The following is a 121,896-nucleotide window of genomic DNA, read 5'->3' on the forward strand; positions in this document are numbered from 1 at the left end:
AGATGGAGCTTCATGTCTGCTCTCAGGGTTTTGTCTTCCAAGAGATTTTCCTTCTGTTCTCTGAGTGTTCTTGCTGTGGAGTATCATCTTTTGTTTCCCTGCAGATCTAATGGTCTTTAAAATTCCGTCTTCCTCTTCCCGCACAATACCTACTGCTTACAGGATATTTGGCCTCCATCTTTCTCAGTAGAGGATCTCGGCCGTCTGCTATGTCACAGTGACAGACACGAAGGAAACAAAATGGGGTTGGACATTCTAGGTAGGTCAGAGAGACACGTTGGATTTTAATAGTTTTTTAAATTAAAATATTTTTACCCTCCCCAACTCCTTCCAGATCCTCCCCATCTCTCACCCAATTTTATGTTTTTAATATTCTCTCTCTCTCTTAAAACAACAACAAAAATAACAAAAGTAAGAAACACGAACAAAGAAAGAAACATGCCCCCCCAATAAAAACTGAAACAAACAGGCAAAAGACCAATAAGACAAAAACAAATAAACAAACAAAAAACCTCCCAAGCAAAACAAGATAAAAAAATCCACAAAAATACCATTGCATCCCTTTTATGTTGGTCAACAACTCCTGGGCATGGGACCTGCCTAGGGATGTGGTTGGTGTATCCAATGGCACTCCCTTGGAGAGAACGGATTTTCTCTTTGCTGGGGGTTCGCAATTGCAGATAGCTTCTTGGTTAGGGGTGAGGACTTGCGTTAGCTCCCTCCTAAGCTGTAGGGCCTTATCACCAGGCTGTGGAGAGCAGTCAACAGCCTTAGCAAGAGTGTGTGCTGTTTGGGGGGGACTCTATGGAACCTCTCCGGTCAGCTACTCAACAAGATGTAATCCATTCCTGGTAATGAAAGTTTTATTTGGTGGCATAAGATGTCTAGTTGAGGCATTATCTTCATTATTATTTGGTGACTCCACCTAGATTACATTCATATATATATATGTATGTATATATATATACACACACACGCACACATATGGAAACTTCTATAGTATTGGTTCTTCATATGGTTTTCCAAATGACTTTTAGTATTAGTTGTTCAGGATAGTTTTGTCTCTCAACTTATCACTAGAGTCATCTGAGAGGAGGAAACCTCAGTTAAGAAAATGCCTCCATAAGAGCGGGCTGGAGACAAGCTTGTAAGGCGTTTTCTTAATCAGAGATTGATGGAGGAGAGCTCAGCCCATTGTGGATGGTGCTATCCCTGAGATGGCAGTCCTGGGTTCTTTAGAAAGCAGGATGAGCTTGCCTTGAGGAGTAAGCAGCATTCTCATGGCCTGTCCATCAGCTCCTGTCCCCATGTTCCTGACATATGTGAGTTCCCCACCATGATTTCCATCAGTCATGGAAAGTGCAAGTGAACTAAACCCTTCCTCCCCAGGTTGCTTTTGGTTATGGTGTTTCGTTACAACAATGGTGACACTAGTTAAGACAGCTGTCCCTCTTCATATCCCCTCCTTTATTTTTCTCTCCCATTGCCCTCTCCATTGACCCCCCCATTCTAGTTTCTCATTTATTGCTCCATAACATTGTCTTCCACTTCTCCTCTCTTAGGGGATCTACTCCTGTCCCCTGGTCCCTTACTAGGTACCTAACCTCTCCTCAACTATTCAGATTGTAGAACACATATTGAAAGCTTGAAAGCCAGCATCCACGGATAAAAGAAAATATGCATTTGTCCGTTTGGGTCTGGACTTCCTCATTCAAAATGCTTTCTTTTTCTAGCTCCATCCATTTTCCTGCATATTTAATAGTTTCATTTTTCTTAACAGCCAAATAATATTCCATGGTGTGAATGTACCATATTTTCATGTACCATTCATCTGTTGATGGATCCCTAGGCAGTTTTCTGTACCTGGCTACTAGGAATAGAGCAGCAATGAGTATGTATGAGCAGGTATCTCTGTAGTAGGATGTAGAGTCATTTGGGTGTATGCCCAAGAGTGGACTAGCTGGATCATGGGGTAGATGTATTTATTCCCAGCTGACCAAGGAACCGCCATGCTGCTTTCCACAGTGGCCATACAAGTTTACACGCCCACAGGCAATGAATAAGTGCAACGCTTTCTTTGCATTCTGGCCGGCATGTGCTGTCGTTTGTTTTATTGATCTTGGCCATTCTGACCAATATGAGATAAAATCCCAAAGTAGTTTTTAATTGCGTATCCCTTACGGCTCAGAATGTTGGACATTTCTTTAAGCTTTTCTTGGCCATTTGTGTTTCATCTTTTGAGAATCCTCTGCTTAGCTCTATACTCCTTTTAAAACTTGAGTTGTTTTCTTGATGTTTAGTTTTTGAGGTTTTTATATATTCTAAATACTAACCCTCTATAAGATGTGTAACTGGTAAACATCTTTTCCTATTCTGCCACTGCTTTACCTCAATGATGGGAGACATGTCAACTTTGTAACTCATTGTAGCATGGTCTTGATGCCTGTGTTGTAGGGGGGACTTCTGGGTTAACACCTTTAGCCCAACCTGCTCTGGCCGATAGGATATGCGTCTGGGCTGGAGGTGGATGGTGGCGGTGGAGCAAGACGGTCATCTCTGGTAGCAGTGAGAGACAGACATTCCTTCTTTCCTTCTCTGTCTGATTGTGAGGTCATGACATGAAGATGAGACACCAAGGCTGCAATCGTGACGACAAACTGGAAAACGAAAACCCAAACACTGGCAATTAAGGTGAGAAGATTGGAAAAACAAACCGCCACCCCCAACAGAAAACACAAAAAAACCACAGGGCCTTTATTACCTGAGCCTCTAAACCTAGCTAGCTCTTGTGGCTCCTCCCACAGTGGGTCGTGGCAAGTCAGTAATGTGTGGATTTGTAGTTTAAGCCTCAAGTACAAGATTCCTGCTCATCCCAGTTGATAGCGGCCTGACGAAGAGCACGCTCAAACCGTGGTGCCTGGAACGAAAGCTATGACTCACTGCCGTTGAGGACAAACTAGCAGTTTGCTCATGCAATGTTTATCGGGTGTCTGCACACCAGGCACTTGTTTAGGTTCAAGACTGGAAGTCCAAGACCAAACTAGGAATCTGTGGGAGGCAGAAACTGGAAAGAGACTAAGGAGGTTTTCTCCCAGTGCTGGGAGTCTAACTACAAGTGTGGAAACTGGGGTGCTGGGAGTCTAACTATGTGCCCAGACACTGGGGTGTTTGAGAACTGTGTTAGTACTCACCTTTCAGTGGCTCACCGGCTTCTAGTGGGAGGCAGGATCACAACACGTGGGGTGCACATGAAGAGTCCAAGGCTCCAGGAGGCTTCTCCATGGCAACTTGACGAGTACAGGTTGAATCTCTGGCCCCACACTTGATCCCATTTCCAGCCAGAAAGAAAAGAACGTGCCTCAGTAGAGAGAGCAGGAGGAAGTGCCCTGTCTGTTCTGTCAGTGTGCCTACCAGGTGGTTGGGCAGTCTAAGGGAGCAACAGACTGGCTGGTCAATTAACAAAAGGGATTCACTTAATCATGTATGAGGTCTACCATGTGCACGGTCAGCGATGGGAGGTGCAGGGGGCACGAGGGTGGAGCAGGTCCCATCTATGCCTATGAGGCACAGGCAGCTAGACACCAGCCTGGTCAGAGGCGGATGGGCTGGGCTGCACTCTTTGTGTGCTCAGGAGGCTCCAGAGCACGGGGGAGGGCTTCTGGGATGCTTCACGGTGCAGTTGATGTTTTCCCAGCATTTAAAAGCAAGACTCGGGAAAACAGTTTGAAGGTTCCTTTAAAAAGTTAAGCATGAAATTACCATATGACCCAGAAACCCTTCTCTTAGATATACATCAAAAATAACTTGGCTCTGGGAGCTAGATATTAAGCTCCGATGCTCACACGCCCCTGACCTGACAGTGGCTGCCGGGTAGGAGCAACCCAAGGTCACAGAAGGATGAGGACACAAGCCACAGTTATGGAATGATTTGATAGCTGACTGTAAGTGGGAGAAAAATGAAAGTTGTAAATAACTATGACTTGAATGAGACAGAAGTTTAATTTTTCTCCCTTTATTTAAGAAACTGTAGGAGTACTGTCCTGGGGTTGGTGTGAAATCACTCAGTGTGGTCGTTTAAATTTAATTGGCTCCCATAAACTGATAGGGAGTGGAACTGCTTTGGAGTAGGTGTGGCCTTGTTGGAGGAAGTAGGTCACTGTAGGGGCGGGCTTTGAGGACTCCTATGCTCAAGCTATGCCCAATGGGAAGGCAGTTCACTTCCTGTGGCCTGTGGGTCAAGATGTGTCTCCTTCTCCACCCTCAGCTCTTTCTCCAGCACCATGTCTGCCTGTATGCTGCTATGTCCTGCTATAATAAGAAATGGACTAAACCTCTGAAACTGTAAGCCACCTAACTGAATGTTTTCCTCTATAAGAGTTGCCGTGGTCATGGTATCTCTTCACATCATGACTAAGACCCTAACTAAGACACTCAGTATCTGAGATATTTCAAATTGCCCCTTCAGCATCTCCAGCCTGTCCTTTCCACTTTTTTGTGTATGGCTGCTCCAGTCCCAGACTTTATACCCACCTTCCAGTTAGCACAAATGATACCAAAAAAGAAGAAAGGCATAACTCTCTGCCTTGAGTATTTCTTAGAAGTCCCACATGCAGTTCTGCTTGTATCTCATTAGTCAGAAGTGAGCCAAGAGCCATACTTGACTGCAGTGGAATCTGGGAAATGTAGTCATTATATTCAAGTAATAATAAGAGGTTGCTTCATCAACAAAGAAAAGCAGAGCAGATGCTGGGGCTGCTAGCAGGTCCTCAGCATCACCTTGGTCATCTTCATGTCCAGTCAGAACATGCTGAGAGCCAAACCACTGTACGGGTAACAAGGAGAACGCTTGCCTTTCAGAGCTGAGTCTGAAAGGCCTTTGAATGGTGCCACTCTGGGTTTGGGGACAGATGGATTTGGCACAGCTTTTGGAATCTCATGTGTCATAAGGAAAGCTGCCGATAGAACATTCTTTTCCCTGGTTAGGAATGCTCTGTGTGTTCTCTTCCACCCTTGCACTGGTGTTCAGACTCAACATGATGTTCTGGTACCTGGTTTTTCAAACCCACCTAACTGATGTCCAGGCCCTATTTACTGCCCTGCTTACTTTGTGTATGGATGCATTACTTGTCTTAACCCTGCACACCAACTGTTACAGTGCTGCTGCACCCTGCTGCCTACCATATACATGCTTTAGATGCTTGTCAGGTGCGTGAATGCATACATGCACACACACCCACATGCAATACACACATGCACATACACACACACACACATGCACACACATAGGCACACATGCATATACACAGACACACACACATGCACACACACTAAGACACAGAGATACACACACAGACACAGATACACCATCATATTTCCTTGGCCCTCTGCAAAAGCTAGAACCAGCAGCATGCAGGTGTTCCTTTGCCACCATTGGAGGGCATGCTTTAAGCAGCTAAAGGAGGCTAAGACAGGAGGAGTAGAGTCACCATAGCAATGCTATCACAATAGGGGCTGACCCAGTACCATCAGAAGCAAGAGCCACAAGGATGTCTACTAGGCAAGATGGCTACTCGCCAAGGATGGTTACTAGCAACTTTGTTTTGCTTTTTTTTACTTTTGAAAATAATTCAAAGTCAAATGTAGGAAAAACACGTAATGGACCTTCATGTGTTTTCCCAATTACTAACTCAAAGCCGACCTGCAAGGGGATGGCTTCATTTATATGCATATATCCTCCTTCTGCAGAGCAGTAAGAACCTTCCAGACCAGTGGTTCTCAATGGGGGTTGCGACTCCTTTGACAAACCTCTATCTCCAAAAAATATTTACATTACAATTCATAACAGTAGCAAAACTGCAGTTGTGATGTAGCAATGGAACGGTTTTATGGTTGGGGGGTCACCACAACATGAGGAACTGTGTTAAAGGGCCGCAGTATTCAGAAGGAGCGAGAACTTCTGCTCTAGATAGCTTCATATCATCAGGTAGGGGAAAGGTTGTTTGTGCAGACACCACTGTCTCATTGAAACAAAGCAATCCTCAAAATCCCAAAGACCAGCTACCGCCTTTCCCAGATTGCCTTACACAAGTTTGTCTCTTTCAGTTACATTTCACAAAAGCCCAGATACAACTTGGATGACTGATCTTCTATGCCTCTGCAGGCTTCCCCTCCATCACCCCTTTTCTTCTGATAATTTAGTTTTGATAGAAATGGTTGGCGCGTCCCATTGAGTCTTTGATTATCATTATTGATTTTATCCCCAAAGGATTTTCATTACGTGTCATTTCCTATGGATTGATATTCTCTAGGGTGTTTGATCAGGTTCAGGTGCCACTTTCTTGGAAGACCAAGGTGGTGGTGTGTCCTCAGATGGCAGCGTTTTTGAGCAGTGACATGTATGTTCCATTGCCTTTCTTTCGCTGATAATGGCAGTCAATCGAGGTAGCTGCCTGGAAGTATGATGTCATGTGGGTGACACTATAAATTTCTTCGTCATTATTTCCTATTACATCCATATCTTAACAGCCTGCAGTCTGGACAGGAACGGGAAGGTTTCTGCTCGGTTCCTTCCCTGCATCTAACCAGTTTCTAGCCTCTCTCCAGAAAGAGCGTTGTCCTCTGAGAAATCCACCTCACGACATCTCGGAGTTTCATGATGTCATCCTATTTCACTACTGGGATTTAAGGATCTTTAGTGTCTCATCTGAACAGTCAGGGGCTAGGATCACTTCCCCGTGGCCCTGGAGACGGGCACTGTACATATGGGGACTTGGCTAGAGCGGAACTACCTCATTCTGCTCGAGCCTTTGCCGGCACCCAGACTGCTGTGTGCAATACGAACGGGGAGTCCGGTCCTGTCTGTTCTTACGTGCACCTCAGCCTGGGATATCAGATCAGCCCACACACAGGACTACACCCCAAATGGCCGAGGGTCCCCTCTGCCTTCCTCACCTTCCTCCCCCCCTCCCGCACCTTCTTTTTCTTTTTTTGACTTTCCTTCTGAGGCTTGTTCCCCAGTGTCAAATCAAGCTTCTCAACCTGTTCCAGATGGATCCAAACGTTAAGGTCTTCATCTCAGCCTGACCTACTAAGAGGAGTTCTTGATTATTCAATCCCACCTCACTCTCTCCGTGGCCTGTGTGAGGGGTTCTTCTTGATCACTTCTTTTTCTTTTCTCTGTGTAGCCCTGACTGTCCTGGAAACTTGCTTTGTAGACCAGGCTGGCCTCAAGTTTACTGAAATCCGCCTGCCTCTGCCTCCCAAGAACTGGGATTAAAGGCGTGCATCACCACTCCCTGGAGATCACTAATCTTCTTGTGTTTATGGCCTGACCCTCAGGAATTGAGCCGCTTTCTGCAGCTGATGGCCTCTGTAAGCCCAATCATGCTCAACACGGAGGCACTAGTCACGGAGGGCGGGGCGGGAGAGTGTTTACTCAGAGAAGTACCACTGCGTTGCACAGACTTTGATACCAGCTCGGCATGGAGAAGGGTGGGGGATTTTTTATCATTGGGCCTGGACATTTTTATATCTGCTTGACTCCTATGGTGGATTGTTTTCATCTGTGGAGCCAAGAGCAATGATTATTCACAGCTTGGATCAGTGCTGGGCTCGGTGTTCGCTTTGCCTCGCTGTGAAAAATACTTGAGAAAAACCAACCAAAAATCAATTCTGGCTGCAATGCTCTAGGGCCCAGAATAAGACGAAGCATCATGGTGATGAGCGTGGAGGGGTAGAGTAGTGGGGATCACCTCACACTATCCAAAAAGCAAACAGAGAGGGACGGGTCAGGGGCCAGGTTCACCCTTGCAAAAGTCTCCCTCCCCCAGACCCCTCCTCTTACTAGTCCACAAGCTACAGATTAATCTATTGATTAGGTAAATGCCTTTGTTCAATTACCTCTCAGTAACTCCCCCAGTTGAAGACCAAGCCTCAACACATGAGCCACTGGGAATATTTTGTATCCAAACCGAACAGGCTCCGAGGTTGTTCTCAAAACAGATGCTCTAGGCTCCAGAAACATGTTGAGCTGTAGAATTTTTTTTTCCGTGGGTGGCCACAGTGGAGCAGGAAGAGAGGATTCAAAGTGTGGGTCTGGGACAAAAGATAGCATTGACTCTATTCAATCTCTGCCTTTTCTCTCTTTAAAATTGGTTAATTAATTTTATGTGTATGGGTATTTTGCTTGCACATATGTCTGTGTACCACATGCATGTCTGGTGTCTGCAGAGGCCAGAAGAGGGCAATAGATCTCAGATTACAGATGGTTGTGAGGTGCCAGAGGAGTTCTGGTAATCAAACCCAGGTCCTCTGGAAGAGCAGCACACGCTCCTAACCGGAGCCGTCTCTCTCCAGTCCCCATTTATTTGCTTTTGCTGTCATGGGGATTGGCTTTAGGATCACATGTGTGTCCGGGAGCGGCTTTGCCGTTGGGCTGGACCTCTGGCCCCAACACTGGGGCTAACTCTAAAGGACCATGTTTTCTGTCTTAGCCCAGCAAGCACAAACGGGCCTTCACTGTTTCGTACACTTGTGATACTCACGCTAAGTCTGCCAGCAAGCAGTGCCCGACTTTGGACGACGGACAGAAACAGTCTGTGAAGAAGCCGCCGCCTTTCCTCAAGAAGCAGGAACTGTCTACAGAACCATTTCGTATTGGGAATATGCTTTATTGTGCTTTCAATAGATTTTTAACTAGTTGGAGGGAGAGTTGAAAACACTTATCCCAACATTATGGGTTTAAAAAAGAGAGAGAAATGAGTTATACTTAAACTCTACCTAAGGAGCTATGGGTTCAGGTTCTAACTCAGCCGGGAATGACGGCAGCCTTGTTCACACTGTCTGTGAGCCCGTTTCCTCATCTATAAAGCATATGTGGCAAGATAACAACCACGTTTCATCCTTGTAGCCACTATTGCATTCATGCTTTTATATTTCTCTCTATTATTTCCAGTTACTCCTCATGGCAAACCCATGGTGATGTAGATGTGTGGCAGGAGATATTGTGCCCATTTAGACAGTTGGGTATGTTGAGGCTAAGAACAGTTAGATGCTGGGCCGAGGTTTCTTTAAAGTGGAAACTCCTCTTCCTACTCCACAATAGCTCCTTCTTCACAGAAGGCCCGTGCTGTGGTGGATGTTGCTATAAAGGAGCAGCAGGCATTTGGTATGTGAATTCAAAGCATGCGGTACTTAGGTGTATTCATGATTGCTGCTCTGTCATTGATTACTTTTGTCTGCTGGACACTAAATGCATTAAATAGGCAGTCATAAGTAGTACCTGGAAGGAGAAAAGAAAGGTGATGGGTCAGGAGAGGATAGGTTGGAGAAAAAGTCAAATGGCCCGATGAGTCAGGTCCTAGTCTGTGTACTCTCCTGGCCCCACTACATTTGCTCAGATTAATTCTAGGGTAAAGCTGCCATCTTTACATTTTCCAGATATCGAAACCAAGACCTAGGGTTGAAAATTTGTCAGAGTCAAATCGGGAAGCCAGGCAGGCAATCTGGTGTCAAGTTCACACCCTTAGCACACTGATGCCAAGACTGACTTGGATAATAAGAAACCCTGTGGGCTGCTGTAACTGAATGTGTGATAGGCTACCTAAGGCCAGCAACTTGACATTGGAATGAACATAATGTATATTGTTGTAGTACTGACAAGTGGGTTTAATTTTTTTTTTTTTAACACAGTATGTGGCAAGATCTGTAAAGCCTTGCCTTCTAGGATTAAGGAATGCCCGGCCCAGGAGTTTAGTCAGTTTATGATTCAGCCAATGCAGGGGAGGCCATGTTCTATAATAATGGAAAACTGGGAACAATTCAGTAGCCTAAGTAACTCATGACTAAGTAATTATGTAACACACTCACTAGCTGGACTAATAAAGGGCAGGAAAATGAGCCGCGTGTTCAAATGTAAAAATATGTAGATTATGACAACAGTGAGAACATTCACACATTTACATGACCGGCAAGGCCTGGAAGAGGACAGAGGAAATTCCCATAGTTTAAAGTCTTTGTTCTTTGACTTTTTTAGTGATGGCATGTTTAATAGATAACAAAACAGGAAAGAACTGCTGGCAGGCTCGCTTGAGGTGATTATGTGAGGGCGGGGCATGGGACTTTGCTAGGTTTCCCTGACTGCCTTCATCCGGAGTTCTCTGGGGCTCGCCAGTCTCAGGAATGTCAGAGGACATTTTGCTCAAAGCCTTTCAACTGCTCCGCTAGCTCCTGCTCCTCTCCAGGGTAGCTATCTCCTTTCAGAGCAAGCACCCAGGGGCGCATCTCCGTATCTCCACGGCCCGCGGTGGTAGTGAGGCTCAATGGGGATTTCCCCCTGGCACTACTGAGACATCCTGGGCTTTGGGGTTTGAGTTCTCAAGCTTGTGTGCACCACCTCTCAGTGCTGTGACTGAGCACAGATGGATGTCCTGAGTGGGGTGAGATTCCTTCCACCTCCATATGTGCTTTTCCCAGCTAGTCCATACTAGATGAATTAAAGTAGTCACTGGGTTTCGAAGAGAAACCTGGATAGGAGTTGTCCTGTCTTGCCGGCAGGTGACTGATTTTGGTATGGACTGAGAAGCCTTCTCTCCGTCTTTCTACCAGGTAGGCCAAATGTACTGGAGGCAGTCTGGGCTGTCTACTCTGTTTACAGAGTTTTAGCAGGTGTTTTGATCTCTACATATCTAGCTGGTTGGCCAAGGGTCACACATGACATGGTAGCTGGGCTTCCACGTGCGAATCTGCACCTATTTGCCTGTAAATGTGGAAGTGGGCGTGCCTGTGAAATGGTTGAAGATGCCAGAGGTAGAGCAGGTGAAAGGTGAAGGTGATTTGGGTTTCTGTACAGTGTATCATTGTACTGGTCGTGTGCACGTCTCAGGAAATGTGTGCTTTTCAGTTAAGCAAATTTTTGGGGAGCTTTGTGCTCTGCAAGAGCAAGATCGCGGTGTGTCGGGCAGAGAGCTAGGAGTGTGCAGTCTTACCCGCGACTGCATTGTGTGTCCCCATCTGTGTGTCTTTGGGAATGCGTTTTCGGCACACATCCTGCTTTAACAAGGCATTGGTTCGTTGCTGTGTGCAAGTATGTCTGTGCGGCAGTACCCGGGTGCTGTTTGAGGCTGCTGTTGGCTTTCCAGCTTCACTTGCGCCTGCAGTCAGGCTCTGCACGTGCGCCAGCCTCTGTGCGCACGTCCCCGAGTGACCCGTGTGCGGTGCCCGGGGACCTCTGGGTCGTGTGCACTCGCTGTCTGTCACTGCGCTGACGAACGCACCTCCACATGTCCGAGAGCACGTCTCCCATCGTGTGCACGTTCCGTATGCACGCAGCCCGTGTGTGTGTGTGTGTGTGTGTGTGTGTGTGTGTATGCAGAGCGCCGTGCGCTGCGGCCGGAGGACCGCGCCAGGCTCCACGCGCCCCGAGGCCGTCCCCCCCCTCCCCCGCGCGCACCGCAGCGGGCCCCGCGATTGGCCGCCCGCTCCTCTAGCCGTCACCTCCTCCCCCGCCCCGCGCGCCCGCGGTCCCCGCTGTCCCCCGCGGTTCCGGCGAGGCCGCGCCGCGCTGCGCTCCGCTCCCATTGGCTGCGCGCGCCTTTGTGTGGCGGCAGCTGCGGCCCCAGCGCCTTTGAATGTCGAGAGGGGCCGGGAAGGGAGCCTTTCCATGGGCCATCTGTCTCCCCGCCAGCCGCCGCCCCGCCGCCTGCGCCCCGCGCTCCGCCTCCCGCCCCGGCGGCTCCCGCAGCCCCGCCGCCCGCGCCCCGGAGCCGCGCCACAAAGGGCCCGCGCGCATCCGCCGCCGCCGCCGCCGCGCGAGGAGCCAGGATGGTCCTGGTCCACGTCGGCTATCTCGTGCTTCCAGTGTTTGGCTCTGTGCGAAACAGAGGTATCGCTTTTTCCTTTCGGGGGTCTGCTTCCTTCCGAGCGCGGAACGCCGCAGGCACCGGGCGGGGGCGGGGGCGGGCGCGGCGGGTGGGGGCGCAGGCACAGCCGCGGGGCGAGGCGAGGCGAGCAGTGCTACTTCCCACCCCCTTCTGGGGAGACCCCCGAGTGTGGGGTGGCACCCTCGAGGGAGCTTTTATAGTGAAGTTAGGATTTGGTGAATTTGGGTCCCTTCTTCCCTAGCCCCATATTTTTTATTATTATTTGCGGCGGACGTGGTTCCTCCAAATCACAGCCCCTTCCCCTACCTAGCCCTGTGTGACTGAAGGGAGATGCATGCTGTGTGTGTGTGTGAGTGTGTGTGTGTGTGTGTGTGTGAGAGAGAGAGAGAGAGAGAGAGAGAGAGAGAGAGAGAGAGAGGTGGTGGTGAATAGATTTAATTTTCTGTGATTCCCCCCCCCCCCTTTTTAAAGGGCATATGTGTGTTTTGTTCTGTTTTGTAATTTTTATTTTGGGAACCTTAAAGCCAATGGCCAGTGAGCTGGGATCAGCCCTATCCCATGCTCCAACCTCTTCCCTCTCATGGGTACTTACACCTTCTTGTCCCTTCCTCTTCTCTCATTTAATCCTTTTTGTTTCATTGCCCTTATTCTGTGGCCCTGCATACCTCCCTCCCCGCAACTGTCTTTGTATGACAGTTGCAGTTACAGGTTCAAAATGCTTGTATGTATGCGTGTGCATGTGTGTGTGTATGCATGTATACGTGTGTGCGCGCGTGCTTACGCGCTTCGGAAATCAGACGTGCGCTGCCTTGCACCCCTGGGCCCGTCCGGAGCGGGTTGTCTGTTTCTTGGGTGTTGAGCTGTGCGTGAGAATGAGGTGGGAAGCTGCCCCCACGCCAGGCCTTAGCCCGGGGCAGGGGTTGACCAAGTAGCGGGCTGGCGATGTCTTTGTTTTTAACTGTGGTATATGGGGTGTGTTTGCACGGTCCCCCTTTCCCACACCCCTTTTTCCTTACATTCCCCTGCAACAATAGCTTGGTTTCCCCCTTTCTTCCCCCCACTCCACATTTCTTCCATTTTCTTTTAATCAAAATTTCCCACCACCCAAAGCAAAACTGAGATACATCAATTCATTTTTTTTCCTTCTTTTTGTATTCTGCCTCTGGACTCACATTTCTCTTGGAAATGTTTCTTCTCTCCCACTCCACGTTTGCTTAAATTCCCACTGGCTGAGCACCCCCTCCCTTTCCAAGAATGATGTCTTCCCTTCGCGGACCCCCTCTGGTCTTCCGAGTCAGAGCGGGGGAGGGGGTCGTAGAGCCAGCGCTTTAGTGCGCCCCAGGGGCCAGACTGCACCAGGCTAGGAAAGCCCAGCCCTCTTTCATTCAAACTGTCCCCAGCCCCGCGCCTCTCCCCGGAAACCTAAAGGCAAGGTTGGTCCCGTAGGCCTGTTTGAACTGCAGTTTTTTTGTGTGTGATGTTAGAATGATGACATTCTGCATTTATCAAATCTTTTTTTTTCTTCATTGTGTAGCTCAGTGAATGGTCAACTCGCTGCTGTGTGCGCTGTGACCCTTCTGCCTCCGCATTTAGCTGTATTGTGACACCCTCTTAACCATTTCCTGTCTCCATCCGAGGAAGGCATTGCTATTTAAGCGGCAGTATCCCCTATCTCAGGCCAGTGTGGTGGTGTTTGGGGGGGAGTAGGAGGCCAGACTAGATCATGAAATGCCACCCCACCTTCCCAATACACAATTATCTCTTATTACTTGGCATTTCCTCTTCAAACGGGTGTGGAACATTACACTCGGCAGAAATTCAAAAATGATTAAGAAGGGTGTTGAGCCTGAAAGTATAATTATCCTGATTAAATCATTATCATCCTCATTAATACCACCAATCTCTAAATACCATTGCAGCATGCTGGTTTCAGGTTTTGAAATTCAAATTGTTCAGCTGCCTTTAAAATTTATTTTTAATAACCCTCCCCTCCACCAACAAAAATCCAACAAAACCAATTCTGCCTGTCAGAATTGCAATGGCAAACTTTCACGGTAAACACACCCACCGGAAATTTTAGGGTCTGAGGGGTGAGTTGGGCTGTGAGTAAAATTCAGCACAATGTGCTAAGAGCTCATGACCTTCTGATAGAGGATACTAATGCTTAATTCAAAGGTCCTAAACCACAATTTTCTTGTAAAACTATTAGATAGTCTGCTAGCTTAAGCCTGTTCTTTTAGTTTCCATTGTAGTAAATGGATGTAGGCCATTTCAGAATAGATGTAGAGAAATAACCATTTTTGTATCTTCATCTTGTTTAGCTGAGTACATTGCACTGTAAATCCCTGTTAAGTGGATTCCTTTTGCCTTGGCTTGGAGGCTGTAGCAGCCCATTTTCCGCTTGTCTGGGTGACCATCAGCTGGCCTCCTGGCAGCACCCAGGCATAAAATTTAGTTGGAGGCAAAATTTATTAAATATATAAAAGAAAATCTATGATGAACATGACAGTTGCTGCTATTTCAGCCTCTGAAAAATTGGTGCACCAAGGTCCCTGGCTTAAGGGCAGCCACCGTGGCCATAGGGTCCTAATTGTTTAATTGTACAATGTCAAGAGCATCTTTGGACATCTGCCCTGGCCCTCAGGGCTGCCCCTTTAACAGCCGGCTCCCTCTGCTGCCTGGCCAGCCAGACCTGCTTGAAAACGGAGAACAGCAGCAGTCATGAAAGAAGAAGGTTCCTACTATGAGGGCCCTTCCAAAATAGTCATAAGTAGCCTCCCCAGAATGCTGTTTGGCAATCTGAAGAGAAAAAGAAAAAAAAATGGAAAAACAAAATAAAATAACGCAAAACAAAACAAAAACCTCAGCAAAATGGTTTTCCATTAAACAGGGGTAGCGTGTTCCGCTGTGCTGAATTACTTCCTGTTCTTATTTTGTGGGTAATTTTTTATGTATCAAATATCCTTTTGGTTGTGTATCTTTTCACCTTTTCTTGTACTAAAACTAAAGCATGATCTGTATTTTTTTACATCCCCCAGTTGACAATGTACAGCGCTCGGTTAGAGACGTTCCCCTGCTGAACCGTACTGTGGTCGTGTAGCCCGGCCATCTGCTCATTGTACGCTGCTTTTGTTCTGTTACCCTTCCGAAGCATGGTGGGCCCAGCCTTTTCTTTTTCTTTCTTTTTTTTTCTTTTTTTTTCTTTTTTTTTGTATCGTGTGCATGATGACATTGTTACACACAGAATCCACTAATACTAATATACAATCTCAATAAAGAACTAGTTTTCCTATATTAACCTAGTGTGCTTTTTCTCTTGCTGTTTTCCCATTTATTGTCGTTCCCTGCTGTTTAGAACCTCCTGCTTCTCTGTCCTCAACCTTGCCCACCCACCACCCCCACCTCCCATTGTAAGATTTGAGTGAATGCCTTTTCTTTTACTGTCCTTTTTTTCTTTCCTCTCTCTCTCACCCTCTTTTCCTTTCCCTTTCTGTGGTATAGATATGGTGACTCTAATCTCATGTAGCCCATATCTTATAACAATAGAAGCCTGGGGCCATGAGAGGGGTCAGTTGTCACACTGAAACAGCCCAACTGCATAGAGATCCTCTATCTTTGGCCACCTGTGTCCTCAATACCGTCCACTTGGCATCTTAGTATCCAACCTACAAGGCATTGGAAAGAAAGGAGAAATCACACTGGGGTTGAGAAAAGGGGTGCTGTACTTAACTAGCAATCTGGTAACATTGACTCACCTGAAAAACCCATTTTGAGTTGTGTTTTAACTTTTCGTTCACTGTCTCATTGATTTACTGTCCTTATAAATCATTCTGGGGGTGACACGTGACATGTAGCTGAAGCCACGATCCAAAGTGCTAAAACATCCCTCTCTATGTGTATATTGACATCCTCGAGACCTACAATTGTAAGTTTGTCATTTGGATCCCTGGTAAGGAAGATGCTTGGGACAGAAGCCCCCGAGGTCCCTCCCCATCCCAGGGATGTCAGCCCCACCTGGGACTGTTGGAATAAGAATCTGTTCTTTCTGTGGGCTGTGAGCCAGTTAAAGCTGATTATAGCCTGCTAGCCTGACAGCTGCTTCATCTGTGGCCCCAGGGCCTCTCTGGGGAGAAAGCAAACCAGATCTGGCCATTGTCTCAGACTGTGTGCTCCGTGGAGTGGGGGTTGGGAGGTCAGGAGGAAAGTCAGGACCTGTGTCCAAATTGAATCGCAAGAACCCTTCCAAGTGTCTTTACCCCCTTCCTGTAATTGCTCTGGAAAAGCCAACAGAGAAGTGTTTCCCCCGCCCCCCAGAGTAGAACCCAAATTCAAGCGTTTGTCAATTACATCTATTCAGTTTCAGCCCAGAACAAGCCTTGTTAAATGAGGCGTTTTAGACACCAGAGGAAATCAGTTGATTAAAGAAATTCATGGTTCCTTCAAGGGGTCATCATTTTGAAGCCGTTTCTCTTGGCGGATGTGCTTAGTCCGCGCTGTCTAGGCAGTCTTTGGGGGCGGCCCTCTGATGGTCCCCTAAGGGAGGATGGCCTGCTCCTCACTGTTCCCTGACCACAGCGCTTTCTTGCCTTCTTTGTGGCCTCCTGAGACACTCCCCACCCCCGAGAGCTGCCCTCTTGGCTCTGGCCCTTTGTTCTTTTCTTCCCAGCCTGGGTGGAAAAGCTGAAGTGATTTACTGTGACACATGGACACACACGGATGTTCTTGGCGGAGGCTTGTGCTGTGGTGTCTGTAAAGGGAGACATGCAGGTCTACGAGGCCAGACCCTTGAAGGGGTTCTGGTTTTTCTTTAATTGATTTTCTTTTTGGTTTATTTGAGACCTAAGTTTGGTAAAGCAAAATAATATTTCCATTCAACCTTAGTAAGAATCAAAACAAACTGGGTGGCCAGTTTGTTTGGAGAAACCTTCATTTCTCCCTAAAGATGGATCAATATTAATCAACTCTAAGATTTTATTTTTTTAAGTTAATGTTCAGTATTTCAGAATTCTTCAGCTAGCAGTACATCTCAAGGATAGTTAGTCAATAATCCAAAATAGTACAGAATGCAACTGGCCTTTGTGCCTTAGCAATGCCCATGACCTGGGTTATCAGAGCTAAATATCTAACATAATTCGAAGAATTCTCCCCCAACTTAAGACCCGACGACTACAAAGTCGATGCACATTGTCTTTATTCTCTCAGCCATCCGTCTGCTGTAGGAACACTGACTTCAGGATTTTGCACGAGTCGCCTGTAAATGGATCAGGTACCCCACGCCCCCCGAGAAAATGGAGTATCGCTCTTGTTCCAGTTTTCTCTGGATTTCCCTTCTGACCAGTGTTCAATAAGCCCCGCTAATCAATGAGCCTTCTTAAGTAAAGATTTCCCACAAAACAACAAATACAGTTAAACTTTCCAGATGCAGGGAAAAGTCCGCCCAGACCGCTGCTATTCACGTGTGCAGATGCCAGCCCGGCAACCTCTTTCCATTTTCTCACCTTCCTTTCCCCATGTCCGTGTTCTCTTTAAATAAACGTCTTGAAGTTTCTCTTTGGAACTTCAGTGGCTTTCTTGGGAGGTGAAGCCGCGGCTTTGGGCTGTGTCTGGTGTTAGGGGGAGTTTTCCTAGAGCTGGCTGGAAGACCATCGGCTCTTGACTCTCACCCGTGACTGTGGGTGTCTCAGTTCTACGGGACCACAACTGCCCAGATGTCTAGGACACTTTCACATTAGTTTCTCAATGGATGTAAATAGCTTTCAAAAAAAAAAAAAGCCCTCCAGGTTTAGCATCAGTTTCTGGTATGGTTCAGCCACAGAGGGGCTTTCCCCTCGGAGCGGCTCGGTTCAGGTGATTGACGAAGCGCTGGCAATGCCTGTTCCTCGGGTGTTCACCCATCCATCCCACCACTCGCTTACTTGTTCATTCATTTAAGTTAATGAATATTCATTATATACCTGCTTGGACCAAACACTGCGCTAAGGGGTGCCAAAGAGAGACCTGCTAAGACTTAGGCTCCCCGAGGTATCTGAGCAGATGGCCCACAGGGGTGGCAGAGTGGCCTCAGTTGGAGTAGACTAGAACTTGAGTCCTGGCTGTCTTGACCTGGAAGGGGAATTTAGGGACCATTCTGAGCATCATCTGGATAATGACCATCTTAAAACCTATCTCCTAGGGTGTGTAAAAACCACGCAAAGGCACCTGGCTCACAGCTGGTGTCAAAGACAAGGTAGATGGCTGCCTCCCCGCCCTCCCCGCCCTCCCCGCCCTTCCCGCCCTCCCCGCACCAGTTCATAGCTGTAGGTCCTTACTGTCCCAAGGATCAGGACCATGTAAAGTCAGAGACGGTATTGTGGAGGGATGTTGGGGGTGCCTCGAAGATGGTATGTACACTGCGGTAGAGAGTACCAGGTTGGGGGGGGGATAAGTGCCCAAGAACAGGACATGCATGTGGTATGTGCACATGGGTGATGACGGAGAGGCCTGTGTGGAGCTGTTGCTTTCTGCAGTTTCATCATGGCCCTGTGTTTGAACAAGTCTCTCTAAGTCCTCACTCCAGGGCTGCATAGCACAAGGTCTCTAGAATCTAGTCTGGAAGGGGGAGACCAGTTTCTGAGGTTTGGGATAGTTTGGTCTTGCTTCTTTGGCCACTGGAACTCACAGGACACACAGAGGCGCTCATGCAGCTTATTCTGGCACTGGTGCCTGAGAGCTGATACTAAGGGACTGAGGCCAGGGGAGGCCATAGCTACCTTCTAGGTGTGCTAGAGACCCAAGGTCCAGGTCTAAGGAATGCGAGGAAGGCTTTCATCATGGGCCTTGCCATGAAGAGGGGAATGACCAGGATCAAGTCGATGTGGAGGACCAAGGGACAGTAGGTCTTCAGTGTGCCTTGGGCAGTGTGAGATTACAAAAACAGAGACAAGGGGAGCAGCCAGCTCTGGGGAACTAGGAGCAGCCCAGCATGTGTTCAGACATGGAATTCGGCAGAGGGAAGGGGACTTTGACCATGTCTGGGAGCAGAGACCCCCGAGACTCCTCTGCAGTCTTAGCGGGAGCAGGACACAAGCTTCACTAGTAAGAGTTGCCTGTACTGTCTTAATGCTCTCTCCATGTCTGGATGGTATCCCCTGTCCACCAGGCTCTCCCTGGGAGCTGTCTGTCTCAAAATCTCAGCTCCTCTGGCAGCTGTGCCACTTTGTCCAGATGCCACAGTCTGAAGTTCCATTGAGTTTCAGCCCTTAAGGAAAGAGACTCCAGTGAATCTGAATGTCAGGGTCCTAGCTGGGTTTGCAGAGAGGTGAGAGGAAAAGTCACCTGTACCATGGGGGAGAAGAAGCTAGAAGGAACCAATCTTGGGGAACAGAGTTGGAAATCGAAGGCATGGGTGTGACAAGGAGACCAAGAAGGGGTGTGTTTCAAGTGAGTTGTAAGCTCAGGATTGGTCCGTTATCGTTTCGTTTCCTCCAGGTATAACCATAGCCTATGATGAGGAATTCAGAACCTGGAAGGAAATTGAGGCCCAAAGTGCCAAAAGCCTTTGCCACCCACTCCTTGTTGATACAAGTGATTGATCCAAGGTGACTGGCCACCCAGAGTTGATCCCCCTGTGTCTTCTGTATTCTGTAGACTGTCAGGACCCTCCCACCCCACCTCCACCCCCAACACTGAGGTAAGCATATACAAGGTGTCTTTGCTTGGCATTTGTATCTGTTAGGAAAAATGGCAGAAAGCCAGGCTCTGCGTCCATGTGGGGCTGTCAGGCTATGAGGAGGTTTCCGTTCTCAGCAGCGAGCCAGTGTCCCCACGAGGGAACTGCAATACAGGGTTAGAATGCCTGGAGGGCTGTCCCCATGTCTCCAGCCGGGAGCTTGTCCTGGATGGTAAGGTCTTTACCTTTAGATGCTTACCCAGAGGCAGCTGCCAGGGAGGTACAGCCTGTGCCCTGATTTCCACAGATAGACTAGCGATGCCTCTCATGCCAGAAGTCCGCGTTGCAGTATTTCTTAGAGCACCTTGGAGGCATCACAGAGGACATGCGTTACATCACAGAGATGACAGAATCCCGATCTGGAAAGTCTAGAAAGTAAAGTGAAGGCATTCACTCTGGTGTGATCCAGTGAGCATATGCAGGAGATGCCTTTCACACTCACTCTGGTGTGATCCAGTGAGCACCTGTAGGAGATGCCTTCCACACTCACCCTGGTGTGATCCAGTGAGCACATGCAGGAGATGCCTTCCCCACTCACCCTGGTGTGATCCAGTGAGCACAAGCAGGAGATGCCTTCCACACTCACCCTGGTGTGATCCAGTGAGCACATGCAGGAGATGCCTTCCACACTCACCCTGGTGTGATCCAGTGAGCACATGCAGGAGATGCCTTCCCCACTCACCCTGGTGTGATCCAGTGAGCACAAGCAGGAGATGCCTTCCACACTCACCCTGGTGTGATCCAGTGAGCATATGCAGGAGGAGATGCCTTCCACACTCACCCTGGTGTGATCCAGTGAGCACATGCAGGAGGAGATGCCTTCCTCACTCACCCTGGTGTGATCCAGTGAGCACAATCAGGAGATGCTTTCCATACTCACCCTGGTGTGATCCAGTGAGCACCTGTAGGAGATGCCTTCCACACTCACCCTGGTGTGATTCAGTGAGCACAAGCAGGAGATGCCTTCCACACTCACCCTGGTGTGATCCAGTGAGCACCTGTAGGAGATGCCTTCCACACTCACCCTGGTGTGATCCAGTGAGCACATGCAGGAGATGCCTTCCACACTCACCCTGGTGTGATCCAGTGAGCACCTGTAGGAGATGCCTTCCACATTCATCCTGGTGTGATCCAGTGAGCACCTGTAGGAGATGCCTTCCACACTCACCCTGGTGTGATCCAGTGAGCATATACAGGAGATGCCTTCCACACTCACCCTGGTGTGATCCAGTGAGCACAAGCAGGAGATGCCTTCCACACTCACCCTGGTGTGATCCAGTGAGCATATGCAGGAGGAGATGCCTTCCACACTCACCCTGGTGTGATCCAGTGAGCACATACAGGAGGAGATGCCTTCCACACTCACCCTGGTGTGATCCAGTGAGCACCTGTAGGAGATGCCTTCCATACTCACCCTGGTGTGATCCAGTGAGCACCTGTAGGAGATGCCTTCCAATTATTTTTTTCAAGACAGGGTTTCTCTGTAGCTTTGGAGCCTGCCCTGGACCTGGCTGTAGACCAGGCTGACCTCTAACTCACAGAGATCCATGTACCTCTGCCTCCGAGTGCTGGGATTAAAGGCGTGCGCCACTACCGCCTGGCTCCTTCCCAGTTGTCTGGTATATGCACTTGGTGTGCTCCTAGCGTTGGCTTATAACCAATTTGTGTCTCCAGTACTGGAGATGGAATCAGGCCTCTTGCATACGAGGCAAGTGCTCGCTCTTGAGTACATCCCGGCCTTTTAAAAAATCCACCCCCTAGTTTTTTGCTTTTTGTTTTTAGAGTTTTGAGAGTCTTCCCAAGTTGTCTAGACCAGCCTCAGAGTGTAGCGGGGACTAGAGGCTTTCACCACTAGGCCCAGCTACGCTCTCCATTTTGGTTTGACATGATGACAGGAGCAGCTTCACAGTTTTCTGCGCTGTCCTCACAGGCATTCACTTTTAGGGACCGTGTGACATTTCCCTAGAAACATTCCTGGTGCACCCCGAGTGTCATGGACTGCAGGCCTCTCCGGGTAAGGGTTATTGTGGGGGTCCCTGCCCTCTACCAGGCCCTTCTGTCTTCAAGTTTGGTGAGGGTACAGGCGAGGGGCTAGAGGAGACGTGCAGCTGGGAGAAACTCATTAGCAGCCCAGGGTAGAAGAAGCCCTTGCTCCTTCTTCTGCCAGGAGCAAGGATGTCTTCCCATCAGTTCTGGGACCCTGCTCAGCAGATGGCGACTCTGGAGTTTGTGCTTTCTGGGGTTTGTCACATGAAGCACACAGAGAAGCCAGCCAGAGGCAAGAGTAATATAAAGGCCCTTGTAGAGCTCAGTGGAAGTAGCCCTGGCTTCCTCCCTGTCACTACCCGCCCTGTGAGGCTGGCCAAAGCCGAGGCCTCTCTGACTTCACTTCCTGTCTGCCAAGGAGATAATTGGCCTAATTACCCTTCCTGCTCTAAAAAGCCATGATTTCCTCTTGGTGTGAACTTGCACTTCCTCTGCCCTTTTTGCCTTTTCTCTGGGAGGCAGTCACTTGTGCCTTGGCACCTGGTGGGTGAGTGCCCTTCTGCAGGCAGGGAAGGAGCGATGCTGGGCAGGAGGCGACTCCTTGAAACATGGATGAGGTTTGCTGCCTGGGGCATGGTCGCTTGGGCATGGCGATGCCAACTTGTGCTTCCTAGCGCTGAGGGCTGATCTCCTCAGTCCAGGAGAGGAAGTGCTAGAGGTGAGGCGGAGGGGCAGGAGCCTCGGACTGGAGGGAGCAGGGTTCAGCTAGCACCTGTCTCAATGGTGGAAGAAACCTGGACAGCAGCTGCTTCTCTCCCCTCTGATGAGGGAGCTGAGGACTTGCCTTGCTCCCCCTCTCTCCAGACAGCTTAAGTTGCTCTAATTTTCCTCCTCAGCTGCTAGAAACCCCTTTTTGCCCCCTTCCTGAGAACTCGGGGCACCTTCTGGGCTGCCTGCCTTTCTGGCCCACCCCTATCCCAGAGCAACAGCTTTGGCTCCTGAACTCTGTGGGAACATGGGTTAATGTGACCATTCCCACTCTGGGCTGTCTTTCCTTACCAAAAGATGCTCTTCCACAAGACCTCAGCCTGCTTGACGGGGTGCATTCCCTGGAGTGAAAAGCCCCAAGTCCTCCCACTACCTGTCTCTTTACCACCGAAGTCTTGGCCCACTGACCAAAGCTGAATGAAGGTCCTGTTCCCCAGAAAGAGGAGAGATGGGAAGACAGGCCTGGACATCTTTTCTCACATCTTCCTGTACTACTGTTCTCATTCCACAACCCAAACTGTATCCAGCTTCTGCCAGGGGTGGGGGGACAGGCCTCAGTCTTGGCCCAGTCAGCGCTCCCCAGAGCCCCTCACCTTGGGTGCCAGAGTGAGCAAGCCACAGCCTAGGCCTCACCTTGTGGGCAGAGGAAGAAGTCAGCCCAGGTCAGGAGGGAGGCACCCAGCGCTAGGGAACTGAGGGATGCTGCAGTGGCCCCACTGCAGGGTGTTGCCTGCTGCAGAACCGCAGGGGACTGTTGCAGGGATGAAGCTGTGGCATGCATGAGTGAGAAGACAGGCCAGCCGCAGTGCAAGGCCCTCGGCTTGGTCATGCCTGGCAAGTGAAGGCAGGCAGAAGAGGTGAACGCAAAGCTTGGGTGCTAACCTGGGGTGGTGTTTCTTCTGGAGGGTCCCTCTGCCTCCCCAGAGAGATGTGGGAGCAAGCGAAAGCAGACAGCACACGAGGCAAGAAGGGTGGCCGAGACTAGCTAGCTCCATTGTTGCTGCCCTCAGGCTCCCTCAAACAGGGGTATTTATCAGTCCCATGGATTCCAGGTCTGTGCCCCCCTGGCAAGTGGGTGTCCGTCTCTAGGCAGCAGGGAAACTAGATATGTGCTTGGAAGATCCCAGAACTCTGAGTCTGGGGCCGGAAAAGGGCCTGGACTTACGGCGTGGCAAACTGCAGTTCCCAGTTCTGAATTTGTAGAAAAAATGATTTTTAGATAAATTAAGCAAGGAATCCTACTTTACGTGAACTTGAGGGAAAAGCTAGAATTTTGCAATATATCCAGTCTAGGCCATGCCCCGGTTGTGGGGTTGCATCTTGCCCCTTCTAAACAAGAGCGCTTTAGGGGAGGAATACTTGGTTGGCCCAAGACCTTATCTTTCCCGTGCTGGACACCCAAGCTAACTGGTGGTTGGGGGAGGGACTCTTCTCCAAAATCTCAGCAAGGATGAGAGCCATGTCTTTTGACTCTGAGGGCCAGTGGACGCTTAGCTCTTGACCAAAGACCGCGTAGAAATGCCATGCGTCCCTCCCTCTAGGTGGGGCAGTTAAGGGTGGCTCTACAGAAGAATGCCTGGGTGAGTCTTGAAGACAACAGGGGTCTAACTGGGCAAAAGGGGTCGGAGTTTGAGGATGAATCGAGGCCTCCTGAGGAGACGCTCAGCTGGAGCTGTCCCTGGTGCCCTGAGATAGCTTAAGGACTCTCTTTCTCCTTGTGGTGAAATGCATATTGCATAACATTTGCCTTTTAAATCAGTGGTATTCCATATACCCCCACACAGTGTTGTGCAGCCGTCACTATTTGCTATTTCCAAACCTTTCTCTAATCACGTCAAACTAAGGTTTCTTTAGTTTTTCCCGATTCCCAGGGGCCTGTTCCCAGGTAGGGCTGGGGCTACATTTGCTGTGTGTCCTTCAGAAAGGCATGGTGTAGTGGTGGCAGTGTGTGTATATGTGTGTGGGGGTAGGAGAGAGAAAAAGAGAGGGACACACACACACACACACACACACACACACACACACACACACAGAGAGAGAGAGAGAGAGAGAGAGAGAGAGAGAGAGAGAGAGTATGATAGCAAAGAATGCCTAGCTTTGCCCTCAGGCAATCTGGTTTACTTATCTACCAGTTGGGCGACTTGGTTGTCTTCTCTGAACCTTGCTATCCCCTTCTGAAAAGATGAAGTTGAGTTGCTTTAATACTAGCATCATGAGAAGACAGAAGCCAACTATGATGCCTATAGCGTGTGAGATGTGCAAAGGCCTGGAAGTACTTAGCAAAAGATGCTCATTTCCTGAGCCTCACCGGTGTGCTCCCTCCCGTCCTGCAAGCACTGCCTGCCTGTCCAGGTCAGAAACGGTCCCGAGGGTAAAGGGAGGTACATATGGGATCTAGGCAGACAGGAAACGGTCAGGCTTGGTGCAGGTAGCTTACTTGTCTAAGCAGTTAATGAGCCTCCATTTTGGGTTGTGGGTGGCAGAGACACAGATGGCCTCTAGCCGCAGCCTCCCTGGGGACACCTCTGGACACTCCTGAAGCGGGTAGAGAGCACATCATCAGACTCCACAACCAGAACTAAGCCAGTGGTCTATCTGGGCATCAGGGTGGACCATTCTTTTGCCATGGGTTGGGGGAGAGGCCACACAACCCCACAGAAGTCTGGGGTCCTCCACGGGAGGGTGGTCTGGATTCTGCAGCTGTCAGGCCAGTTCTGGCCCCGCCCCGCCTGCATGGGCCCACATCCAATCCAAGAGGTAAATGTCAGAGTCCCGTGGCTGTCACTTCTGTCTGCGTTTTCTTTTCTTTTTCTGGAGTATTGGGTCCCCCTCGCCTCATCGCCATCCCACACATTCCACCCACTTTCCCCTGCCTTCCTGCTGGTCCCGTCATTTCTGCTGTTTCTCTGCTTCCTCTCCTGTCCCTCCCCTCTGCTGGTCTGGACCTGCCCCAGTGCCCTGGTGGGGGGCTTCTCTGTCTTCAGAAGAGCCCTGTGAGGGGTGACGGGATGTCCGAGGTCTCCTGTGGTCCACCCTTCCGGGCCGTTGGTGCTAGCCTCTGATGATAGGGTAGGGCTCTCATTCTCACCTGCCATGATGATGTAAGCTGGGGATGTCCTGCACCTGCGGTGAGGCCTAGTGTGCAGCGGGATGCCTCACTGTTACACATGGCTGCCGGCTGGGAGTTGCCATGTGCAGACGCCCTCTGCTGCCTCCTGCCACCTTGAATATGGTAAGAGGAAGAAGGTTGAGCCTCAACACGTTCATCTGTGCAATGGGAACCATCACAGTGACCTCCCAATAGGTCATAAGGTTATAAGGAGGCCCTGATTAAGTAGGTATGAGTCTGTTCAACTCATCTAGCAGATGCACACTGAGCACAGGTCTCTGCCTTCTGGCCAGGACCCCATGCCAGGTTCTGGGGACAGAAAGATGGCACCAGCACAAGAGCATCAGCAGACATCCGTGTAATATTCACTCTGTGCCTTTGCATGGTCCCAGTCCCTTACCTGCCCTGAAGAAATTAAACTCTGTGGGAAATGGTTCTCTTAGTCTGGGGACAGATATCATGGGGGAGGAGGTGCTGAGGCCAAACAAGGGTTAAAGGATGCACCCTGAGCAGACTGGAGGTGGGGGATCATGCTGCGGGGAAGGAAGGGATGGTGGGTGGGGAAGGACCTCTTTTGAGAGTGGGGTAGCCTGGGGCATTGCCAGTCCTCACGGTCAACCCTAACTGACAGAACAACGTTGCCTGGTGCCCAGGGATCAAGCATCCACAGTCTACTCTGAGCCCAGGCTTGTGAGCTAGGTGTTGTTTTATGAAAACACACAAGGATCCCCACAGTCTCCCAGAAAGCAGTGATGGGCGGTGCTCTCAGTAAGGGGTTAGTTAGCATGCTTCTAGGGCATGGGGGCTTGGAGGAGAAGAAGCAGTGGTGTGTGTCCAAGAGACTTCTAGAAGACGCAGATGGGTGTGAGCTTGACAGAGGAGCTCGGAGTGCAATTCTCATGCCTTTCTACCAGATGCTGGGGCCCTTTGCTGCTAGGTGGCTTTCCCGTGGAAAGGTTACAGATGCTCACAGTCCTGCAGGGTTGCATATATGCCCCTGGCATGAAGAGTTTCATCTTGCGTTCGTTTGGAGCTCAGCAAGGGTCTGCAAACTGTCCAACCACAGACATTTGTGCTCTGAATATACACACATATGTGAATCAGTGTATGGCTTCTAGAAACATCCACTAAACTTGATGCCTGCAACACGACACGGGAAGCATTAGCCTGGGAAACGAGCTCAAGGCTGGTCAAAGGCGGCTTCCCTATACTGAGGGGGGGTGGCGTGTTGACCGGAGACACCAGGATCTTCCTCTAAGAGGACCCATCCTTAGCGACTATTTGAGTCTATTCCAGTTGTAATAACAAACACAGGAGTTCATTTCTTACCGTTCTGGAACCTTGGAAGTCCCGGCTCTAGGTGTCAACAGATTTGGGGCGTGGAGAGGGTCCACTTCCTGACAGCTGTCTGTTTACATGGATGAAGAAGGAGGCTCTCTTTTGTTTGAGTCATGCACACTTAGCACGTACTGCTTGTGTGTGTGCGCACACACATGCACATTGATCACAGGAACTCAAGCTTCAGTGTCTTGTCATTGGGTTTTTGCCTTCTTTTCTCCCACCTGTCCCCCGAGTCCCATGATACCCTCGCACTACCATCACCAAATTCTCAAGATGACTATTGCAACATAGAGGCAGAGGTCATTAGCTAGGTTCATCTCCAGGCCTAGCCATATTGACTATGCTAATAGACCCAGGCTAGCCTCAGAGCTTAGACATACACACCTATTTAATCACTGTCCTCAGGGCTCTCCTGCCTCCACGAACCGTTATGAAACACAGGTGGAGAGGGGAGACCACCACCACCAAGGATGGTGACCCTGCTGATTTGGTGTGGTCTTTATCATTTTTGGTAAAGTGGACATCACAAGGCCCCTGAGTGGTGGTGAGTGCCCTGGGAGGGCACCCAGCAGAGGTGGATCTTGACCTAGGACAGAGGGTGCTGCTTCATGTCAGTGGAGAGTGAGAGAAAGGAGGCACTGGGGTGTAGAGACCACGCAGAGAGCACCAGGAAGAGTTACCGCGTCCCATGGTCCCTGTCCTAAGGTCTGAGCATCAGGTATGGGCTCAGTCCACGGAGGTTGAACGATGACTGGTTTCCCCTTTTGCCCCAGGCATTGGTCCTGACCCCAGCTGAGGTGGCCACTCACCTCTGCCACCCCTGCTGTGGAGTCGAAGAGGCCAGATGATATTAATGCTGCTGCCTTGTTTTATGAAGTGCCCTAACGAGCTGGCGAGCCAGACACACTCCGTCTTCTTTACGGCCGCTATGATTTCTCCAACCTCGAGATTAATTTGACGATAGCTGTTTATAAGCTCTTCCATCATCAGATGTGCCCAGTACCTGGGAGGAGACGGAGACTGGGTTTAGTTTGTGAGCATTCCTCCAGGTCTCTCTGTGCACGAGTCCCAGCCATCAATCACCACTGAGACCAGAGGGCGGGAGCTCCTGCTAGGCAAACCCGAGCACTCACGTGCCAAGGAAAAGCCCTGGCAGGCGGATTGCTCTGCAGATAGATCAGGACAGGCAGGGGCACTCCGTCATTCATGCTGGGAGGAAGACCCTGGGGAGGGTGTCCTCTGGCTGGGAAATTTCACTTTCGTGAACCTACACTCTGTAAGAATCATCTGGAAACTTGCTAAAATGAACTGCACACGTTCTTCCGTTATCCAGTCTTTACCCTGGCTTCAGGGTCCAGATCTTTCTCAGGGGAATGCAGGCTCCCACATGCCTGTCTCCAGTCAGGCTTGGCCTGTGGCGGTGACTCTGCAGAACTGAGCAAAACATACGATGGTGATCGTGATGTGCCTAGCCCAGGACTGGTATAAATAGACCCTCGTCTTGGTTACTTCTCTGCTGCTGTAACCAAGGCAGCTTTTTTGTTGCTATGAAGAGATACCATGACTAAAAAAACTTATAAGAGAGTTTATTGGGACTCATGGTTCTAGAGGATTATAGTCTATGATCACGGAAGCCAGGTGAACGGGAAGCCAGGTAGCCACGGGGCTGGGGCAGTGGTTGAGGGATTACATCCTGATCCACAGGTGCTAGGCGGGGCGGGGGGGCATGGTGTGGGCTTTTGAAATTTCAAAGCCCACCCCCCAGTAACACATCTATTCCAACAATGCCAGGCCTAATCCTTCCACCAAGTGAGTACCAAACATTCAAATATATATATGCCTGTGGGGGCCGTTCTCATCCAAACCACCACGACCCTCACCAGAACTACCCACAATGCCTTAGTTTTCACAGCTGAGGAATGGGATGAAATTGTGCCATTTCCCTTGGGTTGATGAAGACATTCCTTGAGAGTCCATAGGAGGTGCCTGGCACAGTGTCTGGGCCCTGGGTCAGGCTCTTCCGTGTAAGCCAAGGCACGGAACCTCCCAAGCCAGCTGTTGAGAGAGCGAAGTGTGATCCATTTTGCTTTTAACTAGTTTTATGAACTCAGTGTTAGTCCATTCATGGTCCCTGGCCTCATTGCCATGTAACCACACTCCACATTGCAGATGGAAGTGAGGGAAGTGTTGAGAGAGAGAGAGAGAGAGAGAGAGAGAGAGAGAGAGAGAGAATGACAGGCCCAGGGCCCAGCTGCTGACAGGTGAAAAGCCAGGGCTCTTGCTTCTTAGGGCTGTGCCTACCACCCTCCACTCCTGCCCAGCTCTTCTCTTTTCTGAGGGAATGAGGCTGTTCTCAGGAAGAGACAGGTAGACACAAGAGACCCATGGTGAGAGTTCAGACACTTGAGCCTGGGACCTGGAACAACAGGGTCTCTGGGTGGGTGGCTTAGTTGGGCTCCAGGCCATTCTGTCTCCTAGTCCACCAGAACATAGCTCTCAGGGAAGGCCTTAGAGATATTTGGTCCCCCTACCCTTCACTTTATGGGAGAGGAAGGGACTTGGCCAAGGTCCCTCACCAGACAGAGACCCAGAAGAGCAGGAATCTCAAAGTCATCCTGAACCCTGCATCTCTTCCTTTTCGTCTGCTTACAGCTATAGATTATTGTGTTTTGTTGGTGTTTTCCGCCATGCTGTGGTTCAGAGAGGGGCAAATATATCGGCAGAAGTACCATCAGTGGGGGAGGGCAGCCTCTGGAGGGGAGGTGGTGGTGGAGGAGGAGTAGGTGGTGGTGGAGGTGGTGGTGGTGATGGTGGTGGTGGAGGAGGAGGTGGTGGTGGTGGAGATGATGGTGGTGGTGGAGATGGTGTAGGAGGTTGAGGTGATGGTGGTGGTGGTAGAGGAGAAGGTGGTGAAGGAGGAGGTGGTGGTGGAGGAGAAGGTGGTGAAGGAGGAGGTGGTGGTGGTGGTAGAGGAGAAGGTGGTGAAGGAGGAGGTGGTGGTGGTGGTGGTAGAGGAGAAGGTGGTGAAGGAGGAGGTGGTGGTGGTAGAGGAGAAGGTGGTGAAGGAGGAGATGGTGGTAGAGGAGAAGGTGGTGGTGAAGGAGGAGGTAGTGGAGGTGGTGGAGGAGGTGGAGGAGGAGGTGGTGGAGGAGGTGAGTTTTTCAAGGTCAGGAAACTTGGGAGTCCGAGCTCAAATGCCAGCTCCAAAGCTCACTGGTGCATGCTGAAGGGCAGGTGTTGAAAAGTCAGACACAGTTTCCAGGGTTAGGGTGGAGGAGCTGGTGTAACCCACAAACTGTCTGGGACAATCGTGTCTTCCTGGTAATGAAGCTAAGGTTCCCACTACATGTGTTGGCTTTTATGACTAATTATTATTTATGATAAATAGCCGAGAAAGTACGTAAAAGAGGGGAGATCTATGTTGGCAGTCGCATTCCTTGCTGGACTGGCTCTGTTGTTTCAGGGCTGTGATGAAACAAGACATCCTGGTAGATGGGCATAGCGCACCTCAGAAGCAGAGGGAGAGTCAGGAAGGGGCCTGGGTCAAACAGAACCTTCACAGGTTGGCATTCCTCCACCCAGGCCTCACCTCCAGTGTGCCACTGAGGAAGAAAGTCATCAGCGGGTTAATTCACCATCCTCACTTCTCAAGAACACCATCTAGTAACCAAGTCTCCAACACATGGGCTCTGTGGGGTGGGAGGTAGGGCGCTTCATAGCCACACCAGAACACAGAAGATGTAACAAGAAGAAAGCCCTGTGGAACAGGCACATGGAGTTTCTCAAGCCATCAGTGCTATTGGCAGGATGGCGAAGTGCTCTTCTGTCTTATAGGCTCCATGGGAAAAACCCTTAGGAGAGAACTTGATGTCAGTTGGACTATTTTCTGGTTCCCTTTGGGGTTTTCAAAGAACGTTTCACTACTGTTAGCTGTCATATGACTCGAAAGTACATACATGTTCACGCCTCCTATCTTAGGAATTGGACTATGCTTTCTCATGATGGTGTTCCCTAGTTTAATATCCTCCTGGAAGTCTTTCAGTGACTCGTAAAGAAATGGTGAAACTGAGGGCCTTGTAGGGTTGATGCCATTTGACATCCGTAAGCAAAGCTTTGGAAACCACAAATCCACAGAATTCTCAACAAAAACATGGCCAAGTTTGTGGGTTTTAAGAGGTAGGTTTCTTTTTTACCTTAGTCATTCTCCTCCGTCATGCTTGTGACACGTGTAATTTCACTCAGGCCACTCCTCCGTCATGCTTGTGACATGTGTAATTTCACTCAGGCCACTCCTCCGTCATGCTTGTGAAATGTATAACTTAACTCAGGCTGCTCCTCCATCATGCTTGTGACATGTGTAATTTCACTCAGGCCACTCCTCCGTCATGCTTGTGATGTGTAACTTAACTCAGGCTGCTCCTCCATCATGCTTGTGACATGTATAACTTAACTCAGGCTGCTCCTTTGTCATGCTTGTGGCATGTGTAGTTTAACCCAAGCACGTGAAGGGATGAATACATCCAAGTAGGTCAGAAGTCAGAGGATTAGGAGGTAAATTTCCAGAGTCCCCAGAAGGCCAACCTGGTTCTTCTCTCTCATGGCCCAGGGGTGCACACACCTCCTCTTTCTTCTTTACAGTGTAGCCCCTAAGGCGAATCTCAGAAGATACATGATGTTAAGAAGGCTTGAAGAGGAAACAGAAACCCCAGAATTAATCCCAGAAAAAGCGCTAGCTTCAGCCCTCCTCCCCACAGACCGGTCACTGAGTCCCCTGTGCCCGGATGAAGTCAGGACACCAATCTCCTCCATACAGATGATCTAAAAGGATGCTGTCCCCTCCTTGTTTCTTGTTCCCCCAGCAACCATGATCTCTAAGTATCTTGGAATGTCCCTTAGGTCCCTGTTGTCCCTGGCTCCCTGGCTGCCCCCTACATTTTTCTACCCTGCAAATGTTCAGTTGCCCTAAACCTTTCCCAGACTCAGCTCTGTACACACGGTCAGAGTCTCGCATGGCTCACTGTGCCTGCAGAACAGCTCCACCTAAATACCCAGATTGGTTTCTGTCACATTGGGCCCACCACCGCCGTAGGTGACTGTGATGGTCTAGAGGGCTCAGCAGTGAGTTGAGTGACAGCTGCTGGCCCAGGCACCAGTCAGATTCTTCCTCGGACAATTTCAGTGGCTCTTAGCTCTGGGCCTCTTAACCTCTTGACCACTACCGTAGCTTAACCACCACTGGCCCATGGTCCAAATTTCCATCACTCTTTGTAGCATCCGTACTACTACGTGTACTACGGTCCTGTAGTGCTTGTACTATGTGTACTATGGTACTATACCTGAATTGTACTACAGGACAGTTTGCGAGTCGTTGGGCAAGGGGCTGGAGATTGAAACACACACACACACACACACACACACACACACACACACACACACACGGGGGGGGAGGGGGGATAACGCCAAGAATTATCCAAGAATGCCCCCTTTATTGTCTTATGTAGGGTCTCCTTGACTAATGACCACACCCTAACTCTCAGCTGCAAGCCCACCAGAAACCACTCCCTGCCATCAGGAACTTCTGAGGGTCTCATGCTCAGAGCAGCTGCAAAACAAGTGATTTGTTCAGAGCAGGCATAGGAAAACAAGTTGTTTACTCTGGCAGGCAGGGGGCGTCACAAGAAATTCAGGGTCTGGGGACCCACAGTTCATAACAACTCTTATTATTGTTTTTATTTCTTACTGAAGTGCTTACTAAGACCCTACTCTGTCAGGAACTATGCAGAAGCTGAGAAAGATACTGCCGTATGAATGCCCACTCATTCATTCATTTATTCATCACTCACTTGCTCACTCACACATTCTTCAAAAGCTGATTTCGCCTCTGCTCCACTCCCGGCATACTCTGGCGCTGAGGATGCCTCAGTGAGCAGTCCCGACTTGGTGGAATTTGTTCTCTACTAGAGATGATGACAGTAGACAGATCAAGTGTATCAAAGGTCACGTGTGCCACCGTGCAAAATGACCCTGGCGAGAAGGATGTGGTGCTGGTGAGGCGGTAGAGAGAGGAGCTTGCCTTGTGTGATGTGCAGGGCCGATCTCATCCCTTGATGTTATGTTTGCCAGAGCCCTCAAGTTTCAGGCAGTGGAAGAGGGAGCCCTGTGGACATCAGCCATGAGCCTGGGGTTCTGTCTGAGTGTGACATTATGTGGCTAACCTGGGCGCTTCAGAGGGTAGCCTTCCACACCAGTTGGTTCCATATCCAAGGATTCAGCCATTCATTTCCGGCGACAGAAAAATGGAAAATGTCTTCTGTGCTGAACACAGACGTTTCTTTCTTGTCCCTCTTCCCCGAACAATGCAGTTGAACAACTGCTGGCACAGCAAATTTGCATTTATTGCTGTTATAATCCAGAGGGATTGAAGGCGCGTGGGTCATATGCAACTACTGTCCCACTTATTCAGGGACTTGACCACCATTGGGTTTGGGAATCTGAGCGGGATCCCGGAACTCAATCCCTAAGCGTCACTAAGAGTCAATATGAAGGACAGCCATGCTCGCCCTGAGCACACCGAGTCAGACCCCGGGAAGCCTCCATGAGTCCTGCCTAACACACCAGCAACTCACACTAGGGATTCTAGGCCTCTATACCCCCTCCTTCTCCAGGTCCTTCTCTAAGTCCTTGCCATGGGCTTGTCCCCTCTTTTTTTCTGTTTTAACTGTGTGGCCACTTCTCTATAACTCCCTGCATCAGGTCCAGATCTTGGTCACTTCTAGTCATGGTGCAGGTGACAGGATTCACTGCATGGAAAAACAGGGACTCCAGAGGGTGTGGAGGTGTCCTCCAGAGCGGCAGAGCCTCGGAGAAGTAGCCCTCTGCTCCAGCTGCTGTGCCGGGGTCTGACTGGGGAGCTTTTGCTAGCTCCCGTCCCCTACTGTCCCCTTACCCTGTTGGCCCCTTTCCCAGAGGTCACAGTTGTCAACACTCTGAGTACCCAGTCCATCATGAGACATGACATGGAGTGTATCAGGCTTAACCTCATGGAAGTGACAGTGAGCACATGATCCACAGAGAGACATGTGCATGTGCTGGAGAAGGTGGAAGTCAGGATAAAATTTCCTGACCTTCCCAGAATTCCTTGTAATTGTGAAGGAACTTGGAAAACCATGGGTCATCTGTTAGGCCACCAGTCCTTTATTTACTTTTGCTCAAGGGCACTGGATTTGAAGCCTGGGTTACATGGGGAGCAAGACTCCTGATGCTTTGGGGCATCACTATCAAATGGGGTAGGAAGACATCTGTCCATCAGCCATGGTAAATGTCCTGGTTATTTTGTGACCATTGTGACAAAGTGTCATAAACTGTACCTTAGACCAAAGGCAATTCTATCCCAGCCCTGGAGGATGGGGTCATGGACTCGAGGGGCCAGCAGTGTCCTCAGTGTTGATGCTGACAGTCCTTGAGTCCCTTGGTTTGTGCACACAACACTCCCGCCTCTACCTCTGTTATCACCTGTGTCTTCTCTGTGCATCTCGGTGCTTCTCTAGGTCGTACAACACATTCGTTACTAGGATCTCACCTTAACTGATTCCATCTGCGGAGATTTTATTTCCAAAGAGGTTCCCATTCGCAAGCTTTGGCCTAGGACTCCAGTGTACCATTTTTGGGGCAATACAGCTCAAGCCGCAAGGATAAACTGTGCAGACTCTGGTATTAGGTAGCATAGGAGGAGGACTCAACAGAGGGAGAGTAGGTCCCGGTAGGCTCCAGGAATGGGGACCTCCATAGTTTTGGGTAACTCAGTGACGCAGAGATGATGATGAACAGCGAATGTGATTGAATGAAACAATTGAGTTAGGATGCATAAACCTCACGCACCATGGGGGCTGGCTTCTGACCCCCTCCAGCTACCTGCTAGAACTGTAAGGCAGGGACAATGAGGACGCAGAACTTAGGAGGCTACAGCCCGTCCATTTGCCCCTCCCTTGCAGGAAGCATTATGGGGTGTGTGTATGTGTGTGTCAGTGCGCATGTGTGTGTATTCGTGTGTGTGTGTGTGTGTGTGTGTGTGTGTGTGTGTGTGTGTGTGTGTACATGAAGACATGCTTCTATGACCTTTCCCAATGCCTGGACTTCAGGCATGGTGGCTAAAGAGAAATAGAATGATTGTAATCTGATCTGTTGGATAAGCTGACATGTTTCACCCAAACCTTGGCCCCTGACATTCTCCAAACACCCAGAACTGGCCTTTCTTTCTTTGTTCTACTTGTGCTGTGAATCTCCTTCTCTCCCATTTCCTTTCCTTATTGCGTGTCTGCGGAGAAACCTGGCTGAATGAGACCCCTCTGGTCACTGGACTGATGGCCCCTGCTCCCAGCAGGCTCCCAGCACCACACAGATGGAAAGACTCGGTCACCCTACCCCTAGTCCTGCCCCAGAACAGCTCTAGTCCCCTTCCCCTGTATCCATCCCACTGTGGGCTCTGGTCCTGGCACTGGTCATGGCAAGTCCTGGTCTGTGAAGTGGAGGTAGGACGATCCACCCGAGACAGACATGAAAGAGCCATCAGCTATGAGAAGCTGGCATTCTGTAGTGCGGCTTTGTGCTACCATCCGAGGTTTGGCCCAGCAATTCAAGTGTGGTGCCTGGGCCCAGCGACTGACTCCAGGTGGCCAAGCCTGGCTGCTCCCTGCCTGGTGGGTTAGGTCAGCCTGCTAGGAAAGGTGAGTCTTAGGTAAGGGGCTCACCAAGCGATGACCCTCTACAAAGGGGCAGTGTGGGCAGCTCTTGGAGGGCAGGAGGGAGGGAGAGTCAGATAGTTTTCCTGAGAACATGGCACATAAGAGGGACCTGGGGGTAAAGCAACATCAGCAGTCTAAGGGTGGGAGAGCAGGTCTCAGCAGAGGGTGTAATACCTGCGTGGCTGGAGCTCGTGGCCTCTTTGCCCAAACTAGGGTCTGGAGCAAGGACCTCGTGAAAACTGATGCCAGAGAACCTAGAGGTATTCCACCCAGAAGACTTAGCACCTAATAATTCTAGTTGGTTGAGAATTATTTTGTTTTACTCATTTGTTTGGGAAAAGTTTGTAGGTAGAAAATCTAGGACTGGTGTGATGTTCCACATTGTCAGACAGGGTTAGGCTGCTTCTACTTCTGTGGCCAGCTCTGCTATTGGTAGTGTCCGCTCCAAAAGTCACCCATGGCCAAGATGGCTGCTAAGCTGCAGCTGCTAGAATTTTCCAGTTAAGAAGAGAGAATACCTTCATAAATGAAGGCATTTTCCTAGAAAGTGTCAGAGCCATTTCCACTTCCCCTGAAATCCTAATGGATAGGTTTCGGTCAGTTAGCTGCAAGGGAAGCTGGGAATGCATCTTTACCCCGATGTTTATGTGTCTGTTGAGATGTATGGAGGGGAAGAAGCATGTTGGAGGAAACCAAAGACCTCTACCACAGCCAGTGATTTAGTACTTCAGCTGGCAAGTGGTACTCTAGGTCCAGATTAGCTGGAGATGCATCAAGAGTCCACCGACTCTTGGTTGGCTCAAGCTAGGATGACCCGATCATGAGAATCATGCAAGAACGGCCTCTTCTCCATGAGACTGAGTTCTTTACTGAGGGTGTTGTGGGGTTCTCTTCTGCTAGGACAAGAAGGGCTGATGTGTTTGCAGCTACCAACCGCGGAGCAACACAGAGAATGGTCTCTACTGGGGCTAAGCTAAATGTCAGAAAGCAATATTCCTATGTCCTCAGACTGCCCTGGGAGCTTGAGGTTCCTAAGGGAAATGCAGTCGGAATCTGGAACCCCTCACAAAAACACTCTTGTAACCCGAGTGGACTGTGTCTTTTTCTCAAAGCTATTTCCACAGCAATCCCAGTTTTCCACCTTATCCCTTCTTTCCTCCCCTCTCCTTTCTGTCGGAAAGGGGAGGGAGGCCCCGACTGCACCAGGAAAAGCCCTTATTGTGTTAGGGAAGTTGTCAGTGTTCCTGGAGGAAGGAGGTTCAACTGCTGGGGAAGAGTCATCCCCACAGGCCTGTGCTCTCTCTCTCTCTCTCGGGCTACAAAGCAGTTGTAGGGATCTCCAGGAATAGAAGATCCACAGAGCTCCCTGTGTAGAAGTTCATGCATGTCCAGCCTTGGATTGTGCCCCTGGACTATGGAGCTCTGGAGTGGCAGGGCCTTAGCTCCAGAGTGGGCATCTTTGGTGTCATCCTCTAAGGGGGTTTTCACGGAATCCTGCATCTCGAGGTGGGATTGAGCCTTCAGCTGTCCTCTCCCAGAAGTGCAGGGTGGGTGGGGCACTGCTGGGAAGAGGACCAGCTTACCCAAGTTCTTGCTCCCAGCTGATGACAAAGGAGGTGTAGGTGTCTTTTTCTTGATGTGAACTTTGGAACTTCTCTTCCCCACCAAGCCTCTGGTCTACTTGAATCAGGTACTGGTGTTCGGGTGCCTTGAACTGGACGCTCTTCTGCTCCTGCTCCAGATGTTAAAACATCACTTAGCTGTGCTCTCTGGAATGAAAATTTCAATCCCTGTAGGCTTGCTTTTCTAAGAAGAACAAGAAATGTATTTAAGAGACTGACATGTAAAACAGCATAGAAAACACTGTGTGTAGTGTGTGTATATGCATATATATGTTATGTATGTGCATATTAAGATTTGATTGGGAATTACAGGCACATAGTACAATAGCCTAAGGATAGGCACTGTGTACAAGCAGCACTCCTTCCCCAGGGCTGGTTACCCTCCAGGGTTTCTTTCTGGACCTTTCCAAATATTGTCATGCTCATTCTGTCTCAGCCCCTTTGACCTCTCTCAGGATTGTCATTGTGTGCAGATGATCATAGAATGAGGGAGAAGCAAGCCAACAAGCTGGCTCTCTGTAGAAGAGCCCTTCTTCCGTAGAGCCGAGACCAGCTCCTCTTCGAGTACAAGCTAAAGACCCCAGAGACCAGTCACCCTCTCCTCTTCTGTGTGTGCGCTCCTGGTGACACTCTCTGTCCCTTCCCAGTCCTTAGACTTCTGCATTAGCAGGAGAGGGGGTTGGGTGATATGCTTTTGAAGATCCCTTTTAGCTCAAATTTCCATGATCCTATTATCTACTTCATGCCCCGTTTCCCCACTTAAAGAAATTAGAAATAGAGCAGCATTGAAGATAATAGCTCATTTGTGTCCCTGAAGGATTTCAAAGGCATTTCCAGATTGCAAGCAAAATGGAGCTCGAATTTGACTATGGTTGGTTTGCTAAAGGCACCCCCTCCTGCTCTCAGCTCCCAGCTCCCACTCACAAGTGGAGTGCCGTAGGGATGCCCTAGGTTTGCTTGGGGGCAACTTTCAAGATAAGGAAACAGATTAGGGACAAACAGTAGCTTCTCTCCAGGGGCCGTGGCCTGGGCACAGCGGCCCCTTGGGATGAATTATTGGGAAAGCCAGTTTCCCCATAAGGTTTTTGCATGCAGGGTTTACATGTCAGCTAGATGCTCCTAAGAAACTTCTCTCAAGAGGGTTGACATAAAGGAGTGGGTTGTGGAGTAGAGAGCTGTGGAGGCCTGGCAGGCCATAGGAGCTTTGGGCTGCTCTACCAAATCCTGGGGTTCCGTTCTAGATGTCATCCTTGGGGCCCAGGGTTTAGCGTTACTAGGAACCCTGCAAGGTAATATAGAAGCCATTCAAATGGACGGTGGCTCAGCTCGGCACCTCTTCTTGGGCAAAAGAAAGTCCCACAATGTTGCCATTTGTAAACATAGAATGTGTAAGGCTTCACCAGTGAAACTCGGGCAGCTTGTGTCCAGGGAGCTCAGGATCTGCAGAAGTTCAGCCGCCCTCACCTCTGTGTTCAGAGCACTCTACAGTTAGTTCAGAGCACTCTACAGCTAGTTTAGCCGCCCTCACCTCTGTGTTCAGAGCACTCTACAGTTAGTTCAGCTCCACTCACCTGTTCGCCTTCACCCCCTCCGTCACCCATGTGCTCAGTACATGGGACACGGTGCCCGCTCTGAATCCAGCACGGGACTGGGGGAAGCTTTAGCAAACACAGCCATCTCCAAGCAGAAGATCCAAGTCTGGGACGAGATCTGGTGTCCTACTAGGAATAAGGGGTGTCCTAACACTGGCTTGGGGCCCGTTCCTGCACTCGTCTGGTCTGGGATTCAAACCAAGAGGAAACTCATCATATACTTAACTTCCAGGAAAAAAGAAGTAAGTGACCAACCAAAACATTCTGAATCCTCTAAAGCAAGCAACAGGAAGACACAGGCTGGATGGATGAAAGGCTCCTGCCAGGTTGCCCCAGTGCTGGGGGACATGAGCTTTTTTATTTTATTTTATTTACAATTACAGAGTTTGGCAGGTTTGCCAAAGGCCTTTCAGGATGTTTAGCTTCTTATTCAGCTGCTAGCTCTATCCAGCTTCTTCTCTTACTGACTCCCATATCTGCTTCCCAGATGTCGGATAAACCAGAAGACTCCTGATGTTTCTGTCTGCCTTAAAATTCAACAGTTTGGAGTTTTTGCAGGAGTCTCTGGGATCTGAACTCCAGTTGCAGGACTGCATGCATAGGCAATGGGGGTGGTTTGTTCATAGCAGTGGCCTGGAAGGCAGCAGGCTTCTGCTTAGAAGAGAAGGAATAAGCTCTAGTTCTGCTCATTTGTACTAAGACCGTGACCTAACAGTTGGCCACTGGATGGTAGATAGGTTTGTTGGGCCCATTTTTTGTTACCCTCATAATCAGATGGTTCAGAGAAAAGATGGGCTTCTATATAGGCCTTTAACCCACACTACATAAAACTGACAAGGAGAAACCTGTATTTGTATGACCCTCAGCAACATACTTTACTGAACTGGCTTAGGCTATTCTACCTGCAACTTATGGCTTTGTACTATAGTGAAGATCATACCCTAAACCCTGTGGATATGAGGTTAGAGGCAAGTTCTCACGCATTCTATCCGATGCTTACAACAAGAAGCTATTTGACTGTAGCTAGGCCTGGTTAGGGGACAGGTGTATGTTTCTTTCCCTACGTCTCTTCATCCTTTACTCAAATCCAGTCTCTCACAAGGCTGGCTACTTTTGCAAAATTTTGCCTTTCTATGAACTTGATGTTCTCTCTTCTAAACCCCTTTCCAACATTTTTTTTTTTTACCAAACAAACCCTTCCTTTTTATTTTATACCCAGCTCAAATGTCACCTTTTCCTGGGGGATCCTTGGGAAAAGATACTTTCACTTCATTTCTACTGAGATAATTATACTTTTAACTACTCGAGACATGGCTTTGATGCCCAGTCAGGTTTGAGAACCACTCCCTGAGAACACTGAGTCCCTAGATGTCATCTCCTAGACAACACTGCCACTTGTAGAGTTTGTTAAACAGGTCAATTTCCGGGCCTCTCCTCAGAGCTACTGAATTAGAAGCTCTGAGGTTGAACTTGAGAACCTACGTGGGCACGCTGATGCACACTCGTAGTGTTGAGAACCTACGTGGGCACACTGATGCACACTCGTAGTGTTGAGAACCTACGTGGGCACGCTGATGCACCCTGGTAGTGTTGTGTTCTAGACCTTGCTTGCTTCTTTGCATCTCTAGCGCCCGTGTATTTGATGAGAGAAATCCTCTCTGTGCTAAATCTGTTAGAATTCACTAAACGGATTCATCCTTAGAGACAGAGATTGTGCATGTATACTCCTGTTGGGTGTGGTAGACTTGGGTTCCAGAGACCTAAAATAGAAAACAAAATGTATTTAATAAGGCATTTAACTCTTTTTCCACATCTTAATTACTTTCCCATTGCTCTGAAAAAACACCATGACTGAGGCAGCTTATGGTTTCAGAGGACTAGACTCCATGATAGTGAAGGGAACAGCTTACCTCTTGATCCACAACCAGCTACGAGGCACGGCGAGACTTTGGGAATCACATGAGTCTTTTGAAACTCCAAACCCACCCCCAGTGATATTCCTCTTCCAATAAGGCCACACCTTCTAATTCTTCCTAAATAGTCCCATCAATTGGGAACCAAGTGTTCAAACATAGGGGCCTCTAGGGGCCATTCTCATTCAAACCATCACATTCTGCTCCCTTACCCCCACTGGCGTGTGGTCATATCATAGTGCAAAATGCATTTAGTTCAACTTCAGAAGTCCCCATAGCCGTTAACAGTCTTAACACTGTTTAAAAACCCAAAGTCTCTTCTGAGACTCAAGGCAATCTCTTAACTGTAATCCCCTACAGAATAAGAAAGCAAATTATATCCTCATAACACACAATGGCACAGAATGTATATTACCATTCTCTAGGGGGAGGAATCAGGACATAGAAAGGAAATGCTGGACCAAAGAGAGACTGAAGCCCAGCAGGGTACACTCCAAAGCCTGTAGTTCCAAGTCTGCTGTTAAAGGACATTGGTGACTCTGCCCTTCTGGCTTTGCTGACATCGCTGTCTTGGATTCTACTCCTTGACTGTAGCTCTTCTTGGCAGATATCCCATGGTTCTGGCACCTCTAACACCAGAGGATCCCCAGCACAATCCAACTTAACCCAGTAGCTGCTCAGGGCCTCTATCCATGGACTCTTCTGCCACACCTTGGCCTCAGCAGGCCTCCTTGACTACAGAGAGAGACTTCACAACCCCTTGTCTATGTATTTGTGTATCCTTCTTGACTTTAAATCCAGAACCGTGTACACAACACTGCTGAGCAGCTGAGCATGGGTGGAGCCTGGTCCCCTTGAATCACATTTGAAGCCCCTTTCCTTTGTTGTTGCTTTTTGGGAGCAGAAAATTTCTAGGCCTTTTCCTTTCACAAGTTGGAATCTTAGCTGGTTGGGTCTTTCCCTGAGGGTACCCTTCTCTTTGTTCCGTTTAGGATTTGTCTTCCTCTCCTCCTCTCAGCTCAAGCCTTGGCTCTTCAACTTCCTGGAGCTCTTTTCCTTTTCAAACTGTACACTTTGGATTTCCTTTTGCTTCATTTTCTCTTTTTTACTGTAAATCTGCCCAAGAGTGGGTGCTGACAACCACGTGACAGCCGATATTAGGCTGTCTTGAAACCTCCTCTACCAATGAAATTAGTCCATTACTTTTCAATTTAGCCTCAGGAGACTTCTCAGGGTAAAGAGAGGAAGCAGCCACATTCTTTGCAAAAATATCACAAAAATGGTCTCTGGCCCAGTTGCTGATATTCCCCTCTGAAACCTCTTGAGCTGGGCCTCCAGGATCCACATGGCTCGCAGCACCAATGTCTTCCAAGCTTCTGCTAGGATGGCCCAGGAAGCCCCACTTACAGCACTCAACTGCTTTCCTACCCCGAAGTCTTGCACATTCCCCCAAAGCGAGTGCAGGCAGACCTGTCACAGCAATAGCTTACTCTCTGGTACCCACTTTCATTGGAGTTATTTTTCTATTGCTGTGATGAAATATGATGACCAAGGAAACTCATAAAGAAAAGCATTTAATTTGGCTTATGGTTTCAGAGGGGTAGAGTTCATGATGACAGAGCAACGGGACACCTGAGAGCTTACATCTTGATTCACAGTCAGCCATGAGGAAGAGAGAGAATCTGGGAATGGCGTGAGTCTTCTGAAACCCCCAAGCCTGCCCTCAGTGACACACTTTCTCATGGCCATGCCTCCTGCTCCTTCCCAATCAGTTCTGTCAACTGGGGACCAAGTCTTCAAACACATGAGCCTACAGGGTCATTCTCATCCAAACCACTACAACCGACATCCATCCTTCCCTCCCCGCTTCCTTCCCCTACCCTCTGCCTACGCCACCACCCTAAATACATGTGGTCATTGAGTGGGAACCCCAAATTCCCAAGCCAAAGACTGGTTGCGAGACACAGGAGAGTGAAGATGCCCACAAGTTTCTCCAGCTTTCTGACGAGCCAGGGATATACATGTCACCTGCATCAAAACCTGGCCTGGCCTTTGTTCCTGTTCCCATTCATCATATAGGAAAAGCCACATGAGGTTTGTTCTGGGGCAGTATAGTTCTGCTTTTTAGGGCAACTCCATGGGGATTATTCTGTTTTAGGGAGTCAGGGAGCAGTGCGTGTACCATTGTGAAGGTCTGTGTGAAGCCGGGGGTTACAGCGTGGAAACAAAATGCCCAGAATCAAACCTAAGTCTTCTGTGACTTAAGAGTCCACATTTTTCCTTCTCTGTGTGAATGGAAAACCAGAAAATATGTTGTAAAATTGTATGCAGAGCCAGCGTGTGGTTTGCAGGTACCAGTGAGCCCTTAGAGAGTCACACAGATGGCATCCCTGTAGGCTAGGATTGCCTGTGTTAGACTCGATGGAGAAGCAGGAGGCTGAGAAGAGGAGCTTGTAGAAACCTGGTGTGTGTGTGTGTGTGTGTGTGTGTGTGTGTGTGTGTGTGTGTACATGTAACAAGACCAGGAGAGGACAACACCTGGAGAATTCGGCATGTGGATAGGGTGAGACATGGAAGTCTCTGGGAATGTTTGTACACATATGAGTACCAAGGGAGGTGTCAGGTACCTCAAAAGGTGGCTTCTGAGGTGTAGCTTTAGATATTCAGGGTAGGGATTCCCTTCCCCTAGTACCCTGTGCGAGGCTCAGCCTGTTGGCCTGGCAACTGCTCTGCCTTTAGACAGGGCTGGTTTTCTAGTTGGCCTCACTGGGCTCTGCTCAGCTTTTCTCCAAGCACTTCAGTTTGCAGTGGTCAGAGACAAACTTCACCCCTCGGTCTCACCACGAGGTCAGGGAGCCTGGATGCTGTCAGAGCTCATCTGCTGCCAACACCCAGAGTGCTCCAGCCCGGGGACAGCTGCTGGTGATCCATGACCCGCATGCGTGTGCAAGGATGCACTCATTTGGAGATAGTTTGACCCGGCCGCCTTTGGGAACAGGGGAGCTTCTTGCTATCGGGGCTCCCCTTAAGGGGAAGGAACTGGAAAATTTTTTGCTGCTCCTGTCCCCCCAAAACATCTTCTTCCAGCATTGTCTGCCTGGGTCCCTCCATCTCTTCTGAAAAAAGAAATGATGAAGAGTAATAAAAAGACAATGGACCAGCCTTGTCTTGTTCAGTGGGCTTCACATAGCATCGTCTATGAGGAAGGTAGGGAGACATAACATTACAAAGAAGAAGACCGAGGAATGGCTCATTATATTGTCCAAGACAAGACCACTAATAAGGGGTGGAGGTAGAATTTGTGTGAAGGAGATCAGTGTACAGAATTCATTGCCTGGCCTCGTTCTTCACACAGCCCTAGTTCTGTGAGCTGGGTGGTGGTGAAGAGAGGGTGTGAAAGACAACTCCCTCAGCAGGTCTCTTGATGTTTTCTTCTCTCCTTGGGTATAGAGAAAAAAGAATCATCTCCACACAGAAGCATTGTCCCCAGGTCCCTGTCTCCACTTCGAGCTTGGACATTCCAGATGTGGGTCAAAGCCTCTCCATGTCCTGCCTCCTGCCCTAAAGAGATCCCTCATTCTCGGGAGTCACTTTCTAGGTGACAAGACTGGAGGGACAGATGTGAGGAGACAGGGGTCCCCACACATCTAAGGTCAGCCTAGAGATCTGTGGTGCTCAGGAACAGAATTAGTGTGGGCTCTGGGAGATTATTAGGAATTTGGTACAGGAAAAGAGGCATTTGGAAGGAGAGGAGGCCAGCAAACAGGAGGGACAGCTGCAGGGGAGGGATGGGGCACAGCGGAGTTCAGTGAGTGGTAAGGGTAACGCCTCTGGGTTGGGGGTGGGGGTGTCTGACCATGAAACAGTCTGAGGAATGACACAGCCCTTGCTGGATCTCCAATTACACATGTAAAACTCAGCAATGCTCTGTGGTTGAGAGAGAAGTTTGAGGGAATCATATTTGATAAAGTTGTGCAAACACAAAGATTTTAAAGAAGCAGTAGGTTTGGGTGACGATGTGGGCATAGAGCCCCCATCTAGTATCTGGCATTGAGGAGACAGCAGGATTAGTTTATGTATGTAGGAACTGAGAACTGAAACCATGGTCTGGGGACACACTCCATGAAGTATTGGTGCTTATCTGAAAGCTGTGCCCTGGCTTTACATAGGGTTTGTTCCCAGTGGTGTAGCCGAGAGAGCAAGCCCTGGGCCGGAGTCACAGTGAGGCAGGGATAGATGGGTGCAGGGGTCTTTTAGCAAGGTTGCAGAATATATGTATTTCAGAGGTGGGTGGGTTACCCTTTTGTTCATTGTTCACGCATATCTGCTTGTCCAACAGCTATGTATTATAAACGGATCCACAATGAACTGGATTTGACCATAGGTCATTTCTGCAAGCGGAATACAGAGCCCTGGATGGGCCATATTGGACAGTGTCTTAAAGAGAAGACATGGTACCCTTAGGGTAGATCAAGGGACTGACATCTACTCAGAAGTCCACTTGATGGCAGTTCTGGTGACGGGGGTCGCTTCTGTGACCATAATGTGGCACCTGAGCCTTTGCATGGGGCTCCTCAGAAGACACTTATAAAAGTCACCACCAACTGGGTGCTAAACCATGGGATGCCACAATCCACTCACTGCATCGTTGGTCATTCATCCCATTCCTTCCTGCCTGGCTTCCATCCTTCCTCAGCTGGGACACGCCTGCCACCACCCCTCCGGAGCTCCATGTGGGGCCCCAAAGGAGCCTGAAAACAGTGCTATGTGATCCTTATCATTTGTTACCATGATGTGGGGCCACTTTACGAGGCTCCTTCCCAGCTACCTTCAGCTTACCCAAGTCCCAGAAAAGAGATCCACTGTTTGTGGGACCAAGTCTACGTTACCGTGGTAACAATCAGGGGCATGGATGCTGACCTCACAGGAGTCTCAAAAGGGCTCGTCTGAGGTGTCTCCTATTAGGATCTGGGAGTAGCAGGGAGTGGAGTCTCCCACTTAGCTACGGAAACAGGTACCAGTTGCCCGCAGCCAGGCTGTTTTGTTCATACTGTTCAGCTTTAGACATTTGGAGAAACTCTAATCTGTGCTTCCCCTATTCTGACCTTATATTGCAATATTGTCCCATGATGACTGCATGGAGTTCAAAAAGCCATGAGGGCACAGACCAGAGAAGCTTCAGCACTACACCTCAACCCACAACCTCCAAATGGCACCAGCACACGGGCAAGGGAAGGGAGGAGAATGTATATGTGTGTTTGTGTCCGTGTGAGTGCGTGTGGGATGTGCAGAGTGGACTCATGCTCAGTGGTGATACATGGACACAGGGTTTGTTCATCCGTCCATGTCACACACTGACATGAGCAGAAGAGCTTCTTGCCCTGGTTGTCCTAGCCAGGAAATCTGTGTACACCTCCAAGGCCTCCCGAGACCTCAGGGCCTTGAGCTTGGCAGCACGGCTCTTGCCCTTACCCTTGTGTGTCTGTGGCCTTGCAGTGTGAGGGTTCCGTCTCTGCCCTTCATGCCCAGAGTCCCAAGGAAGGTGACCAGCCATCCAGGCTCATGATGAAAGGGAGGCACTGAGGGAGCTTGGAGGCCTGGGCTAGAGGAGCCGGGGAGTCGTGAGCTCTCTCCAGGCTTCCTGAGTCCCACGTCCTGGGGCAGAAGGGGCTGGCAGATTTGGTTGCATACTAGGAGTGAATGGTCTCTATGAGGGTACCTCTGGCCATGGATACCCCGTTGAGAATGATGTGGCGAGAGAGAAAATACAGTGCTTGCTGCAAGAGCTTAACAAACCCTGCCTACTTAAACCCAGATGAGCACCTAGATGTACCCCCTGGGCTCCGAAGTCAGCACATCACTGAGGTGGGTAGGTGTGGCTTTGCATGGTTCTTCCTGGGACTCAGCCCTCCGCGGATTCTCCAAGGGACTAGAAGGAGCTATTATCTGCATTGCACACAGGGGTGCTGAGCCCAGAGTAACCCAATGCCTAAGGGAACAGAGCCGAGGCTTGCTGGGCTCCCAGACCTGCTGTGCCCTGAGCCCTCCTGGCAGCTGCCTGCTTTCCCAGAAGCAGATGGAAGGAGTCTCCCACAAAGAGGCTGTGGCGCCCTGTGCTGCAGTTCCCATGGTAAGTTCAGGCCCCTCGTGTTTCTAATTACTCCTGGTGTTCTTTTCTTCCCATGGTGTGAGTGCAAGCTGGGCCAGGGCCATTCATGGTACCCTGTCCCCCACATCCCCTCCCTACCAAGGACAGCCCTCACAAACAAGAGCACCAGCCATGGGAAGCTTGCAGGGGTCACTAAGAGACTTGGGTACCAGCCAGATGACTTTTAGTTCATTAAAATGGTTACAGTGTTATTGTGGTCAGATACATAGAATGTATGTTTGGCTTTTAAATCCTTGTTAAGTACTACAATTAGTGGCATAAGTACATTCACAAGGGTTGTACCGCTCTCCCTGCCGTCCATCTTTAGAGCAGCGCTACCTATTATTACTCTCGGATTGCCCATTTCTCCTCAGCGGATTTTAGTTTACATTTTGCTTGCAGATTTATCCACTCCAGGTCTCTCATAGACGCACTCCCGTGTAAGCGTCTGAATGTGCGTCTGCCTAATTTCTTTCCGCCTAACACCTTCAAGGTTCATCTGTGCCGTAGCACGAATCAGAACTGTCTTCCCCAGCCAGGCGGCTGGATGCCTGAAGTAGGGCACACGAAAGGAGTGGGCCATTGTTGAACTGCGGGGTGTGGGGACCGGCTCCGCAGCGCAGCCTTGGAATCTCTGGAGACACCTACTGGGGGCTCCTGGGTTTCTGCCTTTAATAGACCTCATGTCCTGGAGAAAGGGAGGCAGACCATTTGACTGACCTCGGGTCATAGAGCCCAACTGTGGGCGCCAGGGGGGAGGGCCTTCTCCATTGCCACGCCCCCTGCTGCTCTCCCAGCATTCCCACTTTGTGTCCTCTTCCAGGCTCAGGTCCCAGGCAGATGCCCAAACCATTTTCACGCGAGTAGAGGTCCTGAGAGAGGTTCAGTATTCATTGTCTGGGGCACTTGGGGGTTTTTCCATACATGTCTTGTCCAGGCTGACTTTAACTGGTCCTGCCACTCTTCTCACAGTGAGTAGGGTACCTCACTGTCTGTACCCTACATCCTCCAAGCCTTGCTTGCCCTTGGAGACTCCCATTCCTTGGATCCAGAACTCTTGTGGAAGTCCAGATTGCATAAGAAATTTCAGACCCCGTGATGGACAAGACAGAGACAGTATTACGGGATAGGAGCAGCTCATAAGGCCGAGGCTCTGTTGAGACCTCAATTCATCCCAGCAGTCATGGACACCACATCAACAGTTGTGTATTGATGACAGCTGCATGCCTGTACTCAGGGCACAGAAAACAGGCTTAATCCTTGCCCTTGACAACAGTCTGTAATGTTGAGCTTCTTACCCCCATCTTTTTTTGCTTCTACTTGCTCATCTGCAAAATGGGCTGGTAACATTTCAGTGTATAGTCTGGGGATTAGTGAGTTCACACTAATGAGTGAGTGAGCCAGTGTTAGCCACAGAGAGCACTGGCTGTCAGAATGTTTCCTATCTGGGGCCGAGGGTCAGCAGGCTCCTGCATATACCTGTTGTTAGTTCCCGACTTTTACCAGCCTAGTGGCAAAGTGGTTATCCATCCATTCAGTTCTCTCAGATGGCAGCAGATGGCATGGGGCCCATAGGAACTGGGCACCTCATCTGTGGACAATCATGCTTGCTTTACAGACAAGCTGGGCAAGGAGCAGGCCCAGTGCAGCCCAGACGGACCCAGACAGAACTTTGCTCTTGGACAGTGATAACAAGGAGTGTGGACATCGAGTAGCCAGCAAGTGTAGCCCCCGTGGAGTGTGTTTTCTTTTGCTATGACAATACTGAAGAGCGGTTAGCTGAAAGGAGAAAGCTTGTTTCAGCTCATAGATTTGCTCCATGGTCGACTCAGTTGCTCTGGGGCCTCGATGAGGCAGAACAGTATGGTGGCAGGGGTGTGGTGAAGGGCACTGCTCACCTCATGGTGGCTAGAAAGTGCGCACACACACACACACACAGAGAGAGAGAGAGAGAGAGAGAGAGAGAGAGAGTGAGAGAGAGAGAGAGTGAGAGAGAGAGAGCGAGAGAGAGAAGGGGGCTGGGAGTAAGTCAGAGCTCTCATAATCTGGTTACCTCCCGAGCACAGCTGCACTGGAGACCAGTCTCTTGTCAGCACCTGCTCTCCTGGGAAACGCTTCAGATCCAAAACATAACAGGGATGCAATTCCTAGTCGGTTGGTTGGTTGGTTGGTTGGTTGGATTTTGAGGACCCCATGGTCCTGTAGAGCCCACTGGACTGTTAGGCCAACCAGTGTAGGATGCTGCTGGATCGTGTCCTCGTGACTTGGATAGGAGCATCTTTGGGGGCCTCAGTTGATCTGAAGTTCATTCAGCAAGCACCGGCTAAGAGTCACTTCCGTGCAGAGCGTGTGAGAGATTCTGAGGTGAAACCAATGCCATCCCTGGGTCGCCTCCAGGCTACAGGAAGAAGGTGGCCATCATCTCTCTGTCCTGAGGAAAGATTGTATGCCCTTATGTTTCACACCAGAACAGCACATGGTCTGACCATGAATTTTTTTTTCAAATGACGAACATGCCAGAGCTGAAGAAGGTTAAAGAGAAGTCATATTTAAACTTCAGTGTCAAAGCTGGGCACAGAGTGGGCACAAAGGTGCCCTTGTGGTATCAGCGCTCCAGCACTCTGGAGGTTGAGGCAGGAAATCATCATTTTGAAGCCGGTCCGGGCTATGTAAGAAGTCCCTCTTTTGAAAAACTGAAACAAACAATTCCACACTCTAACCAGCCAACCTTGTACTGTCAATAGCTAGATTTTAACATGAAGCTAAAAGCCTAGAAATTGCAAACGGTATTAAAATGTGTTCCCTCACTCCTTGGAACATATTCTGCCTGGGGCATTGTGCTAGTCACAGTGGGTGTGTGTTTTCCGTAAGGTGGTTGGGGCAGGATGAACAAAAGGCGGTGTCGACACAGCTCCAAAATGTCTTGACCAGCTCGAGACGGTTTGTAAGAAGCACCGTGGAAGAGTTATAGAAATGTCGCGGCCAGGTGAGAGTTGGGGGTGGGGGTACGACAGACAGGGAGCTGGAGAGAGCTGATGTCTGAGGAAAAGGTTCCCTTGTAGACAAGGTCTGGGAGGTGAGAGAAGGGTGTAATTGGTTTGCTCGAGGGCAGAGGCATGGAGGTAGATTTTTTTTTCTAGAGTTGTCATCTGGGACATTGTGGTATGCATAGGAGTTCACTAAGCAAAGTTTGAGAACATTTCAGACAGAGGACGTGGTATGAGCCAATAAATGCGTGGCATATTTAGACAATGAGGCAGATGTTGGTACAAGAGTGGGCGGGGCTTGCCATGAGGTGAGTTCTGTGGCAGGAGGGCCGCTACGGGTGCTGTTTGACTGTGTTGGAGAAGCTGCAGGGGAAAAGGGAGTTGAGGTGTGTGTGTGTGCTGACAGCTGAGCCATGGCTGTGTTTGAGTTGATGCCCATGAAAGACGGCCTTGGGGTTCACAGTTGAGCCAATGCTTCTGCCAGCTCCTAACGTGCCTCATTCATGCTCCCAGCGATCCCCCTCCCCCATCCCTCAGTTTGCACCAGGAAATGAATTTGTGGAGTTGGTGTTCAAGGCAAGATAAAGATGAGGAAAGTGAGGGTGGATGACTGGGTGGGTGGGTGGAGGGCAGGGCAGTGCGGGGACCAGCGGTCAGGTTCTAAGGCTTGTGAGCCTGGAAAGCATCCTCTAGACCGGCGGTCCTCAACTTGTGGGCTGTGGCCCGTTAGTGTCAAATGATCCTTTCATGGGGTTCACCCAAGATCACCGGAAAAACAGAAATTTACATTACGATTCATAACAGTAGCAAAATGACAGTTATGAAGTAGGAACAGAAATAATTTTATGGTTGGGAGTCACCGCAGCACAAGGAACTGTCTCAAAGGGCCACAGTCTTAGGAAGGTTGAGAGCCACTGCTGTGGACCCTTCCTCCCTCTCAGCACCATGGCAAGAGAAGGCTTTTGCTGTGTTTCCTGGAACTTCCCAGGCCAGCTCTAAGGGCACGCAAGCCTGTGATCAGGCTTAGGGGTCTTCCCTGTTGGGCATCTAGCCTACCCACCCCGTATGGTGCAGAGGAACAGGCTCCTGAAGCCAGCTGTGTGTAATGTGATGACCCCAGTGTCCAGGACCCAGGCAGACAGATGAGGAGGCATCAGAGGGTCGCTACTGGATCTGGTCCCCAGTACCTGTGAGGATATCTCATTTTTGCCCCATCATCAAAGAGTTGCTGGGATACTATTGTCCTAGCTAGTGACTCAGGCAAGGACAGGTCTCTTAAATACTGTTTGGGGCAGGGTGTGCAGGGGCATCCCTTGTTCTGAAGGAGGCCTGCTGAAGCGTCATTGAGAAGTGAAAGTAATGCCGTTCCTGCCCATCTCCTCAGAGGCCATTAATGGTCACGGTGAAGTAACAGGGCGATACTTGCATGGTATATGAGCTGGATCAGGAATTGTTCACAACACTTCACCTCTGTAACTCTGTCAGGGGACCTGTGTCCTTCTTTTGGCTCTAGTTTTTTGTTCTCGCAAACATACCTTCTCAGGGAGACACTACGTTGTTGCTGGGCATTGGAGTGTCTCCCCAACCCCCGTGAGCAGTGGCTTTGACTTCTGAGTTCCCCGACATCCAGTGTCTAAGATTCTGGAGCCTTGAATCTAGCCTTTGTGTCCTGGGCTGGATGTTCAAGCAGCACCTGCTAAGAGTAGAGATCTGGGAGAGAGCAGCTGTCCCACCCAGGCTGGCTGCCCCTTCCTCCTGGTCTTGGAAACCCCAGAACCTACCCATGGTAGAAGTGGAAGGAAGGGGCTAAGGAAGACTGCAGAGAACAAAGGCTGCCCTGGGTGCTTCTCTCTCGAAAACCAGTCAAAACGATCTTTGGCTCTCTGGCAGAAATTCCTGCCTTACGTCCTCAGACAGACAAGGGACAGTGTCAACGCCTTGGTTGGGTGTACCCTCCACTGACTCTCAACTTCTCAGCTGCAGAATAAGGACAGTGCTGTCCCCGAGACCCACTGGGATGGGTGAAGGTAGCAGAGTACCCAGAAGGAAGGGGACGTTGCTCTCTCTACCCACCAGGGTTGGGGAGAAAGGCAAACACGTGATTTGAGGCTGATGTCCGGTTCCTGCCTTGACTTGCTGTCCCCTCCAAGGTCTCTGAGAGAAGTTACAGTTTTCTGCTTGAAGCCACAAGAGCAAGCCCAGTTCCAGGGAAGAGTGACCTGGGCCAGGATCATTTTGTGTTTCTTTACCTTGTCCTCCTTCCTGCCCTGCTGTCTCTGCAGTGACATAATCCATCTGTCCCAACAGGTTGCAGTCTGTCCCAGCCCAGGCCACCAGGAGCACCAGCCCTGTGCTCAGTGTGTGGCCCTGGCCAGGGGTCTGCTATCAGGAACAATTCTCCAACAGCCTGCAGGTGTCTCTTGGAGCAGGTACAGAGAGGCTCTGTGGCCCTGGTTCAGCCCAAGTACCAACAGATCCTTTTTCCTTGGCCTCAAAAGCAGATGTCATCTGTGTGACTGCTGCAGAATCTCCTCTGATTGTCAGCCTGGGCATGTCACCAAGAGACTGGCTTTGTGGACTTAGTTGCTAAATGATAGGCTACAAGGGCATCAATATGGCAAGTTCTGGTCCTTGGACAACTTGGTCCCCAGGAGCAGGGATGTCTGCTGCCCACTTGTCTCCCCCTGTTACTGTGTAATAAGTAGGATGTGTTCAGGTCAGCAGCTGGGAGGACTAGGGTCCAGTTCCATGAGGTTATGCTAGTGTGAGTTCCTCTGCCTGCAGGGAGAGAGGGCTGGCGGAGCTTTCAAGCTGGGGCAGGGGTGGATGAGGTCGCCTTCTTGGGGAAAAGGAGACAGAACAGGGGAAGAACATGCAATCCTGAGATAACCCAGCCCTGGGCCTGGAACAGCATACACACATCAGTGAGCTAGACCAGTTGAGGTAAGAGATGGAACCCATCTGGTGCTTACTTTCTACTCAAGGAGCTGGACTAAGATCAGGCCCGAAGGATGCAGGATACCAGACCTGATTCGATAATGCCTACAAAGGAGATGATTTAGACTTCAGCCAGCCAGGGAAGGCAGTGAGTTTTTTTGGGGGAAGGTAGGAGTCTGAAGGTCAGGCCTGATAAACAGCAAAGGTGAAGTTTCAATGTATAGTTATCTTTTATTTTGAAATATAAGTAATTATAAAATATATCAATCTTAGAATTATCTTATATCTACTTATTTATACACAAGCAGGTGGAAGTTGTTTTTTTTTAATTACTACACTGCTCATCCAATGACTCAGGCATATTTCCAGCTAGCTCTTACATCTTGAATTAACCCATTTCTATTAATCTATGTATCAGCACGAGGCTGTGACTTACTGGTAAGGACCCAGCGTCTGTCTCCTTTGGCAGCTACATGGTGTCTCTTTTACTCTGCCTACTCTCTTTCTCTATCTCTGCTTGGATTTACTGCCTGGCTTTACTCTGCTAAGCCATTGTTTTATTAACCAATGGTAATAAAACATAATTCACAGCATACAGAGGGGAATCCTACATTATCTCTTCTTTTCTGTCTAAATAAAAAGGAAAGTTTTAACTTTAACATGGTAAAATTACATACACCAAACAGTTATCAAACAAGAATTATAGTTACAATATTTAGTCCACTTACATATGGCAAAACGAGTAGGGAGAAGTTTATTAGTTAATAAAGGAGTCATCAAAGCAATTCCCTTGGTTGAAAGTAAGATATAAAAACACATATGTGTATAAATGCATGCACACAGAGGAGAAGAATGCTGGGCATCATCTATGAAATGATTAATATCCAAGAGGGTGATGAAGCTGTCATCTTCAGGATCACTGAACACAAATTACTTACCCATCCTCCAGTGATGGTCCTTCCTTACAGTTTGGTTCAGCTCAGTTGTAGCTAGATGAAGTGATGTTGCAGGTTGATCCCCAGGTCGGTCGGGCAGACCCTTTGCTGGCATGTCTTTGGAATGATTCTTAGCCAGAGCGCACTGCCTCCTGTTCTCAGTGTTCTTCCAAACCTATTGCTTTTTCCTTGAAATTTTCTCATGGATACCTGCCTCAGTCACAACCATCTGGGTGCATACGTGACCCTTGCCGTGAGCAAGCCCACTCACTTAGATGCCTTGTGGCAGCAGGAGAGGAACACTGTTGAAAACGCTCTCATTTGCCCCTGCTCCATGGGCTGTGACTGGCTCATCTCTCTACCTTTGTACAAATTAGGAAATGCTCTTTCACTTCCCAGAGGCGGCCCTGAGACAGGGCTTCATTCCCACTAGCTCCTTGCTGGATACCTTGGTGCAGGGAGCAGGGAGCATCTCTGTAAATGATGGCTTTGTCCCCTCCCCAAAGGGGTTTCTGGAGCGGTCTCCAGGGACCCCTCAAATTCTCAGCTGGTGAACCTCTCTAATATTGACAGGAAGATGACCCAGCCACCAGTGCCGTGCATCCTCAAGGGTCCTGTTTACCACACGGCTGCCAACCTTACCGTGTCCTAGAGAGGATGTGTGATGTCAGGGGCCAGAGGAAGGCCATCCTGTCTCCGAATTAAAAGGTTGCTTTCTAGGTCCAAATCCAATAGCACTGTAATGTGAGTCACTTCGCCAGTTCCCTTGGGGAACAGATGTGGAGGCTCATCATCAAGAGTGACTGTAAATACTGACAACACATTGTCTTGTCTGGAGGGCTCTGAGCACTAGCCAGACTCTGTGTGTGTGTGTGTGTGTGTGTGTGTGTGTGTGTGTGTGTGTGTGTGCACATGCATGTGTGCAGGGGCACTGAAGAGGAAGGTGATGTCTAACTGGTGATGTCAGTTTTGGGGCTGGAAGATTTTCCATGGTGGCTCTGCTGACTTATGAGGACACCAAACAGCCTGCCCCTCCAACCCCCCAGTTCTGCTCCTCCCTAGGACAGCTTCTCCCACCCCTATCCCAACCCCCCCCCCCAAGTTCTGCTCCTCCATAGGACAGCCTTCCCACCCCTATCCCCAGCCCCCAAGTTCTGCTCCTTCCTGCTGATGCATGGCAGTGGGAACAAGGCTCACTTTTCAAATGCATACAGAGATGAATCTCACCACAGGCCACAGCTCTGATCTGGAAGTGCCAGCTCTCACGCCTGGAGTGTGAGCCAAGTGCCCCACCTCCTCTCACAGCTTCTCTGCGCCTCCCCAGCCTCCCTCCTGCTCTGCACCTGCAGTTTGGCAGGACCCCCCTGGAGGTAATTAATTAATAAATCAGTGTTTGCCTTCTTCCTGGAGAAGTGCTCTTTTCCCCTCTGTACGTGATAGGTGTTTCAGTGGAGCCTGGCGAGGTGTCCAGGGCTGGAGGAATCGCTTTTATTAATCCATGCCGAGGAGATTGTAATAGTGTCTCCATGAGATGAGCTGATGGGGCTTGGCTGCCTCATGGTGGCATCTGCCAGTCCCAGCGCGCTAGCTTCAGGAAAGTGTTGCTTCCAGGGCATCTGAGTATCTTTTGCTGAAAAGGAGGTTCTGGGGTTCACGCCCAGCTTCAGAAGGCCTCAGCAGCAAATGCCTTGGCCCATTGGTTCAGACAGAATGTTTGTGGGACTGCGATTGGGTGCCCACTCTCCTGCAGCTTTTCCTTCCGGCTCCCGTGTTGGATAAAGCCTTCTCCATCCACATGCTGTGACCGCTGACTCCCTGGCCACTCTTCTATCAGAAACATCACCATCACTCCGGCCTGCGAACAGTCTGACAGTTTGCCGAGTACTCTTGTAAACACTGCGGTTCCACCTGGGATATTTTCTCTCTGTCATGGCGTTGGGGGCAGTTATAATTGCCATTGTTTTTGTAAGAAAGTGGTTTAGAGAGATTAATCTCACTTTTCTCTTTAGAATAGCAAGCACTAGGGCCAGAACTTGGATATATTTCCCTTTCTAGACTGTGTTATGTCTTTTTTGTTGTTTTTATTCTTTTGAGACAGGGTTTGACTGTGTAGCCCTGGTTAGCTTGGAGCTCACTACGTAGACCTGCCTGGCCTTGAACTCACAGAGATTTCTCCTGCTTTTGTCTTCCAAGTATTGGGATTAATACACCAGGCTTTGCATTATGTCTGAACCTCTCATCCATCCATCCATCCATCCATCCATTCATCCATCCATCCATTCATCCATCCATCTATCCATCCTCTGATCCATCCAACTATACACTCACCCATCCTGCCTAACAGGCAATTACTACACAAGTGTTTCATGTCAGCCATGTAGGTAGCTGTAGTGAATACACAGGACTGGTCACCCCATATAGGAGCTGTGTGTTCAGTGGGGGCCTTCTTACAGGGAACGGGCTGTCTCTAGATAGGGTGTGCTGTGGGAGCCTGGACATGAGACTCTCGGAGGAGCACAGTGTGTTGACTTTACAGCACCCAGTTCTTCCTTCTGACCCGAGCTAAGTGGATGGGGGACTCTAGAAGGCCTGATTCCAAACCCTTCAGTATGTCAGGCAGAATATGGGTGGAGTGAGCAGCTATGCACTACAGACAGGAGGAAGGACACACGTGTTTTTAGGGTACTGGTGTCACATCCGATCCTTTGCAAACACATCTTGTCTAATTCATTCCTCGCAGCAGCTGGAGAGAGGTGACCTGGACAAGTAGGCAGGTCAAGGGAAACAGGTTTCTGGAATTTCACGGTAATGAATGCCGACATCTGGCTATCTCAGGAGACAAGTTTTATGAAGTCCTGTGGCCCTCAAATGTCAGTTTCCCACCAAGGCAAATGTTAAAAAAAAAAAAAGATTACTTACTAGGCTCCCCCTGGTCCAGCGAGTTCCACTCAGACCTGGGGGTTGGGGACCTGCATTAAAGCAAGCCCACCTTGGTTCCCAAGCCTCACTGGGTGCCACTCTGAAATTAGAAGAACAACATTTCCTTGGGATGGGGGATGGTGGATGGTGGAGGAGTTTGGGAGAATCCAGCATGCAGATGTCCACTGGGGTCAGAGGATGCGATAGAACCTTCAGTATTCCGGATTTCCCACAGGACTGTGCAGGACATGCACACGCCCGTGCTACGTGGCACCACCTCTGTGTAGAGGTGGAAGATGGGAAACCAGGCTGACATCCCGAATTGGGGGGGGGGTTCCAGACTGTGCCAGCCACTCAATCAAGGCTACAGGCCAAGTCAACAAGAGCAGAGCAGACGCTTCCACGACTGAGGTAAATGCTGTGAGGCAAATACTGAGATTGCTGAGATCACGGGGCCAGCTTACCCCGGTACACACAAAGGTGACCTGCAGGGTTATCTGTTACAGGGATAGCTGGTGCCGGGCTCTCAGGCTGGCAGCCTGGCTCTTGGGATGGCAATAGCTTAACTGATGATGGCTAAGTTGAATGTCGCATCAGAACCCTTCAGAACACAGCCTCCAGGCTGCGACTTCCCAACATTCAAGTTGGTGTTTGAGGCCCAGGTAAACCTCTTTACCAACTCCGATCTGGACCATTATTTCATATAAACCTAAGGGGAGAGATGATTTGCCCAGGGTCACATGGCTCTTGTAGATTAGAGCTGAGGGGAGAAGCTGGCAGCTACTTAGTAAGGTGGCCTTTTCAGAAGGAGCTTGGGTTCCCTGGCTGGATAAGCTTGAGAAATTCCATTCAAAACAGCTGCTTCCTTTAAAGGCTCTCTGATCATGTGATACATTAAGGACTCGGAGAGTTGGCAGGAGCACCTGTTTAACTCCTTACACTCTGAGTGCTTGTGGGTTTGGTTCTGGAGCCCTTTGGAAGCATAGTACCTGCTGCTTTGGGATAGCTCACTACTGGGAGGCATGGAACCCTCTGACCAACCAAGAGGACAGGTACAAGGTAATAAGCATTCCCAGAGTCTGCCTTGCTCATGGTCACAGGCTCGGGAAATGCATGGCGTCGGCACTAAATAAACTTGCTGTCAGCCGGGATCTGGGGTGCAGTGGATCTTTATGGCTTCTTTTGCCTTTGGCAGGTTAGGCTTACTCAGGCCTAGTCAAGAAAAAGAGGTGCTTTGGAGAGCTGCTTTTAGGACAAGTCAAAGAAAGTTGCACATCCTAGAGAAGGGAGTAGCTGAGGAAGAGCTGGAGAGATGTCATTGTGGGCAGGAGTTCCAGCAAAATGGTAACATATAAACACAGACCCAAGGGCTGGGAGGTCGTGCAGAAAACATGCTTACCTGCGTTCACCGCTGGCTTCCCAAACAGTGATCACATCAGCTCAGAGCCAGGAAGGCAGAGGTTAAAAAGCCCATGTTCCCGGCTCTGGCACAGTTTATTGGATTTCCTCTGTAGTCTACTGACTTCCAGTTTATGGACAGCTCCACCAGATCCGGAGCTGCCTCCAAGTCCACAGCAAATGGAACAACCCTTTTGGAGGGGAGTCCCGAGCTTAGGGACCCCAGGAACTGACAACAGAGGACTCATGCCTACTTCCCTGTCTAGCAGCTCAATGCTATGTCACAAGGACTCCACAGAAACAAGCCCACCGTGTTTATTCCCTGCCCAAGGAGCCAAGAACGAGCAAGGGTGAACATGTAGGAAGGCTTTCTACATCAGACACGTGTGTTTCTGCTGTGGGAGAAATTCACTTGTGTGACTCTTCCCTAGCAGTGTTGACATAACATGCTGTCACTCCCTATAAGTTCTCAAAGCTTTTGATAAATTCCTGTGTGACAGATACACGGTTATGTCATAGAACACAATACATGTCTGTTAGTGAATTCAACTCTTGCATTTGGTAGGCAAAGAAACTCTGGAGCAGTCACCCTGCCGAAGGTTCACAGGGAGTCTCCCTCTCCTGATCCAGAGTGTACTGTTGTCAGGGGTGACTGTGGGGGGGGGGGCTATTACGCCTGTCCACCCCCGCAAACATGGGCTTCCTGGCTGTGGCGGTGTTGGCCTGCCCAGGGTCTTTTCTTGCATTCTCCTTAGATCTTATTCAAGCCAGAGCAGCCCTCTCCAAGAAATAGAATGGCAATTTCCGGCAGTGACCACTCTGTTCTCTGCTTCTCCCCTGTGTCCTCTGCTGCTGCCTGCACCAACCCTGCTGATGCCTTCTGGCGGATTGGGTTACACTGGGTGAGTCTGAGTAGGATGTGGCCTGAATCCTCATCTGGATTGCTGGCTTCCCCCACTTCCCCTTGCCCATCGCTGTCTCAATGAGTAGACCTATCTCTCCTGGCAGCAGCAAAGCCCCACAGCCTTCCTTACCATCTCCTGACCCTGTGGTTCTGCACTTCCTAGTCCCAAGAGTGGCCCTAACACAGGAAGGGGGCATCACAGAGACTGGGCTGGATAACGGTCTTACAGGGTCTGCCGGCCATCACTGGCAGTGATGGGGTGGGTCGCTGCTCCTGTGTCATCAGCTGGTATAGTGCTGCTTCAGCGTCTCACAGAAATGCACTCACACATTCTGTCTTCAGCGGAACTCAGATTTACAGCTTTTAGCATCCCAGTCCCCTGCACAAGGGAACCCTGGCCCTTTTCTGAGAGAGGGTTACAGACTAGTTCCTCCTTTCACTGTTTTGGATAGGAAAGTAAGCCCCCTGGCCACCATTCGCGAGCACTTTCGGGGTGTAAATAAAGAGACCGAGGAGATACGAAGGGATATGGGGTGATGGTGACTCTGAATTCTAGACTGGCTGGATCTGGTTTTCTTTACCACCTCTGTGCTGGTGCCCTCGGTCTTTGTCTTTACCCTCCCTCATCCACACAGTGGGCAATGCTTCATAGCGCAGTGAGGGGCAGGTGATACCAGGTTCTCCGTCTACCCAGTGTGATGAGCTCTGGGAAGTTGTCCTGAGAACCAAGGCCAGGCTGAAGGGCCAAGTGTGGTGCTGGGATCACCACACGCTCTCCGGTTCAGGGAACTGGCAATGCCAGGCTGTTGTCCCACATCCATTGGCAGCTCTTCTATGTTGGAGACTCACTCTGCCGTGCCATGAACCTGGAAGAAGTTCTGGGCTCTGAGGGCTCCTTCTGGGTAAGTCTGAGGCAGGGCCAGTGTGAGCAGTAGGCTCTCCCCACCTGTCTCCAGGGTGAGGTGCTTTTCTTGGTCTGTGGATGGTAGAGAAGTTTGACACAGCTGGTTGACAGTCACCAGCCATTTTCCTGTGCTGTGACATGTGACCACCTCCCCTTTGCAGGGCTGGCTTCCTTACTCACATAGCACCCCTATTCCACACACAGCTTCTACTCCCGCCTCCATGCATGTTCCCACGCCTCTGTCGTCTGTCTTGCCTGGTCCTCTTCCTTGGCCTCTACCTTGCATCTTCATCTTCCCCAAAGGTGTTTGCCTTACTCCAGTCCATGGGGATTCCTCCACTTCCCGGATGCTCGGGGGAACATTTGGTGGGCTTCAGCTTGGGGCTTCTTGCTGTCTGCATGGTCCACATGTCCATCCCATCAGCTGTCCCTTGCTGGCCGTATTTGGTGAAAGGTGACAAGGGCATACATATTATTTTATTGTTTGCCAGCCCACGAGAACCACTCTGTCAGTGTTTCGTGTCTCCCTGTGGTCTGTGGCTACGTCTTGCTGGGCAGTGGACACGGATCCAGCAGAGGTTGCTTCAGGGAGAACATGTTTGGAAATGATGGGCCAGTTCACTCGGGAAGACCCATGGCTTGGGGTCAAGACTGGTCTAACCTCAGACTGGGTATGATACTGTCCCTTGCTTAGCCTTCCTAGCCTGGGCCTACTGCTTCGGTGACCAGGAAGATAGCAAACCTTTGTGGAGCTGAACAGACAAGATGATATGGGCCTGCCTTTGTGGAGGGACTCTTCATTTTGATTACCTCTGTGTGCCACCTCTAGGAACACAAGAGACATGCAGGAACTTGGAGTCTTTGCTCCCCCTCGATGTAGAGAACCACAGAGGACAGAGAGCTGCACAGACCCGGAACCACTTAGTGGCAGGACAAGTGCTTTGGCGTGTGGGATGCACAAACTCTCCTGGGTTCCTACATGTGCAGATTCGTCATGAGTGTATGCTTAAAAGCTGCGCTAGGGAGGCGGGTGTGGTGGTTCATGCCTGTAATTCCAGCACTTGCGGCAGGTGGATGGCTGTGAGTTTGATGCCAGCTTGGGTTAAGTGAAAACTAGAAATACATGAAATAAAAGCACCCCTCGGAAAGGTCTTTTTGTTATGAATGCTAAGCTGTAAGACAGCCTGGCCACCTGCATTCTCCTGAGCGTTTCCCGTTGTGCGTGTGGATACTACCGAGCCTTGTGCTGGGTTTGTGGGTATCCCAGGTCTCAGGTGAGAAGGGCAGTTGGCCAGATTCCACCCGACCCGCCAGGGGCTCTCTATGAGTGGGCTGTCCAAATAAAAGGCCACATTGGAAGTCCAGTCCATGTCACATCCTCTTTTCCTTGGGGACGTAGAAATGCAACTGGAGAGGCCAGCTCCCTTCTCTTTCTTCCAAAGCTTCACTTCTTCACAATTCGGGCAATGGCCTTGCTCTCTGTCTAGAAAGATGCCAGTTTGTCCCCACACCGTGTGGCCCCTTGTCACCCACTCCAGATGCCTCTCAACCTGGATGAATTCTCCAGGTGTTTCACACATCTGCCTGGGAAGACATGCCCCAGTGTTCCAGAGCACTGACTGCTCTGCAGGGGTCACCGGGGACATGGCCTGTAAGTAGAGAAGGCACAACGACTGTGTGGGAGAGACTAGCAGTTGGGAGCACTCCTATGGCCCAGCCAGACTGGATCAGCAAAGCCAAATGCAAGCCTGTCTGCTGCCCAGTAGCTGTGTGGTGCTGATCGAGTTCCTGTCCTGCCCAGTCCCACAGCTGTTCATCCCAAAGAAATACACAGAGGCTTACATTAATTATAAACTGATTGCTTATTAACTCAGACTTCTTATAACTCTTATAACTTATATTAGCTCATTATTCTTGTCTGTGTCAGCCATGTGGCTTGGTACCTTCATCAGCGAGGCATTCTCATCTTACTGCCTCTGTGTCTGAGTGATGGCTGCAGACTGAATCTTTCCTCTTCACAGAATTCCCCTGTTCTCATTGCCCTGCCTCTACTTTCTTTCTGGTTGCCCCACCTATATGTCTTGCTTGGCTACTGGCCAATCAGCATTTTATTAAACAAGTACAAGAAACAAAATTTTTACAGGGTAAAACCATTTGTCCTACAGCAGTGTGGCTCTGTAACCCTTCCGGATACTGTCATGCTGTCTTAGTTTCTTGTCCCATCGCTGTGATAAAATACTCTGACAAAGCCACTCCAGGGAGAGAGTGTCTCTTTAGCTCTCCGCTCCAGGCACCATCCGTCAAGGCGGCAGGAGGTTGAAGCAGCCGTAGCAATCAGAAGAGAGCACTGAATACCTACCGCTCTGAGCGCCCTTTGGCCATTTTATGTAGCCCAGATCTCCAACCCAGAAACTGGTCCTTTCCACAATTGAGGTGGGTCTTAATTAGTTTAACCAAGCTTAATCTTCACGGGCATGCCCAGAGGCCCATCTCCCACGTGGCTTTAGATCTCGTCAAGTTGACCATTAATATTAACCCTCATGGATGCCCAGTGAGATAAGATGCCCACCACCTGGCTGGAATATAGGGGGCTCCAATGGAAGGTTCCACTCAGTTGTCTTCAACACCACAGGAAGCAGATAGAGTCTGAATTAGATGAGCCGCCTTCCCCACTAACCTCCTGCTGCTCCAGAGAGTGCACGTCTTGTTGGAGATCAGGCTGTCATTGATCTCCTGTCTCCAGAATATTCTTTTCACTTAACTGCAAGTGACTGAGATGGTGAGACAAACGGCACCCATCCCTTGCAGTGGCTCTTTGTCTAGCATATTTGCTGTCAATGTTCCTTGAGCCCCCAGAAGGATGCAGGGATTGCCACGCCCCACGTTCCCAGGGAGTTACACAGCCATCTCCGTTACGTTTCGCTGTGCTTCAAGAACTGGATTTCTTTATTTCAGTACCCTGGACACTGGCTGGGCAGTTCTGGAGATCTGTGGTCCTCATGGTGTATTTTTTTTTTTCCAGCAGCATCTCTGGCTTCTTCCCACTACATACCATAGTATGTACACTGCAATGGTACACCTGCCCAAATCTAGCAGTTATAAGTGCTCCTAGATGTCCCCAGATGTTCCACGGGGACCAAGTCATCCCCTCTTAGTTGAGTGTACAGTGTGGTTCCTGTCAGCCACACTGTACACATGTCATCCTGTGTGACATGCAGTCTTCACGGCCAGGCTTTGAGGCCCCAGCTCAGCACCATTCCTGCCATATGATGAGTCTGCCAGGCCTGAACAAGTCATCTTGCTTCTCCGCAGTTAGTAAGCGACAGACCTGGGGACCTGGGGCTCAAACCTGAGTCTGCCCGACATCAAAGTCTGTGGTTTTTGTGTGTTTGTGTGAGAAGTGTTAAATAGTCTTCGTTTGTGGTATTGTGCAGAACCACGCTAACATGCCTATCAGTAGTAAAAGGCAGTGTCTTTTTACTATTAGAGTCTTCTAATTAAATTAGCATACTCAAGAACAATGGGACACCTGCCTCCTTATCTTTAGCCGTTGCCAATAAAGGTAAATGATCAAAAATGAAGCACAAGCCAATCTTTGCTCAGTTCTGAAAGGGTGGAGAGATTCAGCCCCCAGTGTTCAAATATATTTCCATAACCTTCATATGAATGTAAGCATAAAACTAATCTTCAGTAGATTTTGAGGTACCATCTCTCATCTTTGAGGAGAGTCAGACATTACTAGTGCTCCCCTATCTTTAGAACAAGATAACAGTAGTAATATTTATGGAACTGGAATTGCTATTTTTAAACAATTTAAGGATTGCTATTTTTAAATAAAGTTAATTTTACTTAAGTCAGGACTGTCCAGCAAAAATTTTGTTATCCACTCAAGATCTGAATTCTGGCATATGAATTAAATTGTGTACATATTACACACCATCAGGCATTTGTTTCTTATGATGAATCATACGGTAGTTGTTACTTACTGATAGACTTTTAACTAGGCCCTGCCTTTCCCCCCTTTTTAGTCCCAGAAGAGAGAGTTTTTGTTCCAGTTTTTGTTACTTTTTGGGATTCTCCAACTATTTCATCAGTGCACCCTCTCTGTGGGTGATGCCTTTGTTCGTTGTGGCATCTGCATGAGAGAATCCAGAGGCCTGGGCCATCTTCCATCCTGATAGAGCACGGGGACACTGGGCACACAGTTGGACGATAGCCATGACTTTCTCCACATCATCTCTGGCCCACACCATGAACATTTTGATGCTGTAGGAAATCCTACAGCCAGTAGCCTTTAAGTTACCCGCCCACTGGGTCGTGGCCTCTTACACTATTTATGCCCATATAAAGCATGTGTCTGCTCTCTTTTCCGGCTACATGATTCAGGTTTTGTTCTCCATTCCAGCAGAGGATATTGATTTGTGAGTCTAACCCTAAATAAATAACCATCTATTATTCTCAATTCTGTGCTAGCGTGGGATTTCTTTTAAGCATCCATCTTCATTATAACACAAAGCCAGACCTCCTGCTCTCTTCCAAAGTTTGTTTTCTTGAATTTTGACCAGGATTCCTAACTCTTTCCACACGCAAGATCTCCCTGGAGTGGAGGATCTCAGCTGTGTGCACCTAGTAACCCGTCTAGGTTTGCATTGGGGAGATGCAGCTTATCTAGTATCCAGAGCGGGCGCCCCAAGTTCTGAATTCTCTTCCTCGGGGTCTCCCCAGGGCCAGATGGTGATGGGAGGAAGCAGATGGAGATGCTATTCTTCTGCAGTAGGTTGTCTGCTTTGGGTGCAGGTTGGTTACTATCATCATGGTAATGCTATACAATCACCCGCAGCCAAGAACACATCCACTATCATCGCTCACCCTTCCACACGTGTGTAGGCTCAATGGGACTCATCCATGCAGGTGTGGCTTGTTTGACTCTCCCTGATATCTGTGGACCTGGGTAGGACGGCCTGGCCAGTCTGGCTTTGTTCCCTGCGGCTTCCTTGGTGTGGTGGGTGAGCTCAGCTTTGTTCGAATGGCAGGAGCAGGAGTCTGAGAGAGGATGGTGTGAGAAGCTCAGAAGCCTAGGTTCAGAAGTGGAATAGTTTCTGCCCTTCTCTACTGGCCAGTAAGTTACCAAGCTAGCCAAGTTGCATGGCAGGGAATAGACCCCTTGACCAGAGACGATGAAGAGTCACCTTACAGTGGAGGTGTGGGATGGGGTGTCTCGGATGCCATGTACAGCGTAGGTGTGGGATGTAACACGAGGGCCGGCTTGTTGGGGTTTCTGTCCCACCCAGTACCCCACAGCCGGCAAGTCCCAAAGAAAATCACACACAAGACTCCATAAGATTATAAAACTGATTGGCCCATTAGGTCAGGCTACTTATTAGCTCTTATAACTTATGTTACCCCATTATCCTTATCTATGTTAGCCACATGGCTCCGTACCTTTCTCAGCTGGGCAGGTTACATTCTGCCTCTTCAGTGGTCTGCACAGGAATGGCTGAGGGAGCTTCCTGCTTTTCAGAATACTTCCAGGCTCTTTGCTCCACCCCTACTTCCTGTCTGGCTTTCCCGCCTATACTGCCTGCCTGGCCAATCAGTGTTTTATTAAAATATGATTGACAGAATACAGACAATTCTCCCACACCAGTGGGATGCGGTGTCTCAGATGCCATGCTGTCCTGGCATAGTGCTATCTGTCCTGACTTAGCTATGGGAAACTCAGGGTCCACCAGAGAAGACGGGAAATATGAGCGGGCATAGGCATCTGTACAGAGATTCTTGCCACCCAAACACAAAACAGATGCCTGCCACTGCTCAGGATGTAAGCTCTGTGACGTATGGTCATTATCCCCAATGTTCATCCCTAGCACATGAGCGCTAAGATCTAGCATGAGCCTGGCTCACAGTAGACTCTGTTAATAGTGACTAAGTGTAAACTTAATCCAGTTCATTCATACCAACTCCCTTCAATGTAATTTGATGGCAGTAGCCCTTGTTAGTACCTGCTGCCTATTGGATTTAGCTCAGACTTCAGTCTGGCTGTCAAGACTATGTTCATGTATAATCATGTTAGTTATAAGACTGTAAGAAAGTGATCTGAGCAACTTTGGTAATGCCGGCCTAGCATACTCCACTCAGCCAAGACAGCTTGAGCCATCAAGAGGAAGGTGTGGCAGGGGCCAAGTCTCTGGAAACTCTTTACACAGTCTTGGCATGATGTGACCTGGGTGGATTTTCAGATGGCTTAGTTCAGCCAAATGCAGCGGGCGTCTGAAACAGCCTGCTGGCTCTCCTTCCCTTTGAAAGCCTGAGAGCTCTGGAGGGGAAATCTGAGACAGGCTTGAGAATCATCACAATGCTGGCTGTGTGAAGCAGCTAGGGCAGCACCGCCTTTAAGGCTAGATTCTTAGAAGCAGGAAGCTGCCTGTGCCAGGAGTCAGTGAGCTTCGCCTCCCCTGGGCCAGGCTAAGGCTCGATGCTGGCCAGAAGGGCCTGTGACAAAGATGCCACTGCTTCCTAAGCCCAACTTGGAAGATGAGGGACAGACCTTAACTAGGCGGCATTCCCATCCCATGTCCTTGCCTATAGCCGTTCCTGGGCCCAGAGCGGGAACTGCCATCAGGAGTGGAGAAAATCAGGTAAATTTGGGGTCATGCTGCAGTCCCCTAGTAGACATGATTATCCGTGGACATGGTCTTGACAACTTAACTGTGAACTGAGCACTGTCCTTGGCTCCTCTTGGGACAGCTAGAGCTGAATTCAGTAGACAACGGATCTGGAACAAAGACCACTGAAGTCAAGTTTTGTTGAAGTGAGTTGTCAAGTCTTGGCAGAGCCTGTCAGACCAAGGTATGCAGTTTCTTATGCAGGAGCCAAGCCAGAGGATTGTGCAGTGATAGTGGAATCAGAGGGAATGTGTGCATATGCATGTTCATAGTATGTGGAGAACGTTCTCATGCATGTATGGTGGGATGAAAAGGTGTGTTTCTGGGAAGGTGTGTGTGCATGTGTGGGAAGTGGGAGGATGTGTGTGTGGTCAGTCATGGTGAGATGGGAAGAGGTGTGTATGCATGTGTGTGGTCATGGTGAGGTGGCAAGAGAAGGAATCATGCAGGATGGTAAGAAGAATAAATGCCAGAAGACCAGATATGAGTGTTAAGTGTCTGCCAGGTTCCCTGGGCCTCTCCAAAGCTGTGGAAGGACCAGAAGAAGCATCTTAGATCCAGCCCTAGGTGCTTCGTGGTGGGGACAGAAGCCTGATGGGTAAGACAATGGTCAATGGTGTTCTTTGAAGCATGCAGTGGTGCAGCCAGGGATTGAGGACTAAGGCATCAGAAGAGGAGAGGAGAGGGAGGGACAGGGTTGGGTTCAGCTGGGCTGGCACTTCGGAATTGGTAGGATTTGGTGAGGGATGGCTGCACCAGTCACTTGCTGTTGAACCAAGAGACTGCTGCTCATAAAGTTCCTGGGAATTTTATGGAGACCACTAGCCTGAGGCTTCTGTCCTTCTCTTATCTACATCTCAAAGGAGACATGCAACTGAGACCTCTAGGAGATGCGAATCCAACCCCCATCGAGACCTCACAGATAGGACAGTGACTAGAAATTTTACGAGTCCCCGAAGCCCCCAAGAGCATCTGGGAGAGAGCAGACCCTGGGTGTGGTCCTAGAGAGCCCGATGATAGGAATTCACATGGACTAATGATGATGTGCAGTTAACAACGTCTTGGTGGGCCCTGAGGACAAAATACCTCCAACTGTAGGGTGTTCCTTCGAACTCACTTGTGCCCTATGGGATGCCCAGCTGTGCCCACTATTTAGATGAGAACATGCCAACATCTAGGAGAAGGGTCAACCCAGGGTCAAACAACAGGTGTGGAACTGGGATGACTACAGACTCTTGGTGCCAGGGCAGTGCTCAGACGTGGCTGAGAAGAATGGGCCAGCCTGGTCATAGGCGGGGTTGTGCTGGGGCCCATGGATACAGGGACCCCTACTCCCTTCCTACATCAAATTCCTCCAGACAGACTAACAGGACCTCTTGGGAATGTGTGCTCTTGAGCTGACTTTAAGAAGAGGGGAAAGGAGAGACAATGAAACAATGGTTCGAGTTGTTTTGACTAACTCTGGAGGCCTGAATTGACCTGTGCTCTTGCTCTTGGGAGTACCGGTAGGAGCTCTGGGAATCATGCAGTTACAATGGAGGATATTTTATCTATCTATCTATCTATCTATCTATCTATCTATCTATCTATCTATCTATCTATCTATCTATCTATCTATCTATCATCTATCTACTATCTGTAAGGAAGCCAAGAAGCAAACAGATTCACCATAGGTCACTCTCTTCGCTGTAGGTTGGACTTTCAACTCACAGTTAGTATCCGTACTTTGTGACCTCTGGTCAAAACACTTTGGTTGCCTATGTCCTTCCCTGGCTAAGCCTGCCCTTGCTTTGGCTGTCTGTCTAACTTTTCCCCCTCACTGCTGGTGGCATTTGCAGGGCACTTTAACACACACTCTCACCTGTGGCCACACAACCTGGGAGGGATTCTTTCTGTAACGTCAACTTTCTGCGGCCCTATCACCGTGTTTCCACAGTCAAATACTGACATGTAACCGTTGGATTGTCCTCGTGGTCTCTCATTTGAATGAACTCCTGGCCAGGGTCTCAGAGTTAGGCTAATGGAGGCATTTACAACCTATGATCCCCTGGGATTGTTAGCTCTTGATTGGTCAGGTAGAAGGACAGAGGATGGCTGTGAAGCACAGATGATCCCACAGGTAGACAGCCCCTCCCAAACTGAGCCTCCAGCTGAAATTTTGGGGGAGACCACCCCTGTAGGAAACAAGGATTATTTCTGTCCCAGGCTGAGTTCTCAGGAACATAGACATAGGCTTGCAGCCTCGGGATACTGTGTGCTTGGTCCCCCAGAAACTGCTTGGTCCTATTTAGAGGTAAGGGCAAGGGCAAGGGCAAGGCTGCTCCCCATAAGCCCTGTCTGCGAACAAAGACATGGGAGCTGTGTGTCCATGACCCAGGGAGCTGACCTCTGCCCCACCCCCCCTACCCCTGTGCCAAGTCTCACCAACAGTAGTCACAATTGTGTTAGCCCTGCTGAGCCATGTCCCATGGCTCCTGCTGAGCTCGGACCCCATACTTACCCCTGCTGAGACTGCTTTCAGGCTGGCCTCCCAAGCCTCTGGGCACCTCACAGGTTTGACCTTTGCTGTGCTCATGAGAATGCATCCTGTCAGTTTGGTCACCCTTCCAGGCCATTTGAAGCATAGCTTGTCACCTAGCAGAGTGTCCTACTCTGCCAGGATTGAATGTCGTCAATCTGGGCTTGCCTGAATTGAGGGTCTTCAGTCAATAACTGGCGGAGACATGATCTAGCACACCTGCCCAGGGGTGATTCTCCTCCTCCCCCTTTCTTCTTCCCTTCAGCCCTCTTTGTGAACCGCAGCCCACAACATGGGGCAGCTGACCGAAGTGAGGTAGCTGTTACCAGACAACATCGCTCATCTCTACCCATGAACATTTCAGGGCAGCCGGCTTCAATTTTCTGACCCATTCATTTCAATGACTATATTGAAAGCTTCCTTACGCAATGTGCCAGCTGTCTGGTGAGAGTGAGATTCATTACAATTCAGTGTCCTTCATCTACAAACCTGGCTGACCCCATCACAAAGGTCCATGGTTTAGGGAGCTGCGCTGGCCCCTGGTGAGCCTCAGTCCCTTCCTGGGCCTCATCTTTCTAAGCAGTCACAAACCATTTCAAATTCCATCATTTGTCAAGGTGCTTTATATTCCCACAGCAAGTTCTGGAGCTCATCATTTTTCCTTGTAAGAAATTTTAAATACACTTTATAGCCTGCAGCCCCTGAAGGATTCTTGAGTTCTCTGTATGGCTTGGTTGGTCCAGGCACATTGGCAAGTGCTTTCCTGGAGCCGGACTACAGTTGCATGTGCTGGAAGGTTTGGGTGCAACCTGGAGCTGAATGGCTTTGCTCTGTTACTTCTTCACTCAGTTAAGGAATTCTTGCTTGGGAGTTGTGGGGAGGGCAGGTCAAGGATGGAGGAAGGGTGACGAAAGCGTGGACCATGGGAGACACCAGATAGCATTAGGATACATTGCGTCACCTCCCTCTCAGAACACAACAGCCCTGACGGTCAGTCCCATTGAAGAGCTGGAGAAAGTGAGGCCGAAGAAGTTCAGAGAAGTTAGGCGAGATGCTCCAGGTCACACAGCTACACGGATCTGTGGCAGATGTGGAACTCTCATTCGTCTCTGTTAGCCTCCAAGGTTTCTTACCTTTCCATGGTACACACAGTGTAGAGCCTAACTTCAAGCAAGTGTTGGATGGCTACCCTGTCCACTTTTTAGATTAAGCTCATCATGGAGTTTCCTCTAGATGGGACTTTGTTTCCAAATAATAGCGTATTTGTTCTGGACACATCTGTTGTGTGTTCTCTGGGACACAGGGAGCTCAGACACTCATCCTGGGCTTTTAAGCTCAAGTGCTGGGAAGTCACTCTTCGATTCTAAGGGTTCTCCAGAAGTCACAGGGTCTGGGTGGGCCTGGGGTCAGAGAGGTCATCTGTGCAGCTGTTGGAAGCCGGGGAGGGCTGGCAGTTGGAAGCAGACTGGCTGAGTGTGCCAGAGTGGCAGTGGGGCCACCGCGGAAGGATGCACAGCTGAGGCAGGGAGATGAGGTGGTTGTTGGGGATTGTTACAGGAAGTGGAAGAAACCATAAAAGCCAGGGAAGATCTGGCCAGAAAGAGAGAAGGCAAGACAGCAAAACCAAAATGCTTAGGATCCAGGGTCCTGCATCCCAAGAGAGAGAACCGGAAGTTGGAGGGAAAGAAATTTGATTTGATGAGTCAAGGGTAATATACATGGGGACAGAGCAAAGTTTCTTACAGTCTGGAGGGGGTGACAGTTTGGGAATAGTGCTATAAGGGGAGTGTTTCTTGGAGGTGTCGATTTATATACCCTCCAAATCATCCCTGTCAACACAACTTCTATGCGGGACCATCTTTACACATACACACCCACCCACACACCACACACTTCCTTTTCCCATGTAACATTCCCCTCACACACATGTGGACGCTCTCAGAACGTATTTGTCTTTTATGCCCCTGCACTTACTCCCACACTCCATTGTATACATGCATCCCTAGCCCCACACGCTCTCAAAGTTTATACGCTCAGACACATACATGCCACATGCATGTATGCCTTCTCACTTGGCACATACTTCAGGTCCCAGTCCGCCCTTGTTCTGTATAGTCATGCGTTCTCAGCCTCCTCAGATAGTGGCCGTCACTGGGGACTGATGCCTAGAAGCTGCAGCCAAGTGGTCCGTAGCGGGGTGCACCAGCTCCCCACCGCCGGTGACCTTGTGGACGCCGGCTGGGGACAGGAGCCGCAATGGCACATCTGTGGTGCTTGAAGCCCTCTAGCCTACTAATTTTAGACCAGTGGTACCCACCAGGCCAGATGGCTTTGGAACATAATTAATCTCAACACTGTAAGAAGCTAAAGGGCTCTTCACTTGACTCTGTGTGCGTGTGAGGGGATCAAGGCTCAGGCAAGGCTTGCCAGACTGGGACAAGCTGGGGACTGAGGCCCCAGGTATGTATGTTTGAGGCAGAAGTTCTCGGAGCAACAGGCTGACGAGTTGTGGTTAGACGCATGCTCTAACATGCGTGAGAGGGTGAGGCACATGACACCCTGCCAGCATTCACCGGGTGCTGACCTGTGGTTCCGCCTGTGCTCCCCACATGCCCTGCAGAGAGCTGGCCCAGTGTTTGAGACAGGATGGCTGCGGGGAAGGTAGGTGTTGGGTAGCTCTGAGCTTTGGCTCCTTTCTTCTGGATTCCTTACCTGATGGGGACACACAAGGACGGACTAGCTCAACGGTTAACTGTCTTTCCTGACTCCACCTCGTCATGTGGCCAGAAAGTTAAATTTCTCTTTAAAAATGACTACAGAATTCTTACTTGAGAGTTACCTAAAACTTCTGTGCCCTTGACTTTGCCCCTACCTCTACATGGTGGGAAATGAGTTTTAAAAGTTGTATCTTACACAGAAAGCTGTTTGCCTTTCATTCAACGTGAATCGCCGTTCTTGAGACCTATCTGAAGTCCTGGGATTAGTACCACAGGATCACACCTGCCTTTTCTAGAACCACTTCAGTCCTTAACCCACAATGTGGGCAACCAGTTCTGGCCTAGCAGTTCCACTTCCAGCCTGCTGCCAGTCTTTCCGAGGTGCCCTGCCTTCTCCTTTTGGCAGCCCTTATCCCTCAAGCATGGCTGCTGATTTGTTCATGTGTTTTTTCCTCTCTGGGATACACTGCTCATTGTTGTTATTCTAGTTACGTGGCTCTAACTCTCCCCATTACAAAATCATGGATCAGGAAATGTGACAAATATCCTTTCTAATCCCATCACCCAGGGGGTCCACGTTAGCCTATCCATCTAGATTTTCTCCGCAGGCAGATGAGGGCTGTTTAGAGTGTTTTGTTTTGGTTGTTATTTTATGCTGGAGGCTAGTCCCCTCTAATGCCCAGGACATTTTCAGACCTGAGGCTCCAGCAGTGGCTTACATAGGAAGAAATGAGTCATAGCTGGATTTTTAAATTAAGAGCAAGGGAACACTTGCTGTGAGCTGGCATAAGGCTCTAAACCTTGAGGCATATCAAGTAACTCTTGCATAGAAGGAATTTGCAATCTACAAGATCCACTAATCTAAAAAGCCCAGGTATTACATCATCACCAATGTCACAAGGCCCCCTGAAGGCCTGCCTGATTTATTGAGAAACATGGCGTGGTCGGGGATGGGGACAGGCATAGCAGCATCGGGCTGAGCTGCCACGTCCATTTTGGAGGATGAGCAGGAAGTATCTGATTCTGCTCTAAGGGACAATGACTGCCACAAAGTAGGTGAGTGCATCTTTCCGGAAGCAGGCCCTGCCTGCCATCTCTTGTCCCCATAACCTTCTCTGAGCCAGAGCTGGCCTTGGACTACCCTGGCCTCCAACTGACCTGACAGGTATCAGGTGCCCATGTGTATGCTTAGCTTCATTAAGCTGGTGTGTGGTTATCTTTGGGGTGCCAAGTGGAGTTGTCAGTTGGCTGGGGTTGTCTCTTTCCATGGTCACTGCCAGACAGTCCTTCGTGGCGTTCACACCAAATTGCCGCACTACTGGCAAGCTAGGGTGTGGCTGATTTACTTCTAGGGTGAGAAGTAGGCATCCCAGCGATGTTCAAGTATATCTCTAGCCTCAGGTAGCATGGCCCTCGGGTCCTGCTGCTCTCCTGCACCTCAGGCCTCAACCCTTCCCTCTCTGTTCTCTAGCTACAGAGAGTGAGAGAGAACTGGAGGGAATAGAAGAGAGAGGGAGAGAGTTTTGTGTGCTCCAGTACAGAAGTGCTGGGACTGCCCCTGTATCCAGCTCCCATGCACACACATCTGCATGCCCAAGGCTGGGGTCACATGGCCCATGTAACGAGGTGAAGGTCAGAGTCCTACGTTCTAGCTCTGGGGAATTAGCCTGAGGGGCACCCTGGATTCTCTATGGCCTTCAGCAAGAGTATCACAACTAGCAAGTTTACACAAAGCCCCTGACACCTTGATGCTGATTTCAACCCCAGGAAGTTGCTGGTAGGCCCTAGTTCTTAGCCAAGTTCTGAAGCTATGCCTTAAAACACCAAAATCTCACACCAGCAAAGTCCCTGGAGTTAGATGATGGGGTGGGCAGGAGGTAACACAACAAAGAGTTGGAGGTTCATCCCAAGGGAGATGTAAACAGAAGCCTCAGCAGGACTGCGGCTTCTGTTGTCCTCGATGTGGTTGGTTCGTGGTAGGTTTGCTTATTACATTTCCTCAGTTGACCCTGCTCGTGGGTGTGGCCAGCAGCTGATTCCTGCATCCTTTATATACACCTGTGCAACTCTGACGAGCCTTCTTTTACACGCCCACGTTGACTTATTACTTGACCATTTCCCAGGCCAGGCTTGCAGATAATTAAGGCCCCGTCTCCACCCTGGGGAGCCTTCTAAGACAAGGCTCCTTGTGATAAAGCACGTTGCGGACAGTGACAGGTGTCGTGCCAAGTCAAGGAAGCGCGCCCGCTGGACTCTGGCACCTGCTGCTGACCATTCTGAGCGTGCAATCCCTAAGCATCTGAAAACGGTACGAGTTGATGAAGGTAGCGAGCCAGAGCAGACAGGGGAAGCAAGCCCTTCTGGAGAGCTCTTCAGCTCTGAGGATTGCTGTTTACTTGGGGCCACTTACAAGTAGCTCTGGATTGGGTGGGCTTGTGAGAGAGAACCGCACTCCAGTGGCTGTGCCGGAGAAAGGAAAGACAGGTTTCCTAGAGGGGCTAAGGACCTGGCCTCTGCTGGTGACATGAGACCATATTGTCATCAGGACACATGCTTTTGAGTCAGCTTAGTTTTCACCCATGCAATAGAGAGGAGGGTCAGGCTACAATTTGGATTTCCTTGCCAAGTATTTTTCTAGTGATGGATTTATTTCAACACACCTGTGGCAAGCCACTGTCAGAAGCTAGCAGTGAGGCCAGTAGCTAAGCTAAGGTTCTGCCTCATGGAAGTGTTTCTCCATATGTCTGTTAGTGGTATGTATGTGTCACAACCTATGACCAGGAACTCATCCAAATGAGGGGTGCTGGATCTTAGGGGCATACCTTGATAAACTTCATATTCTAGGGGCATGAGGCTCCCCAATAAAGTCTCAGCCAGGAACCTTCTGTTGGGGGAGGCTCACCTCATGCAAGCAAAAGAGGCAAGCAAAGCAGGTTCTGGTGTACAGACTACGGTGTGTGGCTGGGCTGTGTGCGCTGATGCTCTACCTCCTTAATCCCTCCATCCAGGGCCCTTGGAAGCTCAGCGGAACACTGGGCACCATGGAGCCTAGCACCCTGGAGTAGCATCCATGATCCAAGCTCTCCCGGGCTAAAAGCCTCTCCTCAGCAGGGTAATAGGACCTGACTTGCAGCAGGCAGGGAGCAGAGGTATTCAAGGCAGCCCGGGCTATTTTTAAACACCCTCTCTCCCCAAGAGCAGTGCTCAGCGGGAGAGAGCGGCTCATCCCTCTGCCTAGGAAACCAAAGCACAGCCCCCTCCTACTCCACAGCTCTTTCACCCCGTCCTTCAGTATCAGATCCCCAACTGGGGAGCCACTCAGGAACCCTGCTCGACTACAGGGGCTGGTTTGTGGAAGGGTGAACTCTGGAGGTCTTGGGGGTCGGTGCTTGTGGCACACTGTGTTGTGATCGCGTTGCCTGGCTGACTGGAGGCAATCCACAGTTGACTGGCAGCCCAGAGGCTCACCCTGAAGCCTGTGAGCAGATGTGGCCCTGCCTGCCTCTTTGTCTACAACTCTCGGTGGCAGCTCACAGCTGCCTGTCAGGCTCAGAAGTCAGAGGGAGCAGCCACCTTTCTGTGTGTCACTCCTGCTGGGAGCTAAGCTCTGACTTGCCTCTGCCCAGGGAGGGGGAGAGGACTTTGAGGGTCAGGGTGCTGTCTGGGGTGACAAGGCTGCAGGTGGCTATCTTCTCACCTGTCCCTCCTTTCTCTCACCTCCACCTCAGGTGCAGCCTGTGAGATGTTCCCGGGGCCTGAGGGCAGAGACACAGGCCATTTCAGGTGGTTCTTACCATCTCACCTCTCACCGCTCTTAGATGCAGACATGTCACCTCAGAGGAAACCTTCACAGAAGTGGAGCCTGCTGCCCACGGCCGGCATCAAGTGACCACTTTTCATGCTCTAGATGGCACGCTCAAGGCCATATGATACCACATTCTGTCACCACATGTCAAAGAGGCCCAAAGGGGAACCTTTGGCCAAACTCACTGCCACATCCTCTCTCTCCCTGATCAGAACTCCTCCCTCTCCCTGAAGACCTACCAAAATTTATGAGACCTTTGGATGCAAAGAATGATTCCAAATCCACAGCCCAACTCTGAGAACTTGCAGGTGTCCAGGATTCTTCTTGTTAGACAGTGCTTCTCAGCCTCCCCAATGCTGCGATCTTTTAATACAGTTCCTCGTGTTGGGGTGGCCCCAACCAAAAAAAAAATATTTTTGTTGCTACTCCTTAACTGTAATTTTGCTAGTGTTATAATAGTAATATAAATATCTGATATGCAGGAGATCTGACATGTGACTCCATGGGGTCGAGACCCACAGGTTGAAAGTCATGTTGTTAGGGAACCCCGACTCACCTTAAGTTTGTCACTTTGACAGATCTTAAGCCTGACTTGCAGAATCCTTTGGTTAGGGCTTTGCAGGAAAGGGGCTGCAGATAGCTCAAGACACTGAATCCCAACTTTCTAGCTGGTGCCGTGGCAGCCCGACCAGTCAGGGTGTAGGCCCTGTGATTGGATGCTACACATAGATGTCTGAGCTCACACTCCCATGGGGTGGCCCTTCTTTAGCTTTCCTGCCAGCTCCGAAAGGGGTGGGATGCTCCTAGTCTTTGGCATCCTCAAGTCCCTGAATCCCTCACTAACCCAGCACTGTGCTCTGGGATGTCACAGCATGGCATTTGCTTTCTTTGAACTTCAGTTCATTTTCTTTTTTTGTTTTTGAAGTTATGTGTGTGCGCGCGTGTGCACATGTGCACGTGTGCGCACTCAAGCCATACGTGCATAGGTAGAAGTCAGAGGACAATTAGTAGGAGTTGACCCTCACCTTACATCATGTGGTTCCCAGGGACCAAATTCAGGTCCTCAGGCCCAGCAGTCTCTCTAGTTGGTTAATCTCTATTGGGGGCAGGGAGGGCTGCAGCCTGGTTACATCATGTGGATCCCAGAGACCAAATTCAGGGTTGCAGTCTGGGAGGAGAAGGGGTCTACTGTGGGAGCCCTAGGCACCTGGGGCTGGGAGGTGGGGACAAGAAAGGGCAGGTAAGCACAGCCTTTTCCATTTCTCTTGCCTCACGTTTTTATTGCTTTGAAGAACCACTCGAGGTATGTAAAAACCCACATCACATATGCACACAGTACAGAGGCTGTAGTAGAAAAGGGCATGAGTGCCCAGAGACACCCACATTCCCTTCTCCCACCAGCCACAACCTCATGGAAACCGCTGTGCTCAGAGCTCATGGGCCTGTCTCATGTATTTACTGCACGGCATACATGCTTTAGTCAGAATCACACAACTTCATCCAACGCCCACTGCATTCTTGGGTTGTGAGTGTTCATGCATCTGTAACGTCAGGCCCCATTTGTGTAAGTCACTTCACAGAAGCCATCTCCTGCAGCATGCCTCTTTTGACTCCTGATGGCCCTAGAATAGAGATGACAGTGTATCATAGGTCAGGAAGCTGAGGTTCAGCCAGGCTAAGGTATCTGCTAAAATCACACAGCAAGTAAGGCTGGACTTGTGCGCAGCTTCCCAGGCAGATGCAGCCTGATGTGTCCTCAAGAAAGCCTCTCTGTCGTGCTGGCATAGAACAGTTGCTTAATTAAAAAAAGTCACTGGAGCCAGGTAGAGTGGCAGAGCCTGTATCCTGAGGACTCAGGAGGCTGAGGCAAGACTGCATTCCAGACCTGTGTGGGCTACATAATGAGACCCCATCTAAAAACTCAAAAGTACTTGGCCTCGGCACTGTAGGCTCTGCTACTAGGCAGGGTGACTATCCCATGGGGAGGGTGGATGCTCAGGCCACCCACTTTCTGGTTATGTACACACTCCTGTACACACCACATACACTTTCAGCTCTCTCTCTCTCTCTCTCTCTCTCTCTCTCTCTCTCTCTCTCACACACACACACACACACACACACACACACACATACACACACACACACACACACACTTTAGAAGGTCATATACCACTTGTGAAATCAGGATCCTCAGGATTTCTCTTGCCTCAGCAGAAGGGTGGAAAGGGGGTTGTAAGAAAGGTTACACTGGATTTGCTTAGGATCCGTTTTATGCTGTGACAGTGTTGTGATTGGGAAGCCAGGACCGACACCCAGGGCTACAGGAGAATGCTAGTGATCAGGGCCTCACTTCCTGCTGGACCTTTATTCTAGGCTCAGGAACGTCCCACGACTTCAGGTCATATCTGGAACCTGTCTGGAGGATGGGGCGGGGTGGGGGGGCAGAAGCCAGATCACCCCACTGTGCTGGAGCAGTCTGGGGAGAGACCTCCATGGTCGCCAAGTGACCGGCTCCGAGAGCTCCTCAGCAGCCTACCTTTTACACAGAACACGGTTTGACAATGCTGACAGGGAATGAAAGACAGGCTTAGAATCAGGACCACAGGCTTCAAATACCTGACCCAGGCTTCATATCTCTGACCCCATGAGCCCATATCTTGCCCTTGAAGTAGTGGTGAGCTGGGAAAACTTCCTAAGATGTCAAGTGATCCAGTGCCAATCTGAGGCTCCCACAGAGGGACAGCGGGAGAGTTTACAGGGAAGCTGGAGCACCAGGGTGGGAGGACTGCTGAGCATGGAGGCAGGAGGCAGTGCGGAGCAGAGAAACCAGAGTGAAGGGAGAGCTAGGGAGCACAGTGCTGGCTGGCTGGGCAGCATGAGGGTTTGTCCTCAGCCTTCTTGACTTTGCTGCTGGCATTTTTGCTGCTAATTAACATGGCATGGGGGTGGAGAGGGAGAAAAATTCAAAACAATTGATTTGTCTGTTTGCTAGCACGTCTGGGAGAGGCTGGGTGTGGGATGTCAAAGCAAGCTAAGAGTCAGTACTTCGTGTTCTAAAGAAAACATGGGGATCGGCAGGTTTCACATTTTGTTGCTAGCTCATGGGTTCTGTCCTAAAAGTTCTAGGAAATCAAAGGCTCTTTGCAAATTCAATAGAGCAGTGGGCAGGGAGGGAGACAAGATGTGCTCTTCTGACTTTGTCAGGAGAAGGGTGATAGGACCCTAGCTTGTGATCAGAGATCCAACTGATGAACCATTCACCATCCATCCTTCCTGTTATCTATTTTCCCACCTGTCCTCCATCCATCCGCTCATCCATTCATCAACTCACCCACTATCCCTCCATTCATCTGTCCAACTCATCTGCCATACACCCATCATCCATCCATCAATCCATCAATCTATCCATCCGTCTGTCCGTCCGTCCGTCCATCCACCCACCCACCCATCCACCCACCCGTCCGTCCATCCACCCACCCATCCACCACCCACCCATCTATTCATCCATCCATTCATCCATCCACCACCCACCCATCCATCCGTCCACTCACCCACCCATCTATCCATCCATCCATCCATCCGTCCGTCCGTCCGTTCGTCCGTCCATCCATCCATCCATCTGTCCGTCCGTCCATCCATCCGTCCACCCACCCATCTATCCATCCATTCATCCGGTTCATCTACCCACCCACCCCACCTGCCATCTAGCTCCATCTTGAGGGTTATCTGGGTGTTTAAGGGAGAAAAGAAGAGGCTTTTGCTAAGTGTTTAGATTAATGTAATGTTCAGACCTATTAGAACAGAACTCAAAACATAATCTTGATCTCACCAACTGGCAACATTATCAGAATGGTTAAGTTTGACCCAGAAAAAACCCTACTATTTGTTCAGCTTGCTTCTACTTGGCTCAGCTAGGAAGTCATTTCGGTCTTATCTGTGCCCAGCTGCTAAACAGCCACTAGACTGGCTTGTACAAGGCCATCTTAGGTGGCCTCAGCTAGGACAGTCTCCCTCACATGACCTCTCACCCTGCAGGGGTTAGCCTGTGCTTATGTTTGTTCATGGTGGTAGCTGAGCGAGGAGTTAGGATAGAGACAGACAGAGTTATTGAGAGACAGAGAGAACTTCAAAATCTCTTGAGGTCTAGGCTCAGAACTGTAATGGGGTAACTTTTGCTCTATTTTCTTGGCCAAAGCCAGTCACATGACCAAGCCAGCTTCAAGAGGTAGGAAACAGTTCCTGACAGAAGAGCTATAGTGAGCGGCTATACAGGAGGAAGAGGCCATGCTAGCAAATTATCAATTATACCATTGCTTTAGTTGCTTAAGGAAAGAGATCAAGAATTCTCCTTGTCCTCTGTCTTTCATGTTCCACTTTGACCCCACATGCAAAGCTGGCTCCCTCTGTCTAGAACAGAGGAATATATTAGACCTGGCCAGTCCTTGCTCCTTCTGCACCATTACTGCCCTAGCCCCAAAAACCATTATCTCCTGTTCAGTTGCTGCTTTTTCCTGGGAGATCATCCCATTCTTTCATTTCTTAGCTCCTAATCTCATTCAGAGTGGCAGTCAATATGTATAACCAATAATGCCCTGCATGATCCGATGCTGTCCACCAAGATTCATCTTGCTGAAATCCCACCACACAAATCTCCTAGGATGCTTCCAGGGTCCTTCTTGCCACAGGGTGTTTGCACGTGTAGTTCATCTGCCTCTGCTTGGCCATCTGCCTCATTCATTTTTTTCTTTTTTTAATGCGAAAGGTACCTTCCCGTGAAGGCTCTCCTGGCCACCTATTTGCTATTGGGATGTCCCGCGCCTCATCCTTCCCTGCCTTAGGTTTATGCATAGATACCATCACCACTGCCATCAATAGGTGACTTAAATTCTTCTGTGTCTACTCAGCATCTAGACCAGAGTCCTTGAAGATGCAATACAAGACACTTTTGTCATTTAAACTTTTCTAGGAACCACATAAAAATAAAAAGAAACAGGTGAAATTAATTCTAATAATATGCACTATTTAATCTGATAGATCTAAAATAGAATTTCAACGTGTAATCAATTTAAAGATTTTTTTTTTGGTTTCGTTTTTACATAAGTTCCTGTTAAGTCTCTGGAGTCTGGTACGTGCATTGTTTCTTGTTGAACTAGCCACCTTTCTCATGTGCTAGTCACCTGAACACTGCAAAAGGAGATCACATTTCCGCGGGGGCAGGGGTTTTGACTGCTTTGCTGTGGCTGGACTCCTTGCACTCAGTTTACTTGCACATAGTAGGTGCATAATCGTGCCCCTCCTGCTCTTCATAACCTTATTATTCTGAATGAATAAGTCAAGTTCTGAGTGACATCTAATTTTGCGGCGTGACAGTGTGACCCAGAGAGAGCTATTAAGCACTTTGTTCGATCCCCAGCTGCTGGGGCGGAACTAGGCTTTGTGCCCCAGCCCTGCTACCTCATTTGGCGTTGCCATGGTTTCCCACTCCCCCACCCTGCACAGTAGGGATTTAATGTATTGCCCTCTTTCACACATCTCCACTCTGAAAGTGAATGAGAGGATCAGTGGTTAATCCACAGCGACAATCCCCTCCCTGAGTTTTTGACTCTAGCGGGAATGCTCTTACAACACCATGGCTTCCCAGAGTGGAGTCCCTGGTTCTCCCCTAAGGTGGTGTCAGCTTGGGGTGCTGCTGTTGGCAGACTGCCCCCTGCTGGACAGAAAGGGGGGCTGGCAGAGGGGAATAGGTGCTCTCATAATCTGAGGGGAACTCCAATACCAGAGGGGCTCTTGAGCCAAGCCCAGTGTCTGCAGTCAGCTCTGGGCTGGCCCAGTAAAAACTGAAAACATTTCGACTTGGTGGGACACCCGTCACAGAGTCACCTGGCACCTCAGACAGTCGGAATGCTGAAGGCTCGCCCTGAAAATCAGAAGCTGGAACCAGAGATAAGAAGGTCCCACTTGTTTGCCTGAGGGCTTTCCAGTATGGGACCAGGCAAGCTGGACCTGGGCCTGGTGGAAGGGAGACTGGCCTGAAACATCTATGCAGGAGTCTAAATGATTAGAAGAGGCCCCAAGGTCCAGCTAAGTCAGGTCTTCTTGGGGAAAGGTAAGAGAGGGCTAGTCACAGCACAAACCAGAGGCAGCCAGAGGGCTGAGGAGCCACATGAGAGGGCCAGAAATGGGCCTTGCTGCAAGACCAGCCTCTGGGATCCGCCAGCTATGAGAAACCTTCAACTCTCTGGTTCCCAGGTCTCCTCTTCCCTCTCCTGCCTCCCTCCCTCCCTCCTCTCTCTCTTTTGTTATCTCCCCCTTCCTGTTCTTTATAACCTTATCTCTCTCCCACCTTCCTTTCTCTTTTATTTCTACAAACATCCTCTCTCCGTGTCTCTCTGTCTCTGCTCTCTCTCTGTGTGTTGCACACACACACACACAGAGAGAGAGAGAGACACATATACACAGAGACACACACACATACGCACACACACACACAGGCTCACGTGCACACACACACACACACACACACACACACACACACACACACACACACTGGAGTGCTAGATGGAGGATTCCAGGAAGGTATTGGTTGGGAATTTAACCGACTCTGGCTCCCTCCGAAGGCAAGCAGGTACCCAGCCACCTCTCGGATGCTTTTGGGAGGATGGGGAGGCCGGAACAGCAGTGTGTCACCAGGCTATTGTCTGGAATCCCAGAACATGATCTCTTGAAACAGATGCCCCTGAAAAAAGCCACCGCCAGAGCTGGTCTCTGTCATCCTCCATCGCTGCACAGGGCTCAGATCCAGGCAGAGAGGGGAGCAGTGATCTGATGTCAGAATTCTCTCTGAGCAGTGGAGGCCAAGGGAGGATGCTGGAGTTTGGTCAGTTTGGCCTGTGTGTGTATAAGCCTTGCTCTGCAGCCTCGACAGGGAGGTTTGGGCGGGGGAGTGTGAACTTGCTTCACTGCTCTGAGCACCCAGTAAGTGAGCAGTGTTTATGTAGAGTGGACTCATTTAGGAAGATGTTAGGGTTTGGTGGTTTCCCTCTTTCTTAAGAGTATCATTGAGTGTTTTTTCCTTTTTTCTTTTTTGTTTGTTTTTATTTTTATCTATCTATCTATCTATCTATCTATCTATCTATCTATCTATCTATTTTTGAGATATGATTTCACTATTCACTATGTAGCTCTGGCTGTTCTGGAACTTGCTCTGTAGACCAGATGACCTCAAACTCACAGAGGTCCACGTGCCTCTGCCTCCCTAGTGCTAGGATTAAAGGCCTGCACCACCAGTGCTTGGCCTTAACTTGAGTTTTATTAAGGATATAAGTTAGGAAACTCTCTGAACTCATGACCTGAGAAGGCTTTCTAATTTATGTAAGTTGACCGTGCTGGGACTCCACTGTCATGACAAAGGTCTGAGAAAATTATCTTAAGATGGAAGGCGTTTATTGGTTCGTGGTTTCAGAGGTTTCCACCCATGGTTGCTTTGTCTCATTGCTTTGGGCCTGAAGTGAGACAGATTATCAGAGACACACGAGCACGTGACAGAGGCTACTCACCTCATGTCAGTCAGGAAGCAGAGAGAGGCACAAGATCTAGCTCTCAAAGGCGCCCCTTTCCCCCAGCAATTCACTTCCTCCATTCAGGCCCCACCTATCACAGTTTCCACCAGCTCCCAGTCATCTGCCCAGCTATGAATCTAGCAGTGGATGAATCCACTGATAAGTTTAGACACTCGTGGCCCATCTCTGAACATGGCCTTGGGAACAAAGCCCTCGATGCATGAGGTAACATTCTAAACCACAACACCAACTAATGCCTTTACAGAATAAACTTTCTACCTCTGCCATGGTGGCAGTGTGAGCGTCCTCTTTGGCCTTTGAAGGCTATTCTTTCTCTGGGCTAGTTGACAGTGACTCACACTGACTGATGCCTCACGGGACTAGTCACGTGACTCGATGCTCGTTGCAAAGAATGGTCTTTCTTCCTGTATTTCTTCCAGGCTAGCCTCCCTGCTCATGTCTACTTGAATGATCTCCAGTCCCTTGATATCTGCAATTCCACACTGGGTTCAAATGCTGGGAGGCATCGACCTGAACTCTCCTGAAGTTTGCAACTCAGTACTGCTTCCTACACACACTTGTCCATATGGCCTCACTCAGTTTTCATTTAGTGAGGCTTCTGTGTGTTTTGGTATCTGTTGCCAGGTGCCGGGATGGAGGGGAAGGATGCAGACCTAGTTCTAGCCTTGGGTAGCACGGTCTTTGGACTCCAGATGCTTTCCAAAAAACATTCTGTTGTGCCTGTAGTGAGGAAGAGTGCTTGCCGACACCTTAATGGCTTTAAATGGTTTCTTTTCTGTGATTATATCCTGTCTCTGACCACCCACCTCTCATCATCCCTCTCTCCTGCCCCATGGGGCAAATGGAGTCACGACATTGGTCCTTGCTTCTAGCTGGAGGCACGCCACTTAATTGCCTCAAAACCGTGGACAAATCGGTTCCCTCAGACTGCACAGTCCCCTCCCTGCAGCATTTTGAGAGAAGGAATCCGGCTCCTTGGGAGAAGCTGAGCTTTTCATCAGAGATCAAAGACTGGCCCTGGGGAAGCAGCACAAAGCTGCTTTGGGCTGTAAAGGACCCCTTTGGGCATATCACTTCCTGTCTAAGCCTCCATTGGATAGGGAGCCAAAATATTGAGAAGGAGGGAAGCAGACATCTGGCTGCCCAGGAGACTCAGCCTGGAAATAGGCCTCCTAGGGCTGATCAGTGCCGAACAATAGCTGAGCAGAGTTACCTGGAGGTAAGGCAGGCTGGAAGAGGGGCCAAGGCAGCTGGGTTCTGGGCAGATGGCCCACTTTCATTTTCTTCATCTCCAGTTTGCCTGGCTGCAGTCAAGTAGTGACTTACAAACACACCCCAGCCTCCCAGGCTGTCATTCATGACTCTCCGTGGGGTCCCCTTCCTCCTCTTTTCCTGTGGCACTTCCCCAAGCATCTGCTTCTGAATGAACCACAAGGGATACATTCCCTTGTTCCAAGGAGTCCAAGTCTGAACATCTCCCTGGATGCAGTGAGACTATAGGAAACGGGATTGTAGACTGTATTGTCCCAAGGAGAGGGGGCTCCTGGGATCAGTGCTGAGGCTCTCTGAAGGGGGGGCTTGCATCTCCTTGCACTGTGGCTCAGGTGCTGGGTCCTCAGTCTCTGAGGCCCTCGGGTTACTCTCCCTACTGCCCAGCTCCTTCTGTCCTCCCCCAGCATCAAGGCTATCATACTTGGGGTCGACCAGTTGGCAATTTCACCTATGATTAATCTACATACAAAAAGGGGAATAGAAAGTAGATAATGCCAAGAACTTGGGCTATCTTTCTGGAAAGCCCAAAAAGCACCCCTGCCCCCTCACCTCGAAAGCTGGTACTCTCTCCCCTTCTCTGTGGCATCTTCAGCGATCAGGAACTTTGGAGGACAAAGTGTCTCCTGAAGGTTGTACTCCTGATGTGGACCCCAATCTCCCTGTCAGAAGGGCTTTGTCCCTTTGATGATGGCTCTAACTGATTCCCTAATCACAACTAGATTACTATCCATTCTTCATGCCAGATAATTTGAGTGGCCTCACTACTCCACTCTCCACCATCAGGGGCAAATTCATGAATGTCTACCTTAATACAAGGTGTCTGAATGGTTCCCAGCACTCTAGACGCGTCTGCTCTTCTATCAGTTAAACTCTGCTAAAGGCAAAGACTTGAAGCCTTGTCTTGCTAGAGAGGCTCTCATTTTGTCCTGCTCTTGGACTCATCCTTGATCTCAGCCCAGAGAGAGGGCTGTAGCCATTGACCAGCATGACCTGAGCCATCTTGCTATGTGTCGTCCCTCCACACCTCTCCATCTTTCCATGTGACTTCAGAGGCAGATGCATTGCCAGCTCACAGTTACTTTCTTAGGCAAGAATAAACATATTCCTAGGGTAGCTTGGGAAATGCATGGGAAAGGGAAGGGAGGTGGGGTCACCAGGGCCGAGGCATGCCATTCCTATTCAGCATCCAGTCTTCAGGAGGATCCATCTCTGGGAAGACCATGTGCAGACACGGACACGTGTATGAGGATGCCATAGAGGGAGGAAGGAATCTGTGGCAGACAGGGCAGGGCATGGCACACCAGGATTCAGAGTGTCTAAAGTCTAGTTCCAAGTGCCCGAGAGCCCTGGGACACATCATCCCAGCTTTCATGGGCTCAAGGCCCTTCCTCATGTTTGGAGGAAAGGCCTTACCATCTTGGCCTCATTTAGTTGGAATAGTTGACAATCTGAAGAATCCTTATCAGCTGGTAACCTAATCCTTACTTTCTCTAAGATAATGAAGGTGTTTCTTCTTCTTTCCTTCTTTTCCTACTTCCCCTTTCCCCGGCTCCTCCTTTCTCTTATTTCCTGTTCCCTCTTAGAATGTATCTAAGTCCCTGGAAAGGAAGTACGTTTGCCAAGTGGTGTTTGCCCTGAAAACAACCATTTCACAGCTTTAATTGGAGGTAAAGTTCTTGTACAAACAAATGCCAAGTACAGCAGCAAACCCCACAAATCAAGCACAGGGGTGATTTCATCATTAGGGATGAGCTTGGAGTGCTCCAAGGACACTTATCACCTCCCCCGTCAATCAAGGGGACAGGATATGACAGCCCGGCTTGTGTGTGGGGGTGCGCCCCACTGCCACTGTTGCGAATAGAGAGCAGCCATGGAGAGCCCAGAGGCAGGATAGGACCCCGGTGTGGGGGGCACAGACTGGAAAAGAGGAGAGAAAAGATTACACAGGTGTAAGTGGAGCTGGGAGAGAGCCTGCTGGAGACAGAGTGCTCAGAGCTGAGCTTTAGGAAGGTGAAGGGAGTGGTCCCTGGAACACAGCTTTTCCCACCTCTCTCTGCCTGTTACCACCTCCCAGCCTCAGGTGCCCATCTCAGCAGGGCATGGTCTAGGTCAGATCTCTCTAGCTGTGGGGCCCTGAATTTGGTTCATCAGAATCTTGCTATGCCTTCTGCTTGGCTTTCCTGTGAATGAGTGGGAGAGGTCTGGTTCCAAAGGTAGACATCTGGGGGCTCCTTGTTAGCAGATACACAGGTCACAGGTCAAAATGAGGCTCAGAGAAGTCCACTATGACCGTGAAGAGAGGTGGCCTAACCTCTTAGATGGAGCCCTGAGACCAGAGGGCCTGCCCTTGGAAGTGGCTTGCCAAGTGGCCTCTGTGGACAGACATTGGCTCTGTGGAGGACATGGTTTCTCATTCGTGTAAGCTTTACAAAAAGGAGTACACAAAGCTCCGTGAGTGAGACTGGGCCCTTCTCTCCCTGCTGCTGGCCCTGTCCTCTCCCTGTACCAGCATAGTGCCCCGTGTGTGTGTGGGGGTCTGTCTGGCCTGCACCTTCGTTTCCTTCTCCCAAGGGCTCTGTTCCAGTACCTGCTCTCTGTTCTGTCCCAGGGTTGATAGGGAGTAGCCTGGGTCAATGAGCTGAAGACAACAGGAAACTAGACACCCTGAGAACCAGTCTGAGCAGGAGGGGGCAGACTGCCAGCTTCCTAGAGGCCCTCCTAGAGGGTCTGGTTCCCATCCTCCCTGCTCCCCACCCCCAGGGTCTTGCACCTACTCCTGGGAGGAGGAGTCAGGGAAGGTTTAGCCTAGGACAGCTGGGAAGTCTGTCACAGGCCTGCGCTCGACATATCCATGGGCAGAAGTTATCTGTCACCCAGACAGCTCCATCTTTGAGAAGTTGAATGCAGTGTGTCTCAGTCCTCAAGTTTTGAGAATGTGAGTCACTGCCTGAAGAATGAAGTAACTCTCCTCTCCCCCTCCCTCCATGTGTGGGTTCCCTGGAGGAACTTCTGCTGGTCTTTGGGATTTCGGCACTGAGCACCCTGGTCTTAGCCGGGCTGTTGGCTTTCACCTAAGCCCAGTTCTTACTCCACTGCCTCCGTCCAGTCAGAGAAGGCTTCAGACAGAGCAGGGTGTCCTCTAGGTACCTTCTTCCTGTCCTTGCATCATCCTTGTTTTACTTTAATTATCTTGTTACTGCAATAAGATACTGGACAAAAGCAGTCTATGAAGGAAGGTTTATTTCAGCTCCCAGTTCAAGGGGATACAGTTTATCATGGAAGGGAAGGCATGGTGGTGTGAACAGAGGTGGCCAGTAACATTGTGTTTACAGTCAGGAAACAAAGGGACCAATGTCCTGCCTTGCTCACTTCTCTCCCTTTTGATTCATTCTAGGACCCCAGCCCAAGGAACGGCACCACCCACTTTTAGGGTGGGTCTTTCCATCTCAATGAAGCCTGTCTGGCTAACTCCTCACAGCCACGGCTAGAGAGTTATTGACATGGTGATTCCCAGTGATATCAGGCTGACAATAAAGATGAGCGGTCACAACTGTCCTCTGTGGGGGCTCCATCCTGTACCCCTTGGGTTCCTATAACAAAGTACATAAACTGAGTGCTTGTAAAGAACAGACATTCATTGCTCACAGTTCTGGAGTCTGGTCCAAGGTCAAGATGCTGGCAGACGCCGTGTCTGGGGAGGGCTCTCCTTTTCCTAGACAGTGCCTTCCAGCTGTATCCTTCCACTGTGATGGGCCAGTGCGAGCTCTCTGGGGACTCTTTTCTAAAGATATTAATCCCTTTCTGAGAGTTAATCACTCCCAAAAGGCCCTACCTCCTAATACAACCACGCTGGGAGTTGGGATCTGAATATGCCGACGTTCAAACCACAGCTTCTTTTATGGCTCCTCGAGGCTCCTAGGTCCTTTGGCTCCACCCTGTCTTCTCACTGTGGCTTTTAGAAGACTTCCGAGGGGCGTGTGCTATGCAAATCAGTAAACCTTCCAGACTTGAGAGCTTGCTGCTGTTAGTTATCTCAGTCCTTAGACCCACCCACTCTCCAGCTGCTGGCTTCTTTGGGTTCCTTGCCTGGGAGGCATGATGCAACCAGTTCCTAGGCATTTATGGAGCATCTGTCTTGTGTCCCATGTGTACCAGGCGAGCAGCAGGTGAGCCACACACCTGTGGGCTTCCCTGGTCCCAGTTGTTCAGGCCTGACCTGAGCTTCCCATCCCCAGCCCTGCACCTGCATCACTCGGGCCCAGCCTCCCCTCCCCCCAGCACTGCTCCTGGCCAAGTCTCAAGAGGTGGTAATTGTCAGCATCAATTTCCACCATCCTAAGACATACATTTTCCCCCTTCTGATAGCAATTTGTGTCTTATAATTGATGTGTTTATTTAATATGGTGGGTTTTGTTTATTTCCTTACTCACTGAAAATGTTATTTAGTCCATGATGAATCTTGCAGTTGGTGGCATTTTAACCCTGGGGACATTTGATAAATGCATAGAATAATCAGGGACATCTGGAAATTATTTTTTAATGAGATGGAATGACTCTAATGGGAAAAAAATGTGGGTTGTCTCCTAAAGGGCGGGGGGGGGGACTGGAGATGTCAGGGTCGTTCAGCTATCTCTGGCTGTTGGCTTGTCAAAGACACCACATTCTCCTGAGTTTCACCGTTGGTTTTGGAAACCAAACCAAGCAGACTACATGACATAGGGCTTAGTCAGGGCGTCCCCAGCTTCTATGCACTTTCGTAGAGATGATGAGGCCCAGGAACTCGCTGGAGATAGAGGTGACTGAGAATGCTTGGTCCTCTGCAGGCAAAACTTGCATTTAGTGTTATTTGGCAGGCGCTTCCTCTGCTGCTCACTCTGGGGAGGGGCATCTGTCTTCCTTTTCACATAGGCCAGCTAGAGGCTGCAGGAGTGTGAATCTCCCTTCAAAGAGCAGGAGGAGCAGTGGGATGGGAGGGGTAGCGGCTGCTCCTGGAAGCAAAACAGACTTCAGCAGGGCAGAGGTGGAAGACACTGGACACTGGCCTGGTCTGTCCCTGCTCTGCCCTTGTTAAACCCATGGCTCATCCAGGACCTCCTTACTCCTCTCTGGTTGCTGCCCAATTTCAAGCAGGTTTGAGTTCAGTTGGCCCCAGACCCTTAGCCCCTCTGTTTTCCCCTCATTTCCTCCCATAACCAGGCAGAAACCCAGGCATTCAATGAGCATCCATCCACACCATACAGGACTTAGGGAGACTACACGGAGAAGCTTTAACACCAGGCTCTAGTGTATGGGTTTCACGGGTAGGAAGGAGAGGGCTCCCCATTCCATCAGAGGGAAGACCATCTGGGAAAGCCTGGATCTCTGTGGTGTTGGCTTCTTCCTGATAGCTGCACTAGCCACAGGGAATCCACACATTGCAGACTCCACTGACTAGAAGGCATTGGAAGGGCAAAACCACAGCCGACCATGGAGACTTGTATGAAAAGAAGACAGAATAAAGCTCAAACACTCTTATACTGAATACCTGTTAAGAGACCATTTTAGGTATATTGTTACATGTTCTTAAAATTAATTGTACCTGTCCCTTTTGATGTGAAAATTTAAAATTATCTGTGTGTGTCTCACATAACTCTGTGGCAGAGCTGGCTTTAGTCTCACCGATATCCTTTAAAAACAAAACAGACAGACAGACAGACAGACAGACAACTCCACTTCTTTCCAGTGTAGTCCCCCCTGTCTTCTGCTCCTGTATCTTCTCAGAGCAGCCCTTTCCTTCTTCTTCAAGCCCTCTTTCCCTCTGTCGTGCTGACTCGTTCCTCCCCTGTTAGTGTGTCTGATGATGGATGGAGGCGTGAGAAGGGGGAACAAGTGTCTGCCCTCTCAGGCTGCAGGTTTTTGGATACCGTAAGCCAGATTCATATGGCTGAGGGACCTGGCTTATCCAGATGTTCATGGGAATTGATGTTTTTGGCAAATCTTCTCTGATGGACTTGGAGTCAAGCAAGAATGAATTTTACTTTCACATCACTTTCCAAATATGCAGGTTACAAAGCTGTGCAGACTGCACATTGTCTACAAACTTCAGCATGAGATAACTTTAGCCAAACTACTGTTGTCTCTACTTTCTCCTCGAGAGTCAAATTCCCCAGGGCCCTACACTTCCATCTCCTTTGAGCTGGGCATTTACTTCTTGAATTACACAATTACTATGTAAATTTCAAACGAAATCATTAGATTGCTATCTGTTGATTTAAAAATTCCTGACCATTGCTCATGTTCCTCACACTGGTTTTGTTCTACTAATATTCTTGTTCTTATTATTTGCTTTATGGTTAGTATCCATTGTTCATTGTTGAGCCAAGTAGTGTGAAATAATTACACTTGCTTGCATAACTTTTTATCTCCCTGGAGATGATCACTGCCCCTTTATGGCTGCCTAGATTCTTACGGTATTTATGCAGATTCTTACGGAAGTCTCTATCAATGTGTAAAATTCCTTCAAGTACTATTTCCGTCCTCCTTTTCCCAGACAATCTTTCAGATACCCCAGCCTGTTTGGGGTCCTGAGCAGCTGTATGCTTGGGGAGATCCCACCTCTTCAGAGTATGGTCTCCTGTTTCGTTGTTTTTCTTTCTAAATATGTGTCAGCATTCCTTGCAGAAGGAGCAAAGAAGGGTAATGTTTGGACCAGGCATGCCTATAATCCTAGCACTCTGCAGAGGATCAGAAGTTCAAGGCCATCCTTGGACTCATTAAGTTCTAGGCTAGTGGGTCTCAACTTTCCAAACGCTGCGACCCTTTAGTACAGTCCCCATGTTGTGGTGACCTTGTTGCTACTTCACAGCGGTAGTTCTGCGCCTGTGGTGGACGTCATGTAAATACCTGATATGCAGCTGGTCTTAGGCGACCACCAAAGGGGTCTCATGCACAGGTTTAGAACTACTCTTCTAGACAATGAGGTCACAGACCCGCCAACTGCCTCTCTCTGCGCGTCAGTCTGTCCCTCAGGACAAAGGACTGACAGGCACCTTGAGAGCATACAGCTCTCCACAGAGTATGTCTGTCTGTGTGTGTGTGGGGGGGGGGGCACAGGCCAAGTCTTCTTCCCTCAGCTGTCCAGGTCCAAGGCAAGTTCAACCAGTGCCTTCCTGCCTTCTAACTTCTGGCAAGTAGGCCAGGCTAGACCATGTGGTATGGAGGCTGTGCACCCACCCCTTTGAATACCTCTAAGAGTCAGAGATGCTCTTTGTTCTCTGGATTGGAAGGGCTTCAAGGCCCCGTGAGGTCGCTATGCAGTGATGCTGTGTCTCTTTCCATGAGCTCCCATTTCAAGGCTCATTCATGGCCCTTGTGGTTGCAAGGCTCTCTTTCCCAGTAAAGCTCACCTTCATGAAGGGCAGTTTCATGTCAGCTCATTTCTGTGAACCTCTTTAATTTACGAGAGTTGAAATTAGTTTTACCTGTCTCTTTTGGTATGAAAATTTAAAATTACCTGTGTGTGTCTCACATAACTCTATGGCGGAGCTGGCTTTAGTCTCACCAATATCTGTTAAAAGCAACACCATTTCTTTTCTTTCCAACAGAGGCTAGCCTGGGCTACATGAGACTCTGTCAACAAAGACAAACAAACTCTGAAATGGATATTTTTCTCTCCTCCCATTGGTTAGTTTTGGTTGATGGTTTGTTTAGAAACAGAATTCTGGATATTGGGAGTGGGAGGAAGAACTGTGGCTGGAATGTAAAATGAAATGAAAAAAAGAATTCTAGATATTGTGTCCAATTCCTGCCCCCAATATCTGGAAGGCACATGCCCTATAATCTTTAATTGTCTAATATCTAATGATATCATATCATAATAGATTTGAAAATACATATGGTGTTCTAACTTGTGATCATTTGTAGATCTGTGTACTTTCCTTCTAGAGGGTTTTAGAAGTATCTCCCTTCTTTATTGTTTACACATTTATCATATGTCCTGGTGCGTGGTTCTTGCCACACAGCGTATCCTGTTGGCTGTTGAGACTACCTTTCGTATCTGGAAAAACAGATTGTGTCTGGGAAGTATTTTTTTTAAAAATCCTCCCCCCATAATTCTCTCCTTAGCATCTCCTCCGTCCTCTCCTCAGCATCCCCTCCATCCTCTCCTCATCCTCCCCTCCGTCCTCTCCTCAGCATCTCCTCCGTCCTCTCCTCAGCATCTCCTCCGTCCTCTCCTCAGCATCTCCTCCGTCCTCTCCTCAGCATCTCCTCCGTCCTCTCCTCCATCCTCCCCTCCGTCCTCTCCTCAGCATCTCCTCCATCCTCTCCTCCATCCTCCCCTCCGTCCTCTCCTCAGCATCTCCTCCACCTCTCCCTTCTTCAGAGTTTGGTCTCATCTGCATCCTGGGGAGTGTCCTCAGCTTGCCTTCCAGCCCTCCTATTGAACTCTAGATTTTACCTTGTGATTTTAATTTCCAAGCGCTCTCCATCTTTGTCATTGTTCCTTTTGAGAGCACTTCCTGTTGTTTCACAGATTTCATATCTTATTTTGAAAAAGATATTGAATTTTTTTCTGGTCCCTGTGTTATCTCTCTTCTCTCTTTTTTTTTCTTTCCTTTTCTCTCTTTCTCATATGAAAGTCGGTATGTTCTCTCTCTTCACTTTGTAGAGTTTCCTGATTGTGTCAGAGCAGGTCACTAAATGCTGTAGAAATAACATATAGAAATAATTTGACAAGTGGGCTTCAGGGTGCAGAGACTGGTGAAGAACTAGACATTTTATTGGAGTGTTCTGAACCACAAGCACCCATAGAGCACTTCTGGAACCAGCGACTTTCTTAGACGAAGCAGCCCCAGTTCCCAGCCCGCCATGCCTGTATAGAATGCAGAACCATGTCACATTGCCGGAGGCAGAGGAAAGTAGTGGTCCCAAAGTCCCATAGACTTCGGGATGGATTTTCGTTTGACTCTGTTTGGCTTTGTTTGAACCCCAGCCTTCTGTGTCTAGTGTCCCCTCCCCCATGCACTGGGGCCTTTCTGGGAGGATGGGAAAGGGGAGGAGCTGTGCACTGTAGCCCAGCTGTCAGACCTAGCATTCTCTCCCTAGGTTTAACAGTCCCATGCTGTCTCCAGCCCACCTTCCAAAGTAGCTGCTGCCTCCATTCTTGACCCTTTAGCCTCATAGGGCTTCTGCCCCCTCGCTTGTGACTCACCCTGGTCCTTTGGTAGGTGGTGGGTTTCTGATTTCTCACTTCTGCTAATTTCTCCATCTGCTTTCCAAACTCTGCTGTCTGCTGGTGTCATCTCTCCTGTTCCCTCTCTCCCTGTCTTTTTCTTATCCCTTCACTCTAATGTTAGTGGGGCTGGGGAAGAGGCAGATGCGAATTAAATCTACCAGGCTCTTGTGTGTTTGTTTTTGGTTTTTTTGAGAGTGGGTTTCTCTGTGTAATAGCCCTGGCTGTCCTGGAACTCTCTTTGTAGATCAGGCTGGCCTCAAACTCAGAGAACCCCTACCTCTGCTCGGGTTAAAGGTGTGTGCCACCATCACCTGGCTGAACCTACCAGTTTTAAGAGGAATTCCTCTGGGGATCCTTCTACAGTGTAGAATCTGCTGGCTGCCTCATGGGAAGACCTCTAGTGTTGGTGTTCTGCTGGCCAGCCAGGCATCTGCAAAACTTTGTAATTAAGCTCAATTGTATTCACAAAATACTGAAACCTAAGTTAAATATTACCTGAGTCTAGCTTATATCTGAATTTGTTTGCTTCTAAGTAAATTCTAATCTTACCATAAGTAGATTGGTATTTTAATAGATGCTTTGTTTTACTTCCCTTCCCCCCCCCCCTTTGAGACAAGGTTTCTCTACACAGCCCTGGTGTCCTGGAACTCACTATGTAGAGCAGGTTGGTGTCAAACTCACAGATATTCGCCTGCCTCCCGAGTGCTGGGATTAAAGGCCTGAGCCAACAACCTCAGGCTTGATCGGTATTTTAAAAGGTCATTTTCTGTGATCCCTTCCTGCTTAAAACTGCAACACAAAATTTTAGTTGCTTATGCTGGAATTAGAACTTGCTCCAGAAAGCCCAGGGCTTAGCTAAGTAGCCCTGAATTTTCTCTGTGTGCACGTAAGAAATTGCATGGGAGGAGCCTAATTCAAGAAAGCCAGGTCGTCTTTAGAACCTTTAAATATGTGTGCTTATAAAAAGGCTACTTCTCCGTACATGAAAACAAACGCTCTTCCTCTGCTAACGCACACAGGACCTTTACCTGGGAGCATTAAAGATGGTGGCATCCATATTAAAAATTGTAGGATCAGTTGTGGTAGGAAGGTCTTGCCTTTCACCAGCTCCGATTGCCCAGGGGTGGGGACCTCGCTCAGCTCAGGTGGGAGAGCCCTTTGCAAGTTCTCACGGAGACCTCTTTGTCTTTTGCCTCTACAGGTGCCCCCTTTCAAAGGTCTCAGCATCCTCACGCTACCTCCTGCCGCCACTTCCACCTGGGCCCCCCGCAGCCGCAGCAGCTAGCCCCGGACTTCCCGCTGGCACACCCCGTGCAGTCGCAGCCGGGCCTCAGCGCCCACATGGCCCCGGCCCACCAGCACAGCGGCGCGCTGCACCAGTCGCTGACCCCGCTGCCCACCCTGCAGTTCCAGGACGTCACAGGTCCCTCCTTCCTACCTCAGGCCCTGCACCAGCAATACCTGCTGCAGCAGCAGCTCCTGGAAGCTCAGCACCGCAGGCTCGTCTCGCATCCCAGGTTGGCAGGGGCGGGGCCGAGGAAAGAGGGCGGGGCCGCGGAGGGGCAAGGGTTGTGGCTGGGCTTCTTCTAGCAGCCAAAGTTGAATGCAGTCGCAAGTGGTTCTGCAGGGGATGACTTTTTGCTTCAGTTAGTGGCATTCGTTGAGGACAGAGTCTAGTATGACTCCTCACATCACCCAGGTTAGGAGTCAGCGGCACGATGAACGTTTGTAGCATTTGGGAGGTTTGACTAAAGGTCTCTCAAGTCCCCGTCCAGCTCTCATGGTGGCCTGATTTTGGTTTAACCCAAACCACACCAGAATACCAAAGGGAGCCTCCAAAGGGCCAGCGTCTAGTTGGGGGCTGGCGTTGGCGGCTGGCTGTACACCCGTGAAACCAAATAAAATTGGCAGTGACCAATGTCCAGTCACTACCAGTCTCTGTGCCTCAGCTGTAAAGAAGAAATGGATGAACACAGCTGGGTGCCTCTCAGTCTTCTGGGTTCCGGGGTTCTTTTCACGCTAAAAAGTAACGACTACGAAGAACCTCTACTTATCACGTTTATCACGTTACAAATTTTAAAGCATCTATTAATTCATTAAAAATAACAATAGAGTTCTCGTGCTAAATTAATAAAACCTTCTCTTAATTTAATTCTTTTTATTGAAAATAGAATTTTCTTCTCACATAATATATTCAGATTATGATATCCTCTCCCTCTGCTCCTCCCAGTTCCTCAGCACCTTCCCTCCCATCGGGATCCATTCCCTTTCTGTCTCTCATTAGAAAACAAACAGGCTTCGAAGGGGTAATAATAAAATAAAATGAAATGAAATAAGATAAAATAAACAAGAAATTAGCAGTTGGAATTGAATGAAACAGACCAACATCAAGAAAAGAACCCAAGAAAAGACACAAGAATCAGAGACGCACTCAGGAATTCCATAAAAACACGAACCTGGAAGCCTGACATTTACACGGAGGGTCTGGTGCAGATCCCTGCAGGCCCTCTGCGTGCTGTCTCAGTTTGTGAGTTCATGTGAGATTTGATCATGTTGATTTAGAGGGTGTTCTTCTCCTTGTGTCCTCCATGCCCTCTGACTCTTATGTCCTCCAGCTCCTCTTCCTCAGGTTCCCTTGAGCTCTGAGGGGAGGGATTTGATGGAGATGTCCCATTTAGAGCTGTGTGTTCCAAGGTCTTGCCTGCCTTGTGTCCTGGAAGTTTGGTTATGTTGCATACTTGTTTTCATTCAATTCTAGAAAATCTATTTTTCTCTTCTTTTTCCTCTCTTCTTCTTCTTCTTCTTCTTCTTCTTCTTCTTCTTCTTCTTCTTCTTCTTCTTCTTCTTCTTCTTCTTCATTTTCCTCCTCCTCCTCTTACTCCTCTTCCTCCTCTTCCTCCTTTTCCTTTTTCAAGACAGAATCTTACCATGTGTTTCTGGCTGTCCTGACGTGTGGGTGGGGGCACGCATATGTATGTGTGTGCGTACGTGCATGTGTGCACGTGCATGTGTGTGTGTTTTCCTTCTTTGATTTGCTGAACTGGGATTATTTATTTATTGCGTTTTCTTGGGTGTGGTTAACCTCTTTAGGTTGGAGTACTCTTTTTAGCACCTTCTGTAGGTTTGGAGATGTAGATAGTCATTACTTAAATTTGGTTTTATCATGGATTGTCTTATTTTGTCCATCTATGGTGACTGAAAGTTTTTCTGGGTCTGGGCTGGCCTCTGTGGTCTCTTAGAGTTTATAGAATGTCTGCCCAGGCCGTCCAGGCTTTTAAAGTCCCCATTGAGAAGTCAGATGTAATTCTGATAGGTCTGTCTTTATATGTTACTTGGTCTTTTTCCCTTGCAGCTTTTAGCTTCCTTTCTTTGTTCTGCATGCTTACTGTTCTCGTTATTATGTGCCAAGGGAGTTTTCTTGTCTAGTTCAGTCTATTCTCTATGCTTCTTGTTCCTGGATAGGCACCTCCTTCTTCAGGTTAGGGAAATTTTCATCTATGGCTTTGTTGAAAATATTTTCTGTACCTTTGACTTGGATTACTTATTCTTCTATTCCTATTGTTCATAGCTTTCGTCTTTCAGAGTGTCCCAGTTTTCCCGGTTGTTTTGTGCCGGGATTGTTAAAGAGTGAACATTTTCTTTGAGTGAGCTATCCACTTCTTTCGTCGGGTCTTCAGTGGCTGAGATGCTCCCTTCTGTCTCTAGCATTCTGTTCACGAGGCTTGCCTCCCAAGGTTCCTATTCTGTTCCTGAATTTTTCATTTCCAGATTTCCCTCAGTTTGGTATTTATTTATTGATTCTCTTTCCACTGTCAGGTCTTGAATGGTTTATTCCTTTCTTTTCACTGTTTCTGTTTTCATAGAATTCTTTAAGGGTTTGCCCATTTCTTCCTTAAGGGCCTCTATCATATCTACAAAGGCTGTTTTAAGGTCTTTGTCTTGTGCCTAAGCTGTGATAGAAAATTAGGGTTTGCTGTGGTAGGGTTTCTGGGTTCTAATGAAGACATAGCATCCTGGCTATTATTGTTTGTGTTTTATGCTGGTGTCTGGGCACCTGGGTTTGGGAAGACTGAAATTCTAGGTGTTGATGTCTGGTCTCGTCTTTGTTGGGTGCTTTATTCCTTGGTCTCTGTTTCCTCTCTGATTCTTGGGAGAGTGTGGTGACTGCGTAGGAGATTCTTCTGGATCCTGACAGCTATGGCCACTGGGGTTCCAGGCAAAATGTGTTTCTAGGTATTGGGAGCTGACACTTATAAATGGGGATGGACTAGCAGGGGTGCTAAGGGGGTTCACAGGGGAGAGGATAGCAGGGTGTTCCATGAGGATCTGGCTAATCCCCTGGGAGTGAGACAGAGGGGTGAGGAGAGGCCGCAGCAGTTGTCTGCTACAGAGGTGGGATGAGACTGGGAGATTGGATCTGGAGAAAGGAGGGGGAGGTGAAGATCTGCAGTTAGCCTAACTGCTTCCCTGGCTGGAGAGACCTGTAGATTCCCAGGGCTATAAATTTTCTTATGAAAAATGAACATGAATCAGTTTAGTGGGAAGAACCACTCAAAATGTATTTGTAAGTCTCTGTGACTCACAGCTTGGCAGAACTTACCTGTGCCCTCATGGCTGCTTCTGTACTAGATCTCGAAGCGTCCTATGTCACACAGTTTCCAGAAAGTCCCACTGCTTGCTTGCAAGAGAGTGAAGGGTGAAAAGGAAAATAGGGTTTTTCACTCTCAAGCTACCCAAAGGGCTTCAGGACTCCTAAGGCTCTGTGATAGATAGGTCCTTAGGCATTTGGGACTGGACGGCTGGGGTAGCCAGACAGTGTTGTGGGAAGTGAAGGAACAAGGCTGCCATGATCTGGTGTGTTCAGGAAGGCCTTCCTGGAGAAAGCGGACTCTTCCTTGAAAACTGGGCAGAGTGTGGTGGAGAGACGGGTGGTGGGAGCAGATGAGAGGATTCAGGGAACCAGCTTCTGCTCACCTGGGAAGTTCGTTGGTGTAAGGGAACTCTAGTTTCTGTGGGGATAGCAGAGTGGGGGCATTCTCAGTAGGTGGAGGGAGTGTCACTCAGAGCTCCTGGGAGCTTGGCTGGCCCAGGCAGCCCCTCACACAAAGGCTTCTTTCTTTCTGTACAGGCGGAGTCAGGATCGAGTGTCCGTCCACCCCCACCGCCTCCACCCCAGCTTTGACTTTGGCCACCAACTGCAGACCCCTCAGCCCCGGTATCTGGCTGAGGGCACTGACTGGTGAGTGTGTGGGTGGGTGGGATGCTGCAGAGCGTGTGGGGGGGGATCTCGCCAGACCTGTGGGGTTTCTGTTTTGTATCACTTTCGAAGGGTACAGGTTAGACCCCAGTCTACTGAGATTTGGTGTCTACTTCAGTCACCCACAGGGTGTGGTTACAGGAAGGATGGAAGTGTAACTGGACACTATCCTGGGCCAAGTCTGGTTGATGGTCCTGCCAGAAAGGAGGGAGACAGGATGTGAAATATTGCCCAGGTTCAGTAGAGCTACAAACCAGCAGACTCTAGAGACCGCCTGGGAGGAGAACGCAAGATGCCAGGGTGGTCAGGGAAGGCTTTCTAGAGAGGATGGTCTGGAAGAGTCCACAGGGCTATGGTAAAACCAGCAAGGCCATACATGGGAGGTGACTGGGCAGAGGTTAGAGGTAAGGGAAGGATTTAGGAGCGAAAGAGGAAGATGGAGGGTGTTATGTCTTAGAGACAGGTGACCCCTAGGAAGTCTTCCCATGCTTCTGGAGCCTTACAGCCCATTCACCTCTTCAGCTCTCACCCAGGAGAGATCTGGTCTTAACTAGAGTCAGGCTAGACCTCCCCAGATAGTTTTTAAAAGACCAGTAGTTCACTGGGTATCCATCATGCCTGCAGTGGCTTTCTGAGTAGTTGACATTAAAATTCCTTTCCTGGGGAAACAGGACAGTGTCTACACACTCCCTTCAAGGTCCAAATGACGAATCAGAAGTTGTATTTCACCCAAGTTTCCCCTTGAGAACCAGTGAACTTATTGGGCTTCCTTATAGGGGTAGGGAGATGCTTACAGGAGCATGGGGAACCCCCAAAGCAGCTCACTGGACAGTTCAGTGGTCCTCTCCACCCCTCCTTCTCTGAGGGGATGTCAGCAGTCGCCAGACCCTGTCCTGATCGATGCCCAAGCAAGCACAGCTCATCTCGTGAAAGTGGTGGCAGTTTTGTTCAGAGGACAGTGATACACTGAGGTAGTTCTCTCTAAAGAGGGATGCACATATAGACATATATGTGCCCGTCTGCACATACGCTTATCTATGTATGTGTACTAATGTGCACATAAAGAGTCACAGGAAGAAACAAATAGGCTGAAATGGTGGCTTTCGGGGGAATGGAGGTAAAGCAGATCCTGGAATTCTTTGTTTTTCTTTTAGATAAAGAATACAGGAAGGGGTGGGTAGAATATTCCTCAATGGAAGGAGAGCGACGACATGCCAGTGTGTCATCATTCACACGTGGAGCCAGGAAAGCTGGTTGGGTCAGGGCGGCTTTGGGAGCCCCTTCCATAATAGCTGGGGCTGATTTCATTGCTTCCCATGCTTCTGGGCACCAGAAAGAGTGTTGTGAGCATGCTCTGGTGGCTGCCATCTTCAGCATTCTCAGGTACTCCCCGCTAAGCTGAACAATCTCTCCTAAAAGACAGATCGCACTACTGCCAACTTCCGCCCAGTCTTTTTCCCAATTAGCAGATTCAAATGAGGAAGGTTTAATTGCAGTCTGGATTCAGTTCTGTCCCTCAGCAGTAAAGTCAGTTTGGTTCGATTCAATTCAGCACACATGGAGCCCCCAGAACCCTGTTCACAGCTGAGCGATTTGAACACAAACACAGGGTCTGACACAGTGTGGGGTACGTCACAGGCGGGGTCTACGGTGGGATGTCACCCTTTGGAGGAGTCAGGAGCATCATCCCTGTCCTTCATCAGCTGGTTTATGCATCCAAACCTCATCCTCTTTCTCTTGTCAACCTCTCTGCATTCCCTGCTGCTCTGAGAAACATTAAGAATAAGGATCTGGGAGGCTGGTGAGCCCGGTCCACATTCCACAGTCCTGTGTGGACCCACCCCTGAGCTCATTCTGCTGGTTCTGTCCCCACCGGGGCAACAGATTTTCCTCCCTGCAAGGAGCTCTGCTTCAGCAAGGGTGGACCCAATGGTGAGAAGGCTTTTATCCCCTTTGTTTTGGTCCATCACTCATGCTAACTGTATCTCTTTCTCTTCTATGGAGCTGCCTTACCTTCCAGGAGACAGGAGATACATTGTAGGGAAAGATCTTCTAACCCTCTGCAGGGACCTCCTGGGAGGGAAGGGGTTGTCACAACAGCCACCACCTACCCAGTCCTTTCTTTAGTACCATCAGAAGTCACTGAATTCTGCCCTGGATCATTCTGAGGATTTGGCCTCAGGTCTGGGCCAGCCCCAAGTTGAAGGCTTTGCTGGTCTTACTTTGTGATATCATACCCTTCCCAGTCAATTCTTCAAGTAGATATCCTGGCCTAAGAGTGGGTGCGAGCACCGGGCCTTGGGAGATAATTCTCAGATAGCCCCCTTCTCCGCCTCTGTCTGAAACCTGACTCTGAGCTTGAGCCACAGCCCAGGGTCTCCATCTTTGTCATGGGTCCGCTCTGATCAGCTCCAGTGTTTCAGTTCCAACTCTGACTCCCAGGCTGGACTGTGCCCAGCGCCCCCTGTGGGAGCTCTGCAGGTACCTGAGCCCTGTAGGTAAGGCATGATAGATCATAAGGACCTCCTGCTGTTCTTTCTCAGAGGCAGCCCTGTTTCTATCGAGTCCTGAGGGCTCTAGCATGCAGAGTCACCCATGGATGATTCTGGAACATTGAGGACAGGTTTCTGGGAAGAACTTAAGACTCTGCATAGCAACCAAACCACATCATGTGCTACAAAAATTGACAGCGAAGTAACCTTAGGCTTGATGGATGTGCACAAAGGAAAAGAATCACATGTGCGAGGCAAGGGTGTGAGAAATCTCTACAGCACATCACAGGGTTAATTCTGTGAACTCCCCAAATGGGCTGTCACAGGATGGTGGGAATGGGAGGAAGGGGTACAATGGCTTCCAGGAGCAAGTCCGATCTAGAATGATCACGAGTCTGGCTTTGTGGGTGTATCCAGTGGGCCGCAACTCCGCAACAGCACGTTTTGATTGGTTGTGTGTGTGTGTGTTTTCTTTTCTCCATCTATTGCAAGAGAAGTTTCCTTGATGAGCGGCGAAGACTCCATGCATTTGTGGGCATAAGAATAAGTGTCCATTGACTGTTGCTAGGGGTTTTGCTGATTTAGTACTTTAGTACAATAAAAATTAGGGAATAAAGAAACCATGACTCTGAAGGAGAGTCAGGAGGGTTTGGAGAGAGGAAAGGGAGGGGAGAAATGTAATTATATTATAATCTCAAAAATTGAAGAAAAATTCCTGGTGAGTTTACAGCCCTGGCTGAGTGAGCCTGGGCCCAGGAAGGACATTTCTCATTGTCCCCCCCCTTTCATTCCCCCCTGTTCCTCCTCATAGCTTCTTAGAGGGACCTTTAGGTCATGGTACATCTTCCTTCTTTTCTAGTGGAAGGACATAAAGTTGTGAATGTCTGACCAAGGAAAGAGCGTTTTTCTAATTTTCATTCTGATTAATTTTGTTGACTTGTTCTGTGAATTATGAGGGGAGGAGGTTGACGTCTACAACTATAATTATATGTTTGTTTTCTGTTTTTTAAGGATTGTTTTATTTTACATGCTTGAGTGTTTTGCTGTGTGTAAGAGTATTGTGTGTGTGCAATGTCCATGGTGACCAGGAGAAGGCGTCAGATTCCCTAGAACTGGAGTGTCAGATAGTTACTAGTGTGTGGGTGATGGGGACTAACGCTGGGTCCTCTGCAAGTGCAGCCAGCGCCTTTAACCATTGAGCCAACTCTGTCTCCTGTTTGTTCTGTTGGTTTTTGCTTACTTACGTTGATTTAGAAATGTTAGGATAGGTATTTCTCATACAGTAGGACTTACATAGTTGTTATGTCTTTCAAATGAATTGACTCCACAGTCATGTTTCTCCATCTTTGTTTTATGCTCCTTAATCAAAATTCTGCTCTGTCTGATATTAATATAGCCATTCTAGCTTTCTTCTAATGATGCTTGCTTTTTCCTCTTTTTTCTTTTCTTCTAACTGGCTGGCCTGGAACTTTCAAGGCAGACCTCAGACAAGTGAGACTGGCCTGCTCCTGCCTGCTGAGTGCAGGGATTAAAAACATGTGTCACCATGCCCAGCTACTTTTTAATTTTAAGACTTTGTTTAAAAAGAGCAAATAGTTGGCTGTTGTTTTCCAGATGAAAGTCTGTGCTTGTTAATAGGAAATATAGGACATTTACATTTATTATAATTATTCATATAGTTAAAGCTCTAGCTACTGTTTTGTGCTTTGTTTTCTGTTTGCCTTGTCTTTTCTGACTATCATGTACCCAATTTTGGGTTGCTTGAGCACTAAAAAATAAATGTTAGATTCACAGTTGTGTCATACTTTATCAATGGATTTATTAATTACAAATACATATATTGCCACTCTACCCTAAATAGATTACATACTAAAAGCTGTATAACTTACATTTCTCCTTTAATATTGTTTGCTATTCTCTCTATGGGTGTGTATGTATATGCATATATGTATATGTGTGTATATATACTGTAATTGATGCAATTCATTGCTATAATTTTTGTTTTAAATTAGTGGCCTGGCAAACTGTGGACTATATGTCATATCTGGCCTAATTCTAGATTTTTTGTTTTTAAGTAGATTTGTTAGAACGCAGCCATGCCCATTTGCTTACAGATGGTTTGTGGCTGCCTTTGCATAGAGTAGTTGCTGTGATAGAGAATGTTTGGCTTTTGAAACCTAAAACAGTCACTAGTTGATTCTTTATAGAAAATGTTTGCTAATGTCTGTTTTTAAACAATCAGATCTCAAAGAGAAAAAATAATGTATCGAGAGAACCTTTTATATTTCTTATATAATCTGACTCCAGAAGTTTTTATTCCTGCTCTTAGATCTGAGTTTCTGTCTGTATTTTCTTCCGTCTGGAGCACTTTCTGTAGTATTTCTTGTTGTGCTAGTCAACTGCACTCTCAGTTTTGGTTGTCTCCTAATGTCCTATGCCACCTTGTTCTGAAAGACATTTTGCTGGGCACAGGCTTCCATGTTGACAATATTTTTTTCTTTTTGGATATCATTCCATTGTTTTCTGTTTGCTTTGTGACTAGTAGGAAATCTGAAATCCTCATCTCTGTTCGTGACTCTTCTGTGTCCTTGGACTGGTCTCAGAATCTTATCTTTATTAATATTTTTTAGGAATTTATGTATCTTGAGCAGATTCTCTTTTGTAGCTCTGCCTGAAATATGCCGAGGGTTTTGAATATGTGTCCTGTTGCTTTTCAGCAGTTTTGGAAATCTTTGCAAGTTTTTCTGGCGTGTGTCCTCTCCTTTACCTCCCTTGGCCCTTGGGAGGGCCTGTTTTCCCATGAGGCTGCTCCCTCAGCAATGTCAACGAAGTTTAAATATTTCTTCCTTTTTGTCTGCATGCTTTAGATTATTTTTATTGCTGTGATTAAATCACTGATCTTAATCTACTGTTGACCCAACCCCAGTGAAGTCTCCATTTTAGACATTGTGTTTTTTATTCATCCCAAGAAGCTCTTTGGAGATTATGGTCTAAAACCTCTTCCCTATTTTTGTGTTTCTATCCGTGTCCTTGAATATGGTTTATAGTTGCTATTTTGGCATCTTTATCTGCTAATTCCACCATCTCTGTCACTTTCTTGTGTCAGGTATTTTTGTTGTCTGATTTTCCCCCAACTCTAAGACATAATATTCTTCTTCTTCTTATTTTTTTTTTATCATGACCAGTTATTTCCTATGAACAATGGATATTGTGAACTACAGACATTGTGAGCAACGGTAACTAGATTTGCTTTGCTCATCTGTGGGGTACTGAGCCTTGTTCTGTTAAGCATCATTTGTGGATCTGTTTGAGCCTTTGGAGGCTTCTTAAGTCTTACGACCTCAGATCTCGAATATCCCTAAATCAGCAAGTACTCTAGAGCTGCCCCAACGAAGCGTAGCGGCCGGCTTTAGAGGAGTGTTTTGGAGTCCACTAGATGCCCTTAGTGATCAGCAAGAAGTCTCATTCTCCAACAGAATCCAAACGTTTCTTGCCTACTCACTATTTCCACAGGTGATGATGTCAACCTGCAGGATGTCACCCTACAACAATTGTCTTCAACCTTCCCAATGCTGTCCCTTCAATACAGTTCTTCTTGTTGTGCTGACCCACAACTCTAAAATTATCTTCATTGCTACTACATAACTGTAATTTTGCTGCTGTTGTGAATCGTAATGTAAATATCTGATGTGCAGGCTATCTGATATGCAACCCCTGTGAAAAGGGTTGTGACCCCAGGTTGAGAAATGCTGCCCCACCCACATAACTTACCGTTCAGTAAAGACTCAAGGGACACTGCCGACTTCTGGAGCTCTCCTTTGACTTCTGCAGCTTCCTCCTCTTCAGGATACTGCACCACGGACATCAGAGACCTCAGCTCCCGGCAATCAGTGAGCGAGTCCTCCGCCTGAGAGAGCACCAGTCTCTCTCAAATACCAATGTGTGCCTCTGGTCTGGATACCTTCTCTGGCAAAGCCTGCGAGGCTGTAGGGTCGCCTGGGTCACAGCTCTGTGCTGGTTTATGCAATATCTGAACGCAGATGCTGTGTGGAGTCTGTCCAGTGGCTCACAGTGGAGGAAAAATGCAATCTCTGCTACCTTAAAACATGACGGGAAGCAGGATGCCTTTAATGGTTCTCTCTCTCTCTCTCTCTCTCTCTCTCTCTCTCTCTCTCTGTGTGTGTGTGTGTGTGTTTAGATTTTGCTGTTACATTCTGACCACTCTGAAGTCATTTCAGATGCTCCTCAAAAGTGGAGCAATGACAGCTCATGCATGCAATCCTAACATTTTTGAGGTGGAGACAGGAGGATTGTAAGTTCACTTCTGGCCTGAGCTACAGAGTAAGGCTCTGTCTTAAGAAACCATTTTAAAAGTCCCTAGTTCTCTCTGTCTCTCCCTCCCTCCCTCCCTCCCTCCCTCCCTCCCTCTCCCTTTCTTCCTCCCTTTCTCCCTCCTTCCCTCACTTTGTCCTTCACTTTCCCTCTCTCTCTACCTCTCTCTCCCTCTCTTGTTTCTTAGCAAAAACACTTTGGAAATACCACTATGTTTTTCTACTAGAAAATACTCTGGTATGGCTGCCTGTTCTTCTGTGATGTTGGCAGCAATTGATGACCTCTGTCTGGGTCTTTATCTATTTGGAGGATGCAAAATGGTATTAGGTAATTTAATAATTTCTTGTTCATACGCTTGCTGGAAAGCTTCATATGAGAAATGACCCTCATAAGCCCTTTGGTTACCCTGAAGTACCTTAGTCAGGGAAAGTGCAAGCCCGACGCTTGGGTCTTCCCTTTGTTTACTCAGCTGCTGGGTTAGGAGCTGGTCCCTTGGCATCCTTCAGAGACGATGCTCTTGTTCAGCATTATCTCAGCCCACATTTAATGTCTTTCATGGACTTCACTATGTTTTTGCAGTTACAGTTACTGACATGCACATCATCCAAACCTGGCTGCTGCAAGCCTCTTCTGGAAGATTCCCTCTGCTGTGACCCTGGTGCACATTAATAGCATTCCTACCTTTGGTTATGGCAGAATGCTCCAGTTTCTCCTCTTGCATGTTCTCCACAGACCCCAAATGAGCTCCGTTTCTCATTAGCCACTGGTTCCTCTTTGTTTCTTTGTGTGGATCTAAGTTCTTACCGGCATCATTTTCTTCTGTCTGCAGATCTTGCTTGACTATTTCTTGTGGTGCTGGCCCATCAGCACCTCCTCCTTCCAGCCTTTGCTCGTCCGACAAAGCTTTACTTCACCTTCATTTTGAAAATCATTTTTTACTGGATGCAGCCTTCATGCTTGATATTATCTTTTTGATTTCTTCTTATTGCTGTCAATTCTTTCCCTTCCGGCTGTTTCTGTGATAATCTGTACCCCCCTTCTCTATCCGAGGGGCCCTTTTCTTTAATCTCAGGTTGGCTTTAAACGTTTATCTTTATTATTCTTAAATGTTATTGTTATGTACATTGAGTTATTTTCATGTTACACTGTTGAAATTTGTTAATCATTTTGAGCCTGTAGGTTTACAGTTTCCATTGAATTTGGAAATGTTTTCGTGAAACTCATGAATTTGGAAATGTTTTAGTGAAACTCATGTTCAAATGAAGTGAGTTTTTCTAAACTTTTAGGAAGTAGCAGGGTGGACTGGGATTCCTTTCTAGCCTGTAGGATGAGCAGTTGAAGGGAATCACTCGCCTGGGGTTTTATCAAGTGGGGAAAATATGATCACTGCCCGTCCTCAATCTGGTCCTGGCTTCCTTTGCTCAGTATCCCTGACATACTCCATTTAGTCTCTTCCTTGGGAGGGAGCCTTGGGCTTGGTTCTTAGAGAATGGTTCTTAAGGCTCTGGGCTGCTCCAGATGCCTCAGGTCTTAGATGTGGGTCTGGGGAGGGGGTGGGGTGGAGGGAGACATGGAAACGGTTCGTTGTGGGTAGGCAGTTTGTAGGAAGATTTACCAATGCCATTTTCTTCTACTCTGAAGGGCAGAGTCGGTAGCATGAGTTCCGACTTAGCCCCAAGGTGGTGTGTGAGACCTCTTCTGAAATGGGTTGGTACCTCCCTGACCTTGTAGCTCATGAGGCTGTGTCCCCCACAGGGATCTCAGTGTGGACGCTGGCTTGAGTCCTGCCCAGTTCCAGGTGCGGCCCATCCCTCAGCACTATCAGCATTACCTAGCCACTCCTCGAATGCACCACTTCCCCAGAAACTCTTCCTCCACACAGATGGTGAGTGACAGAGTCCTGGAGTCCTGGGGGCGGCCGGGGGGTGGGGGTGGGGGTGGGGCAGGGGCGGGGTATGAATGTCTTCACTGCCTCCTGCACGCTAGTGATGAGGTGAGGCCGCGGGCTCTCCTCTCCGGTGCTCAGGGTCCTCTGAGTCCTGGCTCCTACACAGACCAGTAGCTGCCCTCCACTCTCAGCCCCAGTTCTTATTCCGGCTTGAGGAAGATGAGACAGAGCAAGTCCAAATGCCAGCCCTGCTGAGGGGTGTCAGGTAGAAGAGGCAGCGCATCAGGCTGTAGTCTTTGGGAGAAATGCCTAGTACTGAAAGACTCTGCCCTGGGGCTGGGGAGCCGGCTCAGTCAGTAAAAAACGCTTGCTGTACAAGCATGAGGACTTGAGTTTGATTCCCAGCACCCACACCAAAAGCCAGGCATGGTGGTGTGTGCCTGTAACATCAGAGCTGGGGATGTAGAGGCCAGGAGATCCCCAGGGGGTTCTGGCTTGCCAGCTTGGCCTTATCAGTGAGCCTCTGGTGCTTCTGAGCACCTCAGTCTCACAAAATGAAGAGGGCAGCTCCTGGGGACAATACCTGAAGCTGAAGCTGACCTTAGGCCTTACACACACACACACACACACACACACACACACACACTCCTGTCTCCCTGTGTTGACAGAGGTTTCTGTCCCTCCTGGTCCCTCAGCCGTTCAATCCCAAAAAAACACACAGAGGCCTACATTAATTATAAACTGGTTGGCCTATTAGCTCAGGCTTCTTATTAACTATTTCTTACATCCTGCATTAATCCATGATTGTCTGTGTTATCCACATGGCTTGGTACCGTTCATCAGTGAGGCGTTGGCATATTGCTTCCACTGTGTCTGACTTTATCTGTGATGACTACAGACTGAGTCTTTTCTCTTCCCAGAATTCTGTTCTGGTTGCCATGCCTATACTTCCTGCTTGGCTACTGGCCAGTCAGCGTTTTATTAAAATACAAGTGACAAATCTTTACAAAGTACAGGACCACTGCCCCACAGCATCCCTGGGCGTGACTATGCTTTTTGTGTGTGTGAGATGGAATGTAGACACCACACATGTGTCTCTCACAGGGGCTGATGAGAGCGTCACAATAGATCCTAGAGGGACCTCCCCATAGACCTAGGATACCCACTTCCCAGGAACAGCCCTCTTGGGGCTATAGAACCCAGAATGTGCCAGAAAACTCAGGTTGGGTTTGAGGCTGCCAGTGATACATAATACCAAGAGAAACGCTTGTTGCTGTCCCCAAATAGAATTCTCCCTTCTCAACCCTTGTTTCTGTCATTTAGCCACCCCGTGGCTTGGGAAAGGAGCACTCACTACATACTAGACATGATTATAAACACCTCATATAACTAATCTTACTTCCTCCTGCCAGTACCCTGTACAGCCAGCTATGATGTCAATTTTGCACATTGGCAAACTGAGGCCTAGAGAGATGAATTGGTTCCAGTGTATGCAGTGGAAATCTTAATGGCAGCTTGTCTGTCACCTCGCCAGGGTTATGGAAGGCTGAATTAAACAGAGATCAGCAAGTTTGGGGCTAGAGTCTGTATATAAAAGACTAATATTTTGTGGATTTCTAAAGATTCGTTTTTACTTAGAGACACTGCATCACACTACTGTTTACCGTGGTTATTGACCTTTTTGGCCCTGGAGATGACCCGTAGCCATCCTCTTGCTCTTGGAGATAGTAGAGGAGGCTCTGCCACCGAGTTGTCTGAACCTGAGTCTTGACTCTGTCACTTGCTTGAGTGACATGAGCTGTTTATTTAATCTACTGGTGCCGTATTCATCCCCCTCAGTAGAAGGGGGATTTGTAATTGTCCCTGCAGGTTCCATCAGGTGAGGCAGTTAAATGCTTGGTCACTAGCGCTACTGTGTAGCCTGTGCACAGTCAGGGTCAGGGTCAGGGTCACCGTAGTGATGGTCATCAGAGTCTGTGCACAAGCTTGGCTCTTCATGAATAGGGTAGAAAACAAGATCAGGAGGGGCAGGCCTGCTGGGCAATAGGTCTGGGTGTGCTCTCTGGTGGTTGAGGAAGGGGAGGTTGCCTCTTGGGCCCAGGAGAAGCCTGGGACGGTTGGTGACGCTCTCCAAACTGTTTTCTCCCTGTCAGGTTGTCCATGAAATTCGAAACTACCCTTACCCACAGCTTCACTTCCTCGCGCTCCAGGGACTAAATCCTAGTCGGCACACCTCTGCTGTTCGGGAGAGTTACGAGGTATGTTGCCCGGTATGGCGGCACTGCGGCACCTACTGGATGGCGAGCTCTCCTTCACACACCATTCTCTCTGCCTGTCTGTACCAGTGGGTAGATGCCGACGGGCGGTGGGGAGTCCCGAGATTGAAAGTAAGAGAGAACAAGGGCATGAAGGGAAATCGCAGCTTCCCACACTGCACCAGCGCTTCCGGCTGGCCCCATACCGGCTTCCTGCACGCGTCTTCCTTGCTCATTCCTCCCGTGTGTGTTTATGTGTATCCGTACACATTGAGCATTTGTGTTTCCCTTTCTACAGGAGCTGCTGCAGCTCGAGGACAGGTTGGGAAACGTGACCCGAGGAGCTGTACAGAACACCATCGAGAGGTTCACCTTCCCCCACAAGTACAAGAAGGTGAGGATGCATAGACTGCCTCCACAGTCAGGGGCTGGGAAGGGAGTTGTTAGTGTGGCTACTTGAATCAGCATGGCTATCTGCAGGGGACACAGTCCAAAGCCCGGAAGCCTTTGCTCTGTTTGAATGGCTCCTCGGGATTTTCTCATTGACTCACGGCAAATGTGGTCAGGAAGGAAGATGGGACACTCTACACAGAGAAGGGAGAAAGGCTGAGTGTGCAAATGTTGGTTAGAGTGGTCATGCACGTATTTGTGTGTGTGTGTAGCAGTACAGACACATCAGTGTTCGTGCACCAGTCTGGTGAGCAAAGGGGTCCTACACACAAGGCTAATAGAAAATACCTTAGAAAACAATTCAAAGCCCTATTGCATAAGGACAAAGGGGTAAAGAAGGCCTCTAAACAGTGTGGGATTGGGCTCTTCTGGGCACGTTTGAAAGTTTCAAAACTGTGGAATGTACCCACCGACCTTAGAAGTAGAATCTGTAGGGCTGTTACCCAGAAATATTAGCTTTTAAAGCATTATTTTAATTAAAAGAAATGAAAATATGGAAGAAGCCAAAATGTTCATTAATAAGTAGATAAGTAAACATCCATAATGGATTATTGTTTTATAACAAAAAGAAACAATCCATTAGCCATGAAAAACTGTGGAGGAAACTTAAGAATACACTAAAAAGTGAAAGAAGACAACCCACAAGCTGCAAACTGTATGCTGTGAACTCTATGACATTCTGGAAATATATAACAGAAAGAACAAAAAGAAAAAAGATAAGGGATTGCCATTGCAGAGGGAAGGCACAGGCAACGTGCCAGGGATTTTTGTTAGTGCAGCAAATTATTGTGTATGGCGTCATTATTTAAACAGGTGACATAATGCATTTACCAAAACCACAAGGCAGGATCTGAGTCAGGATTTGAGTGGCTCATCACTGCGACAAACTCCCCGAGAAAGCAACCTCCACGAGGAAAGATTCTTTTGGGTTCGGAGTTTGAGAAGTCTGTTCGTGGTTTCTTGTCTCTGGTTCTGTGACTGTGGCAAGGCTTGGTAGGTAGGAAACGGCGGGTGAAAATGCTGGGAAGGAGGCTTACCCTTCCAGGGAACACCCGCAGTGACATTCTTCCTCCAACTAGGTCGTACCTCCTAGCTCCCACCACCTATAATGTTATCAAATTAGGAATGCATCAGGGGATTAATCAATTAATAAGACTAATGCTCCGAGGGTCCAGTCACTTTCCAAAGCCATCAGTGTGCAGTCAAACCTGTAACATTTCAGCTCCAACCCTTAACTCATGGACACTAATGGGCTTGAGCTAATAATGGCCAATATTGGTTCATCACTTGTCCCAAGTTTACCATATAATATGAGATATTCATATAAGGAGATGCTGTGAGGTGGGGCCACATCATGTTGGGTTCAGGTAGGGTTCTCTAACGTGACTACTGTAGCCCGGAACCTCAGCATGACGGGTAGTCTCTGTAGGTGAGCAGTGACAGGCTGTAAACATCCAGGCAGAGGAGACTGGAGTTGCTAGTCTTTGCACACCTTGATGAAATGCACGTAAACACTCACTTGGACTCTCAAGAAAAGCTTTGCCTTTTCTTTTGAGACCCAGCCTTATGGGTGACAGATTTGCCAATTGTCCCACAAGTGTGGGACTTGGGTATGCTTGACATGACCGTGCACATGTCAAAATAACACACTCAACAAGGATTTCATCACTCAGGACTTCCTTTGCTCCCTATAGTGGAAGTTGGAAACACACTATTGTTGCTTAGTTTTTGTGTAACCTTAAATCACTATACCAAAAAAGTTAACATCGAATCAAAATTAAACAAATTTAGGGAAATTAAGGGCAGGCCATGGTTCATCATGGTGCACCCAGAGACCTCATCCACTCTCTTGATACCCAACACAGCGGTAGTTGAAATCACTTGGGACTAAAGTCAGCCATTTTTGAGTTTCAGTTCTTCTGAGCATGGCTTTGTGGGTGTGGACAGTGACCCATTCCTTCTGTTTTCAACACAGCAACTTCAGGACACAGTGGGATGGTGCAGCTTCATACATAGGGCTGGGTACTTGCCTAGTGAGCAGTAACAGCCAACGGTGAGCCGCTGTCCCCAGTTCCTGCCCGTGTGCCGGATGTCAGTATCAAAGAGCACACACCATCAAATATGTGTCCCCACTGCGTTTGTTACTTCTGTTGTCATGGTAAAACATCATGACCAAGTCAGCTCATAAAAGAAAGTGTTTAATTGGGCTTACAGCTTCAGAAGGTTGGAGACCCCAGTGGCAGAACAAAGGCGTGGCAGAAAGAACCTGTGAGAGCTCACATCTTGATCCAAAAAGAATGGCACAAGTCTTTTGAAATCTTAAAAGTCTGCCCCCAGTGACATATGTCATCTGGCAAAGCCACACCTCCTAATCCATCCCAAACTATTCCACCAACTGGGGACCATGTAAATATATGAGTCCAGGGAGCTGGATCAGCGAGAAAAACCAGGAGGATTAAAACTCAAGGCAGAATCAAGAGAAAAATATTGTAGAGAAGGAATAGGAAGAATTAAGGTAAGACAACTTTAATAAACTTTAGGATCCAAATACAATGTTAAAACAATTTTAAATTTTTTAACAGAGACTAAAATAAGTAAAAAGTGTATTGTAACTAATAATAAAAATAGAATATATAGACATTAAAAATAGGACCATATGAAAGAAATAAGAATAGGAAGAGGAATGAAAGCAAAATATAAAATAATCAAGGTTAGTCAGGAATGGTAGGTAGGGCACACCTTTAATTCCAGAACTTTGGAGGTAGAGGCAGGGGATCTCTGTGTTCCAGGACAGTCAGTGCTACACAATAAGACCCTGTTTTGAAAAGCCAAAAAACAAAAAACAACAAAAACCAAGATTATCAAAGTTAAAAAGAAATGTTGATGAAATATGAAGGTAGATGAGTAGTGAATATTAAATAAATGCTGAAAAAAGTTGAAGTTAAAATCAAAGTTGCACCAGGCTTTCTTTCGGGCCACAAGCAGCTCCAAAATCACAACACTTACACTTAAAATTAGTTATGAATGCTTGGCCCTAACTTGTGATTGTTCTTGCTAACTCTTATAACTTAACCCACTTCTTCTCTTTGTCTACATTTTGCCTCAGGGATGTTTTACCTTTCTTTCTGCATATCTTACTTTCCTGCTGTCTCCACATCTGGCTGGCAGCTGCCTGGCTTTTGGCCCCGGAACGTGCTTCTCTTTCTCCGTTTTGCTTTTCATTATTCTTCTCTTCTTCCAAGCCTAGATTTTTCCTCCTACTTATTCTCTTGCTGCCCAGTCCTGCCAATCCCTATCCTGCCTTGCTATTGGCCGTTCCTCTTTTTATTAGCCCAATCAGGTGCATTTGGCAGCAACACATCTTTACGTAATTGTTAAACAAATGCAGTATAAACAAGCATAACACATCTTTACATGATTAACAAAGGCAGCGGAAACAAATGTAACACACCTTTACACAGTTAAAGTAATAATCCTGAGCAGAAATAATAAATGTAGCACATCTTTGACTAGTTAACATAATATTCCACATCACAAAGTTCTGTAGACAATGGAGAAAAAGAAAGATTTAAGAGATTAAAGATTGAGGCTAAGAAATGTGCTGTGAAAAGAGAGAAAGGTTAGAGATAGTTAAACAGGACAGTTTGAACTGAAGTTATGACACAGAAAGGAAATCAGGATAATGGTGGATAAAAGCAATAGAGACTAGGCCTTTGGCTGAGGCTTAACGCTGTTTGGTTGGACATTTCTTTTCTAGCAGAGCCAATCCTGCCACAAAGTCTGCTGACCCTTCGGCAGGCAGATAGTCATGACTCTATTAATGCTAAAAATAATGTGTGGCCAACATGTAGGACAATGGATACTGCTTGGTTTTCTGAATAAAGGGACCTTGCAACAGCCTGGCATCATTTGCAGCGGGGACACGGGGCACATGAGGGGGTGCAGCCAGTGGAAGCAATAGGCTTCTTTGTGTGTTCTAACCAGGGCGGGACACCCCCAGACAAAGTCAAAATAGGGAGATTTTGAGCTTCCGACCAGAGTAGGTAGTCCTGACATGCAGGCCTGGCACTCTCTGGTCTTCATCTGTGACCCATGTGTCTTTTTGCAAAATGACTTTGCAGTTTGCTTGCCTCTGGAGGGAGGCCAGATTGGATGACTTTCTGTCCGTGGTTACTTTCATCCTTACAATCAGATGTCTGCAGCATGGGGCACAGGGACACGGAAGGCGGACAGATTTTAATTCACTGGTTACATTTTTCTTTCCCCAGAATACTTATTAAGCAGCAATGACATGCCTCGTACTTGGCCACAGGTGCCACTTGAAAACTTTCCGCAGAGTGCTTAACTGTTGTCAAATAATCACCGTAGAATCAGGGATAGAGAGGTGTAAATCAGGAAGTATGTACAGCAGCTGCGTGGTGTTTAACCTCGTACTAGAGCTGCCGCTTAGTAGCTTAAGGGAACTTTCTGGCTAGGGAGAGAAGCACAACTGTAGAAAACAGTTTAGAACCACGTGGTAGAAATTAAAGGGGTTAATGGTGGTGGAGAAATTTTGTGTTCATCTAATAATGGGAGCATAGATGGACAGACATTAGTGGAAAGAATGAATGAGAAACGTGTGTTTGAATGAATGAATGAATGAATGAATGAATGACACATTCTGACTTAGAGGCAGGGTTACGTGTTGGACAGGGTGTGAGAGGGAGTGGACAACTGAAGGAGACAGGGGAAGCCAAAATTCACAGGCTGTAGCTTTGCACAGGGCAGGATAACTTGGAGCCTAGCTCCTTTGCAAACCCCAGACCCCTTGACAGTGTCTAGGACAGTCACCAGCAGTCTACCGGCCTCTTCCTCACTTGCTTTTAACCTCTTGGCATCAGCAAGAGTGAGGAGATGGCAGGGAGCACTTAAAGAAGCTGACCCCTAGCAAAGGGAGAGGCTACAGGTGTGGGAGGAGCCTGTGGGTGAAAGCCAATGGCCAGCAAGAGTTGGTACCAGGTAACTAAAATGAATGTTCATTTTTTTTTTTCTCACAGCGAAGACCCCAGGACAGCAAGGGCAAGAAAGACGAAGGGGAGGAGTCAGACACAGATGAGAAATGCACGATCTGTCTGTCTATGTTGGAGGATGGAGAAGACGTGAGGTAAGAGGCCGCTGCTACAATGTTTCATGGTTGCACTAGTAAAGCGGAGGGCGAAATATTCTAGAGGTGGTGACCATGAACATGGGGGCGTGGAGACAGTATGCTAGCGGCTCTGAGGGATCTAAGCCAACGCCAAGGCCTATATGGAAGAAGGGCTTTGAGAGATACTTCCAGCCATGGTTTCTCATCTCAGCCATAGCCTCACTCCAGACCAGGGTCTGGGTTCCAAGAGCCCTCTCTATCCTGTCCGCAGTGGGTCTCGTCGCCTTGCCCCTGCTGCTGGCCAACCTGACTCTCCTCTTTTCCAGACGCCTGCCTTGTATGCATCTCTTCCACCAACTGTGTGTGGACCAGTGGCTCGCCATGAGCAAGAAATGCCCCATCTGCCGAGTGGACATTGAGACACAACTGGGAGCCGATAGCTGAGGGAGGAAGCTAGCCAGTGGACGCCCCGTTTCCTTCACCAGGCCCCGCCCCCCCGCCCCCCCACGGCCATAGCCCTTGCAGCCAAACTTTGCCTTCTGAGCCATTTGACGTAGAGAAGAAGCCTGCAAGCACATTTGGTGGAAAGAGGAGTTGGTATCAGTGTCTGAGGGAGAGGAAGGGGTGGGAGGGACCCACCCGAGGGACCCACCCATTCCCACCCATTCCCACCCATCCAGAATGGTGACTGCCTCATCGCCTTGCTGCGCAGGGGGAGGGAGCTGGCCGTGCCCAGAGCAGGGGCGGGAAGCGGGGGCCCAGCTGCTGAGAACTAGGTGTGATCTCGAGGGTACTAGCTGGTGACCGGCCCCTCAATCCTGTCCTTTGAAGGATTGTGTATATACCTCTTGACCACGTAGAAACCATGTAGGGGTCTCTAGCTATTCTGTGGATGGCAGCCAGAGCATGTTAGCTTAAGAAAAATGTCGTGTGTGGTGCTCTCGTCATCTGTGGTGGACATGTCGCTATTACTGAACTTGCACCAAATATTTCTCATTGAGTTTCTTGTTTTGGTGCCTGACCGAACCAACCAACCAACGACAGCCCCAATCTTCCCGTCTTTATGAGCAAAAAGGAAAAAAAAAGGAATCAAAGGTTAAAAAAAAAAGAAAGAAAGAAAACGAAAAAAAAGCCAAATCCTGTTTACGGTGAAAAAGGATAAAAATTTTTCACCCAGATTGGGAGGCGGGAGGGGGGGTTCTCGTTTGTTGTTTTTTTTGTTTTTTTCCTTGGGCTTTGTTTTTCTCATGTTTACAGTGCACGGAGTGTGGGAGGGGCATCTGAGAAGGGGGTAGGGCTTAAAAGGAACAGCTGGGGTCTCTCTGGGTTTCTAAGGCTTTGGGGGAAGGTGAGGAGGGCAGAACCCTCACCCATGAAGGGGGCCCATATAAAGGTGAGCTCCCCAGGCCTGGGGCCCATTTGCTTGGCCCCAGCTGTCTTCCTAGGTTCCACACTGAACCAGGGAAGACACGGCCTCCAGCCACAGTGGCCCCTATGTTCCTGGGAGCCAGCGGCCCCCTGCGCACTCCAGTTCCTAACTTTATCCTGAGCTCTCATCTTGCCACAAAGAGGCAATGTAGCCACTGCCTCCCTATGCAAACAATTAACCAGATGATGCAGATGAAATAGCACTGGCAGTGTACACTTGGCCTTGGCCAAAGTGCTCTCCGCTGGCACTCAGGGCTGAAGTCCAAGTCCCTAAATTTGGGAGTAACTTGAGCATCCTCCAGGATCCTGTCTGATCAGTCCCTCAGAGATGGCCCTTGTATGAGACCACCTGACTGGGCTGGGCTGGGAGGCCCGTGTCCCTAGCCCTTTGATCGTCTGATCTGAGAATTAGCGCTATCCAGCCCATTGTGTGCGCTCTGCTCTCTCGTGGGGGTCTCGGAGGGTTTAGTGATGGGCGTGGACAAGGGGGATGGGAGGATCTAGTGGTGCCACATGACAGTGTGCTCTCTGTACCGTTCCATGATTTTTCAGAGAGATGAAAGGACTATTGGAAGTGAGAACCATTCTGCTAATTCTAACCCAAGTGTAGCTCTTAATCACGTGTAAAAAATGCCAGGACACCTGGCATGCTGTGACCTTCCTTTGCCCCCGGCCCTTCTTCTCGTCCCTCATTCCATTGCTCTCAGAATCCAGCCGGACCTCAACCGCTAGCCTGTCTCAGTGCTCTTGTATCAAGGAACTAGGGTGCTGGCGGGATAAAGGAAGAAGTTCCATGAGGATGGATGAACCAGGATCAAAACTGACAGGGGACTGTTGGACTCGAGAGAGGTCCTTCTAGCGCAGCTGACACCATCATGAAGGAATGGCTGCCTATCCACTATCCAGATGAAGGCTACACCCATCTCCTGATGTCTCCTAAAATCTCTGTCGAGTGCCTACAGGGGCAGGTGTTGATGAAGACGATCGGTAAGGCAATGTCTTTGCCTGGTGGAGTTAGGAGAGGATGGGGATCCGCGTGCATCCAACAGCGCTTACGGTGGACAGTCAGAGAGTGAAGACCAGGACAGTGAAGAGCGTGGCCTTTTCCAACTTCGGTTGCATGAACAATGTCTCCAACACCAGGGCTGGATACCCACCAGGTGGGGAAAGAATGTTTGAGTCAGGATGTCAGGGAGCTGCTGAGCAAAAGCCACCAGGACTTGTGAATTCTTTCTTGCTCCTCCCCAAGGCCCTGTCAAAACCAAGATTTCATCAGAAGATGACGGTAGCTCAGAGGTAACTGGGGTGATCCTGGCAGGTCCTTGCTTCCTGAGGCCACTCACTCTCTGTTCCTTGCTGAGACCATCCTGCAAGACTGGCAGGGAAAGAGAATTGGCAGAGACCCAGGGGGGATGGAACTAGTGTCCCTGATTCTAGTCCCGGCTCCTCACAGGCAAACTGAGAGATTGCTGGAACCTCCACCCACAACCCTTGCCCTGCTGGGCCTCGGCATCCTCAGCTGCGACACAAGGAGGTTGGATTGGATGCTCACTAAATTCTCCCATTACACACATTCTGTGATTCTTTCTAATTCAATATATCCTTCAAGTAGAGCTCTGTGCTGCCCATGCTGCTGAGAGGCCTTTTATGCCCCCACAGATCTGCTTCAGAGGCTGAGGCACGCAGGCTGAGAGGGTAGAATGGTTTCTCCTTGCTCCCCTTTATGCAGGCTCTTTGAAAGCCCCAGGCTAACATTAGGACCTGGGGAGGGGAGGGGTTGTTCTTGCTGCCCCTTCCCCTTCCCACCTACCTACCTGGGGTCCCTGTGTCCTGATGGTAGGGGCTGGAGTAGCACTTAGAACCCACCCAGTCCCCGTTTTGGGACTGCTGATTGGTTGGAGGAAAGCCGGTGTCTCTGTTCCGGGTCCCCAGACTGGCCATTGAGCCAGAGGTGAGGCAGGGCCAGGCCTCAGCATCTCACATCTACCATCTCCAGGAGAGAGACCTAAGTACTTCTCCTGCTCAACTCAAGGGACTCAGACCCTTTTCTGACTGAGACGCATGAGTGCCTTTGACAGCGGCCCCAGGTTCAAGTTGGGCCTCCTAACCGCAGCCATGGCTCAGCAGGTCCACCTAGGACACCAATCAACCCAACGCCACGTATCCAGCTGGGCACAGGCAGAGGGCGGCAGGGGCTGCACGTTCCGTTCCTCCACCTGGCCAGGCCCCCAGGTCCCCCGTGTCATTTTCGCCACCACCTGTGACAGGCCTCAAGTTCCCCTCTGCGAAGGCCCCCAGCCTCCGTGCAAGCATCTTAACTCTTTACGCCTAACGAACAAGCACAGTTTTTTCAATGGTGAAGAAAAAGCACCAGACTATTTTTTTTCTTGAAGAAATCCCCCAAGCCGCCCTGCCTGCGGGACAAACATTCCCCATGTGGGGCTGTAGCAACGTCTGTCAGGTCCCCTTGTGTTTCATCTCCCGCGCGCGTGTAGAGCAAATGCTAGAGCGATTTCAGCTGATAGAAAAACAAAAAAAGAAAAAAAAAACACAAAAAATAAAAAACATGGCACGTTGCTAGTTTACAGGGTTTTGTGAGTTTCAATGCCTTATATTTAACAATCATAATTTATGACTAACTTGTAGATATCGTGGGTTCTTATTTAATTATTTTTATAGTTGTTTTGCATTTTTAATTATAATTTATTTATTTAGAAAGGATACTAATGTTTTTTATTGCTCCTATTACCTCATTTTGGCGTCGTTTCTGGGAGTGGAATGCTTTGCATGCATTGGTACGATGACAACTGCGAAAACAAACAAACAAACAACCCATTTTAAATAAAAGTCTGCGAACTTTATTTCGTCCAAACTATCAGGGTGTGTGATTGCAAGCTGTCCTACTGTGGTGCTGGCCTCTTTGGATACATTCCATACGAAATGCAAACCTTTGATTCTGTATGCTGTGATCTAGTGAAAAGCTCCAACATAGTGACTGTATTTAGCACATATATAAATATAATTTGCACTCGTCAGCAGGCTGGGGTAATCCTTTCACTTGGCACCCTTGGCCCCTCCCCCAGCCCTCTTTCCCACCTCAAGCCTGCTTCCCTTGTTCCCTCCCCCTTCCTACCTCCTCAAGCCCACTCATGCTCCCTCCCCTGAGGACTGTGTCAGGGCACAGGGGGTCACTGGCTATTCCTGGGCTCCCACTCACTAAAGTTCCAGAATTGGGGTCCTTCAGTCACAGCGGGCATGGTCCTCTGAAAGACAAAAAGCCTGTTTTATTAAGGGGGAGGCCAGAAGGCTTTGGCTTTTACACCAGTTCCACAGCAGGCACCCTGGGATGGAGAGCAAGTTCCGGGTTTCCCTGAGTCAGCTTTTTGTTCTTAGAGAGGGGGGCAAGATGGGTCCCCCCAATTCAGAAAGAATATGGCCACAGTCCCAGGTCAGACCGCAAGGATGGGTCTCATTCTCTTGGGAGAAACGGAAGATGGAAGGATGGAGGGAAGGCACGGAGAGAAATGGAGACCAGAGGGAGTCAGTTAAGAATTACCTTAGAGAGCTAGTCAAAGCAGCCACCCGCAGGGTCCTCTTAAATACTGTATCCTGCAGGTGGCAAGGAGGCCAACTAGGTAGCTGCGTCCTTGGGTATGAAACGTGGACTTTCTCAGGGCTAGGTCATTACCAGATTGAGGGAGATCCATGTCCTATTGCCAGAGGGAATGAGCTGGGGCACTAGCGCTCCCAGACTAGGGTGTTTGGGATCCGCACCCTCCACCACCACCAGTCTTGTCTGGAACCTTCGCGGTTGTGCCATCCCTTTTTGGCCAGCACTGGGATATAGAATTGTGTCATGCCTTCTCCCCACCACGGCTTCTTGCCTGTATTCCACGGAGGCTGCAGATACGAGGGCCTGCTGTGGAGTTAAGAGGGTTCTGGCTCCAGCCTCGCAAGTCTGTGTAAGAGTTGATGGTGAGGAGGCCTCGAGGAAGCTAGGAAGCGGCCCTGGATTAAACCTGTGAGTGGGCGGGCACCCTGGCATGCCGACCCTCCCCTCTCCCTCTTCTCCTCACTCACCCCTCCCCTTTCTTGGCTCTTGACATCACTGCCTTTGCCTGGTGGGTAGCTCCACCCTCCACAGGAGGCCCCGTGGGTTTGGATAGCTATGGCACGGAGGCGGAAGTAAAGGCCTGGGGTTGCCACACCACCTCTCTGTGTGGCTAGACCAAATGTGGTCCTTCGGCCCCACCCCTGTGATGGGGCTTCTTGCTTGCTACTGCCTTGCTTCTCCTCTGCCAACACCTGGGAGCCTTGCTTTCCTTGGAGATGGCCTGTGGAGTCACCCACCACGCTGGTGGAGCACAATCACCACACACTGCCAGGCCTGGCAGACACTGCCCCCTTCAGGGCTCTGCATGGGCGTGCTATGCTGTTGTGTGGGGCCAGAGGAAGACAGGCCCTATGCTCTGGCTGGCTATGACCCATCCTTGAGCCCCCCACACACACTCTGGGATGCGGTCCCCCCCCCCCAGCTGTGGAGAGGGCCACGCCAGGCTCTCCGAGGGGTCATTTGCTGCCCCTGGTAGGTGAAAGGATTACCCCCGGTGTTGATTGTCCTTCTTTTGTAATCCTCCTGCTGTTCTCTTCTGTTGTGCTGTGCAACCTTTTGCTACATAGACTATTTTATAGCAGAAAGCTAGAAAAATATTTATTATGACTATTAAAGCAATAGTGCATCAACGAGCAGGCGGAGACATTAGGAATTGTGTAAACGCTTAGATTCACTTTGGGTGGATTCTTTTGTACTTTATTTACAATGAATAAAAATGAACTGCATTGCTAACTACACCTCATGAGTGCAGAGTGTTTATCTCGGTGCCTGCCTAAGGCACGTGGAAGGGAAATGCCAGAAGGACTTCTGCTGGCCACTGTGTCCCCAAAGGCTCATGTGTTGCTTGGTCCCCAGCTAGGTGCTTCTGAGAAGTGGGAACCTTTATGAGGTGGGGTTTGGTGGAAGGATGTTAGGTTACCGTGGCCAGGAACTCTAGTGGTGTCCTGGGAGTTTAACCTCCTGTTCTCTACTTGTAAGCCACCAGCAGGGACT

At 49.0% G+C, this 121,896-nt stretch overlaps 1 protein-coding gene across 1 annotated transcript; it reads left to right on the forward strand.

The window, feature by feature from the left end:
* The first annotated feature begins 11,757 nt into the window (after nt 1-11,757).
* Ark2c (arkadia (RNF111) C-terminal like ring finger ubiquitin ligase 2C) lies at nt 11,758-121,640 on the forward strand. The gene is made up of 8 exons (XM_085676397.2): nt 11,758-11,881; nt 94,764-95,079; nt 98,691-98,801; nt 107,399-107,528; nt 109,685-109,789; nt 110,085-110,180; nt 115,273-115,379; nt 115,688-121,640. The coding sequence occupies exons 1-8, from the start codon at nt 11,821-11,823 to the stop codon at nt 115,803-115,805; spliced, it is 1,044 nt and encodes a 347-aa protein (XP_085532523.1). The 5' UTR covers nt 11,758-11,820; the 3' UTR covers nt 115,806-121,640.
* Nucleotides 121,641-121,896: the final 256 nt, after the last annotated feature.

The sequence above is a fragment of the Myodes glareolus genome, chromosome 13 (assembly GCF_982192425.1).
Source record: "Myodes glareolus chromosome 13, mMyoGla1.1, whole genome shotgun sequence".
Classification (NCBI taxonomy): domain Eukaryota; kingdom Metazoa; phylum Chordata; class Mammalia; order Rodentia; family Cricetidae; genus Myodes; species Myodes glareolus.

Coding starts and splice junctions, on each gene's coding strand:
- Ark2c (XM_085676397.2), top strand. CDS start 11,821: ATGGTCCTGGTCCACGTCGGCTATCTCGTGCTTCCAGTGTTTGGCTCT. Junction 11,882..94,763: donor TGGCTCTGTGCGAAACAGAG/GTATCGCTTTTT, acceptor TTGCCTCTACAG/GTGCCCCCTTTCAAAGGTCT. Junction 98,802..107,398: donor CTGGCTGAGGGCACTGACTG/GTGAGTGTGTGG, acceptor TGTCCCCCACAG/GGATCTCAGTGTGGACGCTG.